At 51.5% G+C, this 140,955-nt stretch overlaps 2 protein-coding genes across 3 annotated transcripts in view; both read left to right on the forward strand.

The window, feature by feature from the left end:
- The first annotated feature begins 8,492 nt into the window (after window positions 1-8,492).
- DNAH2 (dynein axonemal heavy chain 2) lies at window positions 8,493-121,261 on the forward strand. Its single transcript, XM_066630416.1, has 85 exons — window positions 8,493-8,619; window positions 16,126-16,214; window positions 18,751-18,921; window positions 20,488-20,716; window positions 22,096-22,206; window positions 32,828-33,066; window positions 33,273-33,464; window positions 38,991-39,196; window positions 39,464-39,593; window positions 40,003-40,185; window positions 43,495-43,709; window positions 44,220-44,366; window positions 48,556-48,712; window positions 49,624-49,863; window positions 50,376-50,564; window positions 51,074-51,221; window positions 52,487-52,679; window positions 56,628-56,828; window positions 56,923-57,079; window positions 57,388-57,562; window positions 58,827-58,990; window positions 59,160-59,321; window positions 59,549-59,652; window positions 60,106-60,262; window positions 60,511-60,593; window positions 61,445-61,625; window positions 62,270-62,408; window positions 62,881-63,098; window positions 63,339-63,437; window positions 64,287-64,412; window positions 64,884-64,994; window positions 65,984-66,172; window positions 70,305-70,408; window positions 70,780-70,969; window positions 71,082-71,262; window positions 71,401-71,528; window positions 71,621-71,773; window positions 72,066-72,191; window positions 72,411-72,629; window positions 73,102-73,219; window positions 76,140-76,276; window positions 76,376-76,513; window positions 76,901-77,059; window positions 80,861-81,013; window positions 81,804-81,895; window positions 83,785-83,983; window positions 84,178-84,402; window positions 84,874-84,978; window positions 86,518-86,706; window positions 88,121-88,206; window positions 88,738-88,868; window positions 91,336-91,479; window positions 91,769-91,936; window positions 92,049-92,209; window positions 93,590-93,729; window positions 93,942-94,089; window positions 94,600-94,739; window positions 95,662-95,872; window positions 96,246-96,362; window positions 97,188-97,329; window positions 97,512-97,681; window positions 97,778-97,894; window positions 98,048-98,212; window positions 98,524-98,649; window positions 99,063-99,211; window positions 100,468-100,534; window positions 101,545-101,695; window positions 101,983-102,131; window positions 103,536-103,669; window positions 105,404-105,548; window positions 108,375-108,574; window positions 109,143-109,269; window positions 111,990-112,176; window positions 113,618-113,766; window positions 114,107-114,290; window positions 115,345-115,535; window positions 116,266-116,457; window positions 117,132-117,316; window positions 118,041-118,269; window positions 118,823-118,974; window positions 119,367-119,481; window positions 120,237-120,413; window positions 120,705-120,779; window positions 120,869-121,019; window positions 121,107-121,261. The coding sequence occupies exons 1-85, from the start codon at window positions 8,493-8,495 to the stop codon at window positions 121,259-121,261; spliced, it is 13,278 nt and encodes a 4,425-aa protein (XP_066486513.1).
- A 16,349-nt stretch (window positions 121,262-137,610) lies between these two features.
- KDM6B (lysine demethylase 6B) overlaps window positions 137,611-140,955 on the forward strand; it is a 54,559-nt gene continuing 51,214 nt past the window's right edge. For both annotated transcript variants that reach the window (XM_066628577.1, XM_066628578.1), the window contains exon 1: window positions 137,611-137,842. The gene's annotated coding sequence lies outside the window, so the exon portion shown is untranslated. The remainder of the gene's footprint in view (window positions 137,843-140,955) is intronic.

Below are 140,955 nucleotides of genomic sequence, written 5' to 3' on the forward strand. Positions count from 1 at the left end.
GGAAAGTCAAACACATTTGGGACTTGAAACGTTTAGGAAAAAAAGATAGCCACCAACCAGTGGCATAGCTAGAGGGAGTGCAAAGCACTAAGTTTTGCAGGGAGTCTCATCGCAGCATTCAAGGATCCCCTCCTCTCCCCTTTGGAGCCATTAATTCCAGGCAAGGGGAGCAAAATAGAGATGTACACCAGGCTTTAAAGGGGACGGGAGGGACCCCTTGTATGCTGTGGTGAGGCTCCCTGCAAAACCTAGTACTTTGCACCCGCTCTAGCTATGCCGCTGGCACCAACCAATGGATGCGTTCTCAGAAGGAAGTCTCACTGCTTTCAATGGGGCTTACTCCCAGGAAAGCATGTATATAGGATTGCAGCCCAAGCAGGGGAGATGGAACATGATCGAAGTTTCTGCAGTTAGTCGCGGGGTGGAGAAAGTGGAGAGACTTTTTTCCTTCTCTTGTAATATTAGAATTTGAGTTCACCTGATGAGACTGATTAAGGATGGAGAGAAGATTCTTCGTAACACATGATGAGCTTTTGGTACTCGTGGCACACAAGAGGTGATGATGGCTGCTGGTTTGGTGATGATGCTTTCACTGGGGACGACACACAGGCGGATAGATTCATCTCTGTGCCTCTTAGCCATGACAATTTATTTACTTTATTTAATAGAACCCCCTTCTTCAGTTCAAGCCTCTGAATGCCAGTTGATGGAAGACAAACAAGAAAGGGCTGTTGCCATGCATTGCTTATGGGCAACGTTCTGTGTTAGCTTCACGGCTGTGTGGCTACGCAGTACAGAGCTCAGAAACCCAGAAGTTGGGCGATGACACGTGACATCATTGCTCAGCATCTGGGAACAGCATTGCAACGCAGTTGTGATGCTATGCGCCAGAAGAGGGGTCCACACACTGGTGCAGACCCCTTGGAGGAATATAGGCACCCTTGTGTAGGTGAATCTGTGTATTCATTCACAGCAGAACGTAAAAGGTGCCAGCAACACTCTGACACCAAGATGGTCCTTAATGTGCATCGAGAGGCAAGTCGGAATGTGGATGGCACAGTGAGTGAGTGAGGAAAACCTTCCTTTCAAGCATGCTGTAGAAATTGGAGTGGCCGTGGAAACGGCAGCAAAATGTGGTGGAGCGCCAAAGTAGGATGAGAGAAGAGACACAAAATGGAGGCTGAGTGGTACAAGAAGCAGCCTAGTCAAGTTGCAAGAATGTTGGAGAGTGGGAGAGCAGAGGATGGCATGTCCTTGGGTACTGCGGGGGGCAGTGTCAGGCATGCATCAGGACATCTCAGTTCTTGGGCTAGCCCTGTACAGGTGGACATGTTGTTGTTGGCAACCTTCAGTCTAGAAAGACTCTGGTATTGTGCTCTGAATGGTGGTTCTGGCACAGCGTCTAGTGTGGCTGAAAAGGCCGATTCGTGAGTGACAATCCCTTCCACACTGGGAGCAAGTGTAGTGTGTCCCTGGTCTGTCTCCCTGGCTATGGGCCTTCCTTCTTTGCCTCTTTGCCTCAGACTGTTGGCCAAGTGTCTCTTCAAACTGGGAAAGGCCATGCTGCACAGCCTGCTTCCAAGCGGGCCGCTCAGAGGCCAGGGTTTCCCATTTGTTGAGGTTCATTCCTAAGGCTTTCATATCATTGATTGCAAAATCCTTTGCATGTCTACTCAGAAGTATGTCCCATCATGTTCAATGGAGCTTATTCCCAGGAAAGTATATATAGGATTGTAACCTGACTCTTCTGTGCCTTTGGGGGGATGTGGTCCTGTGAGCAGCCTGCTTCATTGGAGGCATCTCAGACAGACTTGATCTCTGGTATGCACTGACTGTGATGCTTTGTAGATCTTTCCTTGGACTGCTGTTGTTGCTGGAGGAGAACTGTTATGTCTGTTGAATGTGCCTAATGCGATGCTTCCCCCAACAGTGCAGCTTCACCAAAACAGCTTGTGCTGCATCCTGGGGTAGGAGAGGGCAGTCCTGGAGGTCTTCTCTGGGTGAGGGAACAAATTGCTGCACCAGTGAAATTGCTGGCATTGGGACTGGGCAGTCAGTGAATCTTCAGTTAGGTCTCACTTAGCAGCTGGGTCTGTTGAATCTGCTGTTCTGCTGGAGATGTCGGTTTTTCATACTGAGAGCCCAGCCTTGTGTGTCTGTGTCCTTGGCTGGTTTGTATGATTTCCAGCAAATATCTTATAAGCGCTTGTCTTGGAGACCCCCAGAAAAAAATGAGCTGTGCCTGGAAATGGCACCTTCTTTGAACATGCTGGCTTAGAGCCCGGAAAGTAGCCTTTCCCTGGTGGTCTGTGCGACAGTCGGGCTGCGCTGATTCTGCCTGGGGGATGATGGCCTTCCTTATCATCGTGATTTCTCAAGCTGCCAGTTTTAGAACAAAGCACATTTCCACAAAAAAAATCTCATGACGTCTCCTCCAAGGGCAACATGATGCAGCACAAGCTGTCCTGAAGCTTCCATTGCTCAGAGAAAGGGGCATTCAGTGGGTGGGCAAAAGAGGTTAAAGTCTTGTGTCCTGCTTATTCTGGCGCCTGCTCATGTAATGGGATACTTAGAAAGTCATCACTGGGTAATTTGCCTAATGACCCCCCTTCATGGAAACCTCTATGGCTCTTATGAAATCTCCCTTCACAGTTCATCCAGGTCTCTCTCTCTCTCTCTCTCTCTCTCTCTCTCTCTCAACAGCAGCTGGACTGTGAGGGCCGAAGGTTGCAGCCAGGCACTGTCCTGGGGGACATGGCCAGGAAGCTGCACGAACTGGTCACCTTGTTCCCATTGGGGAGAGAATGGAGTTCATATAATCTATGGGATTGCCCTGAAGGGGAATATTTTTATAGCATATTATTTTACTGAATATTATATTTTAAAGTATATTTTTAGTACTTTTATTAATTCTGTAAAGCTGCCTTCATTGTTACTACTCTCAAAATTAAGAAATACGACTGCCTTGGAAGTTGGCTAAAGGGGCTTGTACCTAACTAGGAAGGAAGGAAGGAAGAGTTGCCGGCTGCAAAACTGATCAGTGCCGTTGTCCAGTGAAAAGCCTTCTGAGCAGTGGTGTAGCTAGAGGGGGTGCGAAGCACTAAGCTTTGCAGGCAGCCTCACTGCAGCATGCAAGTAGCCCCCCCCTCTCCTTTGGAGCCATTCTGGGTGGGGGGAGCATAACTGAGGCATTCGCCTCCCTGCCTCCGCCTCCATTTTGCTCCTCCTGCCTGGAATGACTCTGAAGGGGAGGGGGGCCCTTGCACACTGCAGTGAGGCTCCCTGCAAAACTTAATGCTTTGCACCCCCTCCAGCTACACCACTGCTTCTGAGCTTGATGAAAATCACAGATGCAAGCAGAGAATTCACACAATGAACTGTTTGGGACTTGTGATGTTTCAAGAAAACTCCTCATTAGAACTTGAGCTGATTTAAAGCCCTGTGTGTATTTGGGGTGCTCCAGGCTCTGGCAGAAAGGCAGCTGTCTCTGCTGCATGGCTCTGCTGAATTCAGGTGCTGAAATGCAAAAAGACTTGGCCTTACCAGCATGACTCAGACCCCCCCTTGGTTCCTGCTATCTGGGAGAAGAATGCATGTGGAGCCTCATTATTGGCGACACCCAGAGCTCCCAGGTAGCATCTTCAGTCTGCTGCCAGAAAGGTAGATTAGCTGGCTGTTTTGCACAGTTATCAGCCGAGGAGCCATCAGCAGTCCTGGATTAACAGCAGGTTCTCAGCAAGCCCTGCTATTAAGTCCCTCTCTTCTGGTTGTCCCCACAAGCCACTCTGGTGGTGGCACAGCTGGCTCTGACAAATGTGAGCTGGTGACAGAGGAGACCCTGGCGCAGAGATGGAGATCACAGCCTCAGCCATGAGAATGTTGCCTCACAACCTTTTTATTTCTTGTATTGGGCTGCATGAAGTATAACACGCTTAATTAGGTGTGGACATGGCACAAGGTGCCTGTCAGGACAGCATGACCCTGGCCAGTACCACACTGGAAGTGGACCGGTGGCAAGAGACTTCAGGCCCCACAGGCCTGGAGGAAGGCCACACTTTCAGTTTGTCAGGGTAGTCCCCCGCCCCCACTCTAGCAGGCCTGTGGCTCAGAACTCTCACTGGGAGTTGTTAAGGGCACGTCCGTTCTTTACACCTGTGAAATGCCAGGGCTCTTGTTGCCCCCCCCCCCACTTTTAACTGTTGCACAGGAGACAGAAACAAAACAAGTGCATCTTTCCCGGCACAGGGAGGTGCCTGCTGCCTTTCCGCCTCTGTGCTGTCTGTTTAAGGCACTGGACCCACTAGGTGGGTTGCGAGCCAATTTCAGGCGGGTCCCCATTCCATTTAAATATTTTTATTTTTAATATATTAGGCTTGATGCTACCATGGCATGTGACTGCATTTAGGGAAATGTTACAGACGTGCGCCTTGAGTACACTTCTGTACTGCAGTGAGTCATGGACTCTTCGCACACGACAGGAGAGGAAGCTGAACGCTTTCCACATGCGCTGCCTCCAACGCATCCTCGGCATCACCTGGCAGGACAAAGTTCCAAACAACACAGTCCTGGAACATGCTGGAATCCCTAGCATGTATGCACTGCTGAAACAGAGACGCCTGCGTTGGCTCGGTCATGTTGTGAGAATGGATGATGGCTGGATCCCAAAGGATCTCCTCTATGGAGAACTCGTGCAAGGAAAGTGCCCTACAGGTAGACCACAGCTGCGATACAAGGATATCTGCAAGAGTGATCTGAAGGCCTTAGGAATGGACCTCAACAGGTGGGAAACCTTGGCCTCTGAGTGTCCCGCATGGAGGTAGGCTGTGCAGCATGGCCTTTCCCAGTTTGAAAGACACTTGGCCAACAGACTGAGGCAAAGAAGCAAAGAAGGAAGGCCCTTAGTCAGGGAGACACACCAGGGAGAGACTACATTTGCTCCCAGCGTAGAAGGGATTGTCACTTCCGAATTGGCCTTTTCAGCCACACTAGACGCTGTTCCAGAACCACCATTCAGAGGTTCTGAATGCCATAGTCTTCCGAGACTGAAGGCTGTGCTTTTAACAAGCTACTATGTATATTCTTCTAACAATGACAGTAAATGGGACTTACTCCTGGGTAAGTGTGGGTAGGATTGCAGCCTAGGATCGTTAAAAATTTTCCTGCTTGATGATGTCATTTCCAGTCATGACATCACTTCCAGTGGGTCCTGACACATTCTCATTCTAAAAAACGGGTCCTGGTGCTAAATGTGTGAGAACCACTGCTCCAGAGGGTGTTTCTGTAGGCCTGGGAGATCCCTGCGATGCTGGTGAGTTTCGGGGGGGGGGGGATGAACGGGACAGCTGGTGCTTAGCCTGTTAAGGAGATGGAGGTGAAGGAGCCAGAATAGTTAAGAGCTTCAGAAAAGAAGCCCCAGAAAGAGTCCTCTGGACCTGCTTTGCATGTCTAAGGTCTCAGGTTCAAGTCCTGGCACCCACTCCAGCTGAAAGGATCAGGAAAGCCACTGTCAGCTGGGGGACCTATGCGGGCCCTGTGAATCAGTGGCCTGACTTGGGAGAAATCAGCTCCAGAAGATTGGGGGGGAGCACCCAAATGGCATGTTCCATACATTCAACAGCTTGAATGCTTCAGTTGTGGGGTGGGGGAGGAGGATGTATTCAATCCTTTCCCTGGTGCCACAACTGCCAAGAACCTGAGCAGGCCTGAGACACCGCCTTCTGGTACCTGAAAGGGTACACGGATGCCTCCCCCTTCACCTGGTGGAGCTCTAGTGCAGTGGAGTTCAACCTTTTGAAGTGTCATTTATTAAAAGCATTTTTAAAGGAGACATAAATTCTGCTTCTGGTCTTTGTGTTTGTTCTCTCCTTGTTGTGCTCTTGGCTTGTCCTCCTTTCAGAATTTGTCCTGTGGGAAGTAAAACCTGAAGGTTGTGTCTGTTGTCTTGTGAGTCCCTGAAGCATTTGGTGGGCCGCTCTGAGATGCAGGAGGCTGCACTGGAGGCCTCTGGCCTGACCAGCAGGGCTCTTCCTATGTTCCTGTGTGGTTAGTCTGTGGAACTCCTTGCCACAGGATGTGGCGTGTGGTCTTGTGTGGCTGCACTAGAGGCTTCTGGCCTGACCAGCAGAGCTCTTCCTAGGTTCCTGTGTAGTTACTCTGTGGAACAATCTCTTCGCATGAACTGGAGGTTGTCCATGACTTTGTGTACCTTGGCTCAATGATCTCCGACACTCTTTCTCTCGATACCAAGCTAAACAAATGCATTGGTAAAGCAGCTACCACGTTTTCCAGATTCACAAAGAGAGTCTGGTCCAACAAGAAGCTGACGGAACATACCAAGATCCAGGTCTACAGAGCTTTCGTCCTGAGTACACTTCTGTACTGCAGCGAGTCATGGACTCTTTGCTCACAACAGGAGAGGAAACTGAACGCTTTCCACATGCGCTGCCTCCAACACATCCTCGACATCACCTGGCAGGACAAAGTTCCAAACAACACAGTCCTGGAACGTGCTGGAATCCCTAGCATGTATGCACTGCTGAAACAGAGATGCCTGCGTTTGCTTGGTCATGTCGTGAGAATGGATGATGGCCGGTTCCCAAAGGATCTCCTCTATGGAGAACTCGTGCAAGGAAAGCGCCCTACAGGTAGACCACAGCTGCGATACAAGGACATCTGCAAGAGGGATCTGAAGGCCTTAGGGATGGACCTCAACAAGTGGGAAACCCTGGCCTCTGAGCGGCCCGCTTGGAGGCAGGCTGTGCAGCATGGCCTTTCCCAGTTTGAAGAGACACTTTGCCAACAGTCTGAGGCTAAGAGGCAAAGAAGGAAGGCCCATAGCCAGGGAGACAGGCCAGGGACAGACTGCACTTGCTCCCAGTGTGGAAGGGATTGTCACTCCCGAATCGGCCTTTTCAGCCACACTAGACACTGTTCCAGAACCACCTTTCAGAGCGCGATACCATAGTCTTTCGAGACTGAAGGTTGCCAACTATGACTCTATGGAACTCCTTGCCACATGACGTGGCGTGTGAGCTCGTGAAGTGCTCAGAGGCGTGTGCCCAGAGGTGCCTAGTGGCCGGGAATTCCACAGGCCTGACCCAGCGGGGCCCTTCTTGAGTCCTGAACCCCGTCAGGGCGCTTTGGGGAGGCAGCAGGACCGAGAGCTCCAGTAGGGCTTCTCCGGGCTGTTCAGGGGCCCCTGGAGGAAGCCCTGCCAGTCCCAGGCGCTCACCAAGGGCGCCAGGTGTCCCGCTCATGTGAGAGCCACCTCCAGCTCCCTCTTCCCCACCAACCCCGCCCCTCGCACCGCCCTCCTCCTCTCTCTTTGGCTCGGCGTCCTGTCAATCCCAACGCGATAGCCCCGCCCCCAGCACCCGCCCCCTCCCGCTGTCAATCCCTCGGCGGCAGCTCCCCCTCCCCCTCCCGCCAACGGCCCTCGAGGCTCCTCCCCCGCGTCATCCCCATTGGCGGCCTGGCAGAGCGGAAGCTCCTCCCCGTTCAGCTTCGCCCACCGTTGATGCGTTGCCCGTGGAAACGGCGCTGGGTGGGCGGAGTCCTGGGAGGGAGTTTGTTTCTCTGGATTTGGGGGACAGGTGGGAAGTGAGGTGCTGACAGGGAGGGCGGGGGGAGCACCAGCAACGGGGGGTCGGAGTCAGGGCTGGGGCGGGGGGGAGCAAGGGGGTGGTAGGAGGGAGAGGTGTGAGGGGCAGGTGGAGCGCCACCAAGGGGGGAGGTCATAGTCAGGGCTGGGGAAGTTTGGGGGGAGAGGCATGAGGTGAGGAGGCAGGGGGAGCGCCAGCAAGGGGGGGTCGGGGGCAGGGCAGGGGAAGGGGGTAGAATTGTGAGGGGTCATAGTCAGGGCTGGGGAAGGGTGGGGGGAGAGGCATGAGGTGAGGGGGCAGGGGGAGCGCCAGCAAGGGGGGGTCGGGGGCAGGGCAGGGGAAGGGGGTAGAATTGTGAGGGGTCATAGTCAGGGCTGGGGAAGGGTGGGGGGAGAGGCATGAGGTGAGGGGGCAGGGGGAGCGCCAGCAAGGGGGGGTCGGGGGCAGGGCAGGGGAAGGGGGTAGAATTGTGAGGGGTCATAGTCAGGGCTGGGGAAGTTTGGGGGGAGAGGCATGAGGTGAGGGGGCAGGGGGAGCGCCAGCAAGGGGGGTCGGGGGCAGGGCTGGGGAAGGGGGTAGAATTGTGAGGGGGGGTCAGAGTCAGGGCGGGGGGAGAGGCATGAGGGGGCATGAAGCTGAGTTTTCCGGTCCTACCCCGACCAGGCTGTCTCTTGTCATGGAGGGAGCATAGAAGAGAGCAGAAGGCAGTCACAGCGAGGTGTGGGGAGTGCAAGAAGGAGGAAAAGGGCAACAGTGACAGGAGGAGGAGGACGTCATGAGAGAGGCGTCTCTCATCCCATATAAGTTCCAAATATTGGCCCATCCTTCCTTGCTTTGCATCTTGCAGTTCTTAATGGTGTGTATGAACTTTACAGACTCCTGTGGTGAAAAATGAGTACCCGACGGCGTGGCGCATCTGGGGACAAGAAAGGGCGCCGGAGTGCTGGCAAAGCAGCTCCTGTGGCTACCCCGAAAAGCGAACCTGCCCCGCAGGAGTCCATCACTTCTGAGATTGCTGGTACTTTTGCTGAAGTGTTGTAGTAGCATTTATTTGCTGATCCCTCTCTGAGCACCCTGTTGGCCTCTCACCTCAAGTGCATTTGATTCCTCTGTTAGTGGGTCTTTTAGGCCTTGTGTGGGCTCTGTCCTTGGGCAGGAACAGAGCCGTCTAAATCCTGCACCAGAAAACCCAATTACGCAAAGCAAGCAAAGTTAGCCTGTAATGGTCTATTAATGTGAATGATTTTTCTTGTAGGGAGAGTAGGGAGGTCTATGTAGAAGTCTTGAACCCCTCTCCCCTGCAAATACTGGACATTCTGCTGTGCCCGAAGCAGATTCATGAGAGTTCATTGAGCATTTATCACACACTGTCATCCCCCACCCTTTGCAAGCAAAAGGCTAAACCTCAGAAGAAAAAGAGAATGAAGCGAAGAGGGAAAGAAATCTGAGCTCTTCTGCAGGTTGACTTTTGTGGCCATTGCCAAGGCTTTTGCGCTGTGATTTTTGCACTAACGTCATATGGCCCTTTCCATTGTAGGGGTAGTGAGCATAAGAGAAGTCCCACTGGATCAGGCCATAGGCCCATCTAGTCCAGCTTCCTGTATCTCACAGCGGCCCACCAAATGCCTCAGGTAACACACAAGACAACAAGAGACCTGTGTCCCGGTGCCCTCCCTTGCATCTGGCATTCTGAGATAACCTACTTCTAAAGTCAGGAGGTTGCATGCGCCCATCATGGCTTGTAACCTGTGATGGACTTTTCTTACAGAAAGTTGTCCACTCCCCTTTTAAAGGTCCATTTAAGCCAGATGCCATCACCATATCTTGTGACAAGAAGTTCCACAGACTAACCACCTGCTGGGTAAAGAAATATTTTCTTTTGTCTGTCCTAACTCTCCCAGCACTCAATTTTAGTGGATGTCCCCTGGTTCTGGTGTTGCAAGAGAGAGAAAAGAGCATCTCTCTATCCACTCTATCCATCCCCTGCATATTGTGCATATATTGTGATGTGTTTACTAGGCTTACACATTTTCTTCCCTTTCTCCCTTCTCTGATAACTTGTGTAGAAAGTAACCTCTTTGCTGGTCCAGTTTTTCTTCTGCCAACTTTGAAGAAAGACAATCCACCTAAGCAGCACTATCCTCACTTTGCATGTGTGTAGCAGATTTACACCTGTGGCTCCCCCTACAACAAGGAATGTGTCTGTGGAAGCCTCCTTCTATGCACAGAACTCCTTATCTGGACTGGAGTAATTCTGTCAGAATTACTCAAAATTCTGAGTAATTACTCAGAATTACTCAAAAATATTCAAATTACTCAAAAGTCAAAATCAGAATCATCATTCTGATTATAAGACAATCAGAATGATGCAGATGAAGCAAAGGTATGCAATTGTCCATAATTTAGAGCAGTGTCCAAACATTTTGGCAGATGGGCCACATTATTAAAGAAATAATGTTAAAAGATTATTAAAGAAATGATGTTAAATATAAAATAAATAATATTAAAGACACTGTTTTGGGGGCCAGAAAAAAGAATTAATTTACATTTAAAATTTAAATAAATTTACATAAATGAATACATTACAGATGAAACTTATATGAATAAATGAAGATCTTGCAATAGTTCAAGGCCTATAAAAGACCTTGCACAAATCAAGGCTGGCCTTTCATTTGCTGTGCAGCTGCTTCACAGATGTGAGACATCAAGCAGCAGAGAGAGCCTTCGGCCCACAGCTCATACAAGAGGTCAAACAGTCGGCCCTCGTGCTGAGAGTAGTGACGTTGGACCAGCGTGAACTCCAGCAAGTCTCTGGAGGGCCAGAGGGTCAGTGGAGATTGGGGGCTCCCCACGGGCCAGATTGGGGGTCCCCAAGGGCTGCAAATGGCCCCTGGGCTGGTGTTTGAGCACCCCTGATTTAGAGTGTTGGGATCTCTCTCTCTCTCTCTGTTTTGATTGTGTCTTGGTGCCCAAGGGCAGTCTGTAGAACCTCTTTTCTTGTTCCTGGCCCCTCTTTGGGAGGCGTAGAAGCCACAGTCCAGAAGGCGCCTCTCCTGCCCTTCTCCCTCTCAAACACTGTACACTCTCCTTATTTCTGAAGAGAAAGATAGAAGGGGCCGTCTTGTGCAACCTCCAGCCCAGGTTGTGTGTCTTAACTAGCCTTGTGAGTTCCCCTCGCTCTCTTCCTCCAGCGTGTTACCACAGTAACCTATTGGGATTTCCAGCAGCAGCTCTTCAAAGCTCAACTCTGCTCTTGCGTCCTGGCAGTCATTGGTGCCTAATGTAACGTACACAAAGCCAGCTCTTCTTAGGTTCTCTACTCCAATCCAATCTGCCACTACAGGCGAGGAAATGACATCCCCTGTCAGGCGGCTGAACGCTGTCTGAATCGGGAATGCATGCGTGACGCGCACCCCGCAAGCTGAAGCCACAGGAGGGTTGTATTCAGTGAGTGCAGGGAGTTTGATTACGGAACGGGAGACAGGAGAGATGAAAGGGAGCAGATCAAGAGCGAGACTGTCAGGCTAGTGCCGGGTCTGGACCGTCGAAAGGAGAGGTCTACTTGTTGATCAGTCTGTTCTGGGCTCTTTTTGCATTCCACGCTTCCTTGTTCATCTCCTTTGTTGGGATAGTTTATATCTTCTGAAAGAAAAATACAAGGTGGGAAAGAGCACAATAAATAATCGTTGCCAAAATTGAAACCTTTGTGTCATTCAGATGTCAGGGCCTGGGATAGAAGGTACACGTGGGGCTTGATCCCTGAAATATGACTGAAGGGGGAGTGGCTGTTGGCCATTGGATGCAACCCTGCACTCTCTTTCCCTTCCTTCTCCTTCTTATGAGTGGCAGCAGGAGGGTGCAGGTAGTGCTTAATCAACAGGTGGACATGTGAACAGAAGTCCCAGCTCCTGTTCAGTCTTCACACTGCAGAGACTTTGGAGCTATTCAGACAGAAGCACATCTGAAGCCCCTGTGGGCAAAGGTTGCAAAGGTGATGGGGAAGTGAGTTCAGCCATGGCTCCCCCTCACAAGTGTCTGGCTGCTGATTGCACACTCCAAGACATGCCCATGTTGTGGGTGGTGCTGGGAAGAAATCTCCAGCTGGTGAGGAGAGGCAGACCAGGCCGCATCCTGCTGGATACTGGACATGGTGGAGCTTTTCCTCTTCCACCTCTGTTTTGCACCATGGTGAAGACAGATGAGGCAGGCTGAGCTCTTTGTGCTCCAGGTTGCCTCAGGCCCCTCTGCACAGAGCTGTCCTTAGAAGGGTGTGGGCCCAGGGCAACTCTGCCAGTGCACCCCCCCCCCCGTTATGGCCATATATTGGTCATTAAAGTGCAGAGCCCAGAGTGTCTGCTCCAGTTGTAGTCCCTAAGGGATGGCTCTGCTTTGCATCTCATGCCCAAGCATACCTACAAGGTTTTGTACTGGATTCACTGCCAATGAGCTCTCGGGGCAGAACCAGATGACTGAGACGTTTAAGGATGTGACATGGGTGGAGGGGGGGAGTGGTTGTTCTCGATATGTCTGTCCTATTCAGGTATAAAGAACAACAAAAGTTGTGCATGAATGAAGAGAGAGGAATCCTCCTGCTTTCCCACCCTGAGCTCTGTCACTGCAGGTGCTTTTCTCCCAGCCTGATTCTAGAGTGTGCTGGCCTGGGCAGAAGAATGCCTGAAATGCTGGAGCACAGGGAAGGTTGAAGAATTTGACTCTCCTCGCTCTAGTGTGATGTGTTTTTTTTTGTGGTGAAAATGGGACTGCCAATCCCCTGCTTGATATGTGAATGGAGCAGGTGTGTGAAGAACAACCAAGACTGCACACCCTGTTGTGTTTTGTTTGGCCTAAGCACTTGAGTGCAAGGGGAGTACTTTTCTAGATGAGACAGTAGGAGGAAGGGCAACCCCCTGGAGTACCCACCAGAAGAACAGTTTGCTGTCCTCTAGCTCAACTGTTTCCCCATCTGAGACGACACCTTGGTCAGATTGCTCTCCTTCCTATGAGTAGCAGTAGAGTCACAGCAGTTGCGTGGAGCCTCCAGATGCAGAAGCAGTATACCATTGAATGCCAGCTGCTGGAAGGCAATGGCAGAATAAGGCTCTTGTGGGCATCTGCTTGGCTATGGTGGGAAAGAGGGTGCTGCCATTGGCAGGGGGAGGCAGGCAGAAGGCTTCCCCATCTAACCAAGAGGAGGGTTTCAGTGCCAGAGGAATGGAGAGAGGTAAGAGCTGTGATCCATGTAGGGCACAAGCCACCAGCAGGTTATCCGTGTCAGCCTCTTCTCAGTAAGGCCTGTGCAGGATTGTGGCTGAGCTTGCATGGGGGTCTGTTTGGGTTTCCTGCCTCAAGCACTGAAAGGCCTCGGCCCATCTCTGTTCTTCCTGGTCTCTGGTTTCTCTGGTTTCTGTGAGCCCCTCCTCTGTCTCAGTAGAGAAAATGGAGGAAAAAGCAAACCTCTCTCCAACTGCCAGTTTCAATAAGTATTAAATGTTTTAGTGCATGACAAGCTCCGACACGCAAGTAGGTTTGAGGGGAAATTAATTGTAATTTGGTTTGACAACTCCAAATGTTCCAAAACAGAGCCAGGCTCAGTTTCCTAAAATTCACAAGATTTTTATGTATTTATTTTGTTTGTTTAAGAAGAAACAATAACCTCTTGGACTTTTGTCATTTGTTAGTTAGGATGCATAGTACAGTTCTGGTTTAAAAAAAAAAATCAAAACCTGAAATCTAACATTTTCATGATTCTTGTCAAGAGCCCACAATTAGGGCTTTGTGCAAACAGATGACAACTGGGGCCCCACATTCTACTGAAGGCCTGGTCGCTAACCCCTTTTCTTCTGAGGGACCAGGCAAGATGGGGCTTCTTCTCTGCAGGAAGCTGAAAACAGCAGGGAAACCTACCCACACTTTCCTAGGAGTAAGCCCCATTGACTGTAATGGGACTTACTTCTGAGTAGATGTGAATAAGATTGGACTCCGCTGTTTGTACCCTGAATGTGCTTCATTCCTGTTTAGGGAATCAATTGGGTATCTCAAGCAAATGAACCAAAAAAATCTTCTGTTTATGTTTCCTTGGGAAGGAGGATGGCATTGCTGAGATAAGAGAACAATGATCAGTGATTTGGGGGCCCTCAGCCAACTCCCTTATTTATTATTATGACACTTTTATCCTGCCCTTCAGACAACGTGGTCACAGCAGCATATGTGGTAGAACTTTGTCATCGTTCCCCTCCCCCCGCATTTGATCTTCACAACAGCCCTGTGGTTATTCATCTCTTCTGCAGTAGTCTCAACTCCACAAATGTAGAAGATGGACACAATCCTAACCAGGTCTACTCAGAAGTAAATCCTATTTTGTTCAATGGGGCTTGCTCTCAGGAAAGTGTGGTCAGGATTGCAGCCAGTGATATACAGTCAAAGTTGTGATATCCAGTATCCCTGGGACTGAAAGGTTGCTGGATATCGAAGTTTTCCAGATATCAGGTTATACCTATCCTTATAGACCACCCCCCACACCATAATGGCACCAAAACAAAGTTACTCAGTGCCACTCAATACTGCCACTCACAGCCAACTGGAGAGGCCTGAATTTTCTGAACTCTCACAGCTGCTCATACTCAGTGCTGGTGCTGCCTGTTTGTAGAACAGCTGAACGTAAAGGGCTCCATAGCCAACTTTTGGTTATAGAGCTTTTTGGATCTTTACGTTGCCAGATACTGCAATTTTTACTGTACTAGAAACATGTAGTTGTCTTACAGAAGGTTCTTAGCTGTTCAAAATGTATCCCTGCGGTTGCTGCAGGTGAAATGACAGGCTGCCCAGCCTGGTGCTTTAGTGTTTGTGTGCCTTTGTTAACCTACATGTGCACAGGCGTCAAAGTGCACCTGAACGTGCTCAAGAAGTTTAACTTCTAGAGATCCTGTGAAAGGGGCTGAACTCTGAAGCATGACAGCTTCAGGAGTGCACACTCTGCAAGTGTTTTACAAGGCAGCATCTCCTCTAGGAAAAAAGGACCCCCATTTCCCAGGGCCTGGGACAGAAAAGGAGGGCAGTTGTAGTCCAATGCTGTTAGGAATGTGGGAAATGGTGTTTGTATCCAAAGGGTGGCAGAGAGTGTGCCCCTTGGTCTTTGTGTCCAGGTTGCATCGTGGGCTGGAACTGAGGGGAGTGGAAGGTTTTGGTGAAAACCCTAAACTCTGGTTTCCCCAGAGCTGACAGGACCTTTGACTCTCTCTGGGCAAGAGCCTTGGCGGTGCCATGTCCCCAGTGCCAACTTTGCGAAGGCCGAGGTGAGCTTAGCTCTGAGGTGGGGACTCTTTCAGAGTCTGGGCTGGATTCCTGATTGCAGCTTTCTCATTTCAAGCAGCCCCGAGCCTCCAGAAATGCATGACCTGCACGGGATCTGCCAGCACAACTGCGACTTGTGTGTGCGCAGATTGCTGCTATGCTTGGTGAGAGCATCCCCTGCTGGGTTTCTGAGCTGTAAATTCAAATCGAGTGAGGTTTCAAGCAGCTTTGAGACATGATTGCAAAGCACCAACAAAACGAGACTGCTTTCTGTTAGCCTCCAGTCCCGGAGAGGGAAGGCCGTAAATATTAATAGTCGTCGTCGTTGTCATAGTAGTAGTAGTAGTAAGTAATATCAATAATAATAGTTTTAAAAGTCCTGCTCTGAATCCACTCACCCTTTCATGCTTCTAGGGCAGAGATTTTCAACCTTTTTCATCTCATGGCATACTAACAAGGCACCAAAATGGTCAAGGCACACCATTGTCAAGGCACGCCATGCTGCTGGTAGGGGGTTCACATCCCCCAATTGCCCTACCAATAAATGACCCTCCCTAAACTCCCGTGGCACAACTGAGAACCATTCCTAACACACCAATGTACCATGACATAGTGGTTGAAAATCGCTGTTCTAGGGAGCTGTCGACTGCTGCCCAAGATGGCCATTCCTGGGGAGCTTTTCTCTAATGTTCTGTGGGTGTAAGGGGCAGAAATGTGTGCAGCAGCATTGGGAAAGAGGCTGCACCCACACAGGCCTCACACTCGCACATGGAGATTGCTGCCCTCTCCGTCAAAAGCCATGCCCTTATCTTCACCTATAAAATCCCCCATTGCAAACTATTACTGCTAACTAGACCACAAATATACAAAAGAATTAACATTCTCTGTTTGACACACACACACACACACACACACACACACACACACACAAAAGGGAGTCTGTAGTGGGCTTTGTGTGTGGCTGGGGTGGGCAGTCCTTTCTCAAGGTGGTATGTGGGTGTGTGATATGTAGACTCACTGACTAGACGGCTTCTTTGTCTTCTTCCAACTCTATGATTCTTTGTGAGTTGCCCTGAATTAATTGCCAGGTTTGAATCAGAGGGGAGCATATTGCAAAGGGGCACCGCTTCCTCATCAGCATGCATGAACCCCCCCCTTCTCCTTGCTCCTTCTTTAAAAGCATCACCAAAGTGGCATCTCTGATTTCAGCTCCTTTGCCTTTTGTCCCCCCCAGATGTTGTTCCAGAACCCCCCCAAGTGGAGGAAGAGATCTCATCAGATTTGCCTGAACCTCCTGTCCCTGAGGAGCAGGAGGTAGATCTGGTAAGTGGGAAGGGCATCCTCCTTGTTCCCAAGAAGGATCATATGTGGCTGGTGCAAGAAGAGGAATTGCAGGAAGCTTCCAGGCAGCTGGGCCCACCTTTAAATCAGAACTGAGGGAAAAGTTCCTCTCTCTGTGAACCTTCAGCCTCTGTTGTAATGGTCAGCCTGTGAACATGTGGGTGCTCTCTACCAAAGTCTAGGCTGTGAGCAATGAGCGGGTGGGGGTGGAGACAGATGGGACGGGAGGGGACTGAACTGAACTGAACCAGACCAGCTCTCTGCCCTCTGCATTGACCTTCTGGTTGGTGTTAAACCTCTGGCTGGTCAGGGATTAGGTGTCTCTGTCTCTCACCGTTCTGACGTGAACGTGTCTTCTGGAAAATTGCCTTGGCCTACCAGGGAGGCAGCTGAGTCAGCGCAGTGAATGACCTGATCCAGTAAAAATACCCCCCTCTGACCGCGGAGCTTTTGCACATCCCCTCGGTTGTTCTAAGACATTCTGAGTCCTGGCATTGAACAAAATCCATTCTTTGCTCTTCCATTCGTTTTGCAAAGGGGGATGCCCTGCTGGTAGACACTGTTTCTGTCCTGACCAAGTGTTAGCCATTTGGGCACCCTCACATCTTGTACAACAGAAACCCTGAGGAAAGAGAAGGGAAGGTTGCCTGCATGGAATGTAACACAATTTTGTTGCATTATGACCAGAAACATCTGGCTCTGCACTTCCATGCCAGATGTTATGTTAATTTGATCCTGATTTCCCAGGTTTTTGTTTAAATGCTCTTGGGAATGAGAAAAAATCTTAATGTGTTTGAAAAAATACACACACACTCTCCCCCTCCCCCTCTCCCTGTCTAAGCCCAGAAGGTGACTACTGCCTGGCTCACCATTTTTTCCTCTTCATTCATTACCGTTCCTCCCTTAATTGGCTTTTCTCCATTTACCTCTTCCTCAGCCAGCAACAGTAGTGCTTTAGCAGCTCAGCTCCACCATCTGTGGCAGCTCCCGTGAGTGATTGTCTTTCAGTCATCTTGGCACATGAGGTCTCTGTGTGGCTCTGACTAACTTGAAGAGACCCAGGAAGACTGTGAGCCTTGTACCCCGCTATCCATTCACAATGTGGGGCCTGGTTGTTGGGCTGTGTGGGTCATTCATGTCTGCTGGGTTGGCTGTGACAAGTTACAGCACAAGGCTTGTCCCCACATCTTGCAAGGCTAGAAAGGGGCATCTTGCTGTGTAGTTCAACCCATGGGGCCTGTGGGGAGCCGGGAGCCAGTAGGAGTACCAGGTCCCCCCTTGGCTGCCCCTATTTGCTGATTGAGAAGGGGTTGTATGAAGGAAGCTGTCCTGGGCAGCCTCTAGCAGGAGCCTGTTGGGTTTTTATTGATTATAAAATGTGGATGCTGCGTTTGCTTCTCCAAAGAATGCACAGCAGCTAATAAAATCTTATAAACAATTAGCTCAGTGATCAAACAGTAAACAAAACAAACAGCAAACAACAAAAACAAAAATAGGTTTAGACCTACTGAGATGCCACCATCAACAAGTTGATAGAAGAAGGCATCACCAGGTGACAAACCAGGAAACAGGCCTTGGGGTCACTTTGGACAGCTCAGTGAAAATAGCATCTCAGTGTGTTGTGAGGGATCATTAAGGAAGGGGTTGAGAATAAAACTTCAAATGTTCTGTATGGCCCCCATATAAATATTTAATGTGGCCACATTTGGAATACTGTGTCCAGTTCTGGTCACCACTTCTCAAGAGCTGGAAAAGGTGCAGAAGAGGGCAAGTAGAATGGCCAGAGGGCTGGAGCACCTTCCTCATCAGGTAAGGCTACAGCATTTGGGGGTTTTTAGTTCAGAAAGGAAGCTAAAAGCAGAATGTGATAGTACCATACAACATAACGCCTGGAGTAGAGAGGAACGTTTTTCTCTTCTCTCACAATACTAGAAACAAGCTGGGTCATCCAGTGAAATTGCATCAATGGGAGGTTTATTTATTTGGCTGGGGCTTTATGTGCTGCCTCTCTGTCTCATAAGAGGCCTCGCATTCTGTAAATCAAAATATATTCAAGCATGATAGTATAATTAAATAAAAATAATAATAAAAAGGCAAAGTATCAACAAAAGAGGGCGCTCAACCAAAAGCAGGTGTAAACAAAAAGAGTTCACCAGGTGATGGAAAAATACCACTGAGGGAGCCTGCTGAGCCTCCAGGGGGAGGGAGTCCCAAGGCCTGGGAACCACAACCGAAAAGGCCCCGTCTCACTTCTCTGTTGATTGTACCTCCAAAGGAGAGGGTATACAGAACCAGGTCCTAGCTGATGATCAGACCTTTGGCTGGCCCTGGCTGGCTATGTGATTATTAGTGGTTTGGGCATCATCGCTTGGAGTTCATAAAGTTCTATTGGGAAGATGAGCTTGTACAGTCATGCACCTTAGTGGTGCCACAGGTGTGAGGCCTGGCGGTGCCATGGATGGACTCATGTACACTTGCAACTCAGTCAGTTGCTCTTGCACTCTTCTCCTTTGCCCAGAAACCCTGCATTCGGAACCGAGTGGTATTGAGTGGCCTCACCAGTGATATGTGGACAGAGGAGCACGAGGCCACAATGGACCTGTTCCTGAAGGATGTCACCAAGCAGATGCTGGCAATTTACATTGATGACTTTGCTGGGTTGAAAGTGGAGCTGCTCATGCCACACCAGGTGGGTGTGACCCTCTGAAGGCTCCTCTGTTTTTCCTGGTAATAGTTGCAGTGAAGGCAATAGTGCTTTTCTCAAGGCAGTACACAGAGCCTTGCTGAAAGAGATCAAAGGGCTACCTTGCCCAGAATCTTGCTTTCCATTCTGGGAAGCTTGATGCTCTGGAACGCTAACAATCAGCACTCCAATGGCAGCAAATCTTTCCCACTGTGGCTTCCAGCAACTGGGATTGTGAGATCTGCTGCCTCTGAACATGGAGGTAGGGGAGACCAGCCAGTAGGTGAGGTTGCATCAGCAGCAGATTTGGGGGAGGGGGGTTGCCAGAGGGTGACGGATTTGGTGTGCACCTCACCTTGAGTCCGTTGCTGCCACCACCTCTCTCCAACCTGCTATAGATACAACCCACACTGTTCCATTTTCACTTTCCAGAAAGTGAATCACCTGCCTCCTTACCTTGCTCCAGGTGTGGTTTCTTCTAGCGCAGAAGTGCAGGACTTCCAGTTTGATTTACAAGGACCATGTGAGCGAAGGAGTTCTTTCATTGCTGGTTCCTTTAAGTCACACCAGAAACTGCGTGAGGAGCACGAAGAGTGGCTGCTTTTTTGTTTTGCTTTGTAATTGTATGGAGGCGGGGACCCAAGGTTGCATCAGACACATTCCAGGATGCACCAACCCTGCAGGGACATGTGATGGATGAGGAGGCAGGTGAGGCAGAGCCTCCCCGCTGAAGTCCTTTGAAAAGCACTGCCACCGTGGGAGGTGCGCAAGCCCTTTCAACCCATGCACAATGGGTTGAATTTGTTTAATCTCCTTAGATGAGGTCTAGCCAGTGGGCCCCTTCTTCTCCCTTTCAAGACCTGGTATTTCAGTGGTTGGTCTTTGTTTTGATTCCATTCCATAAAATGAACCGCAACCACAGGTGTATGCTCTCATGGGACATGAAGCTGATGCAGCAGTTCTGTTTTTCTGCTGCTGTGGTTAGTAACCTCTGTGTTCTTTGACATCTAAGGGTAGTCGCAGATTTGATTTCCCACAATCCCCTGATGCATCCTGCTCAAAGCAGTGGGGGACAACTGGACTCTCTGTGAAGTCCGTGCATCAGCTCCCAATCACCATGCTTTGTTGTAACTAGGCCCAGCTAGGTACAACTGAAACCACTGCCCGTTCCTGTCCAGTTGATCGTGCATTTAGCCTCCATTTCCTTCCCCTTCCTCTGCTGTTTCCCTTGAGGTGTTGATATTAAATTGCAAGACCTTTGAGGCAGGGACCTGTTTGCTAATTCTTGGTAAAACAACAGGCATGTGGGTGGTGTCATAGAAATAACTGCACGATGACACCCCTGGAGGTCTGTCCATGTTTGGAAGGTGTTATGCCCACCTGAGAGCACGAGATTCTCTGGAATCTGCATCATTTGTGGTGCTGCAGGAGCTACTCTGAAATGGACCCCTCCTGGGGGTCCAATGCTGGAAAGGCTGAAGCTTTGTTCCCATTTGGGGTGCGGAGGGCACCCCCGGTATATGCTTCAGCACAAGGATTCCTCTGTCTCTAATTCCAGTGTTGTCCCTGCAGGAACAGAAGCAGCTCACTTACTTCATCCGCAGAGAGAACGCTGAGATCTCGGAAGAGAATTTCCATGAGGTGGTGCAGTTTGGCACAGTCCGGAGACCCTACATAGATTCCCTGCTGCGCATGCTCAATGCTGTCTATCTGCCCCGGCTTTTTCGCAAGGCAGGCTGGCCTGAAAGCATAAAGAATGAATTTTTCTTAGAAATTTACCACTTCATGACCTCTCTCACAGGTAGGTCTCTACCCACCTTCCCTCTGCATCTGGCCTGTATTTCTCAAAGGACTAACCTCTAAAGATTTGATGCTGTTGTTCAAATCAATCTGTGAGATTCAGTGTGCTTCAGCCCCATTGCATGTCATTCTTGCTCCCATAATTACTTAGTCCTCCTGCCTGAGCTTTCACTCAGTTTACTGTTTCACTGTTTATTAGTATTCTTTTATTGACACCTTTACAGTGCAATCCTAACTTGCTCTGGAAGAGGGAGGCTGTCAGGCCTGCCTCATATCCAGCGAGAGTTTTAGGCTGACAGTGGCTCAGTTCAGGGCAAGGGGAATTGCTTCCCCTTACCCCAGGAAGAGCCGCTGCACCCCCAATGGATCTACTCAGATCTGCGCCACCTAAAGAGGTGGTGCGGACCCGAGCAGTCCAGAACTAGCTGGGGCTGCCCAGGAATGGAGTTGGGATCCAGCATAACTTCTGGGTCCTGGCCCCACCCCCTGCTCTCCCACTGCCTGCCCATGGACCCACCCACTGTCTGTCCTTCCCTGCTCAGAAACATCTCCTCCCTGCCGTCCTCACGCCCCCCCCCCGACCCCCACACCAACTCAGCTTGACTGGTATGGACTTACCTGGTTTTGGCACAGTGGAAGTTGGATGCAGTCTGTGGGCCAGCACTTGTCCTTGCACTGGCCCAGCTGACTCCAGAGTAGGTGCAAACGTGTTTTACGGCATGTTTGTGACCCTCCCAGGCCAGCACAATAGACTTGCGCCAGCCCAGCTAGCACTTAGGATTGTGCTCTTACTTTGAGTAGATAGAGTGGTGGTGGTCGTTCTGTGGCATCTCAGAAGTGGAGGCCCTGGCTGCAGAGGAGCTTTGCTGACCAATGGGCTACAGCCAGCATTTTAATTATTTCATATATAAAACAATTATTGGTATGCTAATCACCTCTGAACTAGCTGAGTTTCCTTACTTTGTCTTTTATGCTTCTGTCTTTTCCCATCACCTATGAGCATCCGCATATTTCTGCTTAGAAAGCACTGGGAAGTCTAAATACATTTGCTTAAACTTGTGTTGTGCTGAACTCCTTCTCACCCTTATTTCCAAGTATTTGCTTTCCCACACATCCTGGGACCTTTGGGTCAGGGTCAAGATGCAGGGGGGGTGGATTGATGGGGTGCTTGTTAGGTGGCAAGGGATGAGGACTGGAGCCCTGGTGAAGCATCATAACCCTTCTCTGTGTTTTATGAGCGGGCTTTGCCTTCCCACCCGCTGTAGGTGCAAGAAAATGGCTCTTCCTTATTGTCCATCTCCCTCAAACTACTGCCACTAGCAAGCAGTGCTTGCATGTGTCCTGTTTACCAGATTCCTGTCCTTCTTTGTCCATGTCCAGACACTCGCTCCAAGATGAGAGGGCGGACTGTCCTCTACATCCCAATAGAGGCCCTGACCATCAAGCCGGAGGTGGCCGTCAAGGACAAAGCCCTGGTCCAGCGGCTGGAGAGTGAGTAGCTGATCTCCTGAGACCTCAGCTGGGAGGTGGGAAGAGGGATAACCGGATCAGCATAATGGGAGAAGAGCTGATGGGGAGGATGCTGTTTGACCGACCGCAAGGCTGGTGAGGGGCTCAGCCGTGCTTGGACTGTAAGTGAATTAACCCTCCCAGGCAGCATATGAGCCGCATCCATCATTCCCAATCATGGAAAAATGGTTTGTCAGGCTGTGAGCGTGTGCAGGATCCCATTGTGGGGTTATTAGTTCTGCAGCAGGCGTTCTGTGAGGAAATAAGATGCAGGCTGGACCAGGCCTCTCGTCAGCCTTCCACCTCCTTCGCTGCTGGCCTCTTTCCTTCTCCTTGCACCCCATCAACATTCTGCACCATACTTAGGTGTGCAAATGAAGCAAGCAACCTGCTTTGGTTTCTTTTTTCTGAATGAGTGCTCACAGAATTGCAGGTATTTTGGTAGGGGTTGAAAATGTGGATAGCCAAAGGGAGAAGCATAAGAAGAGCGCTGCTGGATCAGGCCCTAGGCCCATCTAGTCCAGCTTCCTGTATCTCACAGCGGCCCACCAGATGCCCCAGGGAGCACACCAGATAACAAGAGACCTGCAAGGCCTCCTGGGAATTGTAGTTAAGAACATAAGAACAGCCCCACTGGATCAGGCCACAGGCCCATCTAGTCCAGCTTCCTGTATCTCACAGTGCCCCACCAAATGCCCAGGGAGCACACCAGATAACAAGAGACCTGCAAGGCCTCCTGGGAATTGTAGTTAAGAACATAAGAACAGCCCCACTGGATCAGGCCAAAGGCCCATCCAGTCCAGCTTCCTGTATCTCACAGCGGCCCACCAAATGCCCCAGGGAGCACACCAGATAACAAGAGACCTGCAAGGCCTCCTGGGAATTGTAGTTAAGAACATAAGAACAGCCCCGCTGGATCAGACCATAGGCCCATCTAGTCCAGCTTCCTGTATCTCACAGCAGCCCACCAGATGCCTCAGGGAGCACACAAAACCACAAGATACTTGCATTTTGCTGCCACTCCCCTACATCTGGCATTCTCTTTACCCTCACACACCCCAAAAAAGACACAAGACTGCACTTGGATTTAACTTGTGCCACATTATTAAACACAGTGACCACTTTTAAGGCATGAAACCTACTGAACACACTTTCCCTCCCTCACCAGTCTGGAGTAGGTGAAGAAACTACAATCCATGGCCAATTTGGATGACAAAAAATTCCTACCCAGCTCTCGTGATAAGCAGCCAGCTGATCTCAGACTGCACATACCCATCATGGCTTGTAACCTGTGATGGTGTTTCCTCCAGAAATCTGTCCTCTCCCCTTTTAAAGGTATCTAGGCCAGATGCCATCACCACATCCTGTGGCAAGGAGTTCCACAGACTAATTACACGCTGTGTAAAGAAATATTTTCTTTTGTTTGTTCTAACTCTCCCAACACTCAATTTTAGTGGATTTCCCCTTGTTCTGGTGATGTGTGACAGGGAAAAGAGCATCTCTCTAGCCATTCAATGCATCCCCTGCATAATTTTTTATGTCTCTATCATAGCCCCCCTTAGGTGCCTCTTTTCTAGACTGAAGGGCCTCAAATTCTGTAGCCTTTCCTCATATGGGAGGTGCCCCAGCCCTGTAATCATTTTGGCTGCTCTCTTCAGCACCTTTTCTAGATCCACTATGTCCTTTTTAAGATGCGGTGACTTGAACTAAACACAATACTCCAAATGCGGCCATACTATTGATTTGCACACTGGCATTATAATATTAGCTGTCTTATTCTCAATCCTCTTTTTAATGATCCCTAGCATGGAATTGGCATTCTTCACTGCCACCACACATTGCTCTATTGACTCTTTCATCAAACTGTCTACCAGCACCCCAAGATCTTTCTCCTCAGACCCCATTAGCCTAAGTTTTGATTTTTTGCCCCAATGTGCATTACTTTACACTTACCTACATTGAAACACCTCTGCCATTTTACTGCCCATTTTCCCAGTTTGGAGATATTCTTCTGGAGCTGTTCACAATCCCTTCTGATCTTCACCACACAGTGTTGTGTCATCCCCAAACGCGGCCACCTCACTGCTTATCCCTGTCTCTGGTCATTTATGAACATGTTGAAAAGCACTAGTCTCAGGACAGATCGCTGAGACATAAGAACATAAGAAGAGCCCCACTGGATCAGGCCATAGGCCCATCTAGTCCAGCTTCCTATATCTCACAGCGGCCCACCAAATGCCCCAGGGAGCACAACAGATAACAAGAGACCTCATTCTGGTGCCCTCCCTTGCATCTGGCCTTCTGACATAGCCCATTTCTAAAATCAGGAGGTTGTGCATACACATCATGGCTTGTACCCCGTAATGGAGACACGCTGCTTTTCACTTCTCTCCATTGTGAAAACAGTCCATTGACACCCACTCTCTTTTTCCTGGACCTCAACCAATTCTTAATCCATAAGAGTACCTGCCCTCTTATTCCCTGACTGTAAAGTTTCCTCAGCAGCCTTTGGTGAGGGACTGTGTCAAACATCTTCTGAAAATCCAGATATACGTATAATATCAATGAGTTCACCTGCACCCACATGCCTGTTCACCTTTTCAAAGAATTCTAAAAGATTCGTGAGGCAAGACTTGCCCTTACAGAAGACATCTGATTCCCTTTCAGCAAGGCTTGTTCTTCTATGTGTTTTAAGATTTTTTCTTTAATGAGGCTTTCTACCATATTATCTGGAGCAGATGTTAGGCTGACTTGCCTGTAGTTTCCCAGGTCCCCTCTCCTGCCTTGTTTAACAAATCGTGTGACTTGAGCTTTCCTCTAATCCTCTGGCACTGTGGCCATTTTAAGAGACAAGTAACAAATTATAGTTAAAACATCAGCACCTTCAGTTCCTTAATTAACACTTGGTGGGTGCCATCTGGACCTGGTGACTTATCGATCTTTAATTTATCAATTAGGTCTAAAACATCTACTCTTTTAACCTCTATCTGATTTAGGGCACTATCCTAACCCACTTTCCAGCACCGACATAAGGGCAATGCAGCTCTGAGGTAAGGGAACAAACATTCCCTTACTTTGAGGAGGCCTCTGTGAGTGCCACCCAACTGCAGGATGCAGCACATGACCCATTCTCACAGCTATGCCAGTATTGGAATATTGGTTAGGATTTGGGCCTAAGTTCCTAAGTCAGGAGAGACTGTTTGGGTACCAGTATCTGCCCGAGGTCTTCTGCAGTAATGACAGATGCAGAAAACTCATTTAATTTCTCTGCCATCTCCAAGTCTCCTTTTATCTCTCCTTTTCTTCCCTCACTGTGTAGTGGGCCAACCACCTCTCTGGCAGGTTTCCTACTTCTAACATACTTGAAGAAGCTTTCGTTATTCCCCTTTATTCCCCCTCTTCCCCCTAGAAAGCGTTGAGGTGCTCTGGGAAGAGACAAGCTGCCAGACATAGGGGTCCTGCCCTCTCTGCCCTGCTGAAGAGCCTATTGCCCCTCCCAGAATGGGCCTTTGGCACTCCATTATTTTGGTTCCCATTTAGTGGTCCACGGAGTGATCCTGAGGCATTTCCATGCTTTTTTTCGAGTGTTCAAGACTTGGCCTTTTCAAATGCAAGCCAAGCTCCGTGTTCAGCCCAGGCCCCTGCGATGCACTTGCAGAGAGTGTTCATTTTCCTTTGGTGGATTCAGTAGTCTGTCTGGGCCAGAGAGGATGCCGCAGCTTGGAAGAAGAAGCACCTGCTTTCACCAGACACCTCTGGATTCTCAAGCAGCTGAAAAAGATGTAGCAGATGCTTCTATGGAATGGTGGAGGGATTTCTCAAAGGCAAGTGCTGGTGAATCTGAAGAGTTTGGATCCCAAGAGACTTCCATTTCATTGGCCCTGCCTCCTGGGAGAGGGAACGACATTCCTGAAGGGACTGGGAATGCCTCCCTTCCTCAATGAACTACCTCTGAACATGGATGCTCCATGTAGCCATCATGGCTAGCCACCAGTGACAAACCTCTCCTCTTCCTCCAGGAGTGCATTCAATCCTCTTTTAAAGTCATCTTAGCCTGTGGCCATCTCAGTGTCTTGTGGCACCAAGTTTCATAAATTCACTCTGTGTGTAAATGAGCCCTTCCTCTTGTGTGTCCTGAACCACCAGTTGCCCACCAGTGTAATTGCAGGACTCTGAATTCTGGTATTATCAGGGGAGAAGGAAAAACTTATGTGAATTAACTTGGTACACCTCATTTTACAAACTTCTATCCTGTTTCTGTCCCACTCCCACCCCCCACTGCCAGCTTGGCTGTCTTGTGACCAGCAACTAAATTGTAAGATGGTGGAGGTGAGTCATCCTTCTTCATCTTGCTTTCTAGCACTTCCTTTCCTCCCTGGGTCTGTTTTATTTCCTGCTGCTGCTATTATTGTTTTGGAAAAACCGAGGGTGGAGGGAAGCTGCACTTATCAAAAAGTCACAAGAATAAAAATAGGAAAAAAACAACCCTGGGTCTTTCGGTAAAATCCGCTTGTGGTTTTTATTTTTGATGTGAGCAAGGCCCTCTGCAGGCCCTCACTGAAATGTTTCCTAATTGAGGCTTGGCCCCCAAGAGTCTGTTTTCAGTGCAGCCAAGCTCACCTCTGCAAAATGAGAAGTAACAGCGCTGTTGAGATGGGGCCAGGGTCTTTGGACAAGCCTTTCTGGATCAGGTCAAGGAGGGGCAATCTAGTTCAGCAGCCCAGTTCCCATCATGGCCCACCAGATGCATCTGGGAAGCCCTCAAGCAGGAGCTGAAGGCATCCTACTCTCCCACCATCACCCCCCTGCAACAGGGATGAAGAGGAGAATTGTCACTGAATCTGAAGGTGGAGCATGGCCATCGTGACTAGCAGACAGTGATCATCCAACAAAGCAGCACAGTCCCCTTTTAATGCAGTGTGTCCAATCTGCATGCCCTGAAGGGAGGAAAGAAGATGTGCCCAGGCCAAAGGGAAGTTATAACACTGTAGCCCCACTGTTATGGAGACCATGTGGCCAGCTTCCCTCCTGGAAGGGGAGATAGCTGAGGTGATGCTATGGGCAAGGTGTGTGAAGGTACAGCTGCCTGACCCTTCAAGAGATAGATAGGCCGGGGAGGAAGCAATCGGGAGGCAACAGCGCCTGAAGAAGGTTCTTCCTTACTGCAGGGACAACTATGGGGCAAGTCACCCACCCCTGTGCACAGCTGCCGTCTCAGTGGCACTTGCCAGAAATAGGCTGAAAGGACTTGCTGTGAAGCTCTCATCCCAGAGCTTGCTGCTCAGTTGAGCAACTCCTTTCTGGTGTATGGATGCTGTGTAAATGCCTTGTCAGTCCGACCCTTTCCTGCTGTGGGCCATGCACCTACATCCAAAATTATGCAGGGGATAGACTGAATGGATAGAGAGATGCTCTTTTCCCTCTCACATAACTCCAGAACCAGCAGACCTCCGCTAAAATTGAGTTTTGGGAGAGTTAGGACAGACTACAGAAAATATTTCTTTACTCAACCTGTAGGGTTACAAGTCATAGGAGGTATGTGCAAGCTCTTGGTTTTAGAGGCAGGCTGATTGCCAGATGTAGGAGAGGGCACCAGGACGCAAGTTGTGTCTGTTGTCTTGTGTGCTCCCTGAAGCATTTGGTGGGCCGCTGTGAGATACAGGAAGCTGGACTAGATGGGCCTATGGCCTGATCCAGCGGGGCTGTTCTTATGTTCTTAATTAGTCTGTGTAACTCCTTGCCATAAGATGTGGTGATGGCATCTAGCATAGATGCCTTTAAAGGGAATTGGACAAATTTCTGGAGAAAAGGTCCATCACGGATTACAAGCCATGGGGTGTATGTGCTGCTGTTGGCATCCTTCAGTCTCGGAAGACTATGGTATTGTGCTCTGAATGGTGGTTCTGGAACAGAGTGTCCTCTCCAGTGCGCGAAGCCTGGGTAAAGTAGTTATGGAGGATAGGCTGTTACCCATGCAGCAAATCCCCCCTCTCCACGTCGCTGAAATTGTCCAATGGAAAGGCAGAGGCCAATACGGTTGGTTCCAGCGGCGTCGCAGGAGTTGCCAGAACATGACTGTGTTCAGCCATGAACTGCCTCAGGGACTCCGGCTCCGGATTTTGCCTCGAGGTTGACTCCTGAAGCCTTTTCCATAACTGGATGTAGCCACAAGGCAGTGGAGGTTTGGGATCAGAGTTTTCCTTCTCTCAGATGAGCTGCCTTCCCAGGCTGACCAGTCCCATCAACCCGGTGGCTGTTTAGTCGCCTCTTACGACAAGTACAGCCAAACTGAGGGCCTATTCTTATCCCCAGCCCCCAGGGGATGTGCAACCTTCTGATTTTAGAAGTGGGTTACCTCAGAATGCCATATGCAAGGGATGGCACCAGGATGCAGGTCTCTTGTTGTCTTGTGCGCTCCCTGAGGCATTTGGTGGGCCACTGTGAGATACACGAAGCTGGTCTAATGGGCCTATGGCCTGATCCAGCAGGGCTGTTCTTATGTTCTGGACCAGCTGAAGAGCTCTAGTGGCTTGGAACCACGTCCTCACCAAGAGCTGACAGAAGGTGCTGCTTCCAGGCAGGCCAGGCCCCATCACTGCTCTTTTTGGAACCTGTTGTTGAAAGTGACTGGTAGCAAGTGCCGCCTCAAGGGCTGGCCTCCATACAGCCTGCTGCACTAGGAAGCCCACAGCCACCCAGTGAGCAAGTCCTTGTGTGACTGCCTCTGGCCACTGCTCTGAAATCTGCAGTGGCAGCCTGGAAGCGCTGTTGTTTAGGCCCAGCTTGAGCCTTCCATGTGGCAGAGATTGCCTCCGGTTTCCCTGCAGCCATCCACAGTTCCTGAGAGCACGTAGAAAGGTGTCTCTGGAAGGAAGCTGTGGTGCATTTACAGATCTCCAGTGCCCCCAAAGAGGCATCAGAGCAAACTGTCTTGTATGCATTCTGGATAGTGGCAAGAGCTTTCTATTCCAATAGGCTTTGAACGGACGGCGAATACTAAAAGTTGACAGTTGTGGGGGTTTTGTGCTATTGCTAATTGAGCACGTCACCCACCCATCTTGAGCCCCTGAGGTAGTATTCTTTTAGAGTTCTGCTCTGTCTTTCACTCTCCTCCTCTTATGAAAGCGCCTCTCTGTGCCTGAGGTCTAGTATTCCTTGACCAGTTATCCATGAGGGCCGCAAAGCAGCACATCCATGTCTGTAGACCTGAGCCTGCCCCAATCATGAGTAAAGAAAGTGGTGGTGGGAATGTATGATCTGAGGACAGGTAGGACTGGCAAACTCTTCCCGTACCGGCAGTTTTCCCTCCGTGGTCCATCCTTGAGGTAATTTGCTGCCCCTCCCTCAGCCAGGCTCCTGTAATACCAAAGTGAATCCAGTTAGGAGATAAAGCACTTCAGGGGTGAGCTGCTGTGATGGTGGTGGAAGCAGGAGGAGGCTCAAGCTCCACTACCCCTGCACACACTTTCTGTGTTTTAGACTTCCTCACTCGCTGCCCTGGTGGGGCACAGCCACATAAAAAGGCAGGCCTGCCGCCGTGGAGTGTGGTTTGGGCCACAGGATCCTAGCTCCACCTGTCCCCACAAGAAACGATTGTATCCACATCTCCCTTGTTCATCTCCCAAGGGCCTCTGGTTCCATTACTGCCCTGTAGGCAAAAACGGTGGTGAGAGAAATCACCAGTCAGATCTGGAGCGGCAGCTCATTTGTTCCGCTTTGCACAAATTCAATTGAACATCTCGCTATGGACAACGGGAAAAGGATGTTGACTGAATTATGCATCATACGTTTCTCTATTAGGGATAATAAAGCTGAGACTTGGCAAAGGTGTGACTCGCTGGGGGTTAGTCTGTCCTCCTCTTTCCAATGCCAATGGTGGCGGGAGCCCACTGAGAGCACGTCGGGTCCTGCTTGCCTCTATTTCCCCTCCTTTGCTGTATCTCCACTGAGCGAGGGGAACTGCCTGACAATTCAAGGCTTTCCCACGAAATGGACGCCCAAAATGCAGTCCATGGTCCTTTGTACACATGCGTGTGTCAGGGAGGTGGACTTGGCCACAGTTCCTCACTGCTCATGTAAGCACATGCTTACGAACACACAAGGACATGCTTGTTGCTGTGTGGTGAGTGGAGTGGTTTGTTGGTTTTCTGCATTGAGCAGGGAGTTAGACTAGAGGACTTCCAAGGTGTCTTCCAGCTCTAATGTTCTATGATTCTGTGGTTTTTGGGGACGACCACGACAGCAAGAGCCATCTCCTTGTTCGCTCTTGTAGCATTGTAGCATCCCATAAATTGCTGTTTCCCTCAATGAGGGAAAATTGCCATTCATTACAACAGGCATTAATTGACCCGTTCTTGGGATGAAATAACTTTAGTATGGCTCATTCTTGTTCAAGAAGCACAGAGTTAGGGCAGGTGTGGGGTGGGGGAATAGGATCCAGATGGTTCTTATCTCTCCTTTCCCCTCTCATGTAGTTTGTAAAACTTAGGTTCAAGCACAAAAGGATATGGCCCGCTTGTCCTGTCCTGTCCTGTCTCCTATATCTGTATTAGAATCTGGGCATTTTATTTCCTAAACAAAAGTAAGTATGCCTCCCTTTTAAAGTTTAAAAGCATTATGAAGAGAAGCCTCACTGCCAAACACAGATGGAGGATTTGAAACCCGCATGATTGTTCCATAATGAGAGGCCTGTGCGGTTGGCAGAGCTCAGCCTGCCGTGTGCCGTGCACATTTAAAATCTTCCCATGGCTGAATATTTTGCATGGCAATGCATGCTTGGGTTAAGCATCCAATTGGCTACCTCGGGTCGTCTCTTGTGTGACTAAAACCTCAGCTGTTATCAAGCACTTAGAGATACTTGGCTATTCTAATCCCCGAGCTGTGTGATTGTCTTACCCCTGTAATTTGGCGCAGAGACTGTAGCTTCCACGCTGTGATACTAACTCTTCCTAGATGGCTGCTCAGTAGCTATTAGCCTCTTCCATTCCGAGAGCAGGGGAAGGCAGCAAACCTAGCTGGCTTCCTTCAGCACAGACTCCTTTCACAGCTGCTGCCTGGCTGGTTCTTGGAAAGGGGAATATCCTTTTTGGGGTGATGGTGTATCTGGCAGAGTCAGGGATCATCTTCTTTCTGGGACTTGGAGTTCCTTCGAGAAAGTCAGACATGCAGATCCTCCTTCCCTTGGTTTGCCCCCAGTATGCGCTTCAATGTGGCACATTTGGGACCTATCAGACAACAGACCACAAAGTAGAAGGTAATTTCTGCACCAGCCCAGACGCAGCAACCAAAGTCCCATATTAAAGAGCAGGGATGATGAGGCATTCCGCACACTACAGTGCCTGGCATATAGAATGGCTGGGACAAAGAACTTGTCACCGTGTTCTGATCTCCTTTGAGTTCCAATGTACAGAAGAGCAACATGGCACTAAAACATGGAAGGGCTGGTAACACCATGATGCTTAAAACCATCTGTTTTCATATGAACAAAGTCAAACGTCACTAGGTACTGGTGTGTGGAAGGGGGTTATTCCAAAAGATGTCCCTTACATCTGTACAGAGTTGTCCTGTTTCTTTCTATAGAAGTGTATTCCCAGTTGTTTGTCACATGACTTTATGACAACCCTCTTGGGCCGGGAAAAAGTCCCAGAATTTTCTTCCGTTTCCGGAGAGGAAGTGGGCCTTTCTCTAGTGCAGTGTTTCTCAAACTGTGAGGACCCACTAGGTGGGTCGCAAGCCAATTTCAGGTTGGTCCCCATTCATTTCAACATTTTATTTTTAATATATTAGACTTGATGCTACCATGGTATGTGACTGCATTAGGGGAAATGTTACAGACCTGTACTTTTACCAAGTCACTATGTATATTCTTTTAAAAATGATAGTAAACGGACTTACTCCTGGGTAAGTGTGGGTGGGATTGCAGCCTAGGATTGTTAAAAATTTTCCTGTTTGGTGATGTCATTTCCGGTCCTGACATCACTTCTGGTGAGTCCTGACAGATTCTCATTCTAAAAAGTGGTTCCTGGTGCTAAATTTGTGAGAACCACTATTCTAGTGGGCAGATGCAACCAGAGAAGGAGTAGGCCCTCCCACGTTAACAGTCTTATGAACCAATAATTCAAGGAGGTGGGGACCTTCATCACTTAAACTCCTTTGAGAGCGTCACAAAGCTTGATGCGTGTGAAGTGTATATGTAACTTAAGTTCATGTGAGCATAATTAGGGACTAGAATATGCACTCCCTTCTCTGGAGGGTGTACAGCTCAATCATTTGCAGCTCATACAAAACCAGCATGTAATTAATCAATTAGGATCAGTCAGGTGGGCTCATACTTAGGATCACAATGACTGACACGGGGCAGCAGGCCACAGGGTGGCCAGCCTGTCCCACTGCTTAAATGGGTTATTTTGCACTAGATGGGACTCTCTTGTTCTCATACTCAACGTGCTGGGTGTCCACTTCACTGTTATAATGAATTCAGGCCTCTCGACCTGAGGCAAGGAACATCTAGGAGTGAAAAGCCTCAGGGTCTGTGATGTGAGTTCATCTCTGAGGCTCAGAACACCAGGGAACCATTTGATCGTTTTGTATCTGTGCGTTCCAGCTTCCATGATTCACTGGACTCGGCAGATTAAGGATGTGCTGAGGGCCCAAGAGGCTGTGGAGAGCAGAGAGAGCTCGGGCCCACTGGAAGAGATTGAGTTCTGGAGGAACCGCTGCACTGATCTCTCTGAAATCAGCAAGCAGCTCTGCAAGAAAGGTGTGAAGCACTTTGAGACGATCCTCGCTCTCTCTAAGTCTTCCTATGTCACCCCATTCCAGCGACTCTCCAAACAGATCCAGGTGAGCACATTGCAATAGAGTTGTCTTAGGCAAGGGGGCTTTGGGTTTTTAGCACAGGTCCTTTGGGGCTGCTGGTTGAATTGGTGGCATCTCCTGTGTAAGAAGAGTTTGGGAGGAGGAGAGCTGAGTCCACAGTGGGGACTGGACTGCCTTCAGTCCCAGATTGGACAACTCTTAGATTCTTCCTCTCTGCTGTTGCTTTGCAGGATGGTTCAGAGCAGGCTCAGTCCAATCTCTGTTTTCTCTCCATCCTGAAAGAGCCGTTTCAGGAACTATCCACATTACGGCCCAAAGATATCTCTGAGAAGCTGCCTCATCTCATCAGCCTTGTCCGTATTGTATGGGTCAACTCTCCCTACTATAACAGTCGAGAGAGAATCACTGCACTCTTCCGCAAGGTAAGGCTAGGATTCTCTTTTGCTTTGTTTCTTTAAAAATATATTTATCTGAATAGCTACTTAAATTTATTTTTTAAACCTATTTATCTACATTACCTTATTTATTTCAAGAATATTTAATACTCTCCACCTGTTATGAACTGTTAGAGCTGCAACCATTGATTGGTTGGTTGATCAGTTTTTTAAAAAGCAGATCTTACATTCTGGATGGGCCCCATGCCCAGGGACCCTGGCTGTGGGGAACACAAGACAATCCATCCTCATGGTTGCTCACCACCACCCTTTTCCTGTAGGCTCTGTAGGCTATAGGCTCTCCCAGCCTTTTCAAGCTCAGAACACCCCCAAGTTCCAGGGTTTCTGACCTCAACGCTCTGTTAAAATACTCTTAGTCGCAATCATATGGCTGAGACAACCAGGTCTGAATGTAGCTTGGACCAGTTCCTTTACACAGGCAGAGGCCTGAAGGATTTTGTAATATTTATTAGTGGAAACAAATATTGGTTATACAGATTAGGTATTTAAATAAATAAGAGTTACAATTAGCAAACATAAGCAAAAATAAAACAATAAAATGACACTCCTAATCTTACTGCCCTGATGCTCCCCTGATAAGACTTAGCTCTTGAGCTTAAGCAAAGTGCAACGTCCGCCTGCAGTACCCACAGCAGTACTGTCCGGGATCCAGGGTGAAATGATCATGGAAGGACCCTAAAGGATCATAGCAACAAGACCATATACCTGAATGATGCAGTCCTGTCCAATCCGAACCTTCCGGAATGCTGACATCACTGGCTGATGCAATTGCGCTCACCCCTCCCAACCTGAAAATCACAGCTGCAGACAGACCTCTAATTAAGCTATCCCAGTTCTCCACGAAAGTGTGATATCAGGAGTATCTCAGGTGGCTGATCCGAGAGCCTCTGATGAGCCTGCCCTCAGCACCTTTTAGAGTGGGGGGATGCAAGGGGTAATTGTACCTGGGCCCAGGGTCAAAAGGGGGGTCCAGGAGCCAAAACAGAGGGCCCAAACTCACCTGGCTGTGGAGCTCAGTGGCGACAGTGACGACGTTGCTGAGTGCTCCTGGAGCCCATAGCCATGCCTGTGCAGTTGCTGCAGTGCCCAGCAAAGTCAGCCACAGAAACAAAGCAGGGGAATCTGCACGCAGGCCCAGCGAAGACAACACCTGATTATTGGAGATGTCCCTTTTAAGAACTGGGGGAGTAAGAAGGTATGTGGGTAGTAAATGATGTTAAATGTGGACAGTTTTCAGATCTAGTTCCTCTAGTTCCAGATCTAGTTTAGATCTAGAATGCTTGAGACTTAATGAATGTGGGAAAAGGAAGATTTTTAATGGGAACCCCATGTATGAACCCCATGGTCTGACTGAAGGATGGGATCATGCTGAGGTGATCTCTCCCGACTTCTCCTTAGATGAGCAATAAAATTATCCAGATGTGTTGCAAAGATATTTCTCTGGATCGACTGTTTGAGGGTTACATCAATTCCAGCCGGCAGACTCTCCATGGCTGCATCTCATGTATGTCATCTTGGAAGGATGCCTACCAGCATGCAGCCTATATGCACAACAAGTAAGACCCCCCCCCTCCAGCAGTGGAATGGGAATTGGCCCTGGGAACATGCAAAGCCGCCTCGTCCTGGGTTAGATCCGTGGTCCGTCTTTCGAAACCCTGGCTGCTCTGATGGGCAGTAGCTCTCCAGACTTCTAGCAGGGGTCTGTCCCAGTGCCTGCTACCTGCAAGGCTTTTCATGGGGGATTGAACCTGGGACCTTGTGTGTGCAAAGCATGAGGTCCATTACTGAACCGGGAATCCTCTGGGGTGTCGTTTCAATGTGCTGTCTTCATGGGAGGCTGTGTCTAGTGAGCCCCTTCTGTTCCAAATAGAATCTAATGGACCACTTGTGACCTCTCTAGGGAGGTATTCTGACTCGTTAGCTAAACTCACATCCAATTTCACAAGTTTGAATAACCAGTCAACTTGTAAACACAGAGAATTGCATGTAACTGTAGGAGGGAGGGAAATACAAGACTGAGGAGGACTGAATAAGGTGAAAGAGATGAGGTGAAGAGATGAGGCAAAGTAGGCCTCCCAGGCTGCAGTTCTCAATCAGAGGGGAACATTCCAAAGGAAGGATTTCCACTTCTCCCCAAGCCTAACCTGAGCAAGCATAGGAATTCTATGTAGGGGGTCCTCAGTCATTGCCTGCTAACGAGCAGTAAGGCCTAAACAGCTACTAGCAACAGGTCCACAGAGGGAGAATGAAGGCAGGTCTAATTCCAGAGGATAGGGAGCAGTGCATCCAAGGACATCCAAGGGCACCTCTCTTATGAGGAAAGGCTACAGTGTTTGGGGCTCTTCAGTCTAGAAAAAAGGATCCTGAGGGGGGACATGTTTGAGACATACAAAATTATGCAGGGGATGGACAGAGTGGATAGGGGGATGCTCTTTACACTCTCATTAATTCCAGAACCAGGGAACATCCACTAAAATTGAGTATTGGGACCGTTAAGACAGACAGAAGAAAATACTTATTTACCCAGTGTGTAGTCTGTGTATCTCCTTGCCATAGGATATGGTGATGGCATCTGGCCTAGATGCCTTTAAAAGGGTACTGGTCAAATTTCTGGAGGAAAAGTCCATCACGATTTTGTATGTGCAGCCTCCTGATTTTAGAAGTAGGCAGTCTCTGAATGCCAAATGTAAGGGAGGGCACCAGGATGAGGTCTCTTGTTATCTGGTGTGCTCCCTGGGGCATTTGGTGGGCCACTGTGATTAGATGGGCCTATGACCTGATCCAGCAGGGCTGTTCTTATGTTCTTATGACATAATGCCAATGGGGAAAGGACAGGAGGCTTGGCTGGAGACTGAGTGGGGAAAAGGGGCCACTTGCTTGCAGTGTGTTTTCCACTTGCTGTTGAAAATGTACCTGTTGCTTCTAAAACCTGCAAAACTAGTTTGACCAGAGTCAATAAATGTGTGTTCACACCATAGGAAGTGGCACCTCTCTCAACTACTTTCAGGTCTCTGAAGCATTAATCTTTGCTTCTAACCTCTTTTTCCTCTGTGTCTTGTGAACACAGTTGTTTGCCTCCATCATATTCTTCTTTCTGAGCAGGAAGCCTCCACCCAGAGGGAACTGGTCACTCTTGCCTGGCCTAAAATGGGAGCTGCACACATGTGCCTTATAAGTTAGAGATGCAGGTCTCTTGTTATCTGGTGTGCTCCCTGGGGCATTTGGTGGGCCGCTGTGAGATACAGGAAGCTGGACTAGATGGGCCTATGGCTTGATCCAGTGGGGCTGTTCTTATGTTCTTAAATTACAATTCCCAGGAGGCCTTGCAGGTCTCTTGTTATCTGGTGTGCTCCCAGGGGCATTTGGTGGGCTGCTGTGAGATACAGGAAGCTGGACTAGATGGGCCTGTGGCCTGATCCAGTGGGGCTGTTCTTATATTCTTAGCTGATCCTTGGCTTCCCCAGCTCTGTTCTGGCCCCTGTCAGCTCTGTCTTCTGTTCTCCACTCCTCCTTGCTGTACTTCAGAAATAATGCAACATAATCCATCATTATGATTAGGGATGTCAGGCTTAAGTGGGAGCCTGGTCCTTGACAATTAAGTCTAAGTGTTACTTGTCTGCTTCATATTCAGATTAGTGGGGCTGGATCAATATCGTAAAAGATATAAAGACATTTAACATGTGAGCAGCCCTGATGTCAGGCAGTCTCAGCCAGGCATGGATTAGGCACTCGAACTGTGCTCCTGGAGTGAGGGTCTCCGTCTTTCCAGAGCTCTTTGATTAGATGATTTCCCCAGAACTTGCTTGCCTGCTTGGGGTAGAGAGAGGAGGGAGGGGAAAGAGAGGCTATCAGTCTTGCTTGCAGAATGTTCAGCATGAAGTGTTAGGATCTAGATTTAGAAGTTTAGAAGATCTTCCCTTATCGCTGTTCCCTCTGGTACCAAACTGGGGTGGTTGGCAACCTTCAGTCTCGAAAGACTATGGTATAAGCCTACAGCACCCAGTATTCCCAGGCGGTCTCCCATCCAAGTACTAACCAGGCCTGACCCTGCTTAGCTTCCAAGATCAGATGAGGCCCTGTGCTTATCAGTTGGGAAGCAGAAGGGGGCCACCCAAAAACAAGGTGGTAGTTTCTGACTACTCTGGTGAATTCCTAGCTTTGCAGAAGAATGTAAGCCGGTAAATAAAAAACAGCAACCAGGACCTACAGAATGTTAAGGGCAGTTGAGCCACTGAATGTTGTGGGTGTCAGTTGGGGGAGAAAAGGAAAAATGAAGTAGGGATGGAGAGGAAGCCCCTAAGAAGTGATAGTAAGTACTGTGGTGCCAGAGGGGGAACGTGCAGAGGGAATTCAGAAAACTCCCCTGACTGCATTATAAAGGGAGTTTCAGGAGAGAACTTTTTTCTGCTCCCCTATCCTCCCCCCCCCCCGCGTATATAGCAACACTTATATTGCCCAAACCGAATCTGAGTTGCATAGCTTTGCTATATAATAAGGTGTGCAATGTTTTAAGAGGGAGGAAGGAAAAAGATGTTCCTCCCACACCTGAGCACCACACAGTGCTCTTGTTCCAGTCTGCCTGAAGCCCTGAAGAGGAACCTAGTTTGTGGCTGGTCTCCTCATAGCTTTCTCGTATTTCTGCCCACCAGCCGCGCCTAGGATGTGAACAACTCTGTGGGCTAGTAGAGGCCAGTCCCCCTTGCCCAAAGCATGATCAGGGAGGGGGACCCATGAACTCTCTAAAGGTTTGACTTCCTTGACAGGCTTTCCGGGAAGGGCTGGGTCCTAGACCAGACCAGCATCTTTGCCCAGGTGGATGCTTTTGTCCAACGCTGCAAGGACCTCCTGGAGGTATGTCTGAGAATGCCATTGAAGGGCTTGCCTTACAGATGCTACCCCTGGCTTCCAGGGATCAACATTTGGAATGGTGGTAAACACCACTTTGATGTCTGTAAATGGCCAGAGAGATAGGAAACTGGGGCTCCCAGCTACCAGGTTCCGGTGCGCTGCCTCTTGTGTGTGTCACCAGTGCTTGATTTCCATTGCCAGCATAACAGGCAGAGTTCTGTACTCTGAAAGCACTGCCTGGGGTGCAGTCCCAGCATGCCTTGAGCATCCTGCCTTCAGAGCTCGGCTCTTCAGTTTGAGTAGCTGAACACCGTCTAAGCATCTGACGCTTTTCCTGATGACTGGTTTGGAACTTGCCCACTGCCTGTTGTGAACCATGTGCCCCTTTCTAGACCATCTGGACTGAGAGCCGGCTCCCTCTGGGTTCTGGACCTCAGCTGCATGGAGCCAGACCTTCACCAACAGTCTTGCAAGACAGGTTGGATCCATCCAATATGGGTCCTCCTTGGGAAGATCAGGCGGGGACTCTGATTGTGGCTCTCCATGTTTCTTGCAGGAAAGGGATTGCACACTGAACTCAGGCAAGGAGAGTAGCGGGAGGGGAAGTTCAGTGATAACCGGAACCCCTTGGCTTTGTCCCACTAGGTCTGTGACAGCCAGCAGCACTTTGCACGCTGGGAAGATGGCAAACAGACCCCACTGCCCTGCTTCTTTGGCCAGCGAGGCCCCCAGATGGCAAGGAGCCTGCTGGAGATAGAGGAGACGTTTCACAAGTACCTCAACAATCTCCGAAACATGAAGGGGGGAATCCTGGATGTGAAGAACACCTCTTGGCATGAGGACTTCAACTGGTGAGAGATACACATGCTTCCTTTCTTGGCTCCAGAGTGTGTGTGTATAGAGAGGGAGGAGGTGATGGCAACTTTGGCTTGAAGGGAAAGGAATCCTTGGGCAAAGTAAGTCTTACCTTAAGTTTTTGACTTAGTAAAAAGAAGAAGGGGAAGGCAGAGAATGTAGGAAGGGCACAAGCAGCATCCCTTTAGATGGGGAGCTGGGGGACCACACCCCACCCTTTCTTTACCACTACTTACTCTTTCTTCTTGTTGCAAATCCACCAGTTTCCGTGCTGGAGTCAAAGACCTGGAGGTGATGACCCAGAATCTGATCACTTCTGCCTTTGAATCAGTGAGGGATGTAGAACGCGGTGTGGAAATCCAGGACATCTTCCATCATTTGTCGTCACGAGAGGTATGGCTAAGTTGCCATTGTCCTTTGGGCTGAATTTAACACAGCCCTCCAGCCCTGAGAGAGAAACTTCTTATGGATGATGGGGGGGTGGGTAGGTGGGTGAAAAAACATGAGAAAAAACCTTTTTGCTGGGGTGAGTGGTTGAAAAAATATGCAGTCACCGTGAAGTAGCCACAGTCAACTTCCAGATGACTGTGCTCTAGGAGCACAGCTTTTAGATCATGATGCGTGGCATCCAGGCAGACTGGAATCTTGGGGCTGAAAATCCAGGCCCAGCCATTCCAATAGGAGCCAGCTTTGGTGGTCCAAAGGAAGGAAAACAGAAGCGAGGTGGGAGGGAGAGGGAAAGCAGCCTCACGCCTTTGGAACCAGAGGTGGAACCACCGGACCACCTTCCTCTCTCCCTCAGGCCATCAAACGCACCTTTGACAAGAAAACCGTGGACATCTTCATGCTGTTCAACAGGGAGCTGTCCCTGGTCAACAAAGAGCTGAGCAAGAAGTCCCCTTTCCTGCCGCCCCACATGTGCCATTACTCAGGCCTCGCACACTGGATGAGAGCTTTGCGGCGACGTGTTGACAAGCCCTTGACGGTAGGACTCCTGCTTCCAGTGACTGCCTGGTAGATCACTGTGAAGGTGTATCAGTGCAGAGCAGGTCAGGGCTGCGGCATGCCTGAGTGGCACATTTTCAGTGTGGTCCTGCCCCTGAGCTTGGATGTTTGGATATTGGGGCAGGATGAGGGAATGCGTCCCTCATGAGAACTCTTGCATTCAGGAAGATGGTGAGGGAGGGAGTTCTGATCCAGCTTAGCCTCCTTCCACTGAGTCGTCAGTCAGTCCATTCTTGGGGGGGGGGGCGGCCCTTGTACAGCACGAGCGCAGGCTCTGCAGGTCTCAATATGTTTGTTTATCTCTGACTGTCCTTCACGATGGTAGAGACAAGAAGGGCAGCAGATAGTTTATCCAGCTTAGGTATGGTGTTGCGAATTGTACCAGCTAAAGAGTGCTTGGTGATTCAGAGATGGTCCTGTTCCCCATGAGTGTTCCTTGCTTACCATCCATCTTGTGTGGCTTTGGGGGAGGCGCTGTCCCCCCCTTCTTGTCCCTCTAACTGGGAGCCCATCTGCTGGTCAGCAAAAGGAGTTGGCCCTTGGCATTGCCACAGAAGCTGTTCTTTATTCATCAAGCAACCTCATCAATTTTTTTGTATCTTTCTCAGCTATTTACCTCAATAGCATCCTCTGTCGCTGAGTTCCTTTTGACAGGTTTAATTATACGTTGGATAGAAATAACATGGCATTTCCGCCATCAATCAAAAACTCCCCTCCCTCTTTCTCTCTCTGTGCACGCTTGAAATTGAAATTTGCCAAATCTGGGTTAGGATGTAAAGCAAAATGTCTGCAAATCAGCTGCTTTTGACCCCCCCCCCCCCGCCCAAATTCTGCTTCTTTGGTCCCTTTTGCTTTATGACGATGTTAGCTGGCAAATTCCCAGGCCTTGCTGTTGATGTCTGTTATGTAAAGAGAGGTGTGTCAGTCCCAAGACAGACAGACAGACAGACAGACAGACAGACAGACAGACAGAGTTGTGCTTTCATATGTGCGCACACTTTCTTTCTAGCTCAGTGGTTCTCAAACTGAGAGTTGTGGCACAAGAGCTTTAGGTGTACCTTACAGCAGTAAACCTGTGGGCAGTCAGGACTCAAGGGATTTCACAGAGACTGCTGTACTTCCCAGCAGCTATGAGACAAGTCAGGAGATGGCATGGCAGGCAGATGTGGGGGCCTAGAGGCAAGTGGGGAGAAGCAGCCTCTAGGAGGGGGTACTGTGGAGCTGGGCACTGCAGAAGTCCCCCACAAGGTAGCCCATCTCTCTTTGCCCTTTTGCAGCTAATCCCAAATGCTGACCAGCTCTCAGTTTAGTATTTGATTGACCAAGAAACATGTATAGTCTGTTCTAGGTTGGAGGATACCGCAGTTGGAGTCCCTGGGCAATGCACCAGAGTGACTTAACTTCCTCCTTGCTCGTTTGATGTCAGCTCTGCCTTGCAAACCTTGGAACTGGCCTAATTTCAGGTTGGAACCTATAGCTAGGTCTCAAGTCCCAGGCCCTGCCAGGAGATACCATCCAGTCAGCTTGGCTCCTGACAATTCTAGGAAAAAACAAGGCCAAGAAACAAATAGGTTTTGGAACATGCCTTCTTGTGGGTAAAATTTGTGCTTGTTGCATTTCTTTCCATACAGATAGCATTCCTTCTGTACTTCCCTACTTTTCAGAGGAGATGTTGCTTGCTCCTGTAGCTCCAGTGGTAGTTCTTTGTTACATTTGTCTAAAGGTCAAAGTATCGTTTATATCGGTATGGAATTAGTGCAATTTTTCCCATTTCCCAGTTATTGTTGATTGTTCTTACAGACAGCAAAGAGGCAGAATTTAAAGGGCATGAGGCTAGACTGAAGCACAAACCACCTTCTCTAGCCTTTTTCCTTTCCCTTATTGAAAGATTGGACATGGACTTACTGTCTCTGCCCCCCCCCCCACCTTCCCTTAGGATTCAGGGTGTTCTTAGAATAGGTTAGATTATGTAGATTCTCACCTTTCCCCATAAAACAAGATAACAAGAAGCAAGTTTCCTTATCATCATCCTGATCAGATGGTGCCACAAACAGAAAGCAAGCAAGATTAAGGAGCATCACTCAAGTCAAGCACACAGACAGCCAGGAATAAGTAGTTTATGAGTAGTGAGGGGGAAACGGATTTGCTCATGACGCATATATTGGCTGCTGCTATCTTCTCTGGCATGTTTTTGAAGGCCATTAGGACTGACCCCTCCCCATATGGCATCTCTCTCTGAATGATGGCTCTCTCACCAGTGCTGGCCAGGAGACCCTCATGCTGGGGGAATCGAGTCATGACTGACTCAGCTTTACTAATGACAAGGACTGTTCAGAAGCCTTCATCTTTTATTCTGGCACAAATAATTGGCCCACTGTTCTAGATGACATATGTTGTTTTCTTTATTGTACCCACTGGAAGGAGATTAATGGGCAACCAGAATTTTATTTTCTCATTTCATTTGTGCCCACTCTTGACCAAGATGTGAACTAACATTCTAACTGAGCTCCAGCCTGGGGGACAAAGCCCAGGAACTGTGGTCTGGTGAAGGAGGTAAGCAGACCGTCATCCTGTGCCCTTCCCCCGAGATATATGCACATGCACCCAGAAAGAAAGGCCTGTCTTTCAAGAGACAACATCCCTTTGGATCTCTGTGTTATGGCTCTCTCCCCCGTTGCATGCATTTGTGCATGCCCTTGGAACCACAGTCTGGAGGCTGCATTATGCTGGTGCAAATGGTGATTGCCAGTCAAGAGCTCCCGTCTTAACGATCGTCTGTGCATATGGTATTCTCCCTCTCTTGTAATACCAGAATTCAAGCTTATCCAAATGAAATCGATCAGCATGAAAATCATTTTTCACACTACGCAAAATTAATTTATGGAATTTGCAGCTGTAATGGTGATGGCTTTGATGGCTGTAATGAGGGATGAATCTGTGTCATGGAGGAGATTGGCAATGGATGACTGTTGGCCATGACGGGTGTATGGAGAGTTCACATTCATGGGTGAAACACCTCCAAATGTCATTCGCTGGAGAACCACAGAGCTTGGGGGCTTCCTGGAGCCATTTGGGGGAATCACTGTGAGAAACAGGATGCTGGGCCTGACGGATCTTCTCTGATCTGATCCAGCAGGCCTCTCCTTAATTTTTTCCTGCTAATTAGAATTGGCTGTTCCTCACATTTTTTGCTTCATTAGCTACCATGACAAGGATGAAGGTGTGACTGGTGCACTCACACTGCCTTGCTTGGTCTTTGGAAAGAGCCCTCTTGTGTTCTCCTTGGCAGTGTCTGACCAAAGCCCACTTCATCCCTCACATCGGAACTGGAGAAGAGAGCTTCCAAACCTATCACCTGCTTGTGCAGGCCATGGATGAGATTGAGCGGAAGACCTTCCAGGAGTGGACCCAGACCCTGGACAAAGACTGCCTGAAGCGTCTGGACACTCCCCTCCTTAGCCTGAGCACTGAGAAGCCTGGAATGCTTGACATCAATTTTGACAAGTGAGTGGGCTTTGCTGCCTGGACTGACGGGTTGAGACAATAAGCTCTGCTTGTGGGGAGGGGGGGGGGAGAGAGACTGACTCTTGGTTTTGGCAGGGGGTGTGGCGGGGAGGGAATTAAGAAGTCTCCCACTTCCTTCTCTGGGCTGCCTCCCTGGCTTTCCGGCTGGCACCTCTTCCTGCAGTCCCAAGCAGCCCTCGGCCTCCAGCCCCAGCCTCCTCCTGCACATTAGGTGGTTGCAGGGTTTTTAAACTCTGCAGCTTGTCACACATGCTCTCCTGCCTCTCTCCCATCCTCCACTATCCCTATACTGACCAGGGCATTGTTTTCATTAACCCCAAACTACTTGGGTTGTCCCCTAGCACCTTCCATAGCCTGGTGCAGGAGTGGGGCTGGTGAGACCAGAATTTGTCTTCTGGGCTGGGAGCACTGCCAGGTATGGGCATCTGAATGATCCCTGGGTGCTAGATCCCTGCCTTATTGTGCCCCTGCACGTCCTTCCTTTTCTAGGCACTTGCTGAAACTGTTTGTGGAAATCTACTATTGGGACAGATTACTTTTTGAGATCCCCCACTACGTGGTTGAGCTTTATGACAGGAAAGAGGACCTACGCAACCTCCGAGAGAATCTGCTTCTGGTGGCTCGGGACTACAACAGGTTGGCAGCCTGCTGACTCTCTCTGGGTGATTTGGGCAGGGCCTGCTACTGCATCCCTTATATGGGGTGTAACATCTTAGCCAGTTGCATAACAAGGACTAATTTGCACTCTCTCCCTTCTGCAGAAGGCAGTCTCTCCAGTAGAACTGTGTCCAGGGCCTGAGCTAGTGGCATAGCTAGTGGGGGGTGGGGGCGGTCCACCCCGGATACCACCATTGGGGGGGTGTAACACCACAAATGTCCCAACATCACTAATATCTCGGAGGTTATGAGTAACTCCATCATGTTATATACCGTTGGATGCAGAATTCCCAGCAGAATGCAATGCAAAAAACCAGATTGAAATATCTCCTTTCCATCAAAAGTTATGGCCAAAAAACCGGAAACAAAAAATGCATGGAACTCTATGGAAAATGAAACTGAGCCATATTGCGCATTTACTCGCGAGTAGGCAAACGTGCCATAGTTCGTCGGAAAGGATAGGCTGAGAGGAATCCAGTGACACCAGAATGGTTCCTATCCAATGAAAGCAGCCCCCCCCAAACACCCAAGAAAGAAGTCCCTCCCTCCAAGCAGACGAATGTATTGAGCCCTATGGAAAGCGAAAGTAAGCCACATGGTCATGTTTACTCACGAGTAAGCAAATGTGCCTTGGCTCCTAGTCAAGTCAAGCAAAGGGGAATGCAAGGCTGGCTGCATGGTCCCCATCTAATGAAAGTGGAGTTCAACCAATGCTCCAGAAGGCAGCATCCCCTCAAAGAATAAAACAGAGGCTCGAGCTGGTAAGGTGGGCACTGGGGAGGGCTGAAAATCTCACTGATTTTTTGTGGGGTGGTGTTATTGCAGGCAGGCTGCAGAGAAAATTCACTTGGTGAAACAGGGCTGGCTTCCCCTTATTTATCTGTTTTTCTTTCATTTAATTATTTATAATTATTTTATTTGGCTTGATGATGTCACTTCCAGCCATGACGTCACTTCCGGTGGGTCCTGGACAGATTGTCATTCTAAAAAGTGGCTCCCAGTGTTAAAAGTTTGAGAACCACTGCCTTAACTCAAAACAGGCCAATGAGACATCGGGGGGGGGGGGGGGGAGTGTGTGTGTGACACCCTAGTGACCAAAATTCTGGAAATTGTGGCTTTTAGGAATAATACCATCATGTTATATACTATTTGATGCAGAATTCCATCCATTGCTTGTGGGGAAATATTCACTGCATATATTTATTTTTCTGGCTATTATTATTATTCATTCCGTGTCATGACTATTACTATCTCTGTCTCACCTACCTCAAAGGGTTGTTGTGAGGACAAAATAAGGGGAGGAACCAGGTACACCACCCTGAGCTGCTTAGAGGAAGGGTGGTATAAAAAGTGAATTAATTAATTAATTAATTATTAATAATTAATTAATTAATTATTAATAATTAATTAAGTCATATGGGGTGACAAAAATTTATGGGCCTCGGGTGTCAAATGACCTAGCTACGCCTCTGGCCTAAGCATCATGTGGACGACAACACACACAATGACAGTACAAACTTGTAACATGATTACATGCCCTCCTCCTCCACATATAACACAATTCTATCCCATATATGAAACCTCTTCCTTCTACAAATAGCCAATACTTGTTTGGTATCACTCTGTACAAGCGAGTCTCTTGGTACCTTTCCTCTCTTGTCGCAAGTCTTACATTGGAGAAGAAACTAAGGAAAATGATCCCCTCCAACCTTTTTGACATTGACTTTGCTAGCTTCTACATTTCTCCAAAAGTCAGGACACCAGATGGAACAATTTTTTTGATGGATAGTATCTGTTATGTTTTGGGTCATCAGCCTGGATCTTTGAAGACAAAAATGTGAGTCTGGTAGTGTAGCACAACCTCTCTTCTGCTTCTTCTGAATGTGTAGGGGCTAATGGTGATATTATCAAACTATCTTTTTAAAGCATTAGAGTGGAGCTGCATGATGCATCTGGGAGTTTTTCCTCATCAACTGTCACAGACACAGTTTTGTGCTGAAAGCATTTTCAACTTGTATTGCCTGAGCCAGATTGCAGAAAGGCCTTGCCTGTTTTGAAAAACTGGAGGATTGAGTCATGTCTTTAGCTTCTGTTCCCCTTGTTTCACCTCCTTATTTTTCTGGCTGACTGATTTGTATTTAGAGTCACCAAACAAAACGCTATGGGTATGTGTGTCCTCATGCACCTATGTGTCAACTAGAAACGTATATTTTGGGCTGTAAATCCTACCAGCAGCACTGACTCCCACTGTCCCTAGGATCAGTGTCCCTGCTTATTATGGTGTGATATTCCTCCCACCAGCGGTTCCTCCCTCCTTTCTTTGCACCAGGAACTCTGAGACTGGCAGTTCTTGCACAAGTGTGTCACAGAAGGAAGCACAAATTTCTGTTGCTCACAGTATAGGTCCTAGTTTAACTGCTGCACAAGCACACTTTCTGTGTCCCAGAGAAGGATCTGGGCCAGCAACTCACTCAGCCGAATTTGTAAAGGGCCAGCCACAGACCTGGCACTGTGTGAAGACATGGGTGTGTCTTTATTTCACACAAGCATTTCTGGATGTTTGCATTGCACTGTGGACTCTAGGCCTGGGGTGCTCTGAGCAAAGAAGGCAGAGGTGCCTTGTGGTACAAAAGTCATACCTGGGACTCCCACCGCACCTTACCATGAACATCTCCTTTGCAGTCAGTGAGTGAGGCCTTTTGCAGCTGTGTGACCTCAGGTGCCTGCCTGTTTTTCTTGCGCTTAAAGTATCTCGTGGTTCCTCTAATGCACTCAGTTTGGGATACTGACTTGAATGGTCAGCCAAGACCTTGGCTGAACCATCAGTTCTAATGGGAGAAAAATGCCCACAGCTATCAAGAATCCATTTGTATCCATACACCTCCAAGAGAAGAACTTCTGTAGAGGTGTGCCCCCTGCCCCCGCAGGAGTCTCAGTAATGTTGAAGCCTACCAGAGAGTGATATGTCCATGACAAAGGACAAGCTTGCCCATCAGCTTGTCCAGCAATAAGCACCCGGTCAGGACTGTGTTCTGCAAAGCACATAGGGGCCCCATAGCAGCTTCAAGAGCCTGTGGGTTCCAGTAGAATTCCTGAGCTCCTGAGCCACTTCCAGGGCAGGTCTCTTGGTGGGGTCATTGAACTGCCTAGCAGTGAGACCCTGGGAGACTCCAAAAGCCACACCCAAGATTGCTTTGAAACACACTGTTCAGTCTGCCTGGCTTGCAGGTGAAACTTCTGATTTTTCATTATATTGTTCACCTTCTTTACTGCCCTTTCCCTTTCACTGTCACTTGATCCTCTGCCATGAAGGCTACTGGCAGTGCCCTTCTCAGGCCTGCCCTGCCCCAACTTCCAACAGGCCCCCACTGATCGGTGGGGGCATTGGAGGCATCGGGAGGTGTAGGGCTCTTTTCCCGCGCAGTGTGTTGTCAGGTTTGAAAGACTGCAAAGAAGTGGTTTGCCTCCTGACTGAGATTTCTGAAGGTGTGTTTAGCAGGGGGAGGGTGGCTCCTTGCCTTGCCACACTCTTTTCTGAAGTGTAACACTTTCTGCGGAGAAAGGGTTGAAACTTGCTTTGTCTTGACAGCTGTGTTTTGATCATGCCACAAGTGTAAGCATGGCTTTCGTGCTGGTTTCTTCCCACTGGGGAATTAATTGGAGACCACACTGGTGCCATGAGCAAGAAATGGGCAACATCCAGTCCTTGTCCTCATCATATCTTCCTAGTGAGCTCAGAGAAGGCTTAAACCGAGCTGTCCTGTGCATTAGACATTTATTCTGATCACTATCCAGACAACGCACACATGAGGCTTGCCCCCTTATATCCCCCAGGCAATTAATCTGGAGTAAAGGTGGATCTGTGTCGTGGAGATTGTGAGTGCCACCGTGTGTTTAAAAACTGGCTAGGGCTTGCCATTTCTCAGGAAGTGTCTTGAATGAATGTTTTAAGAAATCTGTAGGAATTCCATCTTGAGAACTTGTGCTCAGAATGATTATACTGACTGGATGCATCCAGATGGACTCCGCAATACATTTTGACTGCAATGTGTTGGGCATGGGGTGGAGTCTGTCATGTTTTGGCTGGGCCTGCCATGGGAGGGGGGGATGAACTAATCCTGTGCCTGTGCCTCATGTCTTCCTTGTGCTCTCCCACCTCCTATCCCAGGATCATTGGCATGCTGTCCACAGAAGAGAGGGGCCTCTTTAGGGAGCGCATCCGATACCTGGACAGGAAGATCCACCCTGGCCTGAAGAAGCTCCACTGGTCCTACAAAGGGGCAAGTGCCGCTTTCATCACTGAGTGCCGACTGCACGCCAGCAAGGTCAGGCTTCTTTCTGCTGTGGGGTGGGACTCAGTAGTGGATTTCATCCTTTGTGGCAGAAGTACCAGGCAGCATCTCCAGGCAGCATCTCCAGGCAGCATCTCCAGGCAGGACTGAGAAAGGCCTTTTTCTATCTGAAACCCTGGAGAGCTGCTACCAATCAGAGTAGGCAAAACAAAACATGATGGATCAGTGATCTGACCTGGTCAAAGGCGGCCTTCTATGTTTACTCTTGGAATTCCAAGGGCTCCTGAAGGCCCCCATGCATGTTTCCATCACTGAGGGGCAAGTGGAAGAGAATGCATGGCACCCTTGGTGCCATTGCAGGGCTGTGGGTTTACTCTGTGACTTCTCGCCTGCCGGCAGGTTTGACTCATCGTCCTCGTAGCCCTTGGGACAGCAGCACTGCAAGGTCATACCTGCTTGGACTTCTGTGGGTGCTGTTCTCGGAACTTAGTAGGAAATCCCTGGTGGGCTTTCCCTTATCCAAAGATCTTCTATGAACTAGGATTTCAGCATCATCCCCCCAGCATCATCCCTTCCTCTGCCAAGTGTGCAGCGCCTTTGGGAAGGCAGCATTGTCTCCCCACAGCTGCAAAGTCTCCTCTCAAACCCCCTCCCCCCTTACTTGAAGCTGCCTCCTCTCTCTTGTGAAATCCTCTGGGAGTTGCTGCTCCTCCTCCTCCTGTTGGGGTTTTGGCCTTCCTAGAGGTCTTTTGACTGGGGGCTGCCCATTTCACTCTCTATTTTTCTCTCAGCTACAGGTTGCCCCCTGAGATTTCTTCAGATCATCCACCAAGACCCCCTTTGTGCGGCCAAGATCTTCCTGCACGCATTCTGTGTACTGAGGATACAGGTGAAGATGTGGTGCCTCTCCCTGTGACCTTCTTCCTCCTCCTGGTTCTCCACAGGTGCAGAACATTGTGAATGAATACAAGGCAGCCACCTTGTCCATTGCCCGCCGCGCCCAGCAGATGAGCGAAGCTTTGCTGGTGCGCATCACTGGCAAGAGAGTATACAATGACTTGGAGTTTGATGAGGACCAAAAGGAACATCGGGCCTTAGTTCAGAAAAAGCTGATCACCTTGCATGAAGACTGCATCGCCATCATGCGACAAACATATGAAGTCTTCAAGCATGATGGGCCAGAGGTAAGGGGACTGGGCATTGATGGTGTGTTACCGAATGGGCTTTGCCCTATGTGCAGCTTTGTTCCAAGTTCATGAGGATTACCTGAACAACTCTGAAGTGCTCCAGGTGTTTGTTTCTGTGTCAGCAAGGGCATCCTTAGCTTTGTGTCAGGAACACTCTGGAATGGCAGCTGAGGTCGAGGCTCATGTCACTTCAGTAAAGTGCTGCATATGTGTTTGGAGGGGGCAGGTTGCCTGGGCGGCAGGTGATGTTCTGTATTGTTATTCTGGCCATGGGTGTCAGCTGCCCTTAACACCAACCGACACAATTCAGGCAAAGTTATTCCTAGTGGGATTTAAGGGCACACAGTTGATCCTAACAAGACTATTTCTGTAATGCATACATGACATTTTGATGGGTGCCTTTTGTGCCCCATAAGAACCTACTGCTTTGTGGCTTCTCAGCTTGGATTTTATCCGGGTTTTCCTGATATGAACGTAGCCCACTATTTTTCCTCACCCCTGCCTGCCAGGTTCAACAGCACTGGTTCAGCTACACCATCAAGATGGACAAGATGATGGAGGAGGCCCTGAGGCTTAATGTGAAATGGTCTTTGATGGAGCTCTCCAAGGCTATCAATGGGGATGGCAAGACAAGCCCAAATCCCCTCTTCAGGGTGAAGGTGATCCTGCAGGATAACTATCCGTCTCAGACCCCTCAGGTGAGCCCCTTGGTGTGCCGTTCATCACCACTTACTCTGGACTCGCCAGGGGGAGCCATCACTCTGTGGCAGAGCACATGCTTTGCATGCAGGCTTCAGGTCCCGTCACTGGTGGTATCTCCAACTGGAGGACCCCAGGACTGGGTAACACTTCGTCTGCAGCAGACAATGCTGGACAAGAGGGACCTACGACCTGAGAGTCAAGCCATGTAAGGCTCTGAGATCACGGGTGAAACTCGGTAGCCAAGTATTGAAATCCAGAATTCCAGTACCAGGCTGAATTGAGCTGGCGGCAGCAGTGATGGTGCCCATCCGTATTCTGAAGTTCCTTGTGATATTAGTGTGGTAAAACCAGCACTTCTGAGTGAGACAGGTGTGCCATTTTGATAAAACCACATAAGGTTTTGTTTCTGTCTCTGAACCCTGGAAGGGCTGGTGACTTTGGGCTTGCACTGTACTTGCTGCTTCCCTGACTGATCCCATTGACCCACCGGCACCTGCTCTCCTAGGTGGAGTTTTCTCCAACGCTCGCTCAGCTGGCAAATATGGTCAATGACATCAGCAACCACCTGATCACCAGCATCTCTGTTTTCCGCCATCTCCCTGAGATCCTTGTGCGACGCAAGTTTGCCCGTGACCCCATCTCCATACTTGTGGGTAAGATAAAGGCCTCCTTGCGTGTGGTTGTGTTGAAAAGGGGTGTGTGGAGAAGCTCAGATTTCTGCATGGAAACTTCTGTGCTTTGTAGCTTTTGATGGGACTTTTGGTCCATCTGGTCCTGTGTCTTGTTTCAAACAATGACTGAGTGCTATTTTGTGGTAGAAGTAGATCCCATCTGGCCTTGCTCTACAGGTGAAGGGAACGCTTGCCCTGTAAGAGAAGGACCCAGGGCCGCACTTCTGGATGCCTGAAAGGCCTCAAATCATGATGACAGTTCTCCCAAAAGAGCATAACAGATTAGCAGGAGGGATGACAGTGGAGCGGGAAACACCTGCAAGCTCGGAACCAGGCTCACCACACCCTAAGGCACTGGATGGTTCTGGGTCCCCCTGGCTTCCTCATCATTCCTCCCTCTTACCCCTCCTCACCCACCCCCACCCCCACCTACTGGGATTGGCTGGACAAGTGGGGATTCCTCCTCTTCCACACTCTTGGTACCAAGGAGTCCTAGGAGCAAGCAGATAGAGAAGGCTGAAGAGTGAATAACTTCTTCACTGAGGCTCTTCCTCCTTCAAAACCAATCCGCTTCCTCCCAAGGGTTCTCTGTCTGCAGAGAAAAAAATCCAGGCAACTTGCACATAGAGTTAAGAAAATCTAGTATCACAATGCAACTCTGGATATTTGGGTTGTCTTTACTGTCCAAGTAGGCTCATCCCCATTTGCTGCCCTGACCTCCTTAATGCCCTCACACAATTGGCCCTGGAATGTAACTTTGCCAGCCCTTTTACAGCCATCTAAGCCAGTGGCCACCGTAAATGGATTCTGCCTTGCATTGATGTCATTTTCCTTGTACCTGAATCATGTACTGCCCATCAGTGTCAGTGCAGGACCCTCAGTTTCTTGTGTTCTGAGAGAAGGAGAAAAAAAAACCTCTCTCCCCACTCTCTACGCACCACCCATAATGTTATAAGCCTCTGTCATGTCCCCTTTGCCTTCACCTTGACATTTTCCAAAAACCTTTGTTGTTAGCTTAGTTTGTCATTCACTGACAGTACTCCCTCCTCACTTTTTTGGGTGGGGGAGTTCTCAACAAGAGCCCATTGCTGTTTCCCATCTCCCCGCAGGCACTGGGATCCTTGTTGAAACTGATGGGTTTGACCCTGTGAGGCTGGCCACTGGGCTTCAAAGAGTTGCCATGTGATGTGGTTTACTAGTGCTGCACCTTGAAAGCGTGACAGTAGTTGGTCTCTCCCCACCCTCAGAGCGGGATGAGGATATCAAGAAAATCCAGGTGCAGATCAGCAGTGGCATGCAGAACAACGCAACACACCTCCAGGCATACCTGAAAACTTGGGACGTGTACCGCGAGATTTGGGAGGTCAACAAAGATGCCTTTATCAACCGCTACCGGCACCTCAACCCGCTGGTGTCGTCCTTTGATGCTGACACTGCTCGGTAAGAGAATGCTTGTCAGTATGACCAGTTAGTGTGCACTGGCTCGCCATTGCATTGGCTTTGGAGAGCAGCATTTATGCATGAAAGTGATATGGCAGAAACCCATGGAACCTTCTTAGTCCATGAGCCAAGCCAGGGTGTGCGTGGTTGGTGTTTGAACGTGTGCAACTGGATACGAAGGGGCACCAGTCATAGTTTGTCTACATCCCCTGTCCTGTGGAGAACGTGTAGCCCCATCGCAGAGGTAGTCCACAGCAGCAGCATACATTTACTAATAGTTATTCCTGATGATATTTTGTACTGAAATTTATTTGGCTTGGTAAACAACCACAAATTGTGAGAACAAGATACACTGGATCTGTGCAAGATGTCCACTTACTGGAGTCTGAAGCTTGCTGTGATGTTGCCTTTGACAGACTCAAACTGTTAGTCCATGTAGCTCAGTCTGGCAAAGCCGGAGGGGTACAGATATTGGGTTTTCCTATCAGTGGCCTTGCAGTTCTTGGTATACAGTGGAGTTTCAAGGAAAGGGAAAGGACAACAGAGGGAGCTAGTGTGACATTTTCTCAGCACCCTGTAGTGGACAATGGAGCTTTAAGAGATTAGACGTCAAACTCATCCAGTGTTGCTCTCATGGCTTGGAACAGGTGGAAGGTAAACTTTTGCCCTGAGTTATCCCCACTAGCAGGAGTGCTTTGTTTGAAAGATTTTAATAAGGAGGGCTGTGTGGGAGCTGTGAGTTAAGGCAAAAATTAGCTTCTTTTGGACTTAATGTGTTTGAATTTTCAAATATGCATAACACACGATCAGATCCCCCCCTAGCAAACCCATCCCATTCATAACCTTGGTAGGAACTGGTAAGAAGGATTTCGGTAATGGAGTATGTGCAGTGCTTCAGCTTGTGGGGCAGGAGCAAGGGATGGTGGGGTAGATTTAACCTAGAAGCCACATGTTGCCCCCTCTCAAGGCTTGTGGTTGAGAACTCACAGTACTGACTCCCCCTCCCCACTCCAGAGCATTTCTGTCATGGGCCCTATTTGAAGCAAAATGATGTGGGGAGAGTGGGGTGGGGGTCACTCCTTCTTTGCTGTGAGGTTCCTGCTGCTTCCATCGGCGAAGGCATTCCACTTTCTCTTCGTGTTGCAAGCTATTGTGGGAGACTGCTGTGTGCCACGAAACAGCTGCCCTGCCCACCCCCAGAGGAGGCTGGAATTCAGTGCAGCGTGAGTGATAGGTTTGGGGGAATAAGCAGCAGGAATGAAAAAAACCTGTTTCCATGCAAATGTCAAAAGCGATTTTAAAAAACCAAACCAGAAAGAGGAATACAGAAAGTCTGGAGTGCGAGTCGGATGTTTGTACTGCTCTCCCCCTGGAGACTGTCACATTAAGGGCTTTGTAAACAAGATCCCAGCTGCTTCAATAGACCCAGCAAATAGGCTGGTGAAGCCAGGCCCCCTCCACTCAGGTATGAACAGAGCCCTCTTAAAGGTCGCTTTCCTGCTGAGGTGGACAGTCTCTGTGCTTGATCAATGCCCTCCCCAGAAGGAAGGTCCTGTTTCGCTCCTGGGGGTCGGTCAGGTAGAAGGGCTGGGATAGATTCTGCCTGGGACCTGGGGAGATGGTGCCAGCCCAAGCAGACAGTGACTTTGTCCAGGGGACCTTCCTGTACCCTTGGATGCAGTGCCTTTTGGTAGGCAGGGTGGGACAGTCACTACCTTTGGCAAACATCAGCTGCGCACCGGTTCTCTGTAGCTGATTTTGGTATTCCTTTTTGGTCCAGTTTTGCTCCTTATGATGACGTCTTCACACATTTCGCTTTGCTTGATTTTCGGACTGATTTATGGCAGTGCTTCTCCTTGCATATCACTTATCCCCCACCGCTTATCAGTTTGGGGAGGAAAGTTGGCCAGACCCTCTGCTCCTCTCCCAGTGAGCCAGCTTGAAGCTTCCTTCCCCTCCTGCCAGTCAGGTTGCATCAGGCAAGGAGATGAAGTCATATTGGCCGAGAGCAATGCATGTCTCTGCGCAAGAGGGATAAGCGAAGGATTCCATCCCTGATCCTTTAATCTTTTAATAATTTATTGAACAAGCATGTCGAGTGCTTTTGAGAGAGCAACTCTATGCCCTGCCACCCCAGGGGCTGGCATCGCTCAGAGTCGCGAGGGAGACGGGAGGCTGCTGGAGGACTCGGGCAACCTCTGCTTGGCAGTTCAAGATTTGTTGTGGTTAAAAAATGAGGCAGGTGAAGGGAAAAAGCCACCTTCTCACAGCCCTATGTCATGGGCAGGTCAAGGGTGTCCCCTGGGGCTGGCTGCTCTAGCGAGGGCCCCTGAAACAGCTGCCGCTTGCCTCTTGAACTTTGTCGTTTACCGCATGTTTTATGTTCTTCTGAGATCTTGTGTTCGTCAGTGTACTTCTGGGTGCACTGATAAATTCTCAGATTAAAGGGTCAAGGGAAAAGAAAAAACTTTTAATGGGAGCTCAGAGTAACAGACTGGAAGACTCTCACACAAGGCAGCAAAGTGGGACAAAGACAGCCAAGGGACAGTGGCTGAGAAGAGCTGGGGGTGGTGGTGTGCTGCAGGATAAATGTCTTAGCGCTGCCGCCAGCATCTTCTTGGCCTCCCTGCTTTGCTGACTCAGCTGTTCTGACACACCTAATTTACGGACCCGGCATGAGATGGAAGCAGATTTGGACCCATAACGAGGGGCTGGAGTGAAGAACACAGCAGCCCAATCTGTCTCTGCCGGGGCCCAAATATTGTGCTGCCCCCCCGTCTCTCTCTTCCAGGACTTTCTTGTTTTGTTCCCCTGTTCGTAAAGTTTGACTTTGTGCTCCTAGTGACCATTGACAGGGAATTAATTAATGAAATGGGAAGATTTAATAAGCTCCCTTGGGGCAGGGGCAGTCCTCCACCTGCTGGCCTGCCTTGCTTCAGTGAGTCAGGAGGACAGAAATAAAGACTCATTTCAGGAAACAAATTGCTCAGAGGGACCTGTCCTCTGCTTCCCCACTGTGGCCGTTCTCATTGTGTGGCCATGGGACGTACCTGTTTCCTTGTGCATTTTAAGCATGACTGCAGATATTACCATACAACTGGGTGCATGCTAGTGATGTCGCTTGCACAGGCAGATATATGACTTTTCATCCTTCTGCTGGAACATCCCCCAAACCCCTTCATATTCAGGTGTTCCACCCTTGATGCCAAATTTGGTCTCTGGCCCCCAAACTCCTAGTTAACTTATCTAGAACCTAAAACAGCTGTTTAATCATAGGAGTTTTAAATCTGGGTCAAATGATACCCTATTTAAAGTCGAAGCAAGTTGAGATTGAGGGTTAGAGGATGTGATTCATTGAAGAACCTGACTAACCTACATAGGTTACATCAAACCATGTTAGAGTCATTATGGTGGCATCAGAGCATCTGCTGTTCAAGAGTTAAGTAAACGTCATCGGAATGTCACAGCCATGTAACCCCCTTCCGGAAGTGCCAAGGTTGAGAGGTTCAGAGGCAGAAAATGCCTCTGAATGGGAGCAACAGAAGACAGGGCTGTTCACCTGTGGTCTATCTCAGTTGTCCACTGTAACCTTCAGGCCCTCTTATGGGCTTACTGGAGACATTTGGGTGGCTCCAAAGTGGAGCTGATCTGTTCTTGCAGAGCACTTCATAGTTTTTTGCTGTCCACTGCAAATATTACAAAATATACTGGAGTCCTTTATCTGCAACAACTGATGAATTTCTGCCAGACCACCCCACCCCACCCACCCCACTTTCATTGGTGGTTCTTCCTCTGTGAAGCTGCAGCCTCTGGGAGAAGAACATATTGGGGAGGGGTGGGGTGGAGGCTGATATGCTGCATGCATTGGAAGGCCTTTGTCAGGGCTCTTGGCCGGCGCCTCTTCTGTGCTGTGGGGCTGACTGTAGTGTGTGTGATTGTGTGACCCAGGTACATGGAGGTAGCCAACAACGTCCAGAAGGAGGAGACGGTGCTGAGCATTCAGTTTGTGCTCCTGGACTGCTCTCACCTGAAGGCAGCCGTGGTGCAGCACTGCAACGAGTGGCAGAACAAGCTGACCAACCTCCTGAACGAGATGGCCAGCAGCCGCCTGCGGGAGCTTCACACCTACCTCCAGGACAATGCGGCCGAGTGAGTGCCCCCAGCCCTTCTCCCAGGACTCCCTGCAGCCCCTCTTGCACCCGCCTCCCTTTTCCCTTCTTGAAGGAGCTCTTTCCTCTCACAGCGTCAGCCGCCCTCCGCAGACCCTGGAGGAGCTCAGCCGGAGCTTGCAGCTCCACGAAACGCTCCAGCACGAGCTGCCCAAGATCGAGGCACAGATCCCGCCCATCCACGAGCAGTTTGCCATCCTTGAGAAATACGAGGTCGCTGTCGAGGAAGAGGTAGGTGTTGATGCGCAAGCACGCCTGCGCTGCCGGGCAAGGCTTTTCCCTGTGCAAGGGATTCTAAGCTTCTTATTCTTCCTTCCTGTTGATGTCTAGTCTCAGTCTTGACCTACATGCGGCCTCCTAAAATCAAGAGGCAGGCACAGCTTAGATTTGTGTCCCCTGATACCTGGGGTGGTGTGGGAACAGGTGCTCCTCCACGCTTTAGAGCCCAGAGGTTCCTTGTGCAGCCTTTCTGAGACCCAGGGCCCTCCTCTCTGCTCAGGCTCCTACTTCTGTGACCTCTACCGCTTTCCGCATTCTAGGTGCTACAGCTGCTTGGAGAGCTCAACTCGGAGTGGCTGGCCTTCCAGCAGTGCATCCTGGACAGTGAAGTCATGCTAAAGAAGCACAAGGAGAAGTTCAAGACGGGCCTCATCCATTGCGCAGATGACTTCAAGAAAAAGGCCCAGAACCTTCTGCAAGACTTTGGCTCCAATGGTGAATGGCTATGCTGCCCGGTGGCACAGGCTGGCCTTCCTTTCCCCTTGGTGGGCAGACTTCACCCACAGAGGGCAGCCTGAGCCTGGGCGTGAGGACAGGGACAGAGACCTGGAGTCTCCTCTGCCCGGTGGACGAGGCAAAGGCTCCTCCTACTCTCGGTTCCTCAGCCTGGGCCCTCAGCCTGTTGCAGGGGACTTTTAGCTTTTAGGATTTTTCAGGAACCCAGAGAGCAGCCCAGGCTTGGCAAAGCTCTCTCTTGCTTTATACTGCAATCATTTTAAACTGGTAGCTATTTTATGTATGTATTTACTTAAAAAAAAAACACAAATTATCTTTCAATGACAAGTGTTTTCCAAGTGGCTGAAACTGCAGCAGTATGAAAAAGAGTCCAGAGTGGGAGCCGCTTCAGGCCATGTCCGTCTGGGCTAGCGAATGCGCCTGCTTGCTGCCTTGTGCATGTGCCACAGCCCCTCCGAGGTGCAGCTGGAAGCAAATCCCACTCTGTTCCACAGGACTTGCTTCCTTGTCATTGCGCATGGATCATGTCCTTCTTTCTCACACTCCCTGTTGCACATCCAGTCTCGGCCATGGTGGGTGTCCTTAGAAGGAAACCCTTCTCCATTTAATGGTAGCAGCTGCCTTGAGAGGAAGAGAGCAGAGACAGCCACAGTGTCAGTGGGCTAAGCAGAATGATGGGGGGGGGGAGTGGAGAGGCTACAGCTGTAGCTTCACCTCCCTTCCCCTCCTGAAGAAAAGCCAAGGGATTGGGGTTCAGTCTTGTGTGTCAGGACTAATGGGAGAAGCAGCAACATGAACTGCTCTGCATTCCCTGCCCCTACAAATGCCATGGGGCACAAATTGAGCAAACCCCGACTTTCAGGTAAACACATGCAAAATGGAGCTGTCACCGAGATGCTTTCACACATGCTGCCTGCCCACCTCTGGCTCCTTCCTCCCAGGCTGATGTGTATATTCTTTGTGGGGGCTTCACAGCTCCAAGCACAGTGCCGTGTTGGATTCCCTGTGGGCTGTGTGGTTTCCACTCCCTACTCTCACACCGTGATCCCTGGAGCAGTGCGTACCATGGTCAGCATTTGTAATTTGCAATCCATGCCTGATGCCCGAAAGCTGAGGCTGGGACCCAGCAGCATATGGTTCCTTAGTCCATCGTGACCTCCCTGAAGAATCATCTCCCAACTGGCAGGCCTGTCAGAGAGAGAAGGAGCACGCAGTCACCGGATTGTTTTCTGTCTACTCCCAGGTCCTTTCACCAGTGCCTTGTCTGCTGATGCAGCCCTGGAGCAAATCTATGCGATGAGGCAGTTGCTGGCCAGCCTGAAGGATGAGGAGAACCAACTCCGCTCCAACTTGGGCATCTTCAAGATTGACCAGCCTGCCTCCAAAGACCTCCAAAAGTTGGAGCGGGTAAAACAGTTTTCCTTCTCATTCTTAGTAGATAAAGAAGGAATTGGACCCAAACCCCAAGGTCGGTACCTGCCACTTCCCAGACCAGAAAGGAAGAAACCGACTGACTTATGCAATGTAAGGCTGGAAGTGCCCCATCTGTCACTGAAGACTTTGCCTTGCCCTGCAGGAGCTGGACTACATTCAGCAGGTGTGGGAGATCACCAAGGAGTGGGAGGTCCACTGGAATGAGTGGAAGACAGGGAGCTTTAAGACCCTGAAGACGGAAGTGATGGAGAACACAGCTTTTCAACTGTACCGGAATCTGAATAAGCTGAGCAAGGAGCTGAAGGTAAGAAGGAGTGTTTTCCTTTTGACAGAGCTTGGTGGGTGCACAAGGGTAGATGGGAATTATTATTGTTGTTGTTGTTGTTGTTGTTGTTAAACAGTATTTCTATACTGCTTTTCAAAAAAAAGTTCACAAAGCAGTTTACAGAGGGGAAAAAATTCCAATCACAAGGGAGAAAACAGAGGCTTTTCAGAGTTAATAGTCTTTCACTCTTTGCTTTGTGACATGAGGATCGGAACTGGGAGATCATTGAGACCTCCAAGGCCAAGATTGAGCAGTTCAAGAGAACGATGCCCTTGATCTCTGACCTCCGAAACCCAGCTTTGCGGGAGAGGTAGGGGCTTGATTCCAGGCCATGCAAGGAGTTTTTGCTTTGTGACAGATCAGTGAACATTTCTCTTATGGGGCTGAAGAAGAACAGTGCCCCATGCAGACACCTCTGGTTTGGCCAGGGGTTGGATATGTGCATGTGTGTGAACATTCTCCTCCCCTTCCTAAGTTCTTCCTATGGAAGTGCTTAGATTGCTTATCAGAGCTTTCAGGCAGAAGTTGTGACATGTCACAGGCATCAAAAATGCCCCGACTCTCACTAAGGGTGTGTTCCTCAATGACATTATGAGATGGGTCTTTGCTTGATGTGCCGCTCCAGCATTGCCACTGCTGTTCTAAGGCATAGGAAATGCACAGTCTTATCCCTGATGTTTTCAGTCCCGCTCTTGGGGTCCTGGGTATGTGATGGCGTGGGGCAAGAAAAAACTGATTGCTGACAGTTCCTGGTTCCTTGCAGACATTGGGACCAGGTGAAGGATCTGGTCCTTGGGACTTTTGATCAGACTGCAGATGATTTCAGGCTGGAGAATATCATCGAGTTGGGCCTGGATCAGCACGTGGTCAAGATTGCTGAGATCTCGGCCTCAGCCACCAAGGAGCTGGCAATTGAGCAGGTACTGTCTACTGTTTGCATCTCTCAGGCCACTTTGCTGTGATGCAGGGCCCAGGTGTATTTTCTGTGAAGGGCGGAGTACCCCTTGCTGGGCCTCAGATCAACCCAGTTCATCTCCTTGTCTAGCAGAGCCAGCCTTTAGGCACTGGGTGTGCAGGGTCCAGAACCCCATTAGACCCTCTCCGTATTGGTAACATATTGGCCTTACCTGGCCCTGTGCCCACCTGACATGATGTGTCATCCTCACAGGCTCTCGAAAACATTGCCAAGACCTGGGATGCAACCTTTTTGGACGTGGTGCCTTACAAGGATAAGGGGCACCACCGAATCAAGTAGGTCTGCTGGGAACGGTCATTCTGTGTGAGTGTGAGGGAAGCTGGCCACAGGGACCCAAGAATTTAGGGACTTGTGCTTCCTTGACTTTACTGTGATGTGCAGAAGTCAGCCTGCCGTCAGCAGAAGCCAGCCAGCCTGCCTCACTAGGCCTGGTTGCATGACCAAAAATCAATGGAACCCAATTTGCTTTCTGCTGAGCCTCAGCTGGAGCATCCTGGAAACCCTGGAGCTGTGGGACTGGCTTTTCCCAGTCCGATGGAAAGGAAAAGAGCTGTCTCAGCATTGCCTTCTGCAGTGGTTGTGTGCACAGAGGAAGTCCAGTTTGAGGAATGTGGGCACCCAGGGAAAAGCAGTGCCCTGCAGTGGGTCCTGAGGTTTCTAGGACAGTCTGATGGTGGGGTTGTCCTGGCAGCACCTGGAAGAGGGCATGTAGTTTGAAGTTTCTGGTAATGTCTGTGGAGCCCTGGGATTTAGGGAAACTTCTTTTTGGGCCTTAGATCCACCTGGAAAAAGGAGAGCAATCTGAATTGGGTTGCTCTTCACTTGCAGTCCGAAGGAGTTCCTGAAGCTTGTCGGTTGACCTTGCTTGTGTTCCGACAAAGTTCTGCCCAAAGGAGACTCAGATGAATTTCCAACAGGACCATCTGAGGTTACCTTTCAGGGATGTGGAGTGGGGGATGGAAGAATACAGCAAGAACTTTGGTGGTCCTTAAGTGCGGTCTGACAGCATATTCGTACTGGTGTACATTCCGTCCCCAACCATGGTTCAGAGTGCACGAGGGAGCTACTGGGTCTTGTTTGGGGAGCCTTGATGGACTCCATGCTCACAAATGTCCTGTTTCTACAGAGGCACGGAAGATGTTTTTCAGGCACTGGATGACAACCAGGTGGCCTTGTCCACGATGAAAGCCTCCCGCTTTGTGAAGCCCTTTGAGAAGGATGTGGACCGCTGGGAGCGTTGCCTCTCGCTCATCTTGGAGGTGATTGAGATGCTGCTGACTGTGCAGAGGCAGTGGATGTATCTGGAGGTGAGGACGCAGTTGGGCGTTGAAGGGGCAGCGGCTGATTTGCTTTCTTCTCATGATGGAGTCTGTCTCCCTGTCTCTTACTTGATACGATTTGGCATCCTCGGCAGCAGGAAGATCCCTGTTGTGACCTCAATGAGGACAGTGGGCCGAAGGGCCATTGAGCTCCCTTCTCTTTGGGGGACAAACAAGAGAGTGCCTGAGCTGCTCATGAACCGCAGGGGGTGTCAGGAACGGATGCCAGCGGCACTGGCCGTCCATCTGCAGAGGAAGACCAAAAGACACACGTACTCAGGAAATACCAAATCTTTCCTTTCTGCTACTGTGGATAGTTTCTCTTTCAAACAGAAAGCAGGCATTAATTTTTGTTACGACCTGGTCAGATCCAAGGCAGAGAAAATTAATGACATTCCCCAGGGAGTGCTGCAAGTGCAGCAGATAGAATCCTGCTGTGCAGGAAATGTGATCCTTGGAAGGGCACCCATCCAACTCTGCAGGTTTCTCTTTAGACCAGTTTGAGACCCAGATTTTGGAAGAGTGGAGTGGACTTTGCTCTTGCGGATGCTTGGTGCCATAGGTGCAGGTGCTCCAATGACACACCCACTGATTTCTGTCTCACCCTCCTCCTTCTGCCTCTCCTTTACCAGAACATCTTCTTGGGGGAAGATATTCGCAAACAGCTGCCCAGTGAGTCTGCCTCCTTTGACCAGATCAATGGCAGCTGGAAAACCATCATGGACCGGTTTGTCAAGGACAACAATGCTCTGCGTGCCACCCACTTCCCAGGTTGCTGCTGCCTTCTGCCTTGCAGGGAGGAAAGGGGAAGTGTCATCTTAGCTCAGGGGCAGAGCAAGTGCTTTGCTCTGGTCTGAATTCAGTTCCTGATCTCTCCAGCTGAAGGGGTCCCAGTTAGCAGTGCTGGAAAATGACTCTCTCTGCAAATTCAAGTCAGCAGTACTGGCCTAGGTGGACCAATAATTATCTGATGTGGTGTAGGATAAGTTCTCATGTTCCTATAAGTTTTTGTAAGTTGAAGGCTGACATGCTCCCTGCTGCCTGAGGGGCTGGCTGCTTGAGGGGCTCAGCTATTGGGTGCTGTGGGATTAACTGTGTGCTAGAAGAGGGACAGTTTAGGGAACAGAGGGATGTGGGTCTGGGGGAAACAGGAGGCTAAGTATGGCTTTGGGGTTCTGTGGCTGTCCACCAGCCACAGATAAGGAAAACAGCTTCTGGTGACTGTTCCCTGACCCTCCCTCAGGACTCCTGGACAAGCTTACAGAAATGAATGCTGCTCTGGAAGAGATCCAGAAGTCCCTAGACATGTATCTGGAAACCAAGCGCCACATCTTCCCCCGTTTCTACTTCCTCTCCAACGATGACCTCCTGGAGATCCTGGGCCAGTCGCGCAACCCGGAGGCCGTCCAGCCCCACCTCAAGAAGTGCTTTGATAACATCAAATGCCTCAAAATGCAGAAGGTATACTGGCAGGCATTCACCCAATCAGCTGTCAATCATAGCAAGGCACCCCCCATTCCTCCTGTTTCTGTATCCTCCATTTTGACTTATGATTGTCTAATTTGCAGCAGGAGTTCTTCTGCTGGGCGTGGGCCTGTTTTCTGATGTGAAAGGCAACCAGAGCACCTCTTCCTCTCTTCAGGAGGTGACTGGGTCACAACCTTTCGTGTCACAACCTTTGTTCTGTTTTTTGGACCTCAGATTGGTACGACCAGTCGATCCGAAGCCTTGGGCATGTTCTCATTGGATGGTGAATATGTGGATTTCACACATGCAGTACTGCTGGATGGACCTGTGGAGGTGAGTGACTTCTCCCCATCCCAGCTCTCCTGGACTGAAGTGCTGCCTAACACAAAAGTGTTGCACGTGCCAGTAACCAGGATGTCAAGAAACAGAGAAGGCCTTGCTGGGGATCTGAATTTCTCTCCCAGTCCCCTCATTCCTATATGAGTTGCCTAGGGGGCAGTGGGCAGTTCATGACGGCACCTTTAGAGTTTTCTTCCTGCGAATCCCCTGACTTCGGAGGAACTCAGAATCCATGTTATTCTTTGTAACCCTTGTCTCTTTCTCTGCTTAGTGCAGACAGCCTCATCTTGCAATGTTTCTTTGTGCTACCATGTGCATGCACAGCCTCCATGTGGCAGGTTTATGGGACAGAGTAGGGAGGAGGCCTGCCTGTCTAATGGAATTAAAGAAGAACCCAGTCCTGTCCAACTCTCCAGTGCCGATGCAGCTGCAGTACAGCCTCCTTTAAGTAAGGGAACAAACCTACCTTTACCTTGACATTGCCTCTGTGATTGTCCCTCCACTGCAGAATCTAGGACATGCCCCATTGGCACAGCTGCATCAGCGCTGGAGAGGGTTGGGCCTGAAGGCTGTTCTAGGGCTGTTTTCATGAGAGGAGTACCAGGTTTTCTCTTTCTGGAGTGTGATGATACTTAGAGTTTGATGACAGTCTCAGCAAAGAGGTTGGATCTGCTTATTATTTATTTATTTATTTATACCCCGCCTTTACACTCTGCTTAAGGACCCTCAAGGTGGCTTACGATAGTATTTGCCCTTTAGAGCAGTTGTAGGATCCTTCTAATATTTTCCCTTCCGGTTTCCCCTCAGAGTGGAACCTGTTTGATGTAATGCTGACTGTTGCAGGAATGGCTGTGTGATGTGGAACGGGCCATGCGCTGGACCTTGAGGGAGGTACTGAGGAACTGCCGCCTTGCCTTGAAGAAGATGCTGACCAAGAGGGACAAATGGGTGAAGGAGTGGCCTGGACAGGTAATGGGGCCAGCAGTGGTGGGAGAGGAGGGGAGCGTCACTATCAGAATGATGTCACCAGTGCTGTCTTAAACAAGCAGAACGTGCCATACTTCAGCTGTGCTCCTGAATTCCAGGATCATGCAGTGATGTTTTCAAGAGGAACCATTGTCAAAACTCTGTTCCCTGCTCTTAGACTTGAGAGCCTGTCTGATGAATGCTGGGAAAAGGACTCCTGGGTTTCTGTGCCACCATCAGAATGCACCTTGTGCCTTCTCAAGACCAGTTAATGCAGATTGGGTACCCTCCCCCAAAAGCCCTCACTTACATTGGACTTGAATCAATAGGGTAGATTTCCTGCCCTTTCCCAGCACATGTTTATGGGTGGAGTTGTGCTGAGACATTCAAGGCGAGGATTTGCTCAGAGGGTCCCCTTGGGAGTTGCAAACCCTTCCTCGTCCTGCCCTCCTTCATATCCACCTCTTCCTGCAGATGGTGATTACTGCCAGTCAGATCCAATGGACAGCAGATGTCAGCAAGTGCCTGGCCACTTGCAAAGACCGAGGGGACAAGAAGTACCTCAAGGTCATGAAGAAGAAGCAGGTGAGGAGAAGGAATATTTGGGGGTGTGCGGTGGCCTCTCCAGAACTGCCCTCATCCCCAGGCACTTTTTGCACCTGGTGGCATTTGCTCTTCTAACTCAGTACCTGTTAAAGTGAGTGCCACTCATACCTGTCTCTCCACATTCAGAGCTGGTCCTTGCTCATACAACGCAAGGGTGCAAAGATTAGCTTCAGGATGCTTTTAGGGAGCTCAAGGAGCCAGAGGCTGAGTCACACCTGCCTTCTCCAGCCTTTCATTTGCCTTAAGCAGAACCAGACTCCAGGCTCCCTTGCTTTGAACTTGGAATGTGTGTAGGAACTCTTTGGCTCCTGTCTGCTCCATCTGCGGAACTCATATAATTTCCAAGCACAGGCTTTCCCTGTTTCTAGGGCCAGTGTTACAAAGAGGTCAGGCCTTTTCCTGGCATCTCCCCCTCCCACTTCTCTTATAAGAAGAGCCTTCTGGATCAGACCTCAGAGACCATTGAGTCCAGCATCCTGTTTCCAATGGTGGCTAGCTGGATCACTCGCAAGGAGGGTGTGACAGCAAGAGCCCTTCCCTGCTGTTTATCCTTCCAGGAACTGATATTCAGAGCAGGGGTCTCCAAACCCCGGCCCAGGGGCCAGATGCGACAAGCCTCTATCCAGCCTGTGGCCAACCTCTTGTCCCCTGAAAGCCTCTGGCCCACTCAACTGAACATGACCAGAATTGTGCTCTGATTGTGTCTGGAGGGTGTTCTGAGGGCCAGAGAGGTTGAATGAATGAGCCCATTCATTCATTTATTCACTCATCTAAGTTCCATCTCTAATTTATTTATTTAAATTTTTATCTGGCCCTCAAAACCATGCCAAATATTTGATGCGGCCCTCTGGCCAAAAAGTTTGGAGACCCCTGATTTAGAGGAATACTCCTGCCTTAGAGCACGGATGCTCCATGTACGTATCATGGCTCATGCTGGCCTGATACAGCTGGCTTCCTCTTCTGGGCAGGTATCCATGCTGAATAAATACTCGGAGGCTATTCGGGGCAACCTGACAAAAATTATGCGCCTGAAGATTGTGGCACTGGTGACGGTGGAGGTTCATGCCCGGGATGTCATTGAGAGGCTGTACAAGAGTGGCTTGATAGATGTAACATCCTTCGAGTGGCTAAGTCAACTTCGCCTCTACTGGGAGAAGGTGAAAACCATGTTGTTTGATGGGTGATTGGGACTCAGAGTGGGTGAGAAAGGGGAGAGATGGTGAGAGGCTGTTATTGGGCGTGTTCTATGATATGTGTAACATGCTCACATGATGGATTTGAAAATATGTGCAAGGTACAATGTGGTCTAGGTACAATGACTTATGGCATGTAATAAGGATTAGGGAGGCAGATGTACAGATGCAACACAATAGCATTTATTGGGGGGATAAATGTACAATCAGAGGCAAAGGGAATTCAAAAAGTATGCAAGGCAATCCTGACAGGCACCCAAGCCCTGAAAGATAGCAGTTGGAGAGGGAATGTGTGAGCATGCAAAATGGAGGAGGGGGGAATAGGAGATGGGAAATGAGGGAGAGTACCCAGAGGGATCAGGGGATAAGGAGCCAAGGCTTGTGTGGAGTCAGGGGAAGAAGAAGGGGGAGGTGAAAGGGAAAGCAAATAGAAAGAAGCTTAGCTCAGAGTTCCAGTTTAGGTTAGAGTTCACTGTTGCTTGGAACCGGAGCTGCAGGCAAGGAGTGAACCCCTCAATGATCTCCGAAGCACTTCACTCTCTTACAGTGAGAGAGCACTGTCGATGCCTGCAGAGGTGGATTCTCTTCTGCAAGGTTGCCTTCCACCCCTAAGCCTTGGAGAAATGGCCTTTAGGACCTGGATCTAGATGGCAGCCAACCACAAGAATTGTTAAGGCAGTTCTGCTGAAAGTGAGGCCTGGGGTGAATCTTTGGTCTCCACACTTACTGGTGCAAAGAAGGCTGGAGACAAAAAGGTCCTCGTCTCACACACACACAGCACTGGCACCAGGCAAAGGAAGAGGGGAGAGGAACGCTAAGCATGTCATCAGTGTGACTGCATGTGGGACTCAGAAATCAGTTTGGATTGGGGTCATTGGTCGAAAGTGCCGGTAATCAGGACAATCTATCTCTATGCCCTCGAGGATGGTTTCTTGGGTTACTGCAGGAATCACAGAGCTGGTTAGCCAAGGTGTGGTGATCCCCCAGTTCAGGGGGGTGTAAAGTGGTAGAAGAGTTTGATAAGTAAATCCCACAGGGACTGGGCAGTAGGCTCAGTTAGTTTCAGGGGTGGAGGTATAGCAAGGGCACTGAAAGTGTTTCACAGGAAGGTCAGTGTAGTGGGGGCTGAGCTGTGGTTCATTGCACACAAGGAGGAGAGGAGAAAGGGGACCAGGAAGAGGAATGGGTGGTATGATAACCTGTTCTGGGTGCCAGATGCTAACTGTGATTCTTGGGTTGTTGAAGGTTGAGAAGGTGCTTGTCACAGCACTAGCAGGTAAATTTCAGGTGTGCGTGATCACTGGAGGTTTGTAACCAGACTTCTTAAAGTGGACAGAGAAATGCTCTTTACACTCTCACATAACACCAGAACCAGGAACATTCACTAAAATTGAGTGTTGGGAGAGTGAGGACAGAGAAAAGAAAATATTTCTTTACTCAGCGTGTGGTTGGTCTGTGGAACTCCTTGCTGCAGGATGTGGTGACGGCATCTGGCCTGGATGCCTTTAGAAGGGGATTGGACAAGTTTCTGGAGGAAAAATCTATTATGGGTTACAAGTCATGATGTGTATGTGCAGCTTCCTGATTTTAGAAATGGGCTATGTCAGTATGCCAGATGCAAGGGAGGGCACCAGGATGCAGGTCTCTGGTTATATGGTGTGCTCCCTGGGGCATTTGGTGGGCCACTGTGAGATACAGGAAGCTGGACTAGATGGGCCTATTGCCTGATCCAGTGGAGCTGTTCTTATGTACTCTTGCCATAGACGTAGACCAACAGAGGATCCTCATACTGAGGGAAGGGCTCATGTTCTGAGATGGTCCTTGATGACCTGTAGGACTTTGATGGTCCTGTGTAGACCTTTCCTGGTGGTGATGATCATCTCCTGTTTGGGATGGCTGGGAACTTTTCAGTTGCTCAGTAGACCTGTGCCCTGATTAGGACAAGATACTTGACTGAATTGTCAATGAAATTAGTGAAGGAAGCCAGGGCAAAAGGCACGTCCCTTGCTATCACAAATGGTCTCGTTTATCTCCAAGTCAGGAAGTTCCTAGGGTGTGGCCTAATTTACAGGTCTGAATAGGGTGGTCTGTCCTGGAATTCTTCAAAGGCAGGGTCTCTTGCAAGTCAGTGAGGGGAGGGGAGGGTGTTGTTCCAGTGAACTAAAGTTGGCCTTTGCTTGTGGGGACCTGATGCTGTCCTGCCATCAGCCCAAGCAAGGATTGTGTGTGACTGAACTGGGTCATGTTTTCTTGGCATGCACCCAGCGCGCATTTGCACGAACGTGTTGGGCAACAGTTGAAAGTGTGATTCAGTGTGCAGGAGTGGTGGGCGTGTGCTGCTGCTCTCTACTGAGAAGAGCCAGTTAAGACCTTTGCGTTTCATTTCCCTCTGCTGTCTGTGGTATGGAACAGCAGCAGACTTTGGTGCTGGGGAGGGTGTGAGCTTGTGCCTCTTCTGTTGCTCAGTGGGCCTTTGATCAGAGACGCAGAGCAGAAAATTTTCCTTAATGGAACATTTTCCAGACCTTAATTCTTCCATGAAAAATCTTCCATTTCCGAAGATTCATTGTTGCATAAAATTCATTAATAACAATGCAAGGATACTATTGCCAATACAATGCTAGGGAAGCTTGGCCAGTTTAAAATTGTAATTAATGTTTTTCAGGCGATTATGCCCTGGAAGTGTGTGAGAGAGAGCACATATTTTATTGATTTGTAAACAAGCGTAAAATAAAACTACAACTACACATAATCCATACTGAGAATGGAGTTATGAATTCACTGGATTGGCTGTGCAGGTCAAATCAAAAGTGAAGCCCAAATTCTTATTTCATCTCAGACCGCAAGTGAAAGGAAAACCAAAATTGTGATTAATTTTTGTTTCACTTTCAACCAGCTTGCAGAGCAGTGTCTCATTTCTTTTTCTGAGCTGGGGAAGTTGGAAGTGTTTGTGTAAGAGCTGTTAGTTTTATTGTGGTTTTGATGGCTCTGAAGTAGTCGTCATTATACCTAATCAGAAAAAAATACCTTCTGTGTGGCATCATTCTAGTGAGGTCATGGAAGGAAGGAAGTTGGTAGATGTAAATATTACAAAAACTTATAAACAACAACAATATTTATATACTGCCTTTGAACAACCAAAAAAAACACCCTTTGAATTCGTTTGAATATAACACTTAAATCACATTTGATTTGATTTGCTTACTAATCAAATATTTTCCATACAAATATTTGTGTTGGGACATAAAATGAAATATGGGACACTGCACTTCTTTAGCTATGTCTACATAGAAGAGGCCCAGGCCAGAGGAAGTCTTTAACATCATCTCCTGTGGAGACCTACACTAGCCTATTATTTACCGAATACATTTAAAATGCTGTGAGTTGCCTTGGGGTCTTCTTTGGAGGCAGGAAAGTGGGATGCAAACATCTGGATAAACAAAGAACATGCTCTGTTTGGGGCACTGGAGAACCCCAAGTGTCTTTGATCGAGTTTGCATTGCTGCAGCCACATGATCCAGGGAGAGCCTGGAGAACACGTAGAAGGAACAGTTGAAGGAGCTCATTCTGGCAAGCCCTCTGCCAGTGGTGCCCCCCCCCCACTTTCAGCTCTCTCCTGACCCCAGTGGGATTGTGTCTAGGAGGTGCCATGGCCGGAACGGGAGTCCTGCTCTGCCCCTGGCTCCCAGCAGTAGCCTTTGGCAAACCCTCTTGGTTTGATGCAACTCCTTTTTCCCCTCTAAGTGACAGTGGGAAAAATGAGTCTGTAGAACAGATCTGGGTCTTCCAGATCTGAGTTCAACTCCCCAAACCACTGCGCCATTCATCAGAAGCGCAACAGACATTTGTGGTGGCCCTGTGGGGCTGTCGAGGGGGAGCGCCTCTCTTCTTACCGCCTCGGCACTTCCAACTCTAACTGGGCACCTGCTGCCTCCTTGCCAGCCTGGGCTTAGTGGCCAGATGTGTCAGACTTGCCACTCTTGGCTGTGCAGGTGCTAGTGAAACAAGTGTCATTGTGCTGTGGCAGTTAGAAGGGCGCCTCCTGATCCTTGTGGCTTTGGCCCAATTCCACCCCAAATGGGAACTCTCTTTTCAGGACCTGGACGACTGTGTCATCAGGCAGACCAACACCCAGTTTGCCTACGGCTATGAGTACCTGGGGAACTCCGGGCGGCTGGTCATCACCCCCCTCACTGACAGGTATCCCATGGCAGGTGGCACGTGAGGACCGAAAAGGCAGGCGGCAGTGTCCTACTGGATACATCTGATGCCTTCAAGCCGTGGAGCTGAGCAGCCAGAGGCATGTTGGGAAGGGTTTCCTCTGGATCTGCTGGGAATGGAAGTCAGTGGAGTCACCTGAAAAGAGGATGAGCAAGAGAGAGCCTAAGCTGGGGAGGGGGGAGCTTCTGCTTGAGATGGTCAGGCCTGGAGAAAGAAATGGATCAGTAGAGACAGGAAGGAAGAGGGTGGCCAAGGAGAGATGAGAGCCCCACAGCAGTAGTCCAGAGTCTTCCTATTCTGGAGGTTGTCAGTAGGAAGAATTCCAGGTTCCCTGTTTGTTTCCTTTCCAGATGCTACATGACCCTGACCACAGCCCTCCATCTCCACCGGGGAGGGTCCCCCAAAGGCCCTGCAGGCACAGGCAAGACTGAGACAGTAAAGGACCTGGGCAAGGCCCTGGGCATGTATGTGATTGTGGTGAACTGCTCTGAAGGCCTGGACTATAAATCCATGGGGCGCATGTACTCTGGCTTGGCCCAGGTGAGAGAGGGGGCCAGACGTTTGCATTGGGGCTGGTTCAGTGCACTCTGCCTCCCTTCTGTTCTCAGCAGCCGTGCCTGCCCTAGGCTCATGCCTGCCCTTCTCTGTCCAGACTGGAGCCTGGGGCTGCTTCGATGAGTTCAACCGCATCAACATTGAAGTGCTGTCTGTGGTGGCCCAGCAGATCCTTTCCATCCTCTCGGCCTTAGCTGCCAACATGACCCGCTTCACCTTTGAGGGTCACGAGATCAACCTGGTGTGGTCTTGTGGCATCTTCATCACCATGAACCCAGGTGGGGATGGAGGATGGTTGGAGCACCCTCTGACAGGGCAGGGATAGAAAGGGGGAGGCCCTCACTCCTGGCCGAGGCTCATTTGCAAACCCCTGCCCATTGGTCAGCACTGAGGGGCTTGTCTGTGCCGCTGGGCAGGTTATGCTGGACGCACAGAGCTGCCTGACAACCTCAAGTCCATGTTCCGTCCCATCTCCATGGTGGTGCCTGACTCCACGCTCATCGCTGAAATCATCCTCTTTGGAGAAGGGTTCAACAACTGCAAGGTACTGGTGGGCTGGGCCTTGGAGGCCCACGGCAGGCTTGGGAAAGGCCTTGCTGGGAAAATGTCCTTCAACCGGCTTCTTCCCTCTCCCAGATCCTGGCCAAGAAGGTCTATACCCTGTACTCCTTGGCAGTGCAGCAGCTGTCCAAGCAGGACCACTACGACTTTGGCCTCCGGGCTCTCACGTCTCTGCTTCGCTATGCAGGGAAGAAGCGCCGAGTGCGGCCTGACCTCGCTGACGAGGAGGTGAGTGAGGAGCCCCATCCTGTCAGTAGTCAGGCCACTTCATTGGCCTATTTATTAGCAAGAGAGCTCCAGCCACTGCAGAACGGGGAGGGGGTAGGGTAGAGAGTGATTGACGGCATTGGTTGTGTGGGAAGCGGTTTTTGCTCTTGTGCGGTGCAGGAGCTCCTGTCCAGCCGAGGCTCTTCTCTGGGCTTTGGCGACATCTGCCTTGGAGGGTGTGATGCCTCTTCTCTCCTTACCTGCCTCTGCTCCCTGCTCCCACCAACCAGCGATCCTCCCCTTGGCTCCTTAGGTCCTCCTGATGGCCATGAAAGACATGAACATAGCCAAGTTGACGTCCGGTGATGTGCCCCTCTTCAATGCCATCATTCAGGATCTCTTTCCTGGCATTGAGTGTCCTGTCATCGACTATGGAAGGGTCAGCAAGCCAGTCCTGCCCATTCTGCTTTGGTCTTTGTTTTATCTTCCTGGGCACTGGGGCAAAGGCAACACTCAGTGCTTCCTCCACTGGCAGGATGAATGACTGGTGGGAGTGGCAGAGGCAGGCAGCCCTGGGGTCTGGGAGCTTGCTGCCACTGAAGCACTGTATACACACCGCCTTGCTGTCTCGCCAGTCTCTTCCCTGCCTTCTTTACAGTTCAAGGAAGTGCTGGAGTTGGAACTGAGGGAAATGGGACTGCAGGTGACCCCCTTCACCATCACCAAGGTGGTCCAGCTGTACGAGACCAAGAACTCCCGCCACTCCTCCATGATTGTGGGCAACACGGGCAGTGGCAAGACAGTCACTTGGCGTGCCCTACAGGCCACCCTCTGCAGTCTGCACAGGAGTGGAGACACTTCATTCAACCTGGTTCGGGTCAGTGAGTCCTTGCGGTGTGCCGGGCACAGATACCAGGCAGAGAGCCAACCCTTGCTTCCCTCCTCTGAAGCTCTTTCCAGATTTACTCCTCTGCTGCTGGAACTTCCTCGGGCTTCTTGGGCTAGATCATGCTGTTTTCTCTTGCCTCCCTCTTCCCTGTTGTGATGAAATGGTCTCTGCTGATTGCATTGCGCCCTGCGTTCCTTCCTGGAATGAGAGTCCTGTTAAATTGAACTGGTTGCTCTCAGCAGTAAAGGGGGAGGCAAATTATGAACAGTCCCCAGTTTCATGACGTCTCCTGCCCAATGGGCAGCCTTTGGTCACAGAGAGGAATTGCAGAGGTCTGGCTGGGTCTTGGTGAGCCAAACGGGGTCCCCTTGGCTTTCTTGTGATTGCTGTCTGCTGTCTCCCTCTCTCCACCCTGCCCTGTGCTTTTTTCTCTTTCCTTGCTGGGCATGCTGGCATCCAGGAGTTTCCCCTGAACCCAAAGGCCGTTTCCTTGGGCGAGCTGTACGGAGAGTATGACCTCAACACCAATGAGTGGACGGACGGCATACTGTCCAATGTCATGCGAACAGCATGTGCAGGTACTTGAGCCTTGGGCTTCTGCAGTGGAAGGGCTAGTTTTAAGGGAAAGGTGTCAGGGCTTGAACCTGTCAGGAAGCTGCAGTGCCCTCGTCCCAGATACGTACAAGGACAGGCTGTGACGACCCGTTGGAATGCTGTCCATTCCCTGGGGTTCTATTCCCAACCCCAAGTCCTGATGTTTCCGTCTGTTCCTGGATACCAGCGAGCCCTGCTATTCTGCAAGCTGGGTTGGGTCCAGGGTTCCCTAATGCCTGGAGAATTAGGCATGGCTGTGCTGGGGCTGTAGAAGTAATGGGCAGATATGCATACTCCTAGAGGATTTAGGAACACCAGGGTTGCTCCCCACTAGGTCACACCTTGGGTATGTGTCTTCCAGCATCCCGTTTCCAATAGCAACCACTCACATGAGTCCAGGAAGTCCTCAGACAGAGCTTGAAAGCAATGGTTGCCCTCATTTTCTGTCCCTGGAACCTGGTACTCAGGAATTCTCCATGGAGGCCTCGCTGGCCCAGTGACTGTCTCTGCCTCTCCCTTCATGAATATGTCTGATCCCCTTTCAAAGCCATCAAAGCTACTGGCCATCACCCACAAGAGGGATTGGGCTTGACCACAAGACAGCTTGTACTTCTGGGCTGCCATTCCACCCATAGTGCTTCCTAGAACCAACCGAGTGCTAGAGTGGACCTCAGGCAGAGGCCAAAGGCACAAGGAAGCCCCAGCTTCGCTTTGACTTCTTCACAATGACCCTCTTCTTCCCCTTGCCATTGATGGACAGATCTTATCCCCTCAACTTGCCTCTCTCAAAGATTATTTGTCTACCCCTTGGCAAGGAAAGGAAAAATCACAAACTGAGCGGCTGCCCCCAGCAATCTTGGGGGAGGCGGCTGCTCTGTGGGGCTTTGCCCTCAAAGGTCAATGGGGGCTGAAATGCAAGTGTGTAGGATAAACACATGCTGAGCATGGGGCACTTCCGCCTGCTGCTCCCTAGTCCCACTGGCCTGGCTCTGAGGAGGTGCCTTGGAGTGACTGTCTTCATGCACCAGCCAGAGGCCTCCTGCAGACTCCTGAGCTTCTTTGGGGCGATGGGCTGGCTGTTTGCAGGAAGGAGTGGCGGGGAGGCTTTCGTCTGAACCCAATCTCTATGATAATTAGGAGCGAGAGCCTGCGATGTGCATGTTGATTTGTGTGAGCGCAGGGGGAGAGATCCACAGGCTTGTGGTCTTAGGCTATTATTCCCACCCTCTCACTCTAAACTGGAGGGCCAGCTGGCTTGTGGTGGGGGAAGGAGGGGCTGAGAGGTGGGGAACCCGATCCAGCCTTGGTTCGGGTCAAGGTGACTTGCTGGCTTAGTGGGAGGCTGGCTGCCTTTGGGCTTTCTAATCAGTTCCTTCCGACTCCTCATTTGCATGTCCTGTCTGTGCAGTGGCCGACCCCTGTGTGAAGTGATTGGATGGCTTTCCAGGGCCACTCTGCATAGCTGCTTTGCATGTGGCTGGGCATCTTTTCTCTCTGCTTGAATTACGCTGTGCTCACGGTGACTGGGTGGTTTGACTCGTTTGCTGTGACTGGTGCCATTTTTGTCTGCCCCCTGAACTTTCCAGGTGTAGGCTGAGAACAAAACCAATTTGCATTCGTGGTGAAGGAGTCTTGATGTCCCTGTTCTCCGCACTTGTAGTGCAGCCGGGGGCGGGCCATGTGGGTGGGAACTGCCTGAGTGTCTGGTCCATCCAGGCACTGCTGCTCCCACCTGTGTTCAGCCCTGATGGGGGCCAGTCAGTGCAGGCAGGTGTGCACCGACTTCCTGTCTTGGACAATGACCTGTAATGTCCTAACTCATCCTGTCCCAATCTGCCCCACCCCACAGGAGTTTCCCCTCAACCCCAAAGCAGTGAACCTGGGGGAGTTGTTTGGGAGGTATGACCTGGCCACCAGCGAGTGGTGTGATGGCATCCTGGCTTCCATCATGCGTGAAGCCTGCACAGGTATTTACCCTCTGAGAGGTCTGTCTCAGTGGTGCCAGGTGCCATCTTGGCTGCCAATCACTGCTCCTTTCTGAGAAAGTTGGCACCTCTGTCTGTCTGAGCCAATCAACCTCTTCTGCAAGCCCTTGGAAGAAAATTCACTGCTTTCCTTCTGAAATTTTTGTGTCAGAATCCAGGAGGTTCTGGGTGGGTTTATAGAAGCAGCAGTTGCAATCTCTCGACAATGCAGGGTTAGTTCATTGTTGCATAAAGCCTTCTTTGTTTCCACGTGCCCCCAATTGCGCCTTATTTACTTCTTCTTCTTTAACGTTTGTCCCGTGTGGTGGCGGGGTCTGTTATTTTGGATCAGAGTCACCATTTCTCTTGACTGTAGGCTTGGTCTGGGTGTAGGCGGATGATTTTCATGTCGCCGTGCAGCATGTGAAGCCAGCGCTGCTTTGGCTGGCCCTTTGGTCATTTGCATTGACCTCCAACTGAAGGCCCTTCTGCTCCAGTGTATCGCTATTACCCCTTATTTACTCCTTAGCCCTAATTCTGACTTTTACAATGGAATCTTCCTGTCAGACCCCTGAGAATGCCAGCTTTTGTCTAAAAACAAAACTCCTGTTTCTAGCTCTCATTGATATGGAGGCATTAAAGAGATGACGGAAGAGGCTGCTCAAGGCTCCACACTTTTCAGCTGGCTCATAAGGAGCTTGGTCAGACCATTCATCCATGTAGTCCAGTACTGTCTGTTTGGACAGGCAGTGGTTCTCTGAGGCCCAGGTAGAGCTGCCATGCCTCTCAGTCAAGCTATACAAATTGGGGGGGGGGGGTGTCAGCTAGTGCTAGGTGCCCAGCACTGTTTTGCCTTAAGGAAGGAAACCGGTTTCTCTGTCTGAGAATCCTTACCTTTCCAGAGCACCAAGGGAGCTTCTCTTTCAAACTCTTTGCCCAGATGAGAAACCCGATGAGAAGTGGATCCTCTTTGATGGCCCTGTGGACACCTTGTGGATTGAGAGCATGAACTCGGTTATGGATGACAACAAAGTGCTGACCCTGATCAATGGCGAGAGGATTGCCATGCCTGAGCAGGTGAGCCAGAGCGGCTCCCCGGAGCAGGTTGTGCCACCCTAGCCAGTCGGTCCTCAGGCAGAACCAGCAGGCGTCTTGCACTGCTCTCCGTCGTTTCAGGTTTCGCTGCTGTTTGAGGTGGAGAACCTGGCAGTAGCTTCGCCTGCCACTGTTTCGCGGTGTGGAATGGTTTACACTGACTACAGCGACCTGGGCTGGAAGCCCTACGTCCTTTCCTGGATTGAGAAACGCCCGAAGGTATGGCAGGCCTGGGAGGAGAAGGAGCAGAAATGGGTGGCTTGTGCAGTTCAGATATGGTAGGAAACGTGCCTGTAATTGTTCCAGGGAGTTGCCGCCTCCAGGCGCCCCGGCAACACCAGGTCTGACTGAGCCCTTTCACTCCTTCGGCTGCGCTGGGTCCATCCCACAGTGCTGCCCTCACTGCTCCTGCCACCCTGGACTCTTCTCCTTTGTATGGAAAAGCCAGAAGTAGAAATGGCAGAGAGTACTGAGAAGGTTTGGGAAAACATGGAGAGATGGGGGGGCAGTGGGAGGGCTGTATTGAGGAAGCCAGGAGGAGTGCGAAGCAGGTGGAGAAAGGGCAGGGTCAGGTGGTGCTCTCTGATCGTGTCTGTCTTCTCTCAGGCTGACGCAGAAACCCTGCAGCGTATGTTTGACAAATTCACCAATAAGATACTGACCTTCAAGAAGGACAACTGCCAGGAGCTGGTCCCACTCTCAGAGTATAGTGGGGTTGTGGCTCTCTGCAAGCTGTTCTCCTCCTTGGCCACTCCTGAGGAAGGGGTAGGTATAGGCAGGAGTCAACGAGCTGCTTCTGAGATCCTCTGGCTCATTATGTCAGCCTTGGTATATTGGCCTAGGGCAGCCCTGTCTCGCTGCCTCACAGTCTGGCTGCAGAAGTCTAGCATTCTCCTTTCTGAACAGAGCAACTTGTAGGAAGTGCTTATAGGAACGTAAGGAAGACCCCACTGGATCAGGTGTAAGCATGCGCTCGGCAGCTGGCAGGGTAATTTTGCCTGACCGGTTGCTGAGAGGGTGCATGTGCTCCAACTGCTTTCCAGTGGGGAAGCAGTTGGAGCGCGTATTCTGGCGCCCCCACTCAAGGGTACTAAGAGTGTCCTTGTTTACAGCTTTTCGGGCTCTGCAATTTCCCTCTTGAGATGCAATGACCAGAACTGTCCACACAGTCTTCCAAATATGACCCCTTCATGGATCTGTGCAAGGGAAATATGCTGTTGGTCTTCTTCTCAACTCCTTTCCCATTGAACTCGAGCATGGAGTTTGACTTCTTCAACGCTGTTGCCTGATAGCTGGGCATTTCCACTGAGCTCTCCTCCGTGACCCAATATCTTTCTTGGTTCATCGCTGATAGCATCACTGGGATTTCTTCTCCCAATGGCATTGCTTTACACTTGTTGTTCTTGAACTGCTTTTGGTTGCCTGTTCACCCATTTTGGAGAGATCCTTTTGCAGCATCTCACGATCTGCTTTGCTTTCTACTACCCTGAATAATTTGCTGTAATCTGCAAACTTATCCACTTTACTGTTTACCTCTGACTCCAGATGAGCAACTTAAAAAGCACCAGTCCCAACGCATTTCCTTTGGGGACCCCATTTCTTACTTCTCTCCACTGTGAAAATTGCATTTATTCCTAATGTATGTTTCCTGTTCTTTAACTAGTTACTTCTGACATAAAAGAACCTGTCCTCTTATTCCATGACAGCCACGTTTGCTTGAGAAGCTTTGGTGAGGACATTGTCAAAGTCCTATATGGTATCAACTGGGTTGTCTCTAAGTAGCTGTTGTTTCTCTCAGAGAACTCTAGCAGGTCAGTGATGCAGGACTTACTTTTACACAAGCCATGCTGATTGTCCTTCATCAAGACTAGTTCTTCTATATGCTCAATAATATTACCACCAACCTACCACCAACCTACCACCAACCTACCTGGAACAGACATTAAGCTCATCTCCGCTCACAACAGGAGAGGAAACTGAACGCTTTCCACATGCGCTGCCTCCGGCGCATTCTTGGCATCACCTGGCAGGACAAAGTTCCTAACAACACAGTCCTGGAACGTGCTGGAATCCCTAGCATGTATTCACTGCTGAAACAGAGACGCCTGCGTTGGCTCGGTCATGTCGTGAGAATGGATGATGCCCGGATCCCAAAGGATCTCCTCTATGGAGAACTCGTGCAAGGAAAGTGTCCTACAGGTAGACCACAGCTGCGATACAAGGACATCTGCAAGAGGGATCTGAAGGCCTTAGGGATGGATCTCAACAAGTGGGAATCCCTGGCCTCTGAGCGGCCCACTTGGAGGCAGGCTGTGCAGCATGGCCTTTCCCAGTTGGAAGAGACACTTGGCCAACAGACCGAGGCAAAGAGGCAAAGAAGGAAGGCCCATAGCCAGGGAGACAGACCAGGGACAGACTGCACTTGCTCCCGGTGTGGAAGGGATTGTCGCTCCCGGATTGGCCTTTTCAGCCACACTAGACGCTGTGCCAGAACCACCTTTCAGAGCACGATACCAGAGTCTTCCGAGACTGAAGGTTGCCAGTACATACCACCAACTTACCTGGAACAGACATTAAGCTCATCAGCCTATAATTTTCTGGATCCCCCCACCCCAGATCCCTTCTTAAATATCAGTCTTACATCTGCTGTGTTCTGGCAGAGGACGATTTAAAGGACAAATTGCATATACTTGTGAGAAGACCAGCAATTTCACACCTGATTTCCTTGAGAACTGTGGGGTGGGTGCCATTTAGACCTAATGATTTGTTAGTTTAATTTATCAATAATTAAACTTGCCCTGTCACTTCCCTGATTTCAGTTCTTCTGGCTCCTTCCCTCAGAAAGTTAGTTCAGGCAGAGGGTGCTGCCTTATGGTTTCTGTGGGTTAGAATGGTATGAAAAATGCTTTTGGCTTCTGTGCAAACTTCCTATCTTCTTTAAGCTTCACTTATTCACAGTGGACCAGCCACCTCCTTGCAAGTTCTTTGTTTGCCTTGATGTTTTTATCCACCGTCCTTCTCACATGTTTTTTGCACATTCCTTATTGTCTGCTGATGTTTCTTTGGCAAGAGGTTAGGTTTCTTTTGTTTTCCTCATTTGGGCAAGACTTCCACTTCCTGAAGGATTCCTTCTTGCCTTTTGTGGCTTCCTTCACTCTTTCTGTGAGCCTTGCTGGCCTCCTCCTGAACCTAGTGTTGGCTTTCCTAATTGGTGGTATACTTTCTTGTTGAACTTCTGTTATTGTGGTTTTAAACAAGCAAACAAAAAACATGGACTCTGGAGAGATTTGACCCTCTTGATGTTCCTGCAGGTTTCCGTGAACTAGTTCCCTCATTCTGAGACGTCCTCTTTTTTGAAATCCAAAGTGTCTGTGTTGAACCTCCTTGGTAGGTTTCCAGCTACATGTATACCAAACAGGATTTCAGTGGTCAGTGTTCCTTAATAAATCAACAACACTTCTATCTTGCACTGAGTCCTGGCAGTTGGCTTCAGCCTAGAGTTGCCTCCTCTCTCGTTCTTTCCAAGACTGTTCAAGTATGCAGACATTTAGTATAGCTAGAAACTTTCTCTTTTTGTCTTGGCCTGAACCTGAATTTACCCAGGCTGTGTGTGTATAATTAAAGTCCTCCATTACTGCAATATGTTTTCCTTTGGGTGTCTCCCTCATTTCACCCTCAGCATTGGTCAGTACTATATACCCAGTAATATGAGTACATCATCATTTGGGCCTGGTGTTTCCACCCAAATTTTTCTGTGGAGGAATCTGCTCCCCTAAGTTTTCTGGTTCTTAGATTCCATGCCCTCTTTGACATTCTGAGCTGTGCCACTCCCAAGACACTCCTCCTTGCCCTTTCTGTAGAGTTTGTGTCTTAGGACAACCCTATCACACTGGCTCTCTCAGTCCCACCAGGTTTCCATTACGCGCACTATTTCTGTACTCTCCTTTACATCTGAGCCCTCCAGCTTCCCCATCTTGGCTTGGAGGCTTCTTGAATTGTTCTTCCCTATGTTCTGAGGTCTCCTGTGTTTTGCCCATAGCTGTGTAACCCTCTTGAGATATAAAGCTAGATAATATTCTCAGTATGCCACTCAGTATTTAGGAGGTATATGAATCCAGAATGCTCTCCTTTTACTGAGCTGGTTTCTGACAAGCAAGTCATAGCATCCTTGGATATGCTGACTTGCCGCTTCCCCATGCTGCCCCCCAGTATTTCACCCCTTATATCCTAATCCAATCAGTGTTGATATTACAGGAATGTAATTCACAGTGTTTGCTCTCAGGAATACTCCAGCCATACCACTGAATGATCTGGGTGTGTTGCTGGAACGTTACTTGTCTTGCCAGCCAGAACTCTGTCGATCTCAGATGCTGCCCTTGTTACCACCAAGTGTTTGGAGTTCTGGGTCCATCAACAGGCAACATGAGAATTGAGGGAGGGGGGAGATTCAAGGAAGTAGGTAACCCATAAATGGGAGCAGGTCATTTCAATCTGCACAGGGTAGGGATAGTCCAGAGATGGCAGGTTTAAACAGCTCTGGTGTCTGTCTTTCCCCTTCCCTCCCAGCTGAATCCGGCCGATGCTGAGGGCTACACAGCGGTGTTGGAGATGTACTTCATCTTCAGTATGATCTGGTCCCTGTGTGCTGCAGTGGATGAGGAGGGCCGGAAGAAGATGGACAACTACCTTCGTGAGATGGAGGGCTCTTTCCCCAACAAGGTCACTAGGATCAGATCCTCTCCACCAAGGAGCATCTTGTGGATTGCATAGATGAAGGGGGGGGGCAGGAGCTGCTAGCCAAAGTCCTATAGGTTCTAGTGATGCTGTGTTTGGGTAGAACAACATAGCAGACACCTAAGGGGAAAAGAGAGATCGACGCATGATGAGAAGGAATGTTATGAGAGATTTACAGGATTGGTGATGGGGGGGAGGAAGAAAAAGGTCGAAGGGAACATGATGAGTGCTTGAGAGGCAGGAGAGGCCTGGTCATCCGGTTCTGGTTTCTACCTCCCCCTTTTCTTGTTGGCTTCCTCTCTCTTCCCGGGGACAAGTCAAAATCTAAACCCTTTTGCCTCATGGAAAGATGAGCCATTGATTGCCATGGCAAGTCAGCCCCTTCAGGAATGTGAGGACTGCGCAGCTGGCTCAAGCTAGAGGTCCCTCAGCCTCCTGCTTCCCACAGTGGCCAACCAGCAGGAGCTGGAGGTAGTGCCCCTCTCCCACCCTTGCTCCCCTGCAACTGGCATTCGGGGGTGCACTGCTACTGAACTTGGGTTGCCCTTGTGACTAGTAGCCACCGTCATGGTTCTGACCCTCATGATTGGTCTTCTTTTAAAGACATTCAGGCCATCCAAGAATGTGAAGATTGCCCGACTGGCTCATCACCACCTTTTGTGGGAGCAGGTTCCGTACACGGATGGTTTGCTGCGCAAAGGCTCTGCTCGGGTCTTGGCTCTCTTGCAGGGACCAGCATTTCTCCATCTCACCAGCTCACTTGTTTCCCTCCCAGGACACCATCTACGAGTACTACGTTGACCCCAAGCGGAAGCAGTGGGCTTCGTTTGAGGACAAACTCCCCAAGATGTGGAGATACCCATCCAAGTGAGTGAATTGCCACTCCCTTGGCCTCAGGCAGGTCCGGTGGCGGCCCATCACTCTGGTCTCCTCCAGTCCTGGTCAGGAAGAAGAGATGTCTTGTGGGGAGTGTGAGGCAGCCCTTCTGCCCCTCCAATGACTACTTTCTTCCTGATGCTCCTGATGTGTGGAACTATCTCCCAGGACTCATGCATAATGTCACCTCTCCCTTCCCCCAAATACCTTCTCAAAACCCACCTTTGGCATCACAGCTCAGTTCTCTTCCCCACGGTAACGGAACCTTATACATGTAAGTGAATCAGTGGCATGTTCCCCCCGTCTCTCATCTCCCTTGTGTAAACACCTAGATTGTAAGTCCCTTGGGGCAGGGACCTTTTTTTTCTAACTCTGTGCAAAGCGCCATGCATGTTGATGGTGCTAAAACAATGATAATGAGACAAATTCATGGAGGAGGAAGCGGAGACTGATCAGTGGCTGTTGGCCCTGAAGCAAAACAGTGGGAGAGGCAGTTGCTTTCTTGTCCTGTTTGTAGGCTTCCCATTGGGACACCTGGCCGCTCAACTTGACCTTCATGTGTTCAAGGAAGGGAGGCTGGAGCAGTCAAGCAGGTGCCCTGAAGAGCAGGCCCATGAATTGGGCATGGGAAGAAACACTCCTCCCAACAGATCTTGTTGTTGCAGGGTCCTTTCTTTTGCCCCATTGAGGGTCTTAGTGACAGAAGGGGAATCTCTGTGGTGCACCTTCCTGAAGCTCGTTGCTCTTTCATGTTCCTGCCATGCCCACCTTTTCTTCCAGGATGGGAACTCCACCTCCAAGGGCGAGCGAAACCCCCTGACATGCCAGCTGGGGCATGCGCTGCACATCAGTGGCTCAGCCCAGGCTGTCCTTGGGGTGGGCTCTGGACACCTCAGCAGACCAGTGTGGCCACTCCCCCAGGTGGACCCAGGCCGGGCCAGACTGCATATGCTCCCCTGGGAAGCCTCTGGCCAGATGCCTGTGGTCAGGCTGCCACCACCTCCTCCTCCCAGGCATCAAGTGCAGCCTTCTCTCCTTGGGCCCTGGCAGCTGTGGCCCCTTTACGCTGAGTGAGGCTGCCCCTAGACTTCTTGACTTCCTCCAGCCTCCTTCTCTAGCCTTCTCCTTCTCCTCACCACTGGCTTCTGCCTCCCTTGGTCTCCCCAGTCCTCTCACTTCCTCCACCTGCCCTCACGTGTGTGTGTGTGGGGGGGGGGATTCCTTTATTAGGCCAGCCCCAGACTAGCTGTCCTGCAGCCAGCTGCTGCCCACTTGGCTGTCCATCCACTAGCCTGGCGATCATGGGGCCACACCCTCCCATTGCCAGTTCATTGTGCCCTGCAGGCTCTCACAAGTGAATATCAGTTTCCTTTTAGATACCCAGCAGCCCGACTTTGCAGTGTCATTGAGGCACACCACTGGTCTTGTCATGCAAACCAGTGGTTTGAATCTCCTCCCTGCCACCCCCCCCCCCCCCGCTCCCTAATCTGATCAGTGGCCTGAAATTACCGGAACGTGGTCCCATTGCCGCCACGGGCTGCTAGCTGCCTGCATCAGGAGCCAGGCGGAAGGACAAGCCTTCATTGACAATGGCCTCCTTCCAAGCTGTCAGGCTCCAGTGAGGATGACAGCCACATGAATTGTGTCTTGTGTCGGATGTCTTCATGCATTTAGACCAGTGTCCTTCGTGGGGCTGTGACAGCCGCATCTAAAAGGCCTGGATTGTCTCATTGGCCGTAACAGCATTTGGAGCCAACAATAAATGTTTCCTTTTGTCAAGGGGGTGGCTTCCAGAGTGTTGTGGGCCCAGAGTCCACAGCGTGATCAGAGGTCTTCCTCCTTCCTTGAGCTAACCCAGGGTCTCCCCCTTCTCTCCCCAGAGCCCCCTTCTATAAGATTATTGTGCCCACAGTGGACACCATGCGCTACAACTACCTCGTCACCGCCCTCATCTCCAACCAGAACCCTGTGCTGCTAGTTGGCCTGGTGGGGACAGGCAAGACCTCCATCGCACAGGGTGTGCTCCAGTCTCTCGACAGCCTCAAGTGGGCCGTCTTGACCATCAACATGTCTGCACAGGTAATACGAGAAGGGAAGGATGCCTTGCTCTGCCTGGCATCCTGTGGGCCCCAAGGAGGTGAGCGCCCACCTTCTTACTGCAGCTCTCCATGGTAGGCTAAACAGAAACCTTCATGCCTCCTGGAGGGAAACCCACTTCCCGACTGGCCACCACGCCCACACAGATGCCATCTGTCTGATTTCTCTTCTGATAGACGACCTCAAACAATGTCCAGAGCATCATTGAGAGTCGTGTGGAGAAGCGCACCAAGGGTGTGTACGTGCCCCTGGGTGGGAAGAGCATGATCACCTTCATGGATGACCTCAACATGCCGGCCAAGGACCTGTTTGGCTCACAGCCCCCACTGGAGCTGCTCCGCCTTTGGCTTGACTACGGCTTTTGGTATGACCGAGCCAAGCAGACCATCAAGTACATCAAGGTGAGGCTCGCACCAGCAGGTCTCCGGTCATTATCCTCATGAGGAGGTTTTTAATGCCCTCTCTGTAGGGATGGGGGCAGCACTGCCGTCCTGCCCCTTGTGCTTGCGGGACACTCTGCAGCTTTGCAGTTGCTCAGTTCTTTGAAAACTCCACGACCTACAAGCAGAGACATTTGTGTCTGGAATAATTGCTGCCTCTTTCCAAGAGGCTGCGTATATCTGAATATCAGAAGCCGGGGAAGGGTCTCCCAGCTCGAGCGAGGCGCGTGCCGTCGCAGCTATTACTGCCTCCCTTCTGCACAGGCCCCTGTTTTGTATGCTGCCTGCCTCACTTCCCTCCCCCTCCACAGAGTCCCTCTGGACCGTTTAGTCTTTGCGCTGCTAAAACGCTTTTGTGGAAAGGGGGAGAGAGAAAAGAAGCCCTTTCTTTTTCTTTTGGTTTTGATCCATGCCTGTTTGTTTCCCCCTCAGGACATGTTTCTGATGGCAGCCATGGGACCCCCTGGAGGAGGCCGAACGGTGATTTCCAGCCGACTTCAGAGCCGCTTCAACCTCATCAACATGACCTTCCCCACTGTAAGGGCTGCTTAGGCATGCAGAGTGCAGGCCGGCTCCGGGGCCAGGGGTTAATCAGGCAATCACAGGCAGAGATACCACCTGGCCCCTCCTGGCTTTCTCTCATGCTGGATCCCCCACAAGCAGCCTGCAGGCTGCTCCAGCTGGCCTTTTGGCTGCCGAACTTCTCTGAGATCAGTGGGGACGGAAGGGGAGGGTCACCTCGACCTTCACCTCTGTGGACCTGAGTTCCAAGCAGTCTTTTCTATTTCACATCTTACTGAGTGGGGCTTGGTGTTGGAATTGGCTGAGGCCAGGTGGTGGTGGTGGTGGGGGGGCACTGGAGCGGGAGCTGTTGGCAAAGAAAGATGCAGCATGCCCCCTCCCCGTTTGTTAACAGGAGGTTGCGACACAGGGAGGGCTGCTCTTGCACAAGCCCCACTAAAATGAGCAGGAGCTGTGGTGTGATGCACTTTGACTGCTCTCAGTGATGCTTGTGTGGGAGAACCTCTCATTGGACCTGGTCTTGCACTTCCCCCCAAGTCCTGGGCTTGAGGTAGCTGTCTCGTCTTTTCCCATGGTGGTGCCAGGGCAGAACGAGCTGAAGGTCAGGATAAATATACTTCAATTGTTGCCATTTTTGTTTAAACATTTCTTACTCCATCCGTTCCAGTCACTCTTGTTGGCCAGGCTGCTCTTATGCCCGTTTTTCAGGCAGGCCTGCAGTTCAAAACACACTAAGCCGGGCTTGAGCCTTGCTGGACACAGCGGTACTTGCTTCTGAGTAGACTGTGTAGGATTACACTGTAGGTCCACCAAGTACATTTCGTGGCAGAAATAGAACCTCTAACTTGACTTTCCAGTCACACTTGGCACTAGTGGAAGATGAGAGAACAGCAGGAATCAGACTGGGTGTTCAGAGCATGAGTTCTTGTAGTCAGTGTGTTTCCATACCACCTTCTGAAAGCAAACTTCTCAGAAGGGAGAGTACAGAAGAACAGACCAATGAAACAATCGCGATGCATTGTAAAAGGCAAGAGGGCAAAAGGACACAGTAAAGCCAATGGGCGAGAAGTTACATCCAAGGCTGCCTGGCTGATCACAGTGCAGGCAAAGCCGGGCAGAGTGAGGAGGTGCCTCAGCACATTCCAGGCTGGTGGTGTGAGGACAGGCTGCGGCCCCTGGTTCTCCAGAGGTGCAGCCCCTGGTTCTCTCCACCTGAGGTGCTCACGACCTGGACTGCAACTCTGAGTGTAGGCAGGAGCTCTCCTCACTGCCTCCCGGCATGATCTAAGAGCGCTGTTCAGTCCCCAGGCCATTTCTGTGGGTTGCAGGCATGTGGGTTCCTTGCCTGCAGCAAGGATTCGTGACTCGCAGCCCTGTAGCCCTCAGGAAGAGGCAGGAGGACTGGCAGACCATACCCAGAATGAGGGACCTGTGACCACAATGGCTTTGGCCCCCCGGATACCAAAGAACTCCAGCCTGGGCTTGGTGGCATAAGGGATGCTGCTGGCCCACCGCACAGCCCTGCCGCTCCTTAATGTGCTTCACGCTCAACAGGAGTCGCAGATCCGTCGCATCTTTGGCACGATGATAAACCAGAAACTGCAGAACTTTGAGGAGGCTGTGAAGCCAGTTGGGAATGTCATCACGGAGGCCACCATCGAGCTCTACAACAGCGTTGTCCAGAAGTTCTTGCCCACCCCGGCCAAGATCCACTACCTCTTCAATCTGCGTGACATTTCCAAGGTAGAACTGCAACACAGGAGCTGCCTTGTGGGGCACCAGGAATGGCCTGGAGGGGGGCACTGTAGGTGGCTGTGTTTTCAGGAATCACATGAACACCTGGCTCCCCCCTCCCTGAGACTGGGGCACTAGTTGATGGATGTGTCTCTGTTTACAAAGGGGGGGGGCAATTGCCCACAAGTTCTACTCTGGTTCTGCCTCAGGCAAGGAAGCGAGTCTTTCTTAGTTCTCCGCAGCTGAGAGTGAAAGAAGCTGCCCTCTCTCCCCCTTCTCCTTTCCTTGTCTTCCAACTCTTCCCACCTGGTATTCTTGTATTGGCAATCTTCAGTCTCGAAAGACTATGGTATCGCGCTCTGAAAGGTGTTGTCTGAGTAACACCCGCATTTCTTTTTGGCCTAATACTGTGACTGGGAATCAAAGCCTCTCGAGAAGGTGCAGAAAAATGGAGGGGGAGGAGCTTCTCAGAGGGTGGAATGTCTCAGCACCTCCCCGCCACAATTATTGTAAAGTGTGTGCAAATCACGTGCATTTTATGCCAAACGTGCACTTGTATCTCAGTCACAGAATTCCGCAGCCTCTGTGGTTGCAGAGCTGGCATCATCTAGCCAGGCAGCCTTCTCCCCCCCACCCCAACACCCACCCCCAAGTTAATCCTTTTTGTGCTCCTGCAAGCAAGGCCGGGGGCCAAGAGCATTAGGATTCCAGGCAAGCAAGTGCATCTGCTTCTTGGCAGCACTGCAGAGCTCACATCAAATGGGCACAGCAACTTTGGAGAGAGTTAGAAGACATCAAACAATGCTGAATGCTTGTCCCCAGCCCAAACCCGGAAGCTCTCCTTGCACGCATCAACTGACAGCAGGCTGCACATGAGCCGGGCTTGTTCTGCCAACCCCCGAGTTTCAGCACAGCAACAACTGCAACAGCTAGTGGTGAAGGGTGGTGGTGGCCAGGCTAAGGGACCTTCCTCTTTCTGGGTGTGTCACCTGGCCTGACAAAATAGCCAAGGAATGAGTTTGGTAGCCTTTCTCTTCTCCTGGAGCTTTTCATCTCTTGGAGGAACCCATCAGCTGCATTCTGGAAGTGGGCTGTGCAAGCCTGCTTTGCAAAGCAGGGTGCAGAGCCAGCGTTGCTCTCCGACATTAAGAACCTCCCTCTCCTCCACCAACCCATCCCACTCTGCATCTCTCCATTTCCTCCCAAAGGAGGTCATGACTTGCAAATGGACAGTCTGAGTAACGAGTTGGGAGGTGACCCTTTGGGCCAGGGGCCAGGGAAGTGCTGTCTGAGCAGGAAGGGAACCCATGGAGCTGCACAACTGCTGGAGCAACTCTCCAGGTGCTGCAGATGTTGGACAGTCGATCTGAAAGCAGGAGTTTGGTCTTGGGGTCTAGTCTGGTTCCTTCTTCCTCTTGCTCAGGTGTTCCAGGGCATGCTGCGAGCCGACAAGGATTTCCATGACACCAAACCCAGCCTGACCCGCCTCTGGATCCATGAGTGCTTCAGGTAGAGCTACCTTGCTTGCCTCTTTCAGTGCCGTTACCAATGGAAACCCTCAGGAGTGGGTCGCCACAGGTTGCGGGCAGGCCTGTTTCTGGTCCTAAGCCTCCTCTGGAACAGCAGCCCAGCTTTTTCCAGGAGCCAAGAAGCCCCTCAGACCTGCCCCTCCCCTTCCGCTCCTGCTGGCAGGGGGCAGCTGCTCCTGGACTCCATGTTCCTTGCACCTGAACATGTGCAAGTTGCTGGCAAGCAGAATGGGTTACCTTCCAGTGTTGAAATAGCAGAGAGGTATCTGAGGAGAAGGCAGCAAGGTTCAGAGGATCCATCAGAGTGGTTGTGGGGCTAAGCAGGGGCTATCAGGATCTTACTCCAGAGAAGGAGGGCCATGAATGGTGAGTCCTGTCTCTCCCAACAGCTGCTTCTCTTTGTCCAGGCTTCAGGAAGTATCTAGTTTCCCCTGGCAGTGGGCATGCACAGGCCCCTGAAGGTATGGAGGGGTCTGTAAACCCCAAGTGTACAGATTCTCTTTTTTTCTAGAGTTTTCTCTGACCGGCTGGTGGACGCTGCAGACATGGAGACCTTTGTTACCCTCCTGAGTGAGAAACTGGGCACGTACTTTGATCTGACCTTCCACAACCTCTGCCCCAACAAGCGCTCACCTATTTTTGGTATGTGCCCAGCTGCTCCATGGAGTGTGATACATGAGGTGGGGTGTGTGTCTAGGAATGGGGTTACGAGCAGTTGCTAGAACACCTCCCATAACACTTGTTTTTGGTTTCTGCAAACTGTAGCATGCTCTCTCCCCCCATCTTATATATAAAATTAGAACCTTTTTTAAAAGGGGATTGGACAAGTTTCTGGAGGAAAAATCCATTATGGGGTACAAGCCATGATGTGTATGCGCAACCTCCTGATTTTAGAAATGGGTTATGTCAGAATGCCAGATGCAAGGGAGGGCACCAGGATGAGGTCTCTTGTTATCTGGTGTGCTCCCTGGGGCATTTGGTGGGCCGCTGTGAGATACAGGAAGCTGGACTAGATGGGCCTATGGCCTGATCCAGTGGGGCTGTTCTTACGTTCTTATGTTCTTAACCATCACCTGATTAAAGAAAATTAATTAATCATATGATTTCTAGATTAATTGATTAAAATGTGTGTGTGTTTGCGTATGAGAAATATCTACCATAGTTTCAAAGAGAGAAGCATGCTTCCTACACCTTTAGGAGTTGCGCATGTGGGACATAAGAACATAAGAAGCCCCGCTAGATCAGGCCAAAGGCCCATCTAGTCCAACTTTCTGTATCTCACAGTGGCCCACCAAATGCTTCAGGGAGCACACAAGACAACCAGCAGGTGTCAGGAGGAAGGGCCTCCTCGGCAGTGAAACCCCTGCTGTCCACTGTTCTTATAAATACTTGTAATAAAAATAACTGTAAAACTCTACCGCCCTGTTAAATAGGACCACCAAGTACCAATTCACACCCAGGTCATTTCTTGCCTGGTCTGCTGCAAACTTCCCCTCCCTGCTTCTCTGTTGTCTCCCCTTAGCCACTGCATCTTCTTCCAACATTCTGCTACCAAAATCCTTTCCCCTTCCACTGGGGTCTCTATTGCATCTATTGTAGAAGGGGAGCCCCTCAAAGAGGGACCTGCCTTCTTTTGTCCTGTAAAGCATACACTGTGTAGTACACTTGGAAATAATAAAGAATCATCATAACGAATGTTGCAGCCCTCGTATACACATGCAAACTAGTGTTGATTACGGGAACAGAATGGGGATGTCCCAGTGGTTACTGCTGGGCAAGGTGGAGTGCCTTTGACCCTGCATTTATTTATATTTCAATATCTGTACCCCTCCTTTCCCCCAACACTGGGCACTCAGAGTGGCTTAAAACCTCAACAGCCCCATCCTGTCTGAAACTACCACTTGTGGAATGCGTGTTCCACTGGGCACAGGCTGCTGCAGAGCAGCTGTAAAGTGTTTTGTGGCAGCACAGACTGCCGGTGCACCAGCAAGAAGGCTGGAGCCTTTCAGCACACGCCAGCAGACCAGGTAAGCCTGGCGCAGGTGTTGGAATGGGGTGGGGATGGGCAGAAGAGGGAGGAGATGGGGTGGGAGATGGGCAGATCGGGCCCAGGAGGGGGGTGGGTTTGGTAGCTGTGGCATCTGCCAAATCCAAACCCCCTTCCTAGGCCTGATCTGCCTGCACAGCCCAATGTTGATATCACTGGTGCAGGTTCGAGTTGACCCATGGCAGCTGCTGGGCTTAACCGAGAGCAAGGGGACAAATGTTCCCTTACCCTGAGGAAGCCTCCCGCAGCCACAACTCCCCCATGGAATGCAGAAGAGGCTGTTCCAGTGCTGCTGTATCACTGTGTGGGTCTTTAGGTAGGATAGGGTTGTAAATTAACATAAAATATATACAATAAAATACAATATTTTAGAAACAGCAACTATAAGGCCATCATAAAAATATTTCAGGGTTGAGGAGAAAACCCAAACAGTAACATCCCAAATAATCATAGGTCAACACACGTTTTGCTAATGTCTAAAATGTCTAAGGTCTAAAAAAGGTTAGACCTATTCCTGGGTATATTTGGGGTGCTGATTCAAAAAATGGCATCAGTCTTGCCCTATCATGTCTAGTTTTGGAGACGCAGCTAAGCCTCATTAGTGAACGGTTCAAGCAGCTTCCAAGCCATGAGGCTACGCTGTATCTCTGAAACTAGTTGTGACAGGGCAAGACTGACGCCATTTTTGAATCGGCACCCCAAATTCATATAAAACCACCATAAATTTTTGAAAATGTTTTTCTGACCTTCAGCTTCACAGGCCTGTGTTGTTCTAACTTAAGCAGAAGCAGGCACCCACATCAGAATCCAAACAGTAGCAAAAAAAACCTATAACAACTAACAAATGCTAGGGAGGTCAGCCAAAAAAAGAAAGGTCTTCACTGAAAGGCTTCACTGAAAGGGAGGGCGTAGATCTTAATTCAAGTAGGAGGGAATTCTGTAATTTGGGGCCACCACAGAGAAGGCCTTTTACGATTCCTGCTTCTGATTCGAGAGACTGGAAGTCAGTCGGAGGGATGTCGGGTGGGTGCAGAGCTGACCTTCTGCAACTCCTCATTCCAGGGGACTTCATGCGCAACGTGTATGAGGACATGATGGACATGGCTGTTCTGAAGGCGGAGATGGAGCGGGCACTGGGTGACTATAACCGGACACCAGGGATGGTGCCCATGAGGCTGGTGCTGTTCCGAGATGCCATAGAGCACGGTGAGTGGTGGTGGGATGCAGGGCCGCTGAAGCTACTGGTTTGACTCCGGACTGCCCCCTCCTCTGCCTTTTTCAAGAGAGGCCACAAAGATTGGGGGCAGGGATGAGTCCTGCCAGAACAGAACTCTGCCCTGGCTTGTTTGCTCATTTATAGGATGCTAGATTTGGAGGGGACTCTGGAGGTCATCTGGTTAAGAAGGGGAATGGAGTAGGTTGACGCCTGTCCCAGACAGCATCCTCCTGCCTGTTTGTTCCCTTTGTGACCGCTTGATACCCTGTTTTCCTGCAGTCACCCGTATTGTTCGGGTGATCAGCCAGCCCCGTGGGAACATGCTGCTGGTGGGCATTGGAGGCAGTGGGCGCCAGAGCCTGGCCCGCCTGGCCTCGTCCATCTGTGAGTACTACACCTTCCAGATCGAGGTCTCCAGGCAGTACCGTAAACAGGAGTTCCGGGAAGGTGAGGGAGCCCTCCTGTCCCCCCTGACCTTGAGTATCCAAGCCACAAGCCCCTCCCACCAGCCAAGTCTGCTGCCTCTTCTCTAACTGGCCTTTGCCGGCTCTTTCCTCAGATATCAAGAGGCTCTACCGCCAGACAGGGGTGGACCTGAAGCCCACCACGTTCCTCTTTGTCGACACGCAGATTGCAGATGAATGCTTCCTGGAGGACATCAACAACATCCTTAGCTCTGGGGAGGTGCCCAATCTCTACAAGCCAGATGAGTTCGAGGAGGTGCGCACTCTCACTCTGCTTCTGGAAAGACATGGAACAGGATGGGTGGGGCAGTGTCAGGGTGTGGATTCAGCGGGTGTCGTGTTTTCAACAGTCCATATGATTTTCTTTCCTGCTCTGGTCTGGCAGTCTGAATGCTTGACTGATGTCTCCTCCTTGGACGGGGTAGAAATAATTTTTCAGTGGTGCTTCTCTATCCAGCAACGGACCCACAGACTGGAAGTTCTGTCTTGCCTCGCAATGCTTAATTTCTAAGAACAGAGGTGCTGGGACTTGAAGCTACTTGGGAGTCCTCCTTGATGGTGGGGAAAGAGTTTCGGGTCTGGTGCACATGCAAGAGTTTGCATGTGCACAAGAGTTTGGTGCACATGCCCCAAAATAGTTAGTTCAGTGTTTCTCAAACTGTGGGTCAGGACCCACTAGGTGGGTCACAAGCCAATTTTCAGGTGGGTCCCCATTCATTTCAATATTTTATTTTTATTGTTAGACTTCATGCTACCGTGGTTTGTGACTGCATTTGGGGAAATGTTACAGACCTGTACTTTTAACAAGCTACTATGTATATTTTTTTAACAATGATAATCAATGGGACTTACTCCTGGGTAAGTGTGGGTAGGATTGCAGCCTGGGATTGTTAAAAATTTTCCTGCTTGAGGATGACACTTCCGGTCATGACATAACTTCCAGTGGGTGCTGACAGATTCTCATTCTAAAAAGTGGGTCTCGGTGCTAAATGTGTGAGAACCACTGAACTGGTTCCTAGCTCAGGACCCAACTGAGGAGTCCTTTTCAGCATCCAGACTGAGTTCTGGAAAGTATGAAGTCAGAATAAGCCTGACCCTGAGCATGTACAGAGTTCTTTTAATCATGCATGCCTCTCACCTTAGGGGCTAGGGTTTCCAGGCATGTTTGAGCCCAAGTATCTTTTTAGAACTTGTAGGAAGCTGCCTTAGAAGGCAAACGCTTGACTGGTCTAGCCCAGCGCTTCCTGCTCTGATGCCAGCAACTCTCCAGGAGGTGGGAGAGGAGTGTTTCCCAGTACTGTCTGTTACTTGAGATAGATTCTTCAGATCCTGGAGGTGATGCTGGGGGTTGAAACGGGGACCTCCTGCACGCAAAGCAGGACTTAGCTTTCCCCCTCGGCCCACTGGGGAGACCCTCGAAGAGCCTTACAGCAATCTAGGCACCCCCACTTCTCTGCTGGTAGCCCATAGAAAGTTTCAGGCATGTGCAAGCACCTCTGTGGGAGAGGTAAGCTGTTTCAAAACAAGGGCCCTGGTCTTTTTGTGTCAAGAGAGGCGAAGGGAGCGATGCTGGTTTTCCTAAAGAGCATCAGAACCCTTCCTGGACGCTCTCTCTTGATCTGCGCCTTGTTCCCAGATCCAAACCCAAATCATTGATGCGGCTCGGACGGAGGGCATTCAGGAGAGCCTGGACAGCATGTTTGCCTACCTGATTGAGAGGGTGCGGAACAACCTGCATGTCGTGCTGTGCCTGAGCCCTGTTGGGGATCCCTTCAGGTGAGAGGAGTATGGACTGGTGCCGCCTTCCTGATGGGCAAAGCAACAGCTTTTGCTTGGAGCAACAGTGACCCCTGGTGGATAGACAGAAGCAGTGGCCTGAAAGTAGGCTGGGGGAGAGGCTAAGGACAGAGCTTTGACCAAGGTCAGGTGGAAGGAAGCAAGGAAATGTAGAAGTGGGATAACGCTGAAGCACAGTGACTCTGTTGCAGGAACTGGATTCGTCAGTACCCGGCCCTGGTGAACTGCACCACCATTGACTGGTTCTCTGAGTGGCCAAAGGAGGCACTCTTGGAAGTGGCGGAGAAGTACCTGGAGGGCATAGACCTGGGAAGCGTGGAAAGGGGCAGCTTAGATACGGTGAGAGGCTGCAGCCCTTCTCTCGGGGTGCAGCTGCAAAGGCTGTGGGGACTGAATGCAATAATGGACTTGCCCCTATGGCGTCCCAGGGCTCAGGTTTGCAACATGCTGCCTCCGCACACCACGCCACCACCCTCCCAAGGGGATACTTACTCAAGTGCAACGGAGCCTTGCGGGACACTCCACAGTGCTCAGAAAGCCTTCTGAAGCTTCTGATACACTCTTCAAGGGTTTCCCAACAAAACTGGAAGTACTCTCTAAGAGCGCTGTAGAAGCCTCAGAAGGCATTTTGCATGCTGCAGAGTGCCACGCGGGGCTTCGCCTGCCTGCGGCACGGCTCTGATGGGCAGGCAGGACTGTGCTGCGGGCAGAGGCAGCGGCGGTGGGGGCATGGCGAGCATGACACCTGAGGCTTTTGCCCCCCTCCTTCCCAGGCCCACCACTGACTGGATGCGGCAGCCTCTCCTCCATGGAGCTGTGTGGTCTGACCCTCCTTCTGTTGCTTCCTAGATTCACAAGCGCGTGGCCAGGATCTTTGTGACGATGCACTGGTCTGTAGCCAGATATTCACAGAAGATGTTACTGGAACTCAGGCGCCACAACTATGTCACCCCCACCAACTACCTGGAGCTGGTCACTGGCTACAAGAAGTAAGGGGGGATTCTTTGGGCCTCTCACAGTGCCCTGGTGTAGAAGTGCATCCAGGGGGAGAGTAGAGAACCACTCCCAGCTTGCACCACAAGGTTGCAGGGGGACACAGCAAGCATGGGCTGTGAAAGAGCTGAGTGGAACATGACCCTGGCTGCTCGTGGAAGGGGGCCCTCCTGAAGTGGCAGCAGGTGCTCGTGGTTGGCCTGCTCCAGCAGACAGGGCCATAAACACGAGGTGCCTTTGTGGTCCAGAGAAGAGGCACTTGGGTGGAGCTCCATCTTTAGCTACTACTAAATTGTCTGTCTGGTTCTGGTTGAATGTCCCGTCCCCCCCGACTTTAGCCAAAGCAGAACCATAATAAAGGGGGGGACAATAATAATAATAACTCGGTATTTGTATGCCGCCTTTCTGGTCATCGGATTACTCCTCTGACTTTATTCAAGGCAGTTTACCCAGGCAGGCATTTCTAAATCCCTCAAGGGGGTTTTTACAATCGTAGAGGTTCTCTCTTTCAAGAACCAACAACATTTCAGAATGGATCTTCCTGGTTTGGTCTCACTTCTGGCCTCCAGCTCTCCCACGCAGGCTGACAAGCAGCTCCATCTCTCACATGGAGGGCAGCCAAGACGCTTCTTGCTCACACCAAGAGCAGGTGGAGTCACTCAGCTGGGCTTGTCTGCTGCTTCAAGGTCTCGCCATTCTCAGCCGTTCAGGGAGCTGCCGGTGTCCTCGAACTGGCGACCTTCTGATGTTATCTTCGGGCTAACGGAGGCTCTACCCTCTAGACCAGACCTCCTGCCCAATAAAGTCCTGATGGGATAGGAGAAGCACCAAGCCTACAAGGCTGCCTATGGAAGCATGATCTGGGGCTAGGAGGGCGGTTATAGAGGAGACAAGCATCTTCTGCTGTTCACCTTGCAGTCTCCTGGCAGAGAAGCGGAAAGAGCTCTCGGATCAGGCCAACAAGCTTCGTAACGGTCTCTTCAAAATCGATGAGACCCGGGAGAAGGTGGAGGTGATGACACTCGAACTGGAGGAGGCCAAGAGGAAGGTGGCAGAGTTCCAGAAGCAGTGTGAGGAGTATCTGGTCATCATTGTCCAGCAGAAGCGAGAGGCTGATGAACAGCAGAAAGTGAGCAGTCCAGGCTGGGGGCTCCCCATCTGTTGCCACCGGGCCCTGTGTGCACACATAGATACCAATGGCTCAAGACTGTGTAGGAAGGCAGAAGGCAAGACCCTTGGCACTGGCCTGCCTGAGCCAATTGCCACCTGGGCCCTGCCCCTTGGCCTCCAGCAACAGCCACCAGCAGCGGGAGACCTGGTTTCTCCTCTCAACCTCCTTCCCTTTCCTCTCTGACATGTCACGTGTCTTTGCCTTCAGGTTGTCATCCTGAGGGCGGGGCCTGTGCTGCTCCCTGGTTTTGTGCAGTACCCATCAAGTGTCATGTCTTATAAACTGTTGCAGATGTTTGCATTATCAGCTGATGCGTCTCCTCTCCCTGCAGACCGTGACTGCAAACAGCGAGAAGATTGCTGTTGAGGAGGTCAAGTGCAAAACCCTAGCTGACAATGCCCAGAAGGACCTGGAGGAGGCCCTGCCCGCCCTGGAGGAGGCCATGAAGGTAGTGGGGTTACGGTTAGGGCCTGGAGGCCCACTAAAATGGTCGTCAGGGTCAGCAGGAGGCAGCAGGGCAAACTTTGGGGGAGCAGAGGGGAGGGCATCTCAGTCTCACTCCATGGACAGTGAACATTTGGGAAGACAGGGTAGACTCACAGAGTTGGCAGGGGTCCACACAATTAGTGCCAGCTGGCCACAACGACCACACCCCCTCTGCTGAAGGACCCCCAATAATGGAGAGCCCGCCGCCCTCTGAGGTAGCTGGGAATCGAAGCCGGATCAGCTGCTTAGGAGGTGGCTTTGGTTTGGTCTGCAGCAGTTCCTTCATTTCAGTGAGAACTTGGAATTGGGAGGAGGGTTTAGACAATCCCTCTCAATTCACTGTGTCTTGTCTCATCAATCCAAAGCTTGACTTGCTTGCCTTCCGACCCTGAGTCAGACAACCAGGTGTCTTATAGCCCTGTGTTGTCTGCTCCAAGTGGCAACAGCACTCCCAGAGTCTTTCCTGGGGGTCTTCCTGTTTGGCACCCTTGAACGGAAGGTGCTGCCAGAATAGAACCCAGGACTTTCTGCATGCAAAGCAGGGGCTCCTGGGGTTTGCACTGCCTGATATTCCCCACTCTGCCGCAGCAGCAGAAGTTGCCCTGCCAGCCACCCCCCTATCATGCCCCCCAAGCTGGGACTCTCCAGGAAATTCAGGGCTTCTGCTGATTGATGTGTCCTGCCCCCAGGTTAAGGAGATCTCGTTCCTATCTTGTCTCCCCACTCCGGCTGCCCCTCTTCTGGGGCTGCCACTCCTGACTGCTTCTTGGTCTTGCCGTCTCCTCAGGCCTTGGAATCGCTCAACAAAAAGGACTTGACTGAAATCAAGTCTTACGGCCGACCACCCACTTTAGTTGAGACGGTCATGCAGGCGGTCATGATTCTGCGGGGCAGTGAGCCCACCTGGGCTGAAGCCAAGAAGCAGCTGGGTAAGGCCTTGCACAGGCACGTTGCTTGTGGGCATGTGTTGGGTGTTGTGGGGGCACCTCTGTAGCAGCTCAAAGTGCAAGCAGGTGGCTTGAGAGTCTTGCCACAGCAGCCTGCAGGAGAGTGTGCTGGCAGGGGTGCAGGCTGTGGCCCAGCATCCCTGATTCCTGCCCGGCTTCTCTAGGTGAGCCTAACTTCATCAAGCAGCTGGTCTACTTTGACAAGGACAACATCTCCGATAAAGTGCTCAAGAAGATCAGCGCCTACTGCTCCCAGCCGGACTTCCAGCCGGACATCATTGGTCGGGTCTCAGTGGCTGCCAAGTCTCTCTGCATGTGGGTGCGGGCCATGGAGGTGAGCCAGGAGGAGGAGCAGTGTTTTGGATTCCGGGCGTGCTCGGGGATGGGAGGTTCCCGCAGGTGCAGTCATGGCGGCTTCCTCCTTTCTCAGATGTACGGCCGCATCTACCGTGTGGTGGAGCCCAAGCGTGCTCGCATGAATGCTGCCCTGGCTCAGCTGGCCGAGAAGCAGGCTGCCCAGGCCGAAGCCCAGGCGAGGCTCCGAGAGGTCAGTGTGCTTCAGTGGGAGATCCAGGCCACGTGGCCGAACCCCTTTAGAGCCTGGAGAGTCTGGCATTGCCCGGTGCCACTTCTTTCCACCAAGGAGGAGGGTGCAGGGAGGAGGGTCTGTTCTTCAGGTCTCCTTCCTCCCCCTGCACAGGTGGCTGAGAAACTAGAGATGCTCAAGAAGGAGTACGAGGATAAACTGGCTCAGAAGGAGGAGCTGCGCAAGAAGTCAGAAGAGATGGAGATCAAGCTGGACCGGGCTGACAAGCTGGTGTCAGGCCTGGCTGGAGAGAAGATCCGGTGGGAGGAAACGGTCAAGGCAAGGACCGATCCGGGAGAAGGTCCAGTGTGCTTGGGGCAGGGAGATTTGCAGGCAGCAGGAGGTAGCACTGCTCTCCCCCTGTAGGTCTCCCTAGGAGTCCTGCATCTTGTTCCGGCCTCCAACCACAGGAAGAAACCGGATGCAGCAGAGAGGGTTGGCAGGGGAGAGACAGCAGCAGTTTTCAGAGGTCCCAAAGGACCTCACAGGAGAGGGGCACCTGACGTCTGTGGGCAGGCAAATGGCTTCAGCTGAAAGGGCAGTGGGCACAGCTTGTTCTGCCCTGATCACCATCTCCTGCTTCCCTCCAGGGCCTTGAGGAAGACATTGGCTACCTGGTGGGGGACTGCCTGCTGGCAGCAGCCTTTCTGTCCTACATGGGGCCCTTCTTGTCCAATTACCGGGACGAGATTGTCTCCCACATCTGGATTAAACAGGCAAGTACTGCGCCTGCCTGAGATGGCGGTTCCCCTCCTCCCTGCCAAACAACATCTCCCTGCCTGGCTTTGGGCTGCCTTCCTCCAGGGGACACCCTCTTTGGAGGAGGGCCATGAGCCCTGCTTTGAGGTTTGGTCTGAGCTAGTCACAGCCCCCCAGGGTGGCAGTCAGCTGGCCTCAGCAGTGCCAGGTTAAGTCACAGTCTGAGAGTCTGTCTGCCGGCAGCTGAAATAACCCGAAGAGGCTGGGTGAGTCCCTGCCCCCCCGCCACCATTCCGAGCAGGGCCCCAAGCCCAGAGTCAAGCAGGCCACACTGCCTCCCTCCCTCCCTTTTCATGGTGGAACTGAGCTTGGCCCAGGCAGGTTGAGAAGTTGGGACGAACACTCTGCTCTGCCCTGCCTGTGCCTGCAGATCCGAGAGCTCCAAGTGCCTTGCACCCCCCACTTCACGTGTGACAGCTTCCTCTCCAACCCCACCATCGTGCGCAACTGGAACATCCAAGGGCTGCCCTCTGACAACTTCTCCACTGAGAACGGGATCATTGTCACACGAGGCAATCGGTGAGCAGGCTGTCCAGGTCCCTGCCGCTGAGGAGGCTTTGCAGAGCCAGGGCAGTAGGGTGGTGAGAAGGTCAGATGAGGACGGGGCACGCCAGGTGCAGACGGGCTTGCTGGGTGGCCTTCTGAGAAGCCTGCTGCCGGGTAGCCCTTTCCTTGTTTAGAATAATTTGCCTGCACTTTAACTCCTGGGACAGGTCCTGTGTTGCCGCCCCTGTGCTTCTGACTCCCAATGCAAAAAATGCAATTCGTGGCTGTGCAGAGTGTGCCTCGCTTCTGAGCCCCTCCTCAGCTCCTTCCCTCCTGCTGGTGGCAGTGATGCAGACTGCTATAGCAGCAGCCTTTGTGCCTACCCTCTTTCCTGCCACCTCCTCCTTGGCTCTTGCTGCCACCCCCACCCCTGCAGTTTGAAAAGGGTGGCAGGATGAAGATGGACAGAAAGGGAGTGAGGGGGGAAAGCTCTGAAATGGCCAAGCCAGGAGCTGCGGGCCTGCTGGGAAAAGCCAACTGATGCTCATCACTTGTGTTGGCAAGTGATGTGCTCCAAAAAGAGCATGTGTAAAACTGAAGGTCGCTCGTGCGTTCACCCCCTTTTGTGAAGCTCCTTTGGGCCACTTGGGGAGGAAGAGGTGGGGGAGGGGCACGTGTGGAGGATGAAGGGACTAACACTGCTCCTCCTGAGGGGGGACGGACAAGAACTGTCATATCTGAGGAAGTTGAGTTAGGGGGCTGGTGTGAGCCCCCTAGTCAAGGGGTGGCAAGCAAGCAACTTAGCCCAGAGGCAGCCATGTTTGAGTGAACAGAGTCACTGAACATGGCAGCAAAGCGGCTGGGGAATTGCGGGCTGCCACCTCCTCCAAAGTGCCATTTGGCTTTTGGGACCTGCTAAGTCCCACTGGTGGTTCAACCCTTTTGGTGTGATCATAGTAACTCTCTGCAAACTCCTGTGGGGGGAGATCCTGTGGAAGATGCAACAGATGCTTCACAGTTCCTGGTAGGCAGGACTAGGACAGGTAGGATTAGATTGCTGCCAAGGAGATTTTGATTAAACATGAGCAGTAAGGACTCTTTGGCGGTGGGACTATCTGCCTCAGCAGGTGGTGGCCTCTCCATCGATGGTCGTCCTTGAGCAGAGGCTGGCTCCTCTGTCACGGGTGTTGTCGGTGTGGACTGCCTGCATTGGCAGAGGGCTGGACTTCATGATCTTGTAGTCCGTTCCAACTCTGATGCGATGGAGCCCTGACCTTTGTCTTCTCTAGATGGCCCCTTATGATCGATCCTCAGTGCCAGGCAACAAAATGGATCAAGAACATGGAAGCCAAGAAAGTAAGGACTGCTGGCGCAGGTGCTACGGTGGTTTGCCTCTTGTTCTGGATTTTGGGGGGAGGGGTTGCAGATTTCTTCATGTCCTCTCCTTGCTCACGGATGCTTCAGTCCCTCAAGTTGTTGCCACTCCAGCCCTTCCTTCTAGAATTATTACCCTTTGTTCACTTACTTTCTGTGGAGAATCCTGACAAGGTTACTGCTTTGCTCTGGCATTCTCCTGTTATCTGTGTCGTGCTCCCAGAGGTGTTTGTTCCCAGACCTGATTCCTGGCAGGTTTCTAACAATACAATGGCCATTTTAGGCTCTCCAGTCTGGACAGGCAAAACATGGAGGGTTTTCAGGGCTATTGTGCCTTTGCTCATTCTGCTGCCTATTTTACTGCTTCATGTTCAGCCTGGCTGGGAGATTATTGATGAATTGCCCCTTAATGAATCTTTTTTCCTTTTCTATATTTTGTAGCAAAATGTCACTATGAATAATACACATAGTATAAGAAAACTAGTAATTTAAATGTGCCCTCATAGCAGGGAACAGGCACTAACTGTCAGGGACCAGGGACTCAGGAGAAGGCCAGCTGACTGAGGGAAGCAAAGCCCGGTGTTGAGTGCACATGTGTCCCTTCCTACTGCTGCTTTTTCTCTACTGGATGAGCAGCTGAATGGGGGAGAACCTGGATCGTTTGTATCCATTGCCACCATCCCAGGGGACAGGCAGAGAGGAGCCATTTGGAGAAGAAAAACAACCTCTCCAGGAGAGCAGTGAACCCCAGGGGTTCTTACTGAAAATCATATCCACAGCAGCACTGCTAGGTGAAGAGACATGATCACCCACTGAATTGCCCGTGAACATGGATCAGGCAGGCAAAGAATTGAAGTGCAACTAATTTATAGAAGCCCCAAAAGAAAAGGAACTCAAGGAGGTTGGGGAGAAAGTGTAGATAAAGTACAGGCAAGCTGACCAGAAATGCAGGAGTGGAGAAATGGAGCCTTTTCCCCTCCACCTTCCAACAGGGACTCAAGATCATTGACCTGCAGATGCCAGACTACATGCGCATCCTGGAGAATGCAATCCAGTTTGGCTCCCCGGTTCTTCTGCAAAATGTGCAGGAGGAACTCGACCCAACCCTGGCCCCCATCCTCAACAAATCCGTCACCAAAGTGGGTGAGTGCCTGGCTTCTGATCACCCCTCCTGGGCCACCTTCTCCCTCCAGGTTCCAAGCTTTTGCACAAGTTTGAAAGCTTTTGCACAAGTGGGGGGTGGAAGCTGGCACCCTGGCAGGGAGGGAGAGCAGGAGAGAGGGAGCCGACCTCTTGGCTCGAAGATGCCGGGCAATACAGTAAGGTCACTTTCTGGGTGTGCATGAAAGGAAAATAGATCCATTGCTTCTGGGCATGACTGAAAGGAGACTTGCCTTGCCTGACCCGACTCCTCTTCCTGTGTCTGGCAGGTGGGCGCCTGCTGATAAGGCTGGGGGATAAGGAGGTGGAGTATCATCCTGAATTCCGCTTCTACCTCACCACCAAGTTATCCAACCCACACTACACACCAGAGACCTCCTCCCAGACCACTATTGTCAACTTTGCTGTGAAGGAGCAGGTAGAAGCAGAGTCTAAGATCCCCTTAGATCTGTTTTATTTTTATTCATTTTTTACCTCATTTCTAGATACTGTTCCAAGAGATCACAAAGTGATTTCCAAAAATTGATGAGAATAAAAATCATAAACACATAATTAATGAACATTTATAACCATTACAAACATTAAGGTTTGTAATAACAGTCCCTTATTCTGTTCCAGCCAGGTAGCTCAAACTGCAGGCTGGGAGTTCTTTTTGGACTCATATGCTCAGTCCAGGCTCAGGATGCAAAAAGGCACTTTATTTTACTTAAGTCTAAAACAAAGCATACGGAGCAAAGCAAAAACTTGCAAAGTGTTATCAGATGGGCTTGCAGAGCAACACAGTAGCATACTGGTATTGAAAGTCAAGTCTCTCCGAGCGAGCTAAGTTTAAGGTGACCAGGCGCCCTCTTTTTCCAGGACATGTCCTCTTTCTTAGCCTTGTGTCCTGGAAAAGAATTTAAATGCCCTGCTTTTCCCTGTGAGTGGACCTCTTCAGGCAGCGTATAGCTTTCTTGTAATAAATAAATTTTATGTAATAAATTATATATAATATAGTTTAAAATTTACTAATAAGTAATTTAGTGTTTAAATTAACCACCTGAAATCAATATATGATTTCATTTTGTCATGTACTGCGTTTTTCTTGGCTGTTCTACATTTAAAAATATACATGAAAAACAAACAGTCGGGGGCTTTGAGAGAGAGACACATCTTATTACTCCATTTTCATAATATCAAGCAGGTGCAACGGCTGAGGTCTTTGAGTCCGACGTCTCATGCTTCTCATGGGAATAGCTCAGTGAGAGGTGCAGACAGCTCCCAGGAGCTGGGAGACACATGGAAGACGTTCGACAAGCACAGGGGATGGTTGCTACCATTACAGGGCCCAATCGTAGCTAACCTTTCAGCACTGATGCATCTGTGCTGATAGGAAGTGTGCTGCATCCTGCAGTTTGGGGGCAGTCATGGAGGCCTCCCCAAGGTAAGGGAGCATTTGTTCCCTTACCTTGGGGGCTGCATTGCAGCTGCATTGGCACTGGAACGTTGGATAGGATTAGGCGCTAATTGCAGAGTTGAGAAAACCTTGCCAAATAAAAATATATGTAGCTCTTTCCTAAAAACCACAAATGTGTGAGCTGTACAACTCTCTTTGGAAAGAGAGTAAGCAGTAAGGTCACCTCCAAAAAGACCCTGCCTCTTGTGCCTTTGAGAAGTGGTTTCTGTGGCTCAGGGGCTTTGAGGTGGAAAAGATGGATACCTGGCGACTGGAGGGAGGGGCTGGCTGCTGATTTATCTGGGAAGGAGGTGATCAGGAGAAAGGGGAAGGGGGCAGGCTGGTTGGAAAGGGATGAATCCTACTGAGTGCTGTGGCCGTCTTCAGGGATTGGAAGCCCAACTCCTGGGCATTGTGGTGCGGAGGGAGAGGCCTGAGTTGGAAGAACAAAAGGACCACCTCGTGCTCAACATTGCCGCTGGCAAGAAGAAGCTGAAGGAACTGGAGGATGAGATTCTGAGGTGAGGATAGGTGAGAGGCAGGGAAGAAGAGTGGTCTGCCCTTCCCTGGACTGTGATGAGAATTTGCGTAAAGCACTTTGCGTGTGACAAGAACTCTCTGATCACAAAGAGCTGCGGCAAAGACTGAGAGAGTGAGCAGGGAGCGGCACTGCTGGGAGACACTGGGCAGCCCTTTATTTATTTGGTTTTTATCCCATTTCTCTCCCGAAGGCACCCACAGTGGCTTATCAGAAATATTAAAAACACAACATCAAACTATAAAATACAAAATAAATATTGAAAATTAAAAACCATTTTAAAAGCCTGCAGGTCATAAAATACCATAATCCATAAAAGCACCAATAAAACCTGTGGGGACCTGGAGGCAAGAACCAGAAGGCTTGCTGAAAAACATGTGTTTTTGGACTTCACTGGAAAGCTTCTGAAGAAGTTGTTCTTAAACCAGAGAATTCCAAAGTGCAGGTTCCACTACTGAAAAGGCCCTATTTTGAGGCCTGTATTCTAGGATGAGCTGCTGGGACAAGGAACTTTGTGGAGGCAAGGTTCTTCCCATGACCCCAGAGAACTTCAAACTCCTGAGGCCTTTGGTAGTTCTTTGGGTCTGGGTCCATCGCCTCCAGATTGAGACCCACTCTGTTCAGAAGTGGTGAAGTTGGTTCTCTGGGACTGACCCGGCCTCCTTGTCTTCCTAACTTTAGTGGTGCTGCTGCTTTGTCCCCGAGGAGGTGCCACTGCCCCAGTTCTGCTCCTCAGGCCTTTCTGAAACTCAGGCTCCCAGGGTTGGTTGGGATCCCCAGAGGAGGGCCTCTGTGAACCGGCTCTTCTCTGATCTTTGGTCACTTGACACACACCCATCACGCTCTGTCAATGGGCGTTCAGTACTCTTTCCACTGTCACTAGCATCATTAGTTGAGGTCACGTAGCCTCAACTGGGCAGGCACTCTGCCTAGCTACAAGCGGATCTGTCAGCCAACAGCACTCACCCTGAGTTCTGTGAGGAGGAAGCATCCGGGACTGAATGATTCCTATCGGATTCTCTTCTCTTGTCACAGTCACATAAACTCAAACTGTTTCTGGGTGGTGTCAGGAAAGGCAGCAGAAGAAAGCAGGCTGACTAAGGGGAGTAGCACCTTGTACTCACAAACCCCCTTCCAGTTTTTCCTTTCTTAGTAGACCAGCCGCTGAATGGGGGAGGGGGACAAGAGCCACTGTCCCAGAGCAAAGAGACCGGACAGAGGGGGCATCTGGGAAAACATTATAGTGTTACCTGACTGGAGGAGCAGAATTCACCTGGCCATTCTGTCCTACCTGTAGATATGTATTTAGACAGACAGGTTGGTAGGCACATGCCAATCTCAGCAGAAGACTTGGCTACTTCAGACATGAGTCTGGACAAGGACCCAAATCCTGACGTTGCTGCCTGGGACTGGTGTTTCAAGCAGACTGCTGCAGGAGCAGGTCCCAACAGCCAGCACAGAAACATCTGGGGGCCGAGAAGTGTCCCTAAATCAGGGAAAATGGGTGAGGAGCAGGGTGTTCATCACAAACTGATATGGCTGAGAAGCGGGGGAGGCAAATGGCAGGTGTGTTTTATCAAAAAGACAAAAAGGTTTATTGGGGCAAAAATGGGACCTGCAAAAGGGGCTGCTTGTGTCTGACAGGGAGCAAGCGCTGGCTTTCCTGTCCAAACGTGCCTCTCGCCCCCACCCCACTCACCTTACCTCCTGTCCCCAGATTGCTAAATGAAGCCACGGGCTCCCTCTTGGATGACGTGCAGCTTGTGAACACACTGCAGACGTCAAAGTTCACAGCCACCGAAGTGACAGAGCAACTGGAGACCAGTGAGACAACAGAGATCAAAATTGACACAGCCCGGGAGGTGAGAGCGGGGCCCCTTGGCTGAACTGTCTTGTCAAACTTTTGCCTGGGAGGGGGAGCAGTGCTGAGGGTCTTGTGGGAAAAGCTTGGTGCGCCCAGTACACACCCAGTTGAGGTTCCTCGCATTTTTGACATACTTGGCCACACTCCACGAGGGTTAGAAACAAAGCCATTGTGGGGTCCAATCCTGCATATCATCCACCACTGTTCTGGCCACTCAGTCAGATCTCAGCTGCAGTAAAGGGCGATGCCACTATGCTGGATCCCAACCCCCATTCCCCAGCGGTGCGGAGCAGTTGCAAGCCGCTTCGCTCTCCTTGGATTTGTGCCTCTGGAGGTGGCGCAAATTTGAAGAGACCCATTGAGGCTGCAGTGGCTTACTCTTAAGTGGAAGAGTTTCCCCTTATCCCTGCCTGAGTGTCGTACACTTGAACTCACTCCCAGGGTTTTAGAGTTCTCAGAATTGTTGGTTCTGAACCCTAGAGCCCTCAAAGATCCCTGTTCGGTAGTACTGCCACCACCCTGTAAGAGCCATTGTCTCAGTCCAGGGAAACTGAGACCCTCTAGGCTTAACTATATCCCTTGTAGGCACTGAGCACTTTCTTAAAGTCTCAGTCCTCAAGTTACTAGTCCACAAAGAGGATTTTTGGTAGCTTGCTGAACGGCTAGGCAGGATTCTGAATCTTTGTCCCCAAAAGACAATGAACCAACATGGTAAAAAGATTTTTTACTTTATTAAGTACATAGGGTTACAAAAAGTTACAAAAGGCAGCAAATGCTAGAGGCATAAAAACTTCTAGGAAACATATCAGCATAAAACAATAAAGCTAGCTGACTATCTCTATTATTTCCTAACGCTCACCTGGGTCAGCTTCTTTTGTAGATCCTCAGTTACCTGTGAGGCCACATGGTCCTGGCGGGGCAGGATGTGTGCCCACCACCTATCTCACCAAGAGGCAAAGACAAAGACCAAAGACGAAGACAAAGGGCAAAAGACACCCCTTTGGGCTTTGTTCTTATACTTCTCATGCCAAGAGGATGGTGCGACTCTCATTTCAAACTGCCCAATCAGAACTCTTGGGGACAGAATCTTCTCGAAGTGGGGCTGGATGCTAGTCCTCCTAGTTCTCCCCCTCCCCACTGGAGAATCATGGCGCCTCTCTGTCTGCTGAGGTGCTACATTTATCACCTTCCATGGAGTTGTAAATTCCTTTCAGCTAGGATTGCAAGCCCCTTGCAAGCCTGTGTTACTGGGTTACTTTGGTTCAGGCTTTGCAATGCTACTAGGCCTGAACTGCACATATTCATGACACTGAGCCACTTTGGGGTCCTATCTTGCGCTGGATACAGCGCAGGCCTCCTGGCCTGCCTGTTCCAGCACAAGATAGGATTGTGCTGTAAGTATTAAAGTCGTGCACATTGGGGCAAGAAGTCAAAACTTCACATATAGACTAATGGGTTCTGAGCTGCCTGTGATGGATCAGGAGAGGGATCTTGCTGGTGGACAGCTTGATGAAAGTGTCAACCTAATGTACGGAGGCGGTGAAGAAAGCTAATTCCATGCTTGGGATCATCAGAAAAGGTATTGAGAATAAAACAGCCAATATTATAATACCATTGTACAAATTGATGGTAAGGCCACACCTGGAGAATTGTGTCCTGTTCTGGTTGCCACACCTCAAAAAGGATATAGTGGAGACCTCATGGTAGCTCAACAGATACCTGCCAGAGGAGGCTGGGGAGCCAAAGGTGTAGAAGAGTTCCACAGACTAAAGAAATATTTTCTCTTGTCTGCTCTAACTCTCCCAACACTCAATTTTAGTGTATGTCCCCTGGTTCTGGTGTTATGTGAGAGTGTAAAGAGCATCTCCCTATCCACTCGGTCCATCCCTTGCATAATTTTGTATGTCTCAATCATGTCCCCCCTCAGGCGTCTCTTTTCTAGGCTGAAGAGGCCCAAACGCCGTAGCCTTTCCTCATAAGGAAGGTGCCCCAGCCCAGTAATCATCTTAGTCGCTCTCTTTTGCACCTTTTCCATTTCCACTATGTCCTTTTTGAGATGCGGTGACCAGAGCTGGACACAATACTCCAGGTGTGGCCTTACCATCGATTTGTACAACGGCATTATAATACTAACCGTTTTGTTCTCAATACCCTTCCTAATGATCCCAAGCATAGAATTGGCCTTCTTCACTGCCGCCGCACATTGGGTCGACACTTTCATCGACCTGTCCACCACCACCCCAAGATCTCTCTCCTGATCTGTCACAGACAGCTCAGAACCCATCAGCCTGTATCTAAAGTTTTGATTTTTTGCCCCAATGTGCATGACTTTACACTTACTGACATTGAAGCGCATCTGCCATTTTGTTGCCCATTCTGTTCCTTCTTGGGGATGCTCTTCTGCTTATTTCTTCTGATCAGTTGGAAGCTTTGGAGAGTGTCCCGTTTCCTGTTGTTGTTCATGAATGGTTTAGATGTGTCAAAAGGCTTGTGCTTTGTAGTTGGGTCCTGTCCTCAGGTGGGGTATGGCTTCCTCTCACAGTACTATGAGAAATTTGAATTTGCTGGACTCTGTCTGCTGGAGCAAGCAGACAGAGTGACCTGTTCAAGGACACCTCCATCCCCCTGAAGGGAAGGAGTTTATCAGGTAAGCTTCCAGTTCTGTTCGCATTGTTCCAATTTGTCAAGGGAGGCCCCTGCCCCACATGAGGGATCTTGCACACCACAGCTGATTACCCAGTGTTGGTCCCCCAGCTTTCTGCTGACAGGTCCTCTGCTCCCGTCTCCATGTGGCTAACTAACCCACTGCACACGCTCCTACCAGGCCTACCGACCCTGTGCACAGAGAGCCTCTGTCCTCTTCTTCGTCCTCAACGACATGGGCAAGATTGACCCCATGTACCAGTTCTCCCTGGATGCCTATATCGACCTGTTCAACCTCAGCATTAACAAGAGCCATCGGAGTGCCAAGCTGGACGAGAGAATCCGCAACCTCAATGAGTACCACACTTACGCTGTCTACAGGTACCCTGCCACATTTGACCATGCAGAAGTGGCAGTCCTTCACCTCCACTGCCCCTCCCAGGTAGGGCTGAATCCCTTCTGCTTTCCCGTTGCATCTGTGCAATTAGGTCATGTTCCTCTGGAGACACAAGGTTGGTATTATGTGATTGGAAGATGGCTGATGATCTGTGGAACTCTTTGCCACAGAAGTTCTAATGGCACCTGGCTTAGATGCCTTTAAAAATGGGATTGGGCAGATTTCTGGAGGAAATTCCCATCACAGGTTAGAAGCCATGATGCCTATAGGCTACCTCTGAGGTTGTCTATCTCTGAATGCCAGATGCAAGAGAGTGGTGACAGGATGCAGGTATCTTGCTGTCTTGAGGCATCTGGTGCGCCCCTGTAAAATACAGGAAGCTGAACTAGATGGACCCTTGACCTGGTCCAGTGGGGCTCTTCTGATGTTCTTATGTTAATGATCCACAATTTTCAGGCTTCCACCGCTGTTAAGTCCACTTAGATGACAGGCCACCTAACAGACACAGTGGTGTGGGTGGTACCTTCCTTGATTGCAGGTGCTCCCTTGCAGGTACACCTGTCGGGGCCTATTTGAACGTCACAAGCTGCTCTTCAGCTTCCAGATGTGTGCCAAGATCCTGGAGACATCTGGAAATCTCAAGATGGATGAGTACAACTTCTTTCTGCGTGGGGGAGTGGTGAGTGCCAGGTGGGGGCAGGAGAGAGTGGCGAGCTCTTGGCCTAGTTCTCAGGAAGGTGTTGCGCTGTGAGGCTGTGGGGTCTGACTGTTCCTCCCAGCCTCGCCACCTGCTGATTATATTGCAAAAGAAGTTAAATTAGGGGGAGCCCACACAGCCCGGCAGGCAAGAGCACACCTCCTCTTTGGAGACAAGAAGCAAGTCTATGGAAACCAACCTTTGGCCAACTTCCACCTCCCCATGCACCTGTGCAATGTTCCTGCACAGAATGCATTTGCTTTCTGCTTTCCCCAATCTTTTTGGCACACCGTGTTCTGTTTCCTTCTGCTTTCCCCTTGTCACAGTCCAAAGTAGCACAGAGTAACCAGTTTGGGGCCTTGTATGCAGCAGATCTTGTTTCAGCATAACCAGAGAGTGGCTTGGGTGGCCTTTCAAGTTTCTTTCAGCCATACTGGTTTCTGAGTATCATGTGTTCTGTACTCCAGCATGCCTGCCTTGCCTCTGCTAGAGTCTCTCTGTGTTGCTGCAGAGGGGCGGATCCAGCTTGAGTGGATAACTAATAAGTAAATGGATGTCCCATGTCCTGGCCCAGGCCTTACTGCTGTGAGATACCACTGTCCATGAAGCCAGTGGTGTTGCCAAGGAGGGGCCAGGTGGTCCCTTCCCTGGGTATCATGCTGGAGGGGGTGTCAAGGGATGCTCTCCAGAGGCCTTCTGAGCTCTGGCACTTCAAGTTTTTGCTGAAAACTGTAGTAGTTGGCAACCTTCAGTCTCGAAAGACTCTGGTATCGCGCTCTGAAAGGTGGTTCTGGCACAGCGTCTAGTGCGGCTGAAAAGGCCAATCCGGGAGTGACAATCCCTTCCACACTGGGAGCAAGTGCAGTCTGTCCCTGGTCTGTCTCCCTGGCTATGGGCCTTCCTTCTTTGCCTCTTTGCCTCAGACTGTTGGCCAAGTGTCTCTTCAGACTGGGAAAGGCCATGCTGCACAGCCTGCCTCCAAGCGGGCCGCTCAGAGGCCAGGGTTTCCCACCTGTTGAGGTCCACTCCTAAGGCCTTCAGATCCCTCTTGCAGATGCAGATCCCTCTTGCAGAAAACTGTATGTGCCTATCTAAGACCTTCTTGGGAGGGGGGGGGGTGTGCCATATGGTATAGCCAGACCACTGCATGAAGCACTCTTTCTTCTGAGAATAGAGTAGCAAGTTTACAGAATGATCCCAGAAGCAGCCACCACGGCCCAAGTGGAGTCTGACAGGCCCTGTTGGAGACTCCGTGCCAGCCAAATGTGTGAGCTTGGCAACATCTGGCATTTGCTTGCATAGCAGGTAGGCGGCACACACAAAAGCCAGCCTGTGGTGATTTGCAGCAGGGGCTGGAGAAGGGAGGCATTGCAGGACTGTCCAGTTCTGGGGGATTCTCTCACGGCTCTCTCGCCACCATTGCCATCGTGATCTGACTCTGCCCGGCTTCCTTATGCCTCTGCCTCCCATTACAGGTCTTGGCATTTGCCAGCTCTGAAGGCCCCACGTTCCGCTTCCAGAATGAGCTCATTCCTTTTGGAGAGAGATGTGCAGCTCCCTTCCTAGGCCTCCCCCCCCTTTCACTCTGAGGGTAGTCAAGGGTGGCAAATGACTTGGCCTTCCACAAGGGCCCTTTTCCCAGTGCCCGGCTTTGTAATCTGAGACGTTCTTGAAGTGTGGCCAAGCCCCATCCGCAGCAACAGGGCCAGGAGGCAGCTGGGCCAGAAAGCTACAGGGAGAGGAGGCGCTACCCCAGACTCCATTGGCCCAGGCCTGCTCCCCTGTTGAGACCTGGGGGCACACCCCAAGGCCTCTCTTTGCTGCCTGGGCACAACTGGCATTATGTGAGCTTTGTGGACATTCTTGTGGTGAAGGGGGGTGTTCCTGGCCAGAGCCACTCCACAGCCATTCCATTGGGGCCTTTCTGAGGCAACCACAGTTTCTCCGTACTGTTCCTCGCATGCCCTGTTCTTCGCATATACACTGATGAAGTCTGAGCTGTCAGTGTTAACCAGAAGAGCGTGGTTTTTGTGGGGCAGCAGTGAAGAAAGGGGGGGTCATGATTGAGACCCATAGCATTACGCATGGTGTGGAGCGGGAGAAGTCTTTCTCCTTGTCTCACGGTACTAGAACCAGGCTGGGCCATCTGACTGGTGGGAGATTTAGAATGGACAAAAGGAGGGACTTCTTCACACAGTGCACAATATGGAATTCATTTCCGCAAGGTGTGGTGATGGCCATTAGTTTGAATGGCTTATTTAAAGGGAATTGGACAAATTCACCGAAGACCAAGGTCTGTCAGTGGCTGCTAGCCCCAATGGCAATGAGGGCACCACCAGATCCAGTGGCAGGGTGTCCTGGGCCGGCCCATCCGTGAGGCTACACTTATTCCTCCTCTGGGAGAGTTGTCTTCAACAGTGGGAAATGTTCCCTCCTTTGGTCTGCAAAATCTGACTGACTGTGGGGCTTTAAAGAGCCCTGGCAGCAAGAGCACCATCATTTGCGTTGCGGGGTGCCCCCCCCCCAAAATGTGTTCCCTCTCCCTCCATTTTATTTCCTACTACGCTGGGCTGTATCTGTTGTTGGGTAGGTTCTCTGCTTCATACACCCATCCACATCCCCTAAAAGAGAAGGACCTTGACTAGCCATGCCAGAAATTCCCTTCTGCTGCCTCAGCCCTCTTCCTTTGCTGCCCCTTGCAGGTGCTGGACAGGGAAGGACAGATGGACAACCCCTGCCCGGGCTGGCTGGCTGACATCTACTGGGACAACATCACAGAGCTAGACAAGCTCACCAATTTCCATGGCATCATGAACTCTTTTGAGCAGTATCCCCGGGACTGGAACCTGTGGTACACCAACTCCAAGCCTGAGAAGGCTGTGCTGCCAGGTCGGGCACTGTGGGATGGTGGCCGGGCTGGTTTTCCCCCTTCTCTCTGCTGAAGTGACAGGTTCTGCAGTGAGGTTACAGCCTCTCTCTCTCGGGGAGAGGAGGAGAGAAGCAGGCACAACTGGATTCATATCCACTCCTGCCTGGAGGAGGGTGCAGATTGTTCACAGTGCTGTAGAATGCTCGGAATGTCAGGAAAGGGATGTGGTAGTACCAATGATCAGTTCAGGTCAAGATCCTGTCCTTGCCTTCTGGGCCAGCGCCAGGTTGATCCCCCTTATTACCATAAGAACATAAGCAGAGCCCTGCTAGATCCAACCAAAGTGGGTCCGTCCAGTCCGAGCTCCTGCTTCTTCTGTGCCCAAGTGCCAACTGGAAGGCCACAAGTTGGGCTGAAAGGCAACAGCCCCTCCCCACCCTACAGGTGCCCCTTGGCATTTGGCACTTGTAGGTTCAATGCCTCAGAACATGTAAGATCCGCCGTTAATTATCAGGGTGAGCAGCTGTTGACAGAGCTGTCCTCCTCCATTCATTTGTCTGGTGCCCATATAAATCCCGGAAAGAGGCCTGTTCCTATCAGCAGACCAGAAGGAGAGCCTGCTGCTGGCTCAGACCAAAAATTGGCCTTATCTGACATCCTGTTTCCCAGAGTGACCAAACAGATGCTTCCTGGGACCCACCAGCAGGGCTTGGAGCCTTTCTTGTGCTGTTGCTTCTTTCCCCCCACAACAGAATGAGCAGTTGGGGGATCCTGGGAGTGGAGAGGGGGCCCACAGGCTCCTCTGGGCCAGCCACCTGTAAGCAGCCAACTCACTGACCCCTAGGGGCAGCTCTTCTGTTTGAGCTGATCTTTTCCCACAGGGATAGGCAGATGGGAACACACTGCCAGAGCGATGTGTGGAAGGTGTGCAGGAGATTGGCTGTGGCTTCTGACTCCCAGTTGCTAAGCAAGAGCAACGAGGGAGACACTGCCAGACTCATGGGCAAGATGTCCACCTCTGAGCCTGTGTGTCCCGCAGCTGTACTAGAGGATTTTGTGCTTAAGAGTTGTGCTTGAGAGAACTTGCTCTTTCTTAAAAGTGCCATTAAAAGCAAGATGAATGGCTGGCCTTGTGGTAATTGCTTCCCTTTTGGCCTCAGTGTTGCTCACCTATAAAATGGGAGCATGAATTGGTGTCACTGACTTGCTGGCCAGTTTTAGAGGCTGTTGTGTTGGAATCCCTGATCTTGTGTAACTCGGTTGTGGACCTGCTTTTGTGTCCCACACAGGCAGGGCATCCCAGCTTATGCTCAGGGGGTGGAGCAGGTCCTTGGCTCCATCCCATGAAGCGCCAGTTTGCATCTTGCTCTGGCCAGTAAACTTGGGCTTCTACTTTAAAAAACAGCACCAGCACGGACACCCGCCCAGCCTGGTCTCACCACGTGCTCTTGCTCCCCACAGGCGAGTGGGAAAACTCCTGCAACCAAATGCAGCGGATGCTGGTGGTCAGGTCCCTGCGGCCAGACCGCGTGGCCTTCTGCGTCACTGCGTTCATCGTTTCCAACCTGGGCTCCCAGTTCATTGAACCACCTGTGCTCAACATGAAGTCTGTAAGTTGGTGGCGCGGTTGGCACTGCTGGCAGGCAGGCAGGCAGGCAGGCCTCAGTATTTATTTCTTGGCTGTCCGGCACGTAATCAAGAGGAGCTCTGCCCTACCTGTGTCTGAAAGGTGGGGTCTGGCTCTGGACCTTTCCCTTTGGGTCTTCCTGGCCTGCAACTGGACTGACGCAGGAGCAGCCGGAGCACAGACAGACTGGATTCTGGTCTCCAGCCCCATCCCGCCTTCATCAAGGGAAGCAGACACTTGCCAGCTCACCACAGCTCAGAGCCAGGGCGGGGTGGGTGGCTTCCTTCTCACTTCCCTGCCCTTTCTCTCCTCTCTGGGCACAGGTGGTGGATGACTCCACGACGAAGACCCCGCTGATCTTTGTGCTGTCCCCTGGTGTCGATCCCACCTCCTCCTTGCTTCAGCTGGCGGAACAGTCTGGCATGTCCCAGCGCTTCCATGCCCTCTCGCTGGGCCAGGGTCAGGCGCCCATTGCGACCCGCATGATCAAAGACGGTGTCCATCAAGGTGAGCACCAGAGGGGCAGGAAGAGAGAGGTGGGGCGAGGAGGCTGCACCTGGCCTGCTCAGTCCCTTCGTACATCTAGTGGTGGTGAATATTACGGAGCCCTTGTGCATGTGGCACTTTCATAGGTAAGAAGAATAAAGGTCCCCAGCCCAAGCGGCTCACTATCTACAATCGGTGTAAGGGAGAGAACACGAGGGGGGTGGACTGGGACAAGGATTAATTGGGGAAGAATATTCAGTTATCTCGTGTTCATGGACGTACAAGGTCATCGACAGGTGGGCAGGGGCTCTGGAGGGAGTTGTGACCTGACTGTGAGCGGGTTATGGCAGTGCTGTTGCTGCCACTGTTGCCATTTTGCTTTGGGCTCAGGCCGCACAGCTTGAGCAGCAGCCAGAACCAAGGGCCCTGGATGAGGTCTGCCCCACTGGAGACTTTGAATGGGGTGCTTTGGCCAGGCCCCCTAACCTTTAGAGGCACCTGCTCTCTCCAGCTGCAGCATCCCTTCTGCCCTGCCTTGTCTCGCCTTCCTTCCTCCCTTGATACGGAGCACTCTTTGGTGCCGCGTCACTCTCCGGCCCTCTTCTTCCAGTCAGTCTGAGAGGGAAGGAGGGATGCACGACACAGTAGCTGTGCTCTCTGATTGGCCGCCACCAGGCAGGAAGAGGAATCATGGCAGCGGCTCCTTGCTGGCCAGCGTGGCTCCTTGCTTGGTCAGCGTGGCTACCTACCTCTCTCCTGGAAGTTGAGGACGTGTTGCAGGTTGGGGTTTAAGGTGTGCCCAGCTCTTGACAGCTGACAACCACTGAAAGCCAGTATGTGGTGAGGTCTGCCTGGATACTCACTTCTCACAGGTGGGGTTAGCCTCATGCTTCGCGATGTGGTGGTAACACCTCTGGCTGCTCCCATCCCACAGTTTCAGAGCTCTCCTCCCCATCTTCTCCCCACACATTGTCCACTGGGGCTCCTCCTTGGATACTCTGCATCTTGGTCGTTTGCCCACAGTCAGAGGGGTTCTCTGCGTTTGATGCTTAGCAATATTTCCGTTTCCTGGCAGGCAACTGGGTCTTCCTAGCCAACTGCCACCTCTCTCTCTCCTGGATGCCTCAACTGGATAAGCTGGTGGAGCAGCTGCAGGTTGAGGAGCCGCATCCTTCCTTCCGCCTCTGGCTGAGCTCCAGCCCTCACCCCGACTTCCCCATCTCCATCCTGCAGGCCGGCATCAAAATGACCACAGAACCTCCCACGGTGAGAGCAAGAGAGGGGCCAGGCTGAGTCACAGGGGAGGGAGGGAGGGGAGCCAGCTCTTTCCCAAGGCTGTTCTGTTTGGACCCCCCAACCAGGCTCCATGCCTGCCCTGAGGTTCTCAAAAGCCACGGGGCTGGGCCTTCACTTCCCCTTGGTCCGAGTTACTGTTTCACTCCCATTCCTGGTGGATTGAGAAGGTCATGCCAGGTCTGTTTTCTGTGGCAGAGACACTGAGGGGTATCTTGATAAAACTCTCTTTGCATGCAAACATGTGGCTCGAGAAGGACTTGCGGTGTCACAGTCAGCATCACGAGTGTCCATGCTAAGATGCACATGCCCCTGGACTCCAGGAGCTTGAGAGTGCATGAGACCAGGTTATGCTCTCAGATCTCCCCAGCAGTAGCCAGAGCCCCATAAACAGGAGCTCCCCAGCTCCTGGACTGGAGTTGTCTCCAGTAGCCAGAACTGCCATCACGGTTCTCCAGCACCCCCTGGAAGGGGTGCTGCTAGGAGAACTGCAGTCCAGGAACAAGGGCAGGCCAAGCAAGTGGCACAGCAGCCTTGAGATATGGCCTGGAACTCTTCGCTTTCAGACAGGGGTGCAAGGCAAGCTTCAGTGGAGCAGCCCAGAGTTCTCTTTCCCACCCTCATGTTCCTGACTTGTTGCAATGCTGAGCTCGGCTGTAAGCTTGTCCTCCTTCCCCCCCCCCCCCGGTCTCTTCCCTTGCAGGGCCTGAAGGCCAACATGAAGCGCCTCTACCAGCTCATTACGGAGTCTCAGTTCAGTCGCTGCACGAAGCCGGCCAAGTACAAGAAGCTCCTCTTTGCCCTCTGCTTCTTCCACAGCATCCTGCTGGAGCGCAAAAAGTTTCTGCAGCTGGGTTGGAACATCGTCTATGGCTTCAATGACTCAGACTTTGAGGTGAAAAGGCGGAGGACAACCTGGGGTGGTTGGGAGAGGCCACAAGGGGGGGAGCCTTGGGAAAGGGGCTGGGCCACCATCTTGGGGCAGTGTGCGAATGAAGCACCCGTGGTGCTCCCAGAAACCTGGCATCAGGGTCACTGAGTCAGACACTGGGACTCGATAAGATGGTGGGGTGGCCAAGCCCACCTGGGGCTGCAGGAGGCCTCAGTGATGTCCTGAAGTCCGAGGAGGCCGTGCAGGCTGCTCTGCTTCACCCATGCACCGGCAAGGAGGCTTCACTCTGAGGCCCCGGGCCAGTGGCCTACCTTGCCGCACACCACACTGGGGCTGTGTCCGCTCTTGCTTCTGAAGGGTGCCCTCTTCCCATTCCTTGTTCATGGGGCTCCAGGGCCTGCTCCTTATCCCCTGCTTCTGCTGATGGCAGCCACTGCACCTCTTTCTGACCTGCCATATTTCTTTAGGATGTGGTGCACAAACCCAGGCAGACAGATACATAGTAAGCATAGAACAAAGAGCCGCTGGGGCTGACAAGTGTGGAGGAGAGATGGATGGGCAGGTTGGTGGTGGCCCTAAAGCAGGCTGCCTACTGCAGAACAGGGCACCACACACTACAGCACTCTGGCCCTTGGGACACCCAGAGCCTGGCCCCAGCTGACCTGCCTCTTCCCCAGGTGTCCGAGAACCTCCTCAGCCTGTACCTGGATGAGTATGAAGAGACACCGTGGGACGCCCTCAAGTACCTGATTGCAGGTGTCAATTACGGGGGCCACGTGACAGACGACTGGGACCGCCGCCTCCTCACGACGTACATCAACGACTACTTCTGCGAGCAGAGCGTGACCGCCGCTTTCTACAAGTATGGGGCCTGGCAGGGAGGCGGGGCCCAAAGGAACATGGCTGGGGAGCAGGGCCGGGTGGCTGAGTGAAGGGGAGAGGGCCTCTTGTCACAGAGGATGGCCTTGTCCTTGGGGGATGGTGGCAGGCACAGGGCCCTCTTCTTGCGGGTGGCACAACCTGACGAGACTCGGATCTGGTCACGTTCAGGGCTTTGTCCTGCAAAAGGAGGTGCAGTGCCCTCCTTCTCTCTTCCTCCTTCAGGACAGTCCTCACCAGCGGACTGTTCTCCCAGTCCAAGAGGAGAGGCCTTGGCTGTAAGGGAGGCCTGACTCTCCTGCTTTCTTGTCGCGGGCAGGATCCCGGGGGCTGCTTAGCCAGTGCTGGAGTCTCTTTGCATCAGTTTTTTCACCTCTAAGGAAAGCAGTGCTGCTCTTTTTCTTTCTGCTCTTCTTCAGTGTTCTGGTCACGCACCTCCTCACGTGCCACCAGCCCATCTCCTGCCATCCCACACCATTAGTTAACATCCTTGCTATCTTCTGGCTATAAAATGTGTTCCTGAGTTCTGGCACACTCTGTAGGCTGGCACTACAAAGGGACAACTGAGAGGGCCTTGCAGTCTTCAGACGTAGCATGCGGGCGGGGTAGGGCACATATGGGACAAGCGTGGAAAGGGGGCCCTCTAGGTGAGGCAGATCTGCACTCAGGCCCCACAGATAAGTGAGTGAGCTTGTCTGTCTTTGCAGGCTCTCTGTTCTGGACACCTACTACATTCCCAGGGACGGCAACCTGGCCTCCTACAAGGAGTATATCAGCCTGCTGCCTGGCATGGATGCCCCAGAAGCCTTTGGCCAGCACCCCAACGCTGATGTGGCCTCCCAAATCACTGAGGCCAGGACCCTCTTTGAGACGCTTCTCTCGCTGAAGCCCCAGACCACACCCACCGGAGTGGCCGGGCAGAGCAGAGAGGACAAGGTACTCAGCAGGGGGTCCAGACTGGTGAAGGCATGTGGGTTTGCCTTGTCACCACAGTCCTTGATACAGAGCCCCTGTGACGCCCCCTGTATTTACTGGGCCCCATGCAGGCCCAGCAGGCTTCCTGGAAGCCAGAGGAATTCCTGAAATGAGAAGCTCTGAGGCTTCTCATGTGTGTGTGTGTGGGGGGGGGGGGTTGGCAGGTTGGGATGAGCCATTGCTGCTTTCTGCTGACAGCAGTGGACTTTGCTCATGCTCAGGCGCACTGCTGTGGCACCACGCCTTCTGAGGCTGAGCTGCAATCCTGAGCCTTGGCCTGCAACACCAAGTCCCTCTCATGGCCTGGCCAGGGTGTCTGTGGCATGGAATCCCCTCCTTCCTGCTGCTTCTGTTTTCTGAAGCTGGTGGGCTAGATGTGGAGGCTGCTTTAGCCAGCTGACCCGAGGCCTAAGACCTTGGGAGCTGCTAGAAGCCTCTTCGGAGGACTGGTCCTGGAGCACAAACCAGCCAACTCCCCCCACCACCACTGCACAGCAGCTTTTTCACCCTGCAGGTGCTGGAGCTTTCAGCCGATGTGCTCAGCAAAATCCCGGAGGAGATCGACTACGAGGGCACCTGCAAGGTGCTCTCTACAGACCCCTCCCCTCTCAACGTGGTCTTGCTGCAAGAGATCCAGCGCTACAACTCCCTGCTGGTGGTTATCCGGTGAGCGCCTGGACCTGGGAGGGCGAGGGGGGCACAGCCCAAGTTTCATGACCTCTTGGTCCTTCCCAGCGTCAGCCCACACACACAGTCCCTGCGATGGTGAGGAGGTGTAGGCAAAAGAAGCAACCCTGGGCTGAGATTGCCCACAGTGGAGCTTCACTGTGCCCGGATGATGAGCATAGTTCCCCCCATGACCTCACTCTAAATCTGCTCCCTGCCACAAGAAGGGGAATTGAGAGAGCGCAGCAGTCATTTTCCATCCCTGCCTGGAAACTGTGGGAAGTGCTCTCCGCATGCTCAGGAGCACTTGTCCCTTGTCTGCCTCCCCCTAAGGCTCAGCTTGAGCAAGGGCTGTCCTTTGTGCAACGCCTCTCTACTTCTATCCCTGGCAGGTCGTCCCTGCTGGAGCTCGAAAAAGGCATCCAGGGCCTGGTGGTCATGTCCACAGACCTGGAGGAGATCTTCAACTGCATCTTTGACGCCCGGGTGCCCCCCATGTGGGAGAGGGTAAGACAGAGAGAAAGGGGGGGAGGCTGGATGGGGGCTTGTGGGTCTCGGGCTTCCCATCTGTCTTGGACAGAGTGAGAGACGAGGGCACTGGGTAGCTCAGGGAGGAAGTAAGTCTCTTCCTCTGTTTGGGGATTTGGGACACTGCAAAGATGAGAGTCCAGGAGAGGCACATGCAAAACGCCTTGTGGGACTGTAGGGCTTACACAGTCCTGATCTGGGACACCAGCACTGATCTGCCGGGTTGTTCTTCCACAGCTGCCAGTAACCTGGTGCACCCCCCCCCCCCAACTTCAGATAGGCAGAATCAGTGCAGCTCCCCCAACAGGATGGCTTTGGTTCCTCCCCAATCATGCAAGCAGGCAGATATGCAGCTCAGGGCTTTAGGTCTCCTTACACAAACTGGCTAAGGGCTAGCCCTTCTGCGCTCTTTGGGGCTGCTTACACCACCACCCCCCCAAACCAGACTGCCCTTCCCACCAAACTTCAGGGCTTTGGAGAGAAACTCACAGCTGAATTCCCAACAGTTCTGTGCCCAGGCAGTTCCCCTTTTTGTTTCTTCCTGTCCTGGGATCAAGATTTCCCACCTAGGAGGGGGAAAATGTCATGTCTCTTCTGGGGAGCAAGAAGCCAGGTATTTCCACATGGTAGAAGATCGGCCTCTGGGCCAGCCAGTGCTTGTCACTGGCACTTTTTGTGGGGCCAGATAGTCCTCCCTGCCTGATCCCCCTCCTCTTCTGCCCTCTTTTTTGCAGGCATATCCATCCCAGAAGCCACTGGCCGCCTGGACCCGGGACCTGGGCCAACGAGTGGAGCAATTTACCCGCTGGGCCAACACTGCCCACCCTCCTGTGCTGTTCTGGCTCTCGGGCTTCACCTTCCCAACAGGGTTCCTGACCGCTGTGCTGCAAGCTGCTGCGCGACAGAACAATGTACTGAAGCACCCAAGTGGGGCCTGTAGGGCAGGGCTGGGGGCAGGGCTCCAGGCCTCTGGCCAGTCTTCAGCTGGGGCTTGAAAGGGAGGGAATCCATGGGGCTCGGAGGGTTCAGTGGGTACGCTGAGGACCCAGCTGCCTGGCCTTGTGTCTGGATCTGAAGAGAAGGGAAGAGGGTCTCAATGGTTAGAGCAAGGGGCAGGTAGATTCTGGGGGGGGGGGTTTATATTAGATGGCAGCGACCCCTGGACTGTGGGGGTCTCATTCTGCCCCCTCCCTTCCCCCCAGATCTCTGTGGACACCCTCTCCTGGGAGTTCATTGTCTCCACGGTGGATGACAACAACCTTGTCTACCCGCCCAAGGTAGGCGCCCTCTCTCCCCTGCCCAGCAGTGCCAAGCCAGCCCGGCTTCTCTGCCTGGCAGTGCCCCCATCGTGCCCCTCCGCTCGCAGGAAGGCGTGTGGGTGCGAGGCCTCTACCTGGAGGGTGCCGGCTGGGACAAGAAGAACTCCTGCCTGGTCGAGGCGGAGCCGATGCAGCTGGTCTGCCCCATCCCCACCATCCACTTCAAGCCCGTGGAGAACAAGAAGAAGAGCGGCAGAGGTGAGGGCTCCGCTGAGCAGCCGGCCGGGGGGGGGGGCGGGGAGCCTCCCTGGGCTGCGCCGCTCACCCGCCGCCTCCCGCCCGCAGGCATGTACTCCTGCCCCTGCTACTACTACCCCAACCGGGCGGGCGCCTCGGGGCGGCCCTCCTTCGTCATCGGCATCGACCTGCGCTCCGGCTCCACGCCCCCCGACCACTGGATCAAGCGCGGCACGGCGCTGCTGATGAGCCTGGACGCCTGAGCTGCGCGCTGTCCTCGCAATAAAGAGCGATGCTCCCGCCCTGCGCCTGCCGTCCGCTCGCTGGCTTCCGCGCGCGGCTGGGGGGCCGCCCCCCCCTCCCCGGCCGGGACCCGCGCGGGCCTTGCTTGGCGGGCCGGCTGGAGGCGGGGGCGGAGGAGGGGCCGCGGCTGGCTGGCTGGCTGGCTGGGCGCCCGCCAGGAGCGGGGCTGCGCGGCGCGCGTGTTGGTGCGGCGGGGAAATGGAAGTGCGCAACCGGGAGGCGCGGCGGGCACCGGCGCCCCGCGGCGGCCGCGAAGTTCCGCGCCGGCCTGCTGGCTGGCTGGCGGCGCCCGCAGGGCGGGGGTCTGGCGATGCGGCCCCCGGCGCGACGAGGCAGGTAGGAGGGCGCCGCGCAACTCGGCAGCCCGGGACGGCGCGCGGCGGCCTGGAGGCGGAGGGAGCACCTCCCGCGGCCCCCGAAGGCCCCGGTCCCTGAGACCCCCGCCCTTCCCACGCAGGCCACCCCACGCCTTGCCCCCGGAGCCTCCTGATCACTCTCCTGCCCCCTTCGCTTGAGTCCTGGGTTCCGGTTCTTCCTCTGTGCTGGCCCAGGCTCCTGTTGGCTTGCAGGGGGCCTGTGCGTGCTCCCCAGAGTGCCTTGAGCCCAGAAAGGATCTCTCCGGTTTGTTTGCTCTGAAGTAGAAAAAAAAAACCCTCTTGATGGGGCAGCCCTGTTGCCTGTGGTCCCTGCGTGCAGCCAGCTGGGAGAGCCTTCTCAGAAAGTTATCTGGATGGGATGCAGCAGTCTGATTCCCACCTGCCAGTCTTGGCAATAAGGCTTGCTCTGGGGCCCCTGGAGGATCAGAGCCACCTCAGAAGAGCCCAACTGCTAGATCAGGGCAAAATCCCACCCCCCTTTCAGCCTCCCGTCTCTAACAGTGGCCCACCAGCTGCCCAAGAAGGACCTGAAGGCATCCTGCTCTCCTGCCATCTGCCCTGCAACCAGCAGGGAGAGGAGACTGTCCCTGAACCTGGAATTAGGGCATTGCTATTGTGACAAGCAACTACTGAGGCCTCTCATCTTCCATGAACTGGCCCAGTCCCCTTCTAAAGCCATCCAGCCTAGTGGCCATCACCACATGCTATGGCTGTGAGTCCCACAAATGAACTGCACTCTGTGTGTCCTTCTGTTCATCCCACATTTCCTGCCAGTCGGTGTAATTTGGGGGTGTGAGGCCCATTTATACCCAAGGTCAGAACTCAATTCCAAACTATTGCAGTGTCGGATTTAGTCCTGCAAACACATGAATGCAAGTTATGATTCTGAGCATGTAACTGAGCAATTGCTCCCATTTAGTTCATATGTCTCATATGAACTGAGACATAAAACGTGTGTCCAGCTCAGGTGTCAGCCCCACATCTCTCAGTTTGGAAATGGATGGCTGATATTTCTCTTGAGGCAAGGAGCCAAGTTTTTGCATTTTGTGGAACTCTTCCTTAGTGGATGAAGAGTTCTGTGAGATGTGAAATCTTACTTGCTCCAGTAAGAGATATTTATCTTTTTGCTGTACGTATGCTGTGTTTACTCAGGAATCAGTCCAGCAGCTTCTGTTACCTGAAGTCCTGGAAGAAGGACCATTTTTCTGAATGCTGAGCTTAGATCAAATCAGCTTGAAAAGGCTATGCATTGCAATGCCCTGGACCTCATAAGCACTCTGTGGTGTGTAGTGGGCCACCTGCTGGTTGGCAGCAAAACCATGATACCAGGCTTAGCCCCTGCATGTGGTTTTTGTGCTGTCAAAAGGCCCTCCTGCCTGCCCTGATCCTTACACTGTCCTTTGCAGCCCCACTTTGCAGTTTCTGAATCCAGAAGTTACTGACAATGACATGGTCGCCAGTCACTAACAGGAGTTGTTTGCAGCACTGGGCTCCAGAGGATTGGGAAGCACTGGAGTATAGACTTTCAAGCATGCAACTGCCTTCCTTTGGGGTGACTGGCTTGGTTTGGCCCTAGAACTTGGCAGTTGTGGTGAAGAAAGGAATGCCTCCCAAGTACGTGCAGAGTTCAGCTTGCTCACACCACCCAATACACAAGAGCAGCTCCAGCTTGGATGATGCATCTAGGCAGAACATTAGACCCCCACATATCTTCATCTGAAAATTAAGTGGTGACCCGTGCCCCGCTGGGAAGCAGGCAGCCCAGGAGTTGAAGGCCGTTAACCGGATCAGGGTAACACCTCACAAGGAAATGGTACACCTGGTCAAAACAGCCATTGTTTCTGGTGCTCAGTTATTTTTCTGATTGACTGGGTTGCTTGTTCTGCTAATCGCTGCAAAAGCAGAAGCACATCTTGAGGGAAAGCGGTCTGGAGATTTCAATACAGTACAACTTGTGCAAGCTGCAGCTTTTGAAACTGGAATTAGAAATGGTGCACTTGCCACTGATGACCACAAGAGGGCAGAAAAGACCACATATGAAGCTAAACTCTCTCTCCAGTTTATCCAATCTGAACCAGGGCTTTACTGGCTGTATTATCAGAACCAATCCAGTACAGTGGCATAACTAACGGGGGTGCAAAGCACAAAGTATTGCAGGGAGTCTCAGTGTGGCATGCAAGAAGCCCCTCCCCCTCTCCTTTGGAGTCATTCCAGACATTTGGAGCAAAACAGAGGCATAAGAAGAAAAGCCTGACTGGATCAGGCCAAAAACCCATCTACCCAGCTTCCTGTATTTCACAGTGGCCTCAGGGAGCGCATAAGACAACAGGAGACCTGCATCCTGGTGCCCTCCCTCACATCTGGCATTCTAAGGTTGCCTACCTCTAAAATCAGGAGGTTGCACATACCCATCACGGCTTGTAATACAGACCAACACACATTTTGCTTCCTTAAATGTTACATCAATTCCTGGGTATATTTGGGGTGCTGATTCCAAAAATGGCATCCGTTTTGCCCTGTCACATCTAGTTTTGGAGACACGGCACAGCCTCTTTAGTGAATGGTTCAAGCAGCTTCTTCATGAGGAAGCCTGCACCATGGCTTCCTCATGAGGAAGCTGCTTGAACCATTCACTATACTGTATCTCCAAAACTAGACGTGATAAGGCAAAACGGATGCCATTTTTGGAATCAGCACCCCAAATTCATATCAAACCACCATAAAGTTTGGGAAAAGCTTTTCTGACCCTCAATTTTGTAGGCCTGTGTAATCAGTGATGGACTTTTCCTACAGAAATTTGACCATTCCCCTTTTAAAGGCATCCAGGCCAGATGCCATCACCACATCCTATGGCAGGGAGTTCCACAGACTAATTACATGCTGGGTAAAGAAACATACACCTGGCTCTGAGAGGTGCTCTCGTGCTGCAAAACTCCCTGCAAAGGCTCCCTGCAAAACGTAGTGCATTGCACCCCATCTAACTACGCCACTGATCCTGTGCTACAGTTCTGCCTTGGAATCTGTACTAATAGTTATTAATAAGAAAGCCCATGAGAACATGCAGAGTGGATTTCAAAATGGAACTTTGGAGTCAGTTTTCAGTGCCAGGGCTCAGCCTTGAAAAATAGCAAGGAGTAGGAAAGATGGGTGGGTCTGTATACATGTGCAGAGAGGCTTTCCCCACCATCACAAAGTCATTACAAGCGGGCCCCACCGAACTACCATTGGAGGAAGCCACTTTCAGCACCCAGGTAGGCTGCAGCTCCCATTTTGAAAGTCAAATCTTGGAATCCTCTCCACTCTGCGGTGAAGGAAAATTTTTAAACAAAATGTTATGCTGCTTTTTAGCGGAGCCCTCCAAGTGGCAGACAAATGTGTTTAAGGCCCAAATCCTAACCCACTTTCCATCACTGGCATAGCTGTGCCAATGGGACATGTGCTGCATCCTACAGTTGGGTGGCACACATGGAGGCCTCCTCAAAGCAAGGGAATGTTTGTTTCCTTACTTTGGAGCTGCATTGCCCTTATGTCAGTGCTGGAAGGTGGGCTAGGACTGCGCCCTAAAAGTATAAGTCCATAAAGACTGTTTCAAAAGAGCAGGCCTTCCAAAATGACAGATATGCCCCCCTACAAAAGTTGCCATTACTGAGGTGCAAACAATGAACCAAGACTGAAGGAAGCCCCACTAAAGCTGGGCGGTTCTGGCTGGTTACGAGAGATGGAAAGGAAGGGAACTGGCTAGGACTCCTGGGTGCCACTGCTGAGGAGGCCCTTCTGTCCCAGTGACCTCAGGTGAGGGTGGGATGTGGAGCTGGGCCTCCTCAGCAGAACTCAAAGTGCTGGCAGATCCACTGGGAGACCTTTAATCAACTGTCTCTGGCCAAGCAAATGTGCGGGTGGCAGGGCAGTGTGACAAAACCCCCGAGAGGTAGATCAACTGAGCCAGTTCTGCCTCCCCCCCCCCCCCCGCCCCCGAAGCCTGCCATTCAGCATCTTCCTTTGGGACATGATTCCAGGTGGCTGGACAAACCTTCCTTCTCTTTCTCAGGAGAACAGTTATAATTCGGCTGCTAATGATAGTTTTCAGTCAATTTAACCAGGCCCACAGCCCCACCCAGTTCCAGCCCCCCATGCTGCTGTAAGGAATGGCAAGGCCATGCTGGCAGCAGCACTGAATTTAATGAGCAGGTAAAGAGAACTTGTTTGCCAAATGCAGCAGCCTCAGATCTCCTCTCTTAGGGACTAGGATCTTGTTAATAGGTCTGTGAGTTGGAGTCCCCTGGCATTGTGGTTTCTAGTGAAGCAGCTAAGAACTAAGAACAGCCCCACTGGATCAGGCCATAGGCCCATCTAGTCCAGCTTCCTGTATCTCACAGCGGCCCACCAAATGCCCCAGGGAGCACACGGGATAACAAGAGACCTGCATCCTGGTGCCCTCCCTTGCATCTGGCCTTCTGACATAGCCCATGTCTAAAATCAGGAGGTTGCACATGCACATCATGGCTTGTAACCTGTAATGGATTTTTCCTCCAGAAACGTGTCCAATCCCCAGACACCATCACCACATCCTGTGGCAAGGAGTTCCACAGACCAACCACACTGAGTAAAGAAATATTTTCTTTTGTTTGTTCTAACTCTCCCAACACTCAATTTTAGTGGATGTCCCCTGGTTCTGGTGTTATGTGAGAGTGTAAAGAGCATCTCCCTATCCACTTTGTCCATCCCCTGCATAATTTTGTATGTCTCAATCATGTCCCCCCTCAGGCGCCTCTTTTCTAGGCTGAAGAGGCCCAAACGCCATAGCCTTTCCTCATAAGGAAGGTGCCCCAGCCCCGTAATCATCTTAGTCGCTCTCTTTTGCACCTTTTCCATTTCCACTATGTCTTTTTTGAGATGCGGCGACCAGAACTGGACACAATACTCCAGGTGTGGCCTTACCATCGATTTGTACAACGGCATTATAATATTAGCCATTTTGTTCTCAATACCTTTTCTAATGATCTCAAGCATAGAATTGGCCTTCTTTACTGCCACCGCACATTGAGTCGACACTTTCATTGACCTGTCCACCACCACCCCAAGATCTCTCTCCTGATCTGTCACAGACAGCTCAGAACCCATCAGCCTATATGTGGTTTGGATTTTTTGCCCCAATGTGCATGACCTTACACTTACTGACATTGAAGCGCGTCTGCCATTTTGCTGCCCATTCTGCCAGTCTGGAGAGATCCTTCTGGAGCTCCTCACAATCACTTCTGGTCTTCACGACTCGGAAAAATTTGGTGTCATCTGCAAACGTATCCACCTCACTGCTCAACCCTGTCTCCAGGTCATTTATGAAGAGGTTGAAGAGCACCGGTCCCAGGACAGATCCTTGGGGCACACCACTTTTCACCTCTCTCCATTGTGAAAATTACCCATTGACACCCACTCTCTGTTTCCTGGTCTTCAACCAGTTCTCAATCCATGAGAGGACCTGTCCTCAAATTCCCTGGCAGGGGAAGGGGAGGCAAGCTGGGGCAGGAACAAGAGTCTCTGTGAAATTCTTGGGGGGGGGGGGGGATTCTGCCAGGCAAAGATGAACCCCAGTTCATTTTTCTTGGGGAATGGGGGAATAGCCTTTCACTTGCAGATCAAGCTGGCAAAACAAGGAAGCGGACTTACTCCTGAATTTGGATGTAGTAGTGATGGTTTTGTGGGAGTTGGGGCAGCCATGTGGGAAGCTGAAATTCAACAGAGAAGTTTTTGAATCTGCACATTTGTTGAACTTGCGTCTGCCACGCAGACTGTTGAACACAAAAAATGCCGGTCTGCCCTCCTGCCTTTCAGAGAACTGCAGTTTTACCGTACAGCACAGCCTGCGATCCCACTGTCTAGAGACCACAACTCTGACTCCCCCCTCCTCGACACTCTCTCCAGAGGGACAAGCCAGAAGGGTCTCGTGTTTCCCACACACCACAGTCAGCACGCCTTAGGGGGCACCAAGGCCGGGGTTCCTCTATCTGACTGGGCCCCCTGCCTTGTCACCTGAGTGGCCAACCACCTGCTTGTGTGACTGCCTGAGCCACTCCGTCTCAGGTGAGGCGTGGAACTGGATCCAGGGCCCCAGCTGTTCAAAGCTTTGCCCAGCTGGCTCAGTGGGGTGGATCCTGCAGTCTGTGGATGGCACCCTGAGCCCATGGGACTAGAGCTTGCAACCTAGGTAAGGGAAAGGCCTGGTGATTCCCCTATGCCACTTGTAGCTTAGTTCCCGAGCTTGGAATCATTTCAAGGAGGGGTTTTCTGAGCCACCTGAAGACCAGTAATCATTAACACGGTGAGAATTGTCATTTCAGGCTTGAGGGCCTCATTTCAAGTCCACTCGATGCATCAGTGAACTTGAGAAACGAACAGTGGCTCAGGAGGTCCTGGGTTCAAACTCACCAGCTTCAGCCCTCTGGCTGCAAAATGGGAACTTGACTAAAACTGACCTACCTTTCAGGTTTACTGTACAGATTTACTGACAATGTTTGTGGCCACTTGGAAGTATGCTCCAGGTCTGCAAAGTGTTTCCTTATACCTTGCCATTAGCCAAACTCTCCTTTGCTCAATCCCAGGGCTTACAGTATGGCAGAAAAGTGGATTGGCACCTATGCACACCCCATCCACACCTTGAATGGTGGGGTTTGGGTTCCGATGATCCAATCCAATTATGCTGATGCTTTCAGTGTGTGTGTGATGAACCAGAAGTGTTCCTTGTATTGTTTTGTATGGCAGGCTTAACTTTCAAAAAGCTTTTTGAAAGAGTCAGAACCCCTTTCATTCGCTCTCCACAAACCTGGCCAGGTAAACAAGACTTGTGAGGCTAAACTGCATTTTAAGGGCACAAGTAAGTGACATGAAATGATCTCGTGACAGCTCCTGGAGGGTTGGTTACAGTACTGGGGCTGCATCAGGTAGGCTGAAATTCAGCAGGGAAAGTTTTGACTAGAGCAAAGCTGCATTGGTTGACTTGTCAGATCTGATGACAGCAGAAAATGAAGCTACCCTATGGCTAGTCCTTTAATTTGCTCTTTGTGCAGGGAGCTCTTCTCCCCCTCCCCGCAAGTCCCGCCCCCAAAAAGACTGGAGGCTAACCATTTCTGTGAACTTTCCTATCCATTCACCTCCCCCCCCCCCACATCCCTGACCTACCCAGAGTGGTGGGGACATAGGAGTGAAACATTAGTGAGACCACTGGTGCTGTAGAAATCTAGCTGACGGCAAGGGATCGGAGTTATTGGGGTCTAGCTAGGGATCCAGAGCTATTGGGGCAATCACAAGACACTTTCTCCAGAATGCAGGTGCTCAGGGTGTGGGTGCACACTGGGTGTGGGTGAGGACCCTGCCCTGCCCCTCCCCACGTATTGATGTGGGTGTGAGGAGACGTTATTGTTACAGACAGCTGTGCACAAAACAGGAAGCTCCCTCCTTGAGGGGAAAAGGGGGGGCGGTTGGAAAGTGAGCTTGTCGTGTTTAAAAATGACTCTACAAGAGCAGGGCGGAGGTGTGCTCAGGCTCGTTTTAGATCCCAATATTTCAGAACGGGCAGCTGGCGATGGTCACCCAGCGGAGAGCCAAAGGCACTCTGCACATGCCTAGAGGTGCGTCCTTGCTCTAGTGAGTTTCAGCTGCGAACACTTGATTCTGGGGTGCATTCACAGTAAGTCCCAGAGGCCCGGGCTCCCAGCTGAGCGCCTTGGTAGCTTGCTGCGTGTCTTTGCCATGCCCAGTGGCGGAGGAGGGGGGTGCCAAGCGGCGTGCAAGCGACCCCTTCGGAGCCATTCCGGGCGCTGGGTGCAAAGCGAGGCGAAAGGGGTCGCTTGCACGCCGCTTGGCGCTTCCTCCTCCGCCACTGGCCTCGCCCTCCTCTGGAAGCGGCGCACACTTTCCTGGGAGCAAGGCCCCTTGAGCAGAGTGGGGCTTACTTCTGAGTAGACACGCATAGGGCTGGACCGCTTGTCCTCCGCGCTTTGAGGATGCTGCGCTGGGGGGGAGGAGGCTTCCTTGGAGCCTGTAGTGCCCGGCGCCTCTGAGCACGTGCAGAGCGCTAGCCGGCAGCCGTCCAGCTCCGGCGCCTCCCGCAAGGCAGCGCGGCGGCGGCTCAGCTGGGATGCTTGCCCTGTTGCCATGGGAACAGAGGCAGGAATGCTCACCCGGCTCCAGCCGCCCTATTGACTTTCCAGGGATGCTGCGGCGTCACGCGCGCGCCGGCCAACCAGCGCCCGCCCCGCGCCGTTGCTCGGCGATGGGAGGGGAGCTTGGAAACAGCTGCTAGGAGACGCACGTGCACGCAGGCACATCCGCGGCACGCCCGGGCACGCTCCGGCACGCCCGCCCGCGCGGGGCGCCCCCTGCGGCCAGCCGCGGCCCTTGCACGCGCCGGGTGGCCGGCAGGCACCGAGGCTGCGGTCCTGGGCGCCAGCCCCGTTGACGAGAAGGGGACTGACTTCTGCGGAGACACGCAGAGCGCTGGGCTGTAAGCTCCCCGCCCAGAACGGCTCCAAAGGGGGCGCCCTGCAAAACCGACTGCTCCCCCCAGCTGCAGCACTGCTGGCAGGGGGGCCAGAGCATTGCCCACGTGGGTCACCGCCAGGGAGAAGGGCCCTTCTGGCCACCGCTGGTTCCCCAGGAAGGCCGCCCGTCTGGGCCTGGAAAGTGGGCACCTGCTGGGCAAGCTGGGCTGGGCAGTGCAAGACCTCCAGCGCAGGGGAGAGAAGGGCTCCCCGCATCAGCCCCAGCGAGTAGCCCCACGGCTGGGTTGGGACCTCAGAAGCAGTTCCAACAGGCCCAGAGCAGGCCCCAGCAGCCTGGCCTGGAGACTTCCCAGAAATCGCTGGCTGCGCTTCTTCCGCCCAAGAGGGCTTTGGGTGCCTTCACACGCATGGCTGTGCGGGGCCTTGCTCTCTCCGCCCCACCTGTCTCATAGCCTTGGGAGTATAAAGAGAGGTGGAGGAGGGCAGACACCACCCTGAGCTCTTGGGAGGAAGGAGCGGTGGCCTGTAAATGTGAAAAACAAACAGTGGTGCAGAGGAGATCGCAGAACTTTGCCCCACGCATGTGAACTATGCCATAGCACCATGCTAGGATCACTATGGAGCGCTAAGAGGTCATGGTAATTTTGCAGAATGAGCTTGTAGGACGCATTGGGCGCAATCCTAACCCCTTATGTCAGTGCTTTCCAGCACTGACATAAGGGCAGTCCAGCTCCGAGATAAGGGAACAAACATTCTCTTACTTTGAGGAGACCTCCATGAGTGACACCCAACCGCAGGATGCAACACATGTCCCACTGGCACTGCTATGCCAGTGATGGAAAGTACTGACATAAGGGGTTAGGGCTGCACCCATTGTTGCTTTCAGACTGCAAAGAGGAATCAGATTTTCTAACTTTGTTTTGCCAAACCACAGCTCTGCAGGCAGGACTGGAAGGGACAGCAAGCAGAGGGCTGTGCTCAACCCTTTTTGCTGCTGTACCTGTTTTCTACTAGCAGGGAGTGTGTCCTACAAAGATTCACAGCCTGAAGCAAAACAACCTGTTCCGCTCAACACCCCCAGAATACTTGTAAGTCTGGTTTACCTCTTTCAGCATATGTGGACCAGGTCTTAACACCCCCCTCCCAGAGCATAAGCCCTGCTGGACCAGGCCCCAGTTAGTCCAGCTTCCTGTGACCCACAGTGGTCCACCAGGAACACACATGACACCTGCATCCTGGTGCCACACTTTTGCCCTGGCATCCAGAGATTACTTCTAAAACCCAGAAGTTGCAGATTGTTGTCATGGCTTTGCTGGCTTTTGTCACTGCAGTGACAAATTTAATAAATGGGCTTTTGGAATTGAATGGCAATAACGCAGTTCAAGCAACCCAGAAGTGAGCCGTGAAAGGCAAAGGTGGGGAGAGCATCCAGTTTTGCTATTCCTCTGATTGCAAGTAGAAAAGGATTAAAGTGAGAGGTTGGGGAGGTGAGGAAAAGGTATGGTTAATTTCCCCCATCTCCCTGGTACTGGGAGAGTGGATGGGCGGAAGCTCTGTCTCTCCTTTCTGATAACCCATCTGTTCTTTCAGCATCAAGTAACCAGCCCCCTCCCACCTTGCTGCTTTGATACCCTTTTGGGGGATGGTGTCAGCTTCCTGGATCACCAACTGTTTTCACTTGTGGTTGTCTGCACCTGGTTTTCAACATCTCTCTTGGGGGGGGCAGCATTGGATTTCCCCAGCATGAGAAAAGCTTCCAGCTGTTTGTACTTAAGTTTATTTAGCCAGCTGGAAAGAGAAACAGCAAAGACTAGGGCCTGAATTCAAGTCTCTCCTTGCTGTAGACTTATGGCATCAGATGAATAAATCAGCGTTGCCCCCACCCTTAAAATAGGGCTTTTAATGGGCTGTTGTGGAGGCGAAAGAGTTAGAACCATCTCCTGCCTCTTTTCTGTCCTGAGTGGCTCAGGGTGGCTGAGAGAGAGTCTGTATTTGTTTTGTGTGTTTCACTGCAACTGGGTAGTCTTTTAGAGTAGCAGGACTGCCCAAAGACTGCAGCACTGCCGGACTTTCTTCTGCCTTGCTCTCCTTGCTGCTCTGTGGGTTTTTGAATTGTTTTTAAGTTTGGGGCTGTAGCATGTTAGGGACAGCTGAAAGTGGTGGGGGAAGAAGGGCAGGATGCACCTTTGCTGAGCTTTTGATCTCACTTTTTCCCTTTCCTGTCTGCTCCAACAGTTAAGGTTCCTGCCTTGTTCATTTCTCCACCCCAAGCGCACCCCAGAATAGAACAGGAGCTTGTCGGATATATTTGTGAAGTTATGAGGACGGGCAAGCGAAACATTTGCTTCTTCCATGTTCCTTTGTGGTTGGGAAGAAAGGCCCTGTGAGTGGGAAGCAGCTGCTGAGCATTGCTCAGCATGGCCAAACTGCACTCCACACATGCTCAGAAGCACTTTCTGGAATTTACAATATATTGCAGAACTTAGCTGGAGTTTCTGGCATAAGGTCTGTGGCTGGCCTTGAGGCTGAGAAAAGTTGCCACAGTGGTATTAAGGCCCTCTTGTTTCTCCTGGCTACTATTCTCTGATATGCCAGGATGCTTGTTTTAAAGGCAAAGAAAAATGAGAGCTAAAAGGATCTATACCTCCAGTAGGTCTGCCTTTGAGCTTTTCGAGCCTGATCCAGTGACCTCCAGATCTCTTGTTTCCAGCATGCAAGCTTGCAGAGGCAAGAGGCTTGGTGTGCTAGACTATGAATCCTCTTTTTCTCCCCTTCCTTTCCAAATTCTTTATTAGCAGAAGTTCAGGAATGAGAGTTTAAGAGTTTGGAAGAACCAAGGCAGGAGATCTCTTAAGAGAAGCAGTGCCTTCTCTTAAGTGCCAGTAGCCTATATAAACTAGAGCACAAGATTCTGAGAGTGATGTCAACCTCCGTAAAAAATACTATTTTGTAGGCGAAGATTGGGTGGCAAGCTGGACTCCAGTGCCAATGAACCCCTCCTTGTTCTTCAGGCAGGGGCAGCCCAGAGGCCCTTCTGAATCATGCGTTGATGCAGAACATCTCTCTTCCCCCAAAAGGAGAAATGGGGTTTAGCTGGATAGGAGTAGCGCTCCCCCGTTAGATTATGGTGATTACATGCCTGTCTTTTCACTTGCTGCATTGTATGACCTGCCCTCTTTCACAGGCCCAGGGTGGGTGCTGGCATTTGTATTCCTCCTTCCCAGTACTCCTTCTGCCAGTTTGGAGACCAGCAGGACCAGTGGCAGAGAGCCCTGAGGCCAGAACAGACCAGTGAAAGACCAGAACAGGTCCTTGCCCTATTACAGCCTTTCAGGTGCTGCAGACTGTTGGTTTTGCTCTCCCCCCCCCCCCCGGAAGTGGAGCCCCAGATCTGAGCCTGGGAGAGCTATTGGCACTGTCACCCCTCGCTTCCTAAGCCGCCATCAGCCCCTCGGAAACCAGCTTCCTGAGATCTCTGCACGCTTTTGGGGGAGGGGGGAGGCGGGAGGCAAGGAGACAGGCTGCCTGATCTGCAGTCTTGAAAACCCGAATTCCTGGCTTCTCCTGCGAGCGCTCCCATTGGTTGGCTGGAAGACCTTTGGCTGCCATTGGCCGCTCAAACAAATCAGCCATTGAAAATGTGAGGGCTGCCAGGGGGTGCGGTGGGGGGGAGAGTGTCAGGTTGGCACAGCTGTGGCTCAAGAGGTGGAGCCAGTTGTACATGGGAAGACCGGAGGGGCTTACATACTTGCTTGTGCTGTGTATTCCTCCTTCCCAGTGGGGAGAGGGGCTTCCTCTGCATCTTCCTCTGGAAGGGTGAGCAGCCAGGAGTCCAGGCTCCCAGTGTCTCCTCCACAGCTTCTCTGGTGGAAGCCAAAGGAGGGGGTGAAATCTCTGCGTTCTCATGACAAGAAGAAGGCAGCTGGAGTCGGTTTGGGCTCCTGGATCCCCTGCAGGGGTCTGATGTTGAGTTTGGCACCTGGACACCTGACTGGCGTCACCGGAGGAGAGAGTGACTCGGGGGTGGCCGTGAGTCACGGCGGCTGCTGCTGGAGCCCATCCCCAGTGCCACCCACCTCTTCTCGCTTCCTCTCCCCACCTTGCCTGGTCTTTGCAAGCGGCTTATATAATGTCTGCTGTTCTCTTGTCCTGGGCTGAACTCTCTCAGCTCTCTCAGCTCGGCAGGGGGGAGGCGGCAGCAGCTTTGTGGATCAGGCTGCTGGGAAGAAAGAGCACCGGTTGGCAGCTGCGAATGTGGGTATGTGGGTCAGGCTCACGGTGCTCCATTGTGTGGATTGCCAATCGAGTTAAAATGAGCACTTTTTTAAAAAAAGCACAAGCCGCTGCCCAACACTGTAGGTTGCCCTCCTGGAGTGGGGGGAGGGGACAAGGTCAGGGTGAAAGGGCACTGGAGATTACGCTCCCTGTGCACGTGCCCTGTGGCGGTTGCTGGGTAACATTGAGCCCCCTTCTCTCCTCTCCATTCAGGCGGAGGCTATAAATATTCCCCGAGTTCCCCTGGGGCCTGTCTTCGTGTGTGTGTGTGTGGGGGGGGGCTCTATCTGACTTCACTTGGGGGTCGCAGGCCTGCCTCTTGCACATGTGCAGGCACATCAAACACCCAGCAGGCACACACGTTTTCTAGCGCTCTGTCCTTCTGCAAACGCATTTCAGTTCCCGGAGACCCAAGAAGGTCCCAGCAGTGCCTGTTTTCACTCCCTAAGGCTTGTTCCTTTCCCCCCAATGTCCTCTGAGGAAGGACCCAGGATTCCTGCCTCTTGGTTCTCAGACATGCTCCCCCCTCCTTTCTTGGCTTGGTGCAGAAATGCGGGGGGTGGCCGTGGGGAGTTGGGCTGGGCTCAGTCGCATGCCTCGAGTCAGGCCGCCCTTGGTCCATCTGCTGGAGGCTGGCAACTGCCTGGTAGCAGGCTCTCCAGAGTTCAGGGGCCTTTCTCTGCCCACCCTGAGGTGCCAAGGAGAACCTGAGCTTGTCTGCATGTAGACAGCGTCTCTGAGGCCTCGAGTCCCTGAGCGTTGTGTGGCTAAATGGGTTGTGTGAACAGGGCAGTGGCAAGCCCCGCTGGCCACGTTTCCTGCAGTCAGGAGCCAGAGTCTCTCTCACTGCTGAGACTGTGGGGATCGCTGCCTGTCTGCACCTGTGATTGCCCAGTTCACACATTTGGTTATGCTTGGACATGTTGCAGTGGTGTCTTCTCTCCCCCATGTGCTCACAGATAAGTTGAGCAGGGGATGCTGCTGCTGCTGCCCATGGGAGTTTGTAATGTGGTACTTTTAAGTGGAACGTTGCTTTGCGATCTTTCTTTATCAAGTGGGTAGCACATTTCAAAGACGTGAGGTGGGTGGGGAGGCAGGTGAGGCAGAGCCTCCCCACTGGAGTCCTTCGAAAAGTGCTGCCCCCACAAGGTGCTCAAACACACTGTGCTTGAGCACCTCACATGGCGGTGGTGCTTTTCAAAGGACTCAGCTGGGGAGGCCCTGCCTCACCTGCCTCCCCACCCACTGCACCTCCCTGGCAGTTACACCTGTCTGCCAGTGCAGGGGGGGGGGAAGCTGAGGCTGTCTGATTGTGCAGGAGGAAGGATAGAGGCGTTTTTGACGGAAAGGCAGGACTCGGGGCAGATTCTCAGAATCCTGCTCAGCAGCACTCCCATGCGTTCTAGCCTCTCCCCTCCTTCCTGCAGCCCAGTTCGGAGGGTGTGTGTGTATGTACGGGAATCTGTTTCCCACCTGTATTCCAAGCACAGTCAAGTCTGCTTTGCAGAACATTTGGTGGTGCAGAGAGGTGGTGTTGTGTCGGTCCTGCATCCCCAATGTGGCCTTGCCAGGGAACCTCTTTGCACATGGCTTGAGTGTGCTCGAGCAGCTCACATGGCAGTGGCACTTTTCACCTGGGAGCACCTGAGAGCAGCCTGGGGAGCAAAGAGGGCACAACACCTGCCTCTAGGACGAGGGGAAAAGCTGTCAAAGAAACGGCACTTCCTTTTGGGGCCGGCTGCAGTTCATGCAAGGCCTCTTGCGTGGCACTGAAATGCAGCTGCCCCGGGGCAGAACACACAGTGATGAGGAACAACCACAAAGCACCCTGCCTGTTGAGCACAAAAATGACAGGCACCTTCTACATAACGTGCAGCGGAGATATTTTAGGGTGGTGCTGGTGTCCTGCTGGGGCCTGCTATCTTTTTTTAAATGAAGCCTGGTAGTAAATAGGTGCTGGGGATGGGGCTCAAGCTTGCTTAGAAGCATGGCTGTGGTTCTCGTGGAGAGGAAGCAGCCTCTTCTGCATGCCCAGAGGCACCCTTGTTGGCCAGCCTGCTGGTGAGGCACTTGGGTTCGGTCACGTTGTGCTGGTTTCTGAAACAGGTTAAGCCCTCTGAACAGAGTTCTTGGACTGGTGCCCTCTGTCTGTTGCGCTTCCCACCTGCAATGCACAGAAAGCTTCTTCGCTTTGGGGTTGGCTGTGAAGCAGGCTGCTCTGAGGTGGGGGCAGATTGCCTTCTGAGCTCCCACCCGGCTGGGAATATGTGGTGGAAATGGAGGCAGACCAGCGGTTGTTCTGAACTTCTCTGGGTGGCGACCTGGGTGTGGAGTTTGGGGAGGGCCTTTGCTGCTTTGGTGGGGAAGCCTTGAGACTGCTGGCAGCTTGGAAGGAGTCCAGAGAGAGGACTGGTGAGGATAAAGCTTAGGGCGAGAGCAAAGATTAAGGGCTGGCCTATGCGGACAACAGTCAGCTGTTTGGAGAGGATGCTGGGAAAAGAGGTGGAGTTGCTGCCCAGCCGTATCCACCGAGGACAGGCGCTGGAGCGAGGGTGCCGATCCTGGGCGCTCCTGCGGGAGCTGGTCCTCGGAGGGTGTTCGAGGCAAGGATGCGCTGCCTTCTGCAGCCGGCCCCCCAGCTAGTCCGGGGCTTCTCCTCTCTCTCCCAGGAAACGTGCGCGGGGCATCGCGGCTCTGCTGGTGCGGGGCTGCTTGGTCCCGATCCTCTGGCGTTCCCTCGGCGCCCCCTGTGCCCGCTGCCGAGCTCCTGTGCCCCTCCTGCGCGCCACGTGTGCCCTTGTCCGTCCGGCTCCGGCGTCCACGGCCAGTCTGGCTTGCTCAGGCAGAGCCTCCTGGCCGCCGCCGGCCCCAGCCAAGCACCTGTCCGGCCCCTTCTTTCCGGGAAGCGTTCTCCGCCGGGCTGCCTTTCCTTCCTCGCTCCCTCCCTGGCCGCCGCCCGCTTCTCCAGCAGTGGGCTCTCCGGTGCCTGGGAGAGAGCTGGGAACATGGAAGTGAGGCTGCTTCTGCCGGAAGGGGAGGGGGAGGAGGAGGAGGAGGTATGTCTGGGCTGGGGGAGGGGGGCTGGGAGGGGGCTGGGCAGGAACACAACCCTCATTTCTTTGTTTGAGTAGAGACTGTGTGGGGGGAGCGAGCGCAGCCAGCCAGCCAGCCAGCCTCGAGTGTGGCAGGGAGTTAGTGCAGAGCGCAGAGCGCCCCAGCCCTGTGGATTGAGCCCAGTTGGCACCCAAGTCCGCTCCAAAAGCAGCAAGACTGGCCCGATTTTGGGGGCCCTCTTGGATTTTTTCCCCGTGGGGGGTTGGAAAATTGACCATTTTTTGGCGAGGGGAGACCCCGAGGAAGGAAGCCCCCCGCCCTAGCAGTCCCCCTCCTGCAGGTAATGTTGGCTCGGCCCCGTCCCCGTCTTGTCTGGCTCCTTTCCCCTTGTTCTCCTTCGGGCAGCTCTGGGGGCTCCTGCCCCAGCCGGTGGGCTCGACGGGTGCGTGTTTGTCTTGTGCCTGTACCGGGTGTGTGTGTGTGTTGTGGGGCAACGTGTGGAGGGGAGCTGTGTGTGTGTGTGTGTGTAAGGTCTTTCTGGCTGCTGCTGCTGGCTTTGTTATCTGCTCGGAAGAGAAGGGCTGAGGGTGGGGGAATCCAGTCTGGCACAGGCCTCTCGCTCAGCTCGGCTCACCTCGGATGCCACCCAAACCGGGACCTTTAAAGGAACAGACGCTGGACCAGCTGGCCCCGGTCGAGCGGGCGGCCAGGCTGCTTCTTCTTCTTCCTGCAAGCCCGTTTCCCTGTTCCCGGGGAGCCAGCCAGCCTTGCCTGCTGCAAATTGGTGTCAGTCGACTGGAGTCGATTGACCTCAGCCTGCTTCGGTGCAAATCGGGACAAACTTCGGAGCCCAAACACCTCCTGGCAACTGGCACAGAAGTGGGGAGCCAGCTCCGCTTGAGCTCTCTGAGCCTGCAAGCAGCGCAAGTCCTCGCAGGCAGGGGCAAAAGTCTCCCCGAGTTGGCCGGACCAAATCCACTCCTGCCGCCTGACCGACTGGAGGTCCCAGGCTGAGCCAAGGTGGAATTCCAGTGTTTCCCGTTTCCACAAAGCTGGGTGACCTGGGACCAAGTCAGAGGGAGCTTGACAAGAAGAACTTCCCCAGAGTTGGTCTTCCTCTCCTTGTTCCTCCAGCCTCCATTCATCAGCAGGTGTGGAAGTGAAATTGGGACAGGAACCCAGACCCAAGTGTTACCCTCCTCTTGGAGTGGGTGTCAGTTGTGTCCTGGGGACAAGCTCCATGGCAGTCCGGTATCATTGCAGATTAGGTGCAGCTGGAGGGCAGAGGTCCCAGTTCTACCAACAATAACTGAATTGGGAGTCCAGTATGAAATGGTCCAACTGGTCTTACCTGTCCCCTCCAGCAGTGAAGCAAATGTCTTGGAGTAAGCCAAGGGGTGCCAAATATGGCCTGCAGCTGCTGAAAGTGGAAAGGGAGGTTGAGCACAGCGTTGTACAAACTCCAGGGCAGTTGCACCCCAATTCTGTTCCTCCAATTAGACCCCAAGAGTGCCATTTCTGAAGAGCACCAGAGGCAGAGAAGGGAAAGGGGCCATTTCCAGTGTATGGGACAAGGGCCAAGATGAGGGGGACTCCCTTGTTTTGGGGTGGGGGAGACGTGCCTGTAAGAGGTGGAGGTGTCTGTGCATTTGGGGGTGAGTGTGCTTGATCCAGACAAGGGGTTCTGGATTTGTTGTGGAAGAGGAAATAAAGTCAGCGTCTGGGGGCTGTTATTGGGACCAGGATAAAAGTTTTGTGGGTTGGGGGGGTCTGTAGATTATGTGGGGTATCATCCAGCTCCCCAAATAGGATATTTTGTACCGCTAGCAGAGCAGAAGGAATGTGGATTTAATCGCCTGTGGAGCACGAGGAAGAGGTTGATAAGGAGCAGTCCAAAACCAGGAGATCAGATAGATTCCTTTTGGGGTGGAGAGGTGGAACTTTGGCTTTGGAGAGGTGTGAAGAGCCAGCAGCAGGGGATTGTGTGGGGCGGGGGTCCGTTTGCCAGGTGCGTGGGGGAGGACGTTGGATGAGGTGGGGCGTCCTCCAATGCTCCAGCTGCTCCACTTTCCCCATAAAGCATTGATTGGGGGGGGGGGTCTTGCCTACAAAGTGGGGGCCAAAAGTTTGGAACAAATTCCACAGAAACTCTGGTGGCACAGGGGACCTTTTAAGGAATCGGGGAGAGACTTCAAGCTGGACTGAGGCGTTAAATACAGAAAATAGAATGTGGGTTGTTCAGGGGTTAATCTGAGCTCCATCAGTTCCAGAAGCTGCTTCCAAGGTTGGGATTCAGTCCTGAAGAAGCAAATGGAGCCTTTGGGAATGTGCAGATGGCCTTTTGGCCACTGCAAAGTAACTCTATAACAGGCCCCTTATGTTCTGTTCCTGCAGGAAGTGAAGATGACTTTGGGGTTAGAGAGAAGGGTTGAGCTTGAGACTGAGCCCTGGAACCTCTTGTTTTGAAAGTGGAATGGTGGGGGCTAGGCTTTGCCCCCCTCCCCCACTTCCCAAAGGAGCCCTTGGGCAGAATCTTGCTGCTGTCAAGTTTTGGATTTGTGTATGTGCGTGGCCCTTTAAGAGTGCCCAGGTGAGGCAGGCCAGGTGTGCTGTGCGGGTGGCACCAACAGGCTGACAAACGGGTCAGATCAGCGGGTGAGCCCTCAGAGAGGGAGGCATGCAAGGGAGAGGTAGTGAGCCAGCGGGAGCGAGGAGTGCGCGGGCAGGTGAGTCCCACCAGTGACTTGTGTCTGTGAAGAGCAGGTTTCGTCCATGTGCCGCTTCTGCTCTGCTCCAGTGTGGAGTTGGGGCGGCTGTGGTTTTTGTCTTTGTGCAAGTGCAGAGTGTGCGAGAGGCAGAGAGAAGGGCCGGCAGTGCCTTCCAGGGAGAGGAGACCTGCCACAGGCCTTTGCGCTCCCAGTCCTGGCGAGCAGGGAGTCGGTGGGCACCCGCTGCTGGCTTTTCTCTGGGGCAGTCGGATGCACCGGGTCTGGTTTCCGGTGGCTTCCAGAGTTGGGACTGCTGGAATATTGGCTGGTGGGGCCAGCGGGGGTCACGGCGGGTCACTGGGGATGCTCCTTGCGATGAATGAGGATCTCCCAATTCCCCACCCCCTCCCTCTTTGGTTTTTTTCCCCTGAAACTCATGTCACATGGTTTCCTGGTGGGCTGGGCCAGAGCGGCAGGGACTGCTGGGAGCCAGAACTCCTGGGTTCCCTGAGCGCAGGCTCTGGGGTTGGACTAGAGGAGGAGGTGCGCAAGGACCAGGGTGCAGCCTGCCGCCGGGCTTCTTCTGCCCTTGCAATCCTGGAGGAAAGAGGGAAATGTGTCTGCCCTGCATGGATTTTTAGTGGGTTGGGGGGCCTGACCCACAACTGAATGCATACAGAGGCCTCACACCCCCATGGCACCCCTGGGGGTTTCAGGGGCACATTCTTTCCCAGCGGAAAGGAGC

The sequence above is a fragment of the Tiliqua scincoides genome, chromosome 5, assembly GCF_035046505.1.
Source record: "Tiliqua scincoides isolate rTilSci1 chromosome 5, rTilSci1.hap2, whole genome shotgun sequence".
In the NCBI taxonomy this organism is placed as follows: Eukaryota; Metazoa; Chordata; class Lepidosauria; order Squamata; family Scincidae; genus Tiliqua; species Tiliqua scincoides.

Bases quoted from the DNA above. Each gene is read 5' to 3' on its own strand.
- DNAH2 (XM_066630416.1), top strand. From the start codon at position 8,493: ATGAGTACCCGACGGCGTGGCGCATCTGGGGACAAGAAAGGGCGCCGG. The intron at 39,594-40,002 runs GTATGGCTAAGT...TCTCTCCCTCAG, and splicing joins ATCATTTGTCGTCACGAGAG to GCCATCAAACGCACCTTTGA. The intron at 76,277-76,375 runs GTGAGCCAGAGC...CCGTCGTTTCAG, and splicing joins GGATTGCCATGCCTGAGCAG to GTTTCGCTGCTGTTTGAGGT.